At 42.0% G+C, this 144179-nt stretch overlaps 2 protein-coding genes across 3 annotated transcripts; one reads left to right on the forward strand and one right to left on the reverse strand.

The window, feature by feature from the left end:
• The first annotated feature begins 11055 nt into the window (after nt 1-11055).
• Nucleotides 11056-75746, forward strand: LOC118777935 (homeobox protein Meis1). 2 transcript variants are annotated; one of them, XM_036529210.1, is made up of 13 exons: nt 11056-11666; nt 13139-13356; nt 14606-14747; nt 15083-15133; nt 15817-15867; nt 16799-16942; nt 25189-25300; nt 40007-40152; nt 58625-58701; nt 69310-69368; nt 70370-70459; nt 70967-71063; nt 74363-74441. In XM_036529210.1, the coding sequence occupies exons 1-12, from the start codon at nt 11655-11657 to the stop codon at nt 71023-71025; spliced, it is 1161 nt and encodes a 386-aa protein (XP_036385103.1). In that variant the 5' UTR covers nt 11056-11654; the 3' UTR covers nt 71026-71063; nt 74363-74441. The 2 variants fall into 2 exon arrangements, with proteins under 2 accessions (XP_036385103.1, XP_036385094.1); XM_036529201.1 differs by lacking the exon at nt 70967-71063 and having other exon boundaries at nt 74363-75746.
• Nucleotides 75747-115385: 39639 nt separating this feature from the next.
• LOC118793909 lies at nt 115386-132433 on the reverse strand. The gene is made up of 14 exons (XM_036552033.1): nt 132144-132433; nt 131675-131758; nt 131071-131175; nt 128490-128585; nt 127886-127990; nt 125305-125400; nt 124701-124805; nt 122120-122215; nt 121516-121620; nt 120977-121078; nt 120755-120887; nt 118578-118640; nt 118101-118160; nt 115386-115600 (listed from the first exon to the last, which is right to left on the reverse strand). Exons 1-14 carry the CDS (start codon nt 132366-132368, stop codon nt 115386-115388), a joined length of 1590 nt encoding a protein of 529 aa, XP_036407926.1. The 5' UTR covers nt 132369-132433.
• Between the last annotated feature and the right edge of the window lie 11746 nt (nt 132434-144179).

The raw sequence follows: 144179 nt of genomic DNA on the forward strand, positions 1-144179 counted from the left end.
TAGTCAACACAGAACATACCAACTGATGCACCCTGAAGCCTTTAGTGCACTAGGTACACCTTTATTTGGACACAACAGTAAGGGTTCATTTATAAAGAAAGCACAGCCGGTGTTTACATGACATTTGCCTCCTCTATTTTTTAGCATGGCTCATTAGGCAAAGACTTCTGTGAGCAGGTGGATAGAAGAGAGCACAGACGAGGGGCACTTCTTCAGCCTGGTTGTGAGGTAAGCCGAATGGCTTTGGCAGTCTTGGTGCCACGCACGTGCCCCGTCCTGTTTCAGGATCTTTGGAAATGAACAGCAGGGGTCCAGTGACACCACAGCATGGCCCAGCGGTAGAGTGGCGTGCACGTCCCCGTGCTGTGACGCCGTTGCTTTTTCTGCGGCACACGCGGCTGGCGAAGAGAGAGCTGAGCAGGCTGTAAGGGTGGAAGAGCTGGCCACTTCTGAGCCCTACCGCAAAAACAATTTGTGACCGACTTGTGAGCTGATTTGTATGGCAGACTGATGCGTCCTTCCGCTTTGTACATTTTTCCGTCGCCCCACTGTGTGCCAAAAATCCTCTTTAACCCCCACCTCCTCACGCGCAAATTAACGAAATGACAGATTTCAGGTCTGATCCCCCCCACCTTGCCCCGCAGAACGATAGCCCGGGCTTCTATCTTCGGTCCGGGGCACCAAATGGAAACCAGGTGCAGTTCAAACGCAATTAAAGCGCACTAAATTGGTAGAACAACAAGAGGGTAGTTTAACTACGCCGTAAATGCAGGTAAGAGTCTTTTTAGTGCGGTCTCAGGTTGCACTGACGCTGTCAAGTAGCGCTTAGCCGGGACCCGAGTAACAGTGATCCGGCCCTGAGGGAGAGAGGTGAGGTCTGTGCTGAGAGGGGGCCCGGTGCCAGGGGTCCTGCGGGCAGACACTTCTCCAGCCCACGCGGGGTCAAAGGTCTGCCTGTTAGCCCATACTAACCACCCTGTGTCAGGGAATACCAGACCAGTTCAGAGAAGCACAGTGACTGCATATGATAAACAATAAATAACAGGATAAACATGACCACCACAACTACTACAACTACTACTCCTCATTGCTCCTACTACCACTCCCCCACTACTCGTCCTACAACTAGTATTTGATTTTCATTTGAATTTGTATTTAATTGTAGTAAGTATTTTGATTGCTTGACCTAACAAAATCCCAATATTTTGTGACTTCTATACTGGTATATGTAGTTCAGTGCAATGAGGGGCTTATATGATAAGCTCAGATTTACGCTCATGCTACAGTTAGTTCCAATGACCTGAGGTAGGTGGGAATGACACATGGGGCTGGCTTTGGGGCACAAGGAACACATCACTTATCACATTTAGCACTGGAAATAGATTGCATTAACTTCTGATCCAGTGCACGGCAACATCTCGTTTTTGCTGCAGCTAACAAAAATCTCTTTTGAGATCATAGCAAACTTGAGTACACATTGATATGCTCCAGAACACAAAATGGCTTATTTTGCACATGTGCAACTTCATTAGTAACAGGTTTATGCTGCTGGTAATGCATCCTTTGTATGCCTTTGAGAAATTCATCAGACCTTTAGGATATCGTCAATGGCTGTACATAAGGAATTCTACAGGTATTTTGTATAATTGTATTTATACAGGCTGCTCTCTCGTGGATTTAATTAATACTCCTTTCTGCAACCTTTAAGCTGTGCATTACTTTATTTCACCTAAACCCTTTAATCAAAATACCTTTGCTGTAAGATCAATTATAAGCCATTCTGCTAATTCTTCATAATTCCAGACAAATAAGTTATTGCAGACTTTAAATCTTATGCTATAGCTGGCATCAGTGAGAGCATCCAATAAAGCTATTAAAAACAATCCAAAGCTGCAGGAAATAAAAAGCCTAAAAGGAGTGATTTTCTTTTTTGCTATGTATGTAATACTTTACAATGCGAAACCCGTGTGTTTCTGGGATTCAAAATTATAAAACAGATGGCTTACGTGACTGTCATAGATTCACGGCTTTCTTGTTACTTTTTTCATGTATTCCCTCTGTGATAAAATGGCAAAGCAGAAACACCTTCAAGCTGCTAAAATTTGTACCGTGTATATACCGGTCCCATTATAATGCAACTTTGGCATTTCCCAGTCTTTGTAATTGTTTCATGACATAAAGCTCTAATTTGTACTTGTTGATGACACCTACCCTAACTCAAAAACTGAGATGAAAAGTAAGTTCTCTCTTTGTAACAATGTCACATTGTTGGAATGTGGGAGTCACATCATCAGTCCCCAACTGTCAAAGCACTTTTGAAGTCCAGCATCAATAAATTAACCATGTGACATTGCTAAGAATTATATCATCTATCCCTATAATATTTTAGATTAATGAATGATTACAGTTTGCAAAGAAAGACATAAAAACACAAACATGTAATATTTAAAAAAAACACCACCTCTTCAACCCCAATAGTTCACAATAAGTTGTTTCTGATTTTTTTTCCCATAATTACTGTATATCACTTAAATCAATGACACAGTGACATACAAGAATTTTTAAAAAGTAACACTTCCTTATATGTATTACTCACTGTTGGGGACATAGAAAATTACAATTACATTGAATACATGTCCTGCTGTTTTATTTTAATATGATCTTCCTATGAGATGCAAATTAAAATGCATAAAACTAATTTTCTTTGGTGGTTTTGCATTATTAGGAATATTTTCATATGTGGCTCCTGTTTTCTCAATACAAATGAGTGGATTATTTTCATTAAATTGCAAAATGTGAGCACAAGAAAATACTTTCTTTGTAGTGAACCTATTGTACCTACAGTTCATATAGTTTACCCAAACCAATTCATTCAAATATGTGTGATTATTTTAAATCTGTTGATTCCCATTTATTTTTACTTAGCACCACATTATCTGTATTATTTCCCTGTCCATGTGGACTTCTGAATTCTTCTTCTCTTTTGTCCTTTTATTTTTCTCCATCTGAAATTTATAAATGGTCTGCAGATACCTTAAACCAGAGCACTTTCACATGAGACTGTATTCATTACAGTCCCTCTTGCACAAGGAGGGTCACTCACAATGCACTGCAACCCCCGGGAAGCACTTACCTGCTCCTAACTCTGTTTTAGAAGATGGAAATTGACCTGGTAATAGACGCTGCCATTCAGAAGATCAATAATCTAATTTAATCATACATGGACCTGTGCCCTGTATCTGGGCTGGAGTCGTGACTATCAAAGGCGATCATGCTCACGGAGCAGTTTATCATATCCACTCTAAGATCTCGGAGGTAAGTAACTGTTGTTTTGAGGCTTGGGCCATTGTGTTCAGATGAGCTTTTCTCTGGTTGTCCATTCTGCTGGGGAAGCCATTCTTTCTGAAGCCCTTGGGGGGTGTACTTAAGAGGACTTGGGGGGGTGTGTCCTTTGGCAATGATCTGATCTCATTTTCATGTCATGACACTGATGGCTTAACAGAAGGAGGTAGCAACAAATGGGGTTTAAGTGACTGAAGTGCATTGCTTCCCTCTGCACCGACTCACACTTGAAGATTCACGTAGCTGCCACAAAGAAGTACACCATTTGTTTCCCGGGTGACTTGCCTTGGTCTTGAGGCACATGAGGCAATCAGGACATGGGTGTTACCATCAGTGCCTACCCTTGATTATGCACGAACCAACAAAAATGTCTTTATTAAAACATGTGGACGCTTTTTATGTAAATGTATAAGCAATGTTATTTAAATATTATTTAATGATTTATTTTAATGTTATGTTGAAGTCAAGCCCTGATGTTGGGTGCAGCAGATGGTTTAAAAGACAGAAAATATTATTTTCATTGTGGTAAATCTTTCCATGTTCAATACAAATTGGTTGCTGAAAAATGTTTATCTGCTGTTAAGACTTAGAGTGTTTTGAGCAAAACATGTGGCTGAGATTAAGAACATTCTGCAGGGACATGAACTTTAATGTAAGACATCCAAAAAATAAAAAAAATCATCTAACCAAAACCAGAGGTATTTAAATATTTGCATATTCAGCCAAAAGGTTCAGGGCAACGTTTCCAGAGTACACTACCTGCTGCATTAATTAACTTCTTAATGTATTGAATATGTCATTTGCAGTATGCTTTTTTGTACAGTCCATACTGTATGATGACATCACATTGGTTACTTAATGTCCAACGACATCTACAGAACAGCATGAAGTCTTAATTTTCTCACGTTTAAACCCAGATATTGTTTTAGTATTAAACAGCACTTTGGAACCCAGTGGTGAGAGTGGTGCTGTATTGGCTCCCTTTGTCTGAAAGCAGGTGTAAAGAGACTTATTGTGGAACTGGTCTCTGATTTTGCTGAATGTATCAAGGGTTGAAGTTAACGGCCACACAGAAAAACTGAGACTGACAGAAGTTCTGTATACACTTCTTTATTTGTACCAATTCTTCCCCTTGACATTCCAGCTTTCCTGTTCTGTAGCCCACTTAAAAGGCCAGATCTGGACTCAAGCAACTGAGGTAAAATAACTTGAATGCCTCCAGCGTAAAACAGTAGTGTCCATCTTGGGATTCCAACCCAAAACGCTAAGGCCCTCAGACCAGTGATCCAACAGCTGCGCCACATAAAGCCTTGTTGTCAGCAAGAGGATTGCTGAGGGTCTCAGCATCGGCCCGGGCCCTCCCCAAGTCCTTACACGAAATATGGATCTTAACACCTCAGCTCCAGGCCCCCGCTTTCCCTCTCTCACTGCCCCACTCCGGTGCTGATCAATTCACAGCCTCCCAGGGAGGTGTGAGACTCGTCGATGCACTTCATGATTGGCCCACACAGGACACGACCCCCCCCCCCCCAACCGCCCCCGCCCCACCACCTTCCTCCAATGCAGCCGGGGCAGTTGCCTTCATTTTTCACCTCTGGACTTTGCCTGTGCTCTGCAGACGGCGACTATTTCAGGAGGGAGGTGGGATCACGCTGCTCGGCGGCGTTGCTTTTCACACGGCTCTGATCCCATTAGCACACCTGAAATAATTGCTCGGATGGCAAATGGTGGCCTGGTTTCTGCTGCCTGGGATATCAACGCCGAGGCGGTGGGCCGTGCCATCTCCTAAGAGTGACAGAAAGCTGCCCTGGCAGGAAAGTCCTGCCTTCTTCCCCTGCCCCGACAAATTTCAGCACAGTGTGAAAACAGAACACCAAGAGCTCCTTGGAAAACAGGGCTACGAAATCTGTCCACACAGCATTTTGTTAGTTTTTGCTTCACTTCGGTGACCAATTATTTCATTTTCTCAGTGAAATAATCACACAGTCATATCAAAATCTTTAAAGTGATTAATATACAAAAGGTGTGACACACTTCAGTGTGCACAAATACAAAGTTTGAGCTGCACTGTTTTGTCAAATCTCAATTAACATGCAGCAGGCAGTGTACTCTGGAAACGTTGCCCTGAATTAGTATCATGAAGAGAAGACTGAAAAACGCATTGGGAAAAAGACACGGTTATTCATGGTGTGCCTTTTATTTCAAAACGAAGCTGCAGCAATTTCAGATTTGCGACCAGTGTGAATTCGGTGTTACAAGGAAAATGTTCTTTTCATTGCTCCTCTTCATTACATCACTAAAGTTTCACATTTTGTTCTCATGAAGCACCACGCTCCAGCCGACGGCCACACGTCACGGCTTTTTCACGTTCGCCAAGTCGATGAATACGCAACTACAAATGTAACTACCAATCTGTGCATAAAGAAGGATCATTATGATCTTGACTCCTGAGACTTGCCTGAACGTGCATCTGCTTCTAAGCCAATTAGTAATGTGATAATAATGAACACTATCAGCCCGAGAACCATTTAGGTTCCCCTAAAGATAGACATTGATTAAGTAAGATGTGCATACCCTAATTGGTTGGTTATGCGTAAGCACCAGCACCACCTAAAAAAGCAAAAGCAAAACAAAACAATCTAACAAAAAACTTCACGTTCCTTTTGCTGCTAGGCTACGACTTATTCCACTGATGATGTTCCTGATATTGCTAATACTGCTACTCCTGCTGCCACTACTGCCGCTGCTCCTGAGAAGACCAATAATAACATAATTATTTTTTTATTATCAGAGAAAACATAAACCCAAATAATACACACATCTGTGTAAAATAACCACAAGTAAAATCATATTTAATACCATTTGAGCACCGCCAATGAATTCTTCTAACAAAAGTATTTTTACTGTGTGTAGTCAGTTTCAAGTAATCAAGTATATGACTGCATGTGTGGAAATGAAGCCTTATGTCCTCATACCGTTCAAAGCCTTTGTAGCGAAAACTCGCCTGCATATTTGGAAGTATTATATTCTGTTACTTTGTGCTAACAACAACACTTCAGTTGTGAATGAAACACCGTTTAACCTGACGCCGTTTAACCTGACGCATTGCAAAACATCCATCGTAATAGTCTCACTCGACAATATTGAATCATTAACGTATAAGTGATTAAGAAACCTTTTAGAAAAAAAATCACCCATTAAGAACTGAACTTCAGGAAGAAAAAACGAACAAATAAAAATTCTTTAACAATTACAGGGGATAAAAAAACCTCGTAAGATACTTTTACAGACCCTGAGCAACAATCAAACTCGAAATGTGGGTTTTTACAAGCAATAAGTAATGTGTCATTATAAGGTTTTATGCGAATCGATCATTTTAAAACATTTACCGAATTATTTTCTTTTGGTATTTCAAAATTTTGCCGTGTAATTAATATTGACAGATCGCACAATATCTGCAACCACAACGTTATTATTATATATTCAAAATAGGCACAATCATTGATTAATCCAAACGTGGATATAAAAGCGTTTAATGGGGCATTTTGTTCCTTTTCATCTCGAGCAAACTGGTTTGCTGAAAGTTTGTTTTCAACTGAGCAGTGTTCCTGGCAAATGTACTTTCATAAATTTCCAGTAGACGGCGCAAATGATTAAGCATAAATATATTTCCACAGACAGAAGTTCGTTGAAACATTTGGTCATTTAAAAACTTAGTAGCACGATAACTGCTTCAATTCCAGGATCTCATATTACGAGGCTCTAGGAGGACCGAGACTAGAACGCTAGAGAAAATATAGGCTGTATTTTGTTCCGAACTATATGACACTTAAATTTACGAACAGCAATTCGCTTCTCAAAAAATACATTTTCACTGTGTGCATTGCTAGACCAAATAATGGGAATGTAATATTTGAACGCTTGTAAATATACTTGTAAATATATTCCGAACACACCTCTTGTATCATCGTTTTTATTCATAAAATTGTGACAATAAAATATGGAAAATGCGTACCCGTTTGAACCGATTGGTCAGTGTTCTAGTTTCTCAGTGTAACATATAGCCCTGATTAGTCTTGTTGCTTAAGTTTAGAAACTGTTACAGGCTTTCTCCGCTTTCTTGGTGTAAGATAATGAATGAAATACATTATTTCTAGAATTATACGTAATATGTTTCTTGGTTGACTGCAGCGTGTCATTTTCAAAAGCACTCTGTTTTAATGTGAAAATGTGCAATATGCACAGAATATACCTTACTGTAATTTCATACAATTGCTGATCAAATGACCATACGAATACCATTAAGACATGTAAATTTTCAGTTCTATGTTTTACATTCGTTCTTCTTCCACCGTTCACACACGCAACAACTACATATCCGATCAGACTGGTCGTGCTGACAATGTGATGCCGATTTCACTGCAGGCTGGGTCCTACGTATTTCAACAAGTTTAGCTAGAGATTACTGCCGAGGCTGTAAAAAGTGACCTCCGTTTGACTTTTGAACCGCACAGCCAGTTGTTTTTAATACGAGCCAACAAGAAGCGCAGGGGGAATTCACACTGAACAAGAAATGTACATTTATTTGTTTCAAACTTTGCTGTGAACAGGCAACGACGTCTGTTTTTCTTTTGAGATAATAGGCCCACATAATGGCTTTGTACGACTATTGATGACAACCAATGTGTTCAACTGCGATTCTAACATAGCCCTTCTATACCAAAGTTTTTTTTTTCTTTCTATCATGCAGTATACTTCACTGTTGCTTCGCAGTTGATATCACCTGACTTTGTATTTGTTGAGACTACGGAGAAGCTAGTAATGAAGTTCTATCATTATTGTATAGCCTAATGTTTTTTAATTTTCTCATAAAATAAGACACCACCATTTAGAAAACAGAGAACTATCCACATTAAGTATTAATAAATGTATTTATTTTGTCCTATTCCTTTCAAATTTCTTTTTGCAAAGTTTTCAATTAAACACGTAACTCATAGGCCTATCTCTTACACATATCTCTTCGCTGCCATATGACATATGCAATCCATATTGAATTTCACTCTATGTAGGTATAAACAAACCGAACTATATGACTTTTAATATTAATTGCATTAGAAATAACTATTGCGCAATTATTTTCCTCTATGATAAAGGTTCTCGCAAATGAGCACATACCCTTAAACGCATACTTCAGTTTCTGAACGTCCTTTCAAGAGCTTACCGTATACTGAATGATTACTTCATAATGCTACTTTCTTGCTATGATTGCAGTAAAGTGGTACAAGTCACAGTTTCTATCCGCTTGAATTGGTCTCGATCTGTCCAGAGGATAATTATTTTTCCATGAAAAAACAAGTCGATATATATTACATTATTATGCTGCTCCTTATTGCAGTTGAATAAATCATAATTTATTCGAGTGCAATGTAAAAAGTAACGCACAGTCATTTCAAATTATTCTTAATAATCAAATTTCACTTCAGCAATTATTGACATTAGAAAAAACTAAAGTGACTAGCAGGGAAATAATCAGAGACATAATCTTATCCTACTCACCGACGTATCTTCTAAAATGAAATAGCTTTATGTATAGCACCTAGGATAGTGCGCATTTAATCGAAGACTTCTTTCTTACTGTATTCCCCCTGAATATTTGGTCCGAAGCCTTGTGCGAGTTCTAGGACGGAGTTACCAGGCGCCATCTATCCTGCGCTTCGCCTCGCGGTTTGGGTGTTTCATAGTAATTTCACGCCTGTAAATTTAGACGAAATATCCCCGTGCACTACGACCACGGGGAACGGTGAATGTGTGAGGCTAGTATTATCTGATATGACATTCTTCCTTGCACCAAAGTGCTCTGTCCGATGACAGATGCTCCTTAGACGAACTTCATACACCTTGTCACATGGTCAGTTGGATACACAAATAACATGTTATGCACTGCGGTGTGACCCACGAATTTAGGCTAAATTGTTTTAGAGTGGGAGAATACAAAAATATTCCGATCAGCAATTAAGATATATTGCAACGGTAATGTTGAGAAACAAATATCCAGCCTTCCAAAGAAGGGTCTATTCAAACAACTATGGATAGCAAAGAAATATCACACAATGTAAAACAATGGTGTCTCCAAGAAGCAGTGATATGAACAAAACTGCCTTTGACAACCGTGAGACGTTGGTCGTTCCTACCTAAATGTAAACCTAAGTGAAAATACTGTTGGTCGTATGTTCTTTGCAAATCTAAATCCTATTAATGCGTACAACATTTTCAACAATGGGTTGTACATGGAATACAACGATAAATCGGGCCATTGTGCAGACTAAACTTGGCCTTACTAACAAAATACAACCATAATCCGGTTTAAACAATCAACGAACTAAACTGTAGCTACTTCAAATAGACTCTGCAATTCCAGGATAAACTAAAACTTATTCAAACTGCTGGTGGATATAATAGTGTGGATAGCGTCAAACAGACCACTCTTCAATAAAATAATAATAATAAAAAAAACAAATAAATAAAACAGCTATATTGTGAAGATATTCACAACATTTACACACTTCCTTTTCATATTTCCATACATCGCATCTCACATACATATTAGTTATTAGATTCAGATTTTCTTTGAACAGGCAAGGTTTGGAAATACTTTCGTCTCTCCTTGGAACTATTCTCTTTTATGCAGCGCTCTTTCTCTCACCTCGGGACTGAAGTTGATCGATCGCTTGATACTGTAATTGATCATCTTTCTAACCAATTGAAGGTTAGCCTTACTGGGGTGCGCTTTCATTGGACACCGCCTCCAAGCTCCTGAAGTCTTCTGTGAGTTGGACCAGTTCATTTCGCACTCTTAGAGGGGGGAGCTGGAGCGCGCACAGAAAATTGATCACTGTGTCGGGAAGACTCAGCTGACATTGCGCTTTCGAATCACAATCTTTCATGTTCCCCTTTACACCATATTCAGGAAACATAGCAATATTGCGATATTAAGCCGTCCTGAGCTGGAAGCAGAAAAGAAAAGCAACAACGGAGCATTTATTTAGCAATAGATCACATGGAATTAATCATGCACATACATATCTGCGTTTTCATTCTTGACAAAACCATTAACTAATTTATTACATTTCAACACGCGTTTCTTAACGCATTCCATGACTGAACGACAACCAGTTCAAACTAACGTATCGTTTTATCCTTGTTTATCAAAATTAGCCACAATGGTCTGCACAAATCACCCTAGGAAGAAAGTCTCTCCACCAAGCATTACCATATCTACATTACTAAGAGGATTCAAGTTTTATCCTTAAATTATTGATAGGTTAAAAAGATACAAGTCGACATTAACGAACCAATAGATTCAGTTACTGAACCCCTTTGCTTTGCATAGGTTTACTTAAAACATATGGCCATGTCATAATTAGCCTAAAATGCAACGCAAATTCTAGTAGTCTGTGTAAAGTCACATCCCGGGTTCGATACGAAGGTGAGTTACAAATAAAAAGGGAAAAAGAGAGAGATACAAAACAGACGTGATTGTAAAAGCACCATAGCCTTACTGCAGCCGAACACCCACTCTGCACTCCATCGTTCGCTCATGGATTTCGCTCCCCCTCCTGTGTGAACAACTTGATGTAGCCCATTGCATTGTGAAATACGCGACCTGTTATGGCCACCACTACTTCCGGGTTCCAGCATTCTGGTCCAGACCCACTTCTCTGCACCGCTCAAGACACATACATTGAACACACACGGGCGGGCAGCTCGCAGCATCGATCGTGGCTCCTTTAAGAAAAACTAAGCCAGAAACATCACCCCACCTCTTCTTGATCTCATTTAGAGGCTTTTGCATTAAAAAATCAGCTCAGGAGCTGAGAGTGATCAAAGAAACAAGAAGGCTTGATTTTTTTGTACGAGAATCTGCGTGTTAATATTTAGGGTGTCCCAACCAGAGGAAGCGCACGGCGGATCATCATTCATTCTCTACTTTGACAACCTCGCTTTTGATTGACAGTTGGAGTGGCGAAAAGCCATGGGACTAGCTGGTTTTGTCTGAGGGGCACTTCCATTACCTACTGGTTTGGAAACGAAGATTTGTTCTCTTCACGTCCAGAAGAAAGCGAAGGAGCTATTTGCTGCTGTGTTATGTTTTACCCTTTGCTGAACTGGAGCTGAAGGTCTGGGCTCATCTTTTGAAGGAAACGCACGGGATTTTGAATCTCGCTTTTGGAGTTTGCCTGTATATTTCCCTTCACCCTGGCCCCTTAGGAGATATCTGAAGTCGAAGGAAGAAGAGGGAGCGAGGCAGGCCGATGGCTCAAAGGGTGCGTATTCTGAAAAGTTTCAGCAACTCGGTTTTAGCAGATACGTGGCTGATGACAGAGCTCACATTTTCTCCACTTATTTGGCATATCATTTATTATACCGGCTTAAATTGCTAGGTTATTTGACCTGTATCCTCTATGTCTTTTAAACGTGTTTGATTATAATTGCATTGGACTTTGTCACACCTGATAAATAGCACAACTTCAGGTATTTCTTTGAACAGTTTTTGGATTTTGTATGGAAAATAGAAACAGATACCGTGGAAAACTGACACGTATAAAACCAAAAACCCAAGACTGCGAAAAGAAAAAAGAAACCTTCACAAGTCCAGTTTCTCAACACATTTTACAACTTTATTTTCGCCAACTGAACAGTTGCCTTGGGCTTAAGCATATACACTACGCAGATACGCAGTTACAGACATTTTCTGTTATTCTGAGTCAGTATAAAGTGTTAGTTTAATCGTAGTTTAGATTAAGTTTATCCTATGCACATGGCATAGAAGGTCAAACGCCTTTCTAAGCCTTGTTTAAACCCATTACTTGTGAAGGTGGATCAGAACAAGCTGCTCGGCAGGCTTTTAACACCTTTACGGTTTTGGGGTATAAATGTGCTAATTCTTTTTCTCACTTTCACTGTTGTTTCCTCGCCACGTTTAAATATCACCATGAATAATTTAGTTTATGCACTGAATAGAATTTTAACAGAAACTTCAACAGACTTGGTCACATTAATTTTTTGTAATATTGTTTTGCATTGATGTTTAAAACTACACTAGACTGTGGACGCTCACTCGTTACTTATTTGTACTGCAGATCAATATTTACAAAGGCCTATTGCCCCACTGTAATTCTGCAGCTATGAAATTTGTTGGTCATTGTAGCTGCTATGTTTATTTTTTTGTTATCCATTTGTTTGGATTAAATATATATATATTATATATATATATATTTGGCCATCAGAAAATAACAGGTAGTATCTGAGTGAAAACCCAGCAAGATAGTCTCATGTTTCAGTTATATCAAGCCTAATTATAGTCTAATTAATTTCATATTACTTGAAATGGCTACGGTTATTATAATATTTACATGATTGTTCCTATTATACATTATGCACAAAACGACAGAACTCCCAGCATATTTCCTGAGTTATGTGTTATTATCAGAACACAATTTCTACAGGGTGATTATGTAGAGGAAAAAAACCCCACACACATTGACATTATTTGTGGCATGCGTGTGACTGATGCACAAGCTCTAAAGCTGCAAAACTAGTTTCGCTTTACACTTTTTTACACATTAAGTGAACCTTTATGAGTCACACATTAGGTTTGGAAATATGAAAGATTCTTTGATCTACATAGTTTGCACGCGTCCCAGGAGTAAAGCCTTCTTTTTTTCTATACATAAATTGTATTACAACAGCTACTATTATTATTATTTGGACCATTTGCTGTGCTTGTTGTGTTTAGTACGAAGATTTACCGCATTATGGAATGGACGGCGTAGGAATCCCTACCACGATGTATGGGGACCCTCACGCGGCCAGATCCATGCAGGCTGTTCACCTGAATCACGGTCCCCAGCTGCATTCGCACCAGTACCCGCACACAGCTCACAACGCCATGCCGCCCAGCATGGGTTCCTCCGTCAACGACGCTTTAAAAAGAGATAAAGATTCAATTTATGGGTATGTTTAGTTGAACAATTTAACATTTCATCATGGAATGGGGGGTGGGTGAGGACAACAAAAACTATCGGTCACTGTAAGATTTTTTTTACAGTGCTATGACTTCGGGAGGGAGCAAATAAACTTACTCAGAAACTGGGATACAATTCTGAGGAAAACATAAAGTAATAATAATAATAATAATAACAACAACAGGGTGTTGGTCTTTGAGATTCTTACACTTTGTGGAATATATATTTCACAATAATCTATATTATAAATTCTACTTTGCATATTTTTAGTTCGCATTAAAGCTATAGTCGTAAGTTGAACAAAATGATCAATACTTGTTGTCACATATTGTTTTATATGATTCAGGGGCCTAAAACCCATTACTTGGTCTACGTGTGAATATATTAAGAGTTTTCAGATAATCTATAGAAAAAAAATAACATAAAGCGTGTGGCTTATGTCTGCAAAAAGTTTTTTTAAGATGTCTTCCTTAATACATGCATGACATGTTTTGAAATGTCATAGGGATTACATTTAAATGTCCTTAGATTTATCTTTATCTTTGTTCATTGTCTTTATTTGCTAATTAAGCAGTAGGTTGTTGCGGCCAAGCCTAAAGAGTGTTTACAATACTTTGCTATCTTTCTTCTTTTTGGTCACATGGGAAGCTGTCATATAGAAAATTACAGGAATTAAAAATGCTAGAAACTCGTGGCTGTTATTTGAAATATACGAATAGAAGAAGGTGCAAATTGCAGAAACATACTGAACACATTATGAGTAGACATAATGTAAGTTCTTGCTGTCATGGCGCTCATAACATAAACGATGAGTTCTCGGACCTGTCTGTTTGTGATTGCTGTACTAAAAATGGCATCGTTACAGTGCGCGTCTTAAAACAGATAATTTCTGATTAGACACGTGCTTGGAAGCGAGTATTTTACGGTTTTAAAGCGTTTAAACTTACTAGAGAGACACATGAGGGAGTTGTGTACATGGAGGGAGGAAAAAAAGTTGCTCAACATGGCCTCCATCGATTGAAGTAACTGTTTCATTACATTATTCTCCTCTGCTATAGCATAATAATTATATTGACAGTTCTCTGCTTGGTGTATGTATTTGGTCGCTGTCCTTTACAACTCTTTACCAGAGATTAGCGTAACATAGGATGGGGGAGTATGGAAGCGGCCTTCTCTTTGTAACTTGCACATATTTCCCTTGAACGCTCAGCGAGCTTTACGGTTATATTTTCTTGCAGGCACCCCCTCTTTCCACTTCTAGCACTGATTTTTGAGAAATGTGAATTAGCGACCTGCACGCCGAGAGAACCCGGGGTTGCGGGAGGTGACGTGTGTTCGTCAGAATCTTTCAATGAAGATATAGCAGTGTTTGCAAAACAGGTTAGAAAATGTATTCATGTGTTTTTTTCTCCAAGTAAAATTACAAAAGATTTTAATGATTCATATTACAGCGTATATTTGCAGTAATAACGTATTTCTATGTATGTGTGTTTTTAACAAAGGAAAGTGCATTTGCTTAATGTAATACATATCCTGTCCATACATGTTTTATTACAATTTATATGATGATTGTTATTGTTATGAAGGAGGCCCATAATAAACCTGGATGAAGGAAATTAATGTTTGCCTTACATTTAATAATTTTGTTCTAGATATCCTACTTTTTATCAACGCATGTTGTTCAGTTGTTCATAACTATTTCCACTTTGCTTTAGATTCGAGCAGAAAAACCTTTATTTTCATCAAACCCAGAACTGGATAATTTGGTAAGCATTTCATTAAATTCTAATTTTGCTTCCCAGTTGTGTTGTGAATTGTAACGCGAAGCCTATCAGCTTGTTTTTGATTTTGTGGGCTATTTTAAAATGGACATGATTCCTTAATCCTCACCCTGTTTGAGCGAAGTTTAGATCCCCAACGTCCGTTCAGGGAGCCAAGTTTAATTCGGACGGTCTGATTTCACGATACTCCCAGTTGTCACCGCAGACATGCGTCTATCTTGTCACCATTGGAAATCAGTCAGATGTCTTTGAGCGCTGTCTTTACAAGTTTGATATGCAAATCGGTTCAATTTGTGTTTACAACCTCGATCTTATCGGGACTACATTGTTTGTATTTCATAACCGATTAATTGCAAATACGCACTCCCACCCTGGTATGTTTTTCCTCACTTTGTAAATAAGTGACACTATCATTACAGTTTGGGTGACAATTACAGTTTCAAGTATGCGATGAATAAAATAATGTTTAAAACAACAACAATAATATAGCGAGTGAGACAACTGTCCAACGACTTTCATGTAGGCCTACATTGTCATGAATGATAACGGCATGTGTGACTGGTTTGTAGTCACAAACAATATGCCTGGCTGTGAATCGTTTAGATTGAAAAAGTATGTCTGCTTTGTGATTTATTAATTTTAAAGTTGGTGTGTGTTAAATCTTTCAGATGATACAAGCAATCCAAGTATTACGGTTTCATCTACTGGAGCTGGAGAAGGTAATTTTCCCTTACTTATTTGCCGGTGTTACAGTTCAGACCTGTGGGATAAATTTGCATAAATGTCTTTTTTTCTGGTCTATTGTAATTAGTGTCAAAACCAATCTTGGCGCCCATTTCTCTTCCAAGTTTAATTACAAACCAGGCTGCTAAAACAGGAGACCATCTCGATTTAAATTCTGCGATATCGTTTAGTGTGCGTTTTAAGAGGGCATTCGATCTAATCGTTATGGCACGGCGTCTTGCCCTGAACTTTGTGTAATAAATTCAAGCAGGGCTACATAGTTTCTATACGCATCATCATAGGTTCGGCGGACGTTGAATGAGCGAAAATATTGGGAAAGAATACGAAAACATTAAACGTTGCAAAGTTATAAAATAGCACCCTGGCAAATAAATATTCATATTTACCTAATATATGTTATTTTACAGCATCGGTTACGTTGACGGCGGATGGCTGTTATTGCGCATATGTAATACAAGCTTAATTACTGTGTTCTATGGGAATTAGGCACAGAGGCAAATGTGGCAATATCCAATTCCTGTTTAATGCCCTCGGATGATCTGAATGGCGAGGGAGGGGTGGTAATGCAATAAGTAGAGGAAATTAAACAGTTTACCTTAAATGTCATTCAAACATGTCATCTCTGTAATGGTCACAGCCCCGGGAGCATGTGAATTTAGCATGGCTGTTGAATATGTTGCTACCCGAGCGTCGTCCTGTCGCTGCCAATTTTCTCCGATATCTCTATTTTGCAAGAAAATAAAGTTATTCCAAATTCCGGATGCATCTGGCGGTCTTCGGAGGATTGCAGCAACATTTCCACTATTTTGAACTCTTTCTGTGTCAAAGGGTCTGGTTGCGCTTGTCAATATCCTGTAATGTCCTTTTGTGACTGTTGTACTTTTGTGTCCCCCTTTATATCTATAGGTGCATGAACTCTGTGACAATTTCTGTCATCGGTACATCAGCTGCTTGAAGGGAAAGATGCCCATTGACTTGGTTATAGATGACAGGGAAGGTGGATCAAAGTCAGACAGTGAAGACATCACAAGATCGGGGAACCTTGATCAGGTATGTGCATAGTTTCCATGCATTGAAAATATGTATTTACATCGTATTTTGATTGTACGTTTCTGTTAATGACTCGGTTGTAAAAGAATCTAATCACATGTAAATGTTTTTTTTTTCATTAGGTCTCTTCATTAAGGTTTTCTAAGTTGACACAATGAGAGTAGCATGTAAAAGCATCGCACACAAACGCGACCTGTTTTGTTTACGATTTTTTCTGATGTTTTCCTTTTAAACTGATTTGAATTTATGTGTATTTGTAAATAACAACGTGGAAGTTAAACTGAAATTCTAATATAGTTTTGAGTGAAAATCTCAGTGAGATGATCTGAGCCTGGCGTAGTGAGATGAACTGAGCGACTCTGGAGTCTGTTCTTGTGCGTCTCGGATTTTCTCCTGCTGTTCACGGTTCATTAGGTGTCTTGTCAGTATTTTTCCTTAGACTTGAGCGCACATTGCTTATCCAAGGGATTTTTGCTTAAGCGCACTAGTAGAAATGAATTCCTGTTCTATTAAAATCAGTTTCCTTTCTTTATACATCTGATAGGTTTAAACAATGGAATATGGTTTGATTGTAATGAGCGTCGAGTACTTTTAAACCCTTCGCAGACCACATCTGCAACACCATATATCACATTTTAGGTAGTTGGAGGACCACATTGCCTTTTGCCCCTTATAGCGAAAGTTGTTGATGTCCCTAGGCACCTTAGGCAATGTTATCCATTGATGTGGTGGTCCAAACTGTGTCTTTACGTGTACATGTATTCGTGATTATAGGTGCATGTATGTAGCCCATATTATGTTTTTTTTAATTAAGTTATTTGCGCTATAGATTTTTGGAGAGTCGCTTGCATAACAGCTAATCGTTCAAACAAAAGGGTAAAGTACACCTTCATCGGAAGTAATGAAGCGACCGGGCTAAATAATTTAAATCCACGAACTTCCATATGGCTGAATGGTCGACAGGAGACGTGCTGTAACAGTACTGCACTGCTGTTACGTTACTCGGAATGCTTTTATATAATGAAGTGAAAAGCTTGGCGTAAATGCCGTTCATTACTTAACTGGAACGACCACTCATTATCAGCTACCTTCATTTCAGTTTTAATATGCATTATGGTAATGAATGAAAATTAAATGTGAAACTTGTAATGAAATAACAGACTCGTCGGGACGCATTTGTATATTTCCTTTAGCCTTTTCAACGTTCTTCAGGGAAATTTTGTCGCGAACTTTTGCATTTTCGTTGTGTCAAATTTGAGGGCGAATAAAGAATCTTAAAAGATAGAAATAGACTTTCTGAAGACTCTGGGGTTCCAATGTATATGAAGCTATCTGAGGAAATTATGATATGCTTGGGGGCAAGGAATCAGATCATTAATTGGCTTTAAGATGAAGACGTGCCCTAATTTTCCCCAATGATACGCCTAAATATTGAGGACAATATCTTATATGTTTACAGCCGTAAATCTGCGAAGCACTGAAATACATTGGAAAGCAAATTACGTCATCGAGGAGGGAAAATCGGGATGTGTCCGATTACTTTAAATGTTTAGGGTTTAGGTTAACAAAATGACCCATAGAAACAATTCCTAAAAGTGCCATACAGCACTAGTGGTGGCATGCTTGAGATCACTTTCCACTCATACGGCTGCCTTTACATTGTTCTACAAAGGCTTATCCTACAGTATGTGTTATTCACCTGTGGGTCATCAGAAATACACGGTTTGTTCGTCATATCTCGACAGCGTTATGTCTCATGTTCATGGATATTTGGCGATGACTTTACGTGGTGCGCACATTTTCTTTTTCAGTGTGTATTTTAATGCATGCTCTCTGACATGAAGTTGAATTGAACTGAATATGCTATTTGTCTGAATTCTTAACGAGGTTAAGAAAAAGGAGGGAGGGATGACTCATTTATTCATAAAATAATTTATTAAGGCAAAAAGACAGCAGATTTTTAAAAAGCCTAAAACGGGCAAAAAAAAAAAAAAATGGGTGGTCCAGCGTTTTCACCGAAGTCGAAGAAATACGTGTTGGGCCTGTTGCAGTTTTTCATTTTCTGGGCATGTTTTAATAAAGTCTAACTCTGGGTGTAGTACCCTGGCGAAAGACATAGCTCCTCCCGAAGAAAAGAGTACAGCATAGCGTGGTGGAGGTGAAAAAGTCAGACCCTCTCTATTCGCTAGTGAATGCGGCCAAGCCAGTTTCAAATCACGTTGTGTATTTCAGGCGGCGTTGATAAATGTAGAGCCCCCTCAGGTGCTCTGTGAGCTGGAGTGACTGGTTAGCCACTTAACCCTTTCACTGCGGAGTGTTCCCCGACGTCTCTAGATTATGCCTTTGAAGGAGAGAGAGAGAGAGAGAGAGAGAGAGAGAGAGAGAGAGAGTTAAAGAGTGTAAAAATGGTAGCGTATTAGTTGTGAGTTAGCTTGTGAATGGATTGAAACAAACGCAACGTCTTTTCACCCTCACCCAGCATAAAAAAATGTATATACTAATGTACGAAGCGATGACGGTTTCCCTTTGTTTATGAAAGCTGATGCTTGTATTTTACACCCTGGCAACACTCTCCAAGCGACCGATTGATTTTAGAGCTCAGTTTTAAGACATCGGCTGTGGCAAGACATATATCTCACTGCTCCCTCAAAAATATTTTTGTGTTTTAACAGATTGTTTGTGAAGAATTATATTGATAATAACCATGCCACTACAACTTTCTTTTTTTTGTATATTTATCTGGGGCAAATGTTTTTACATTGTGGCCAAGATTTAGACAGTAATTCTAATTTGTATTGCAGAAAGTTTTTCTTAATCTTTAACACAGCTCAAAAATGTCTTGAAAACAAATGGAGAAGCCACTTTTTGTGTGCTTTAACAAGTCATGACACAATTTTTAGGCGTTTCTGAGTGGTCTGAGTTTGTGAAAGCAGTGATTCTAACATGGATTGCCCCAAAATGGCGGTGCAAATCAATGGCTCCTGTCGGCAGGTATTCTCCTCCTATTGAGCTGTCTGTTTTTCTGTGGCACACATGGTCACCACTTGAATTCTGAATGCTGAGCAAAGAGTCTGATGCATTTCCTACCAAAAATAGGATTTGCACAGTTGTCTTTGTTTGAAAGGAGAGCAGGGAGTGGTGCGCTAATTTGCTAATTAACTAAAGACTTTGCATTACATGAGGCCTTTGCAAAACAGCCTTCAGTAGCATTGCTGAAGGGTTGGGACGGCTGTCTTCTTCAAGAGCTTTGTTGACTGTACTGTGATTACCGAGGCACTCTTTAAAGTAACTAAATCCTAAATGGAGTTGTTGTTTGCTTTCTGTCCTTGCTCTGGGAAGGACTCTAAAACCATGACTGTGAAGATTTTTATTGCTGTTCCGTTACAGTTTGTTTGCGACCATATTGATATGTTGCAAATGACAAAGTGTAAATGTGAATACTAAAAATGCCACTCTAGCACACTGATGCTAAAGGTGAAGTTGCATATATTGTGATTTTATATCAAGTTTTAGAAAGTACCTTTTCATTGCTTAGTCTGTGTTGTTTTTGTCTTTATATTCCCAGTTAGGCAAAGCAATTCTTAAAACATAAATGCTAATTGACAGAATGCTTAAGTCATAAGTAAATATGAACATTAATTTGTGCCAGTCACACAAAATGATTATTTATTGATGTTGAAACTCAAGTTGTGAAAGGAAAAAAAAAAGAAATGAAGTGATTTTAACATAAATCCCTTGTGTTTTGTTGGAAGCAAACCCTTTTGATATGCAGTGACAGCAAATGTCAGCTGTTGTTCGTCAGTATCTCTTTACATTTTTCTGTGCCATTTTTGGTTGTGATGCACTGTCATGAACCGCTCACTCTAGACCTCTTCAATACTGTGGCCAAGAGAGTGTCTTTACCACATAACAGAATGGAAACTATGCAAATCCAAATGGGGCAGTTTCCCGGTTTATCCATCAATATATTTAATCTATGTGATTTTGTTTCACAAATTCTTTTGTATTATATAGGACATATTAAGAGAATCCATACTTTTTCAGTACCCCTATTTACACTTGTCACTTTATATTGATACTTAATTCAGTGTTGTGAGTCACGCAATATTCCGTTTATTACAGCATTTAGTAATAGTTATCACTTTAAGACATGCAGGGTTTTCATCTTTCCCCTTTTGATTATGAACAATGAGGGCGCTACTGTTGAAATTTCAACAAGTGATACAAGGAGTTGAACACGTGACAGCTGTTTTTTTTTCTCTGTTGATAATGGCTGGGCAGAGAAGTGGGGACTGCTTTGATCAGTGAAAATGCACATCCGATTCAGTTAGGGACTAATATAATCAGTCACAAATTCTCAACTGCTGGGCTGTAGCAGTAGTTTTACAGTGAACATACAGATATGAGCCTTACATGTTTGTATCAGATAATTGTGGAAAAAACATTTAATTGTGCGGATAATCTCCTTATAGTTCAAAGTGTTGTGTAGACAGTCTACTTGTGTAGACTGACATCTATGCTTATAATATCATTTAATTCCATGATAACACTGAATCAACATGAATTAGCAAGTAGTTGTTGTTATATATGTGTCAACCAACTCAATAAGTTTCAATACTCATTTTAAAATTAGCTTTGATGTGTAGTGCATCAGGGTCCTATCTTTGTTGTTTGTATGATAATTAACAGTGAATGAACTGGTACATGTAAAGTACATGAAGATAAGCAAGTCCAGGATTATTATAGCTAGGTATGTTTTGCATCCTGTACAATTAACTTGAATTAGCAACAAGTTGATTTAATTCTTCTTAGCTAAAGTGGTCCAGATGCATCCATTTTTTTTTTTTTCTTATCGCTGTCCATGTTAAGCTTTTATTTCTTGTGGGTTGTTTGAGTTGATCATTCTGATGAACTTGCATGGAGGGATCAATAAGACACTATGCGCAGTAATCACAGCCCCTTAATGAAGTGACTCTGATATCGAATTCTACTTTTGGGCTTCTGGACTAACTGTTCCCATCCTGTTCTGCTGTATGTCAATGCTTGTGTATATATTTGCATTGGAGAATTTTGGTCTTTCTCAGTGTATCACATATGGGTGTGTGGAATTTGAAAGTTTGAGCATTTTTCTCCAGACCTGAGGGCCATTGCCTCCGTTTAGCATGGCACTGAACTCTAAATCAAATACTAAGCATTGCAACATGCATGCATTGTCAGTTCTGTATGAAAACATGCATGTGTGACTGGATGTATGCTTATGTGTGAACATGCAAGCGTGTACACAAATACCTCAGTCCACCTGCAAAATACGCTTTTATTTAAAGGAAGAGTAACACATGGCAGCCAGTGACATTTGTTTTTTTTATTATTATTATTATAAGGGAATTGGCAACCCGACGTTTCTTGCATGAGCGCTTGTTTAATATGGGGGAAGGCTGTGAGAAAAAGGGGGCCCGGCATCTAAGACCCAACACAATGAAAATGCGATGAATTGGAATGCCTCACCGATCATAGCGGAATCAGAATATCCAGCAAGGAAAATCTTTTCACGGTGAATTAAGTGGCAGAGGAAGAAAATGGTAATGAAAAAAAAGGTAGGCGCAGATCGCAAACGCTGCTCCCTCGGCTCCGCGCCGCAGATTTAAGAACTTCAGCTATGCAGAAAGGAAGGTGGAAAATTGAATTTACTAAACAATTAAGCATTGAATTAATCTACATCCTGCACTGTAGAGAGGGAGAGGAGAGGGGAAAAAAAGCAAAGAGGGGGAGGGGAGAGAGAGACACAGAGAGAGAGAGAGAGAGAGAGAGAGAGAGAGAGAGAGAGAGAGAGAGAGAGAGAGAGGGCTGAATAAAAATCTAAGCTCAGCTCATTAGAGGGACAGTGAATACATCGAGTGTGCTGGTGTGTACGGAGGGGCAGCCTCTCCCTCCGACACTGTGCATGGCCCCTCTCCCCGCAACCCTCCGCTCGTGCAGCCCAGCGCGCTCATCGCTCCTATTTTTATCTGCGCCCATGTGAACCCCCCGATTTTCATCTGTCTGCTTGTTTATGTATTCATCTATTTCTGGATGGCTTGTCCTTCTGGAATCCTCTCGTGCATTTAGCATTGTGTCGTCGGGGTGTTTCCTATTAATTACCAGTCAGATCAGCGATCGGCAGGAGTGTCCGGGGCGTTATAAATAGACTGAGTGCACCCTGGAGATGTCACTTGCTGGATCTGAGGCCTCCGCACGCTCCCATGGGTCCCTGCTCCAACCTCCCACATGCCTCGCTGGTCTTTTGTTCAATTACAGTTAATGCAATAGTTTGCCATTTTCTCCTTCTAATTATATTTTCAAGTGGGATTTGTTGCGCACAAAAAAGCATCCTCTTGCATGTTGAGGCACTAGGGCTTTGTGCTTGGCATTCCCTGTCTCTGGGGTGCTGTACCATTCTTCTTAACAAAGCTCTGAATAAACAAGTCCCCCCCCCCTTTTTTTTTCAGGCGCTGGAGTTGTAGAAACTGGCAGTTGCTGCTTTAACCGTTTGCTCTCTGAGCATGTGTTCTAGATTACCCCTTACAGCATTCTTTTGGTATGCTGTATAATACACTATATATATTTTTTCTTTTTCTTTTTTTCAGAGCCTTTTCATCTAATACTTTTTTAAACTGACTCGCGTGGAAATTTGAATAAGATAACAGGAGGTCATCAGAGAATTCACAGTATGGAAATTATCTGTAATTCGAATAAAGACCATCGGTACACCATCAGTTCAAAATTATACAATTACTTTTCAGAATCCTGTGGGGCATGTGTTATGATGTTTTGTATCACAGTTGTATACAAATATGTGTAATACAATGTGCTGATGGATGATTTATATTATAGATAGTCATCAAACATACAACACAATATGCAAAAAAATCCTCACTGAAAATGTTAATATATTTAATTATATATCTCTTCATTCTCTCTCTCTCTCTCTCTCTCTCTCTCTCTCACACACACACACACACACGCACACACACACACACACACACACACACCCACACACACACACACACACAGACACACGCACAACATGCAATTTGTTCTGAGAGTAGTTCTCTGTGTAAGTGCCTGTGCATCTTTTCCCCTAGTCATTCTACCGTAGAGTAACTGAATTCTTTTCCATCTTGTTGGATGATGCAGATTTAAACAGATTTAAAAGTTAAATGTGTCCGAAGGTGCTATTCTCCTTATTTACAGTTTAATTTCCTCTTATGTAAATCCTTCGCTCAGTGATAAGAGGCAACATCTGTTTTGTGTTCAATGGTACAAGAAGGCCCTGCATGAGACTGAGTATGTTTAGACCATGCGGGCCTATTGTTTGGCCCACTTCTCATTATTCGTATGTCTGCTCCATTTGCCACTTACCATACGCCAAACAGCTGACACTGTAGGGCTACTATGGAGCTAAGCTTAATTGCCACTAGGATTTCTTTTTAAAACCCCTTCCTATTTGGATTTCATTATGACATTGTAGGCGTATATATACTTTCTCTCACACGCACCTAGCGTAAGTGTAAGGCTGCAGGCTGCCTCCCTGCTCTTCTCACACGTCAGTCCTGTGGGCCAGAGCTGCAATGGGGTTTCTTGGCTCTTAAATTCTGATTCAGCGTCTGGCTTAGTTTTTGTGGTTTATCGGAAGACTTTTTTTTTATACTGTTGTGGATCATGGCTTATTTCTCACTGGTAATACCATTGTGTTCTCTCTCTCTCTCTCTCTCTGTCTCTGTCTTTCTCTCTCTCTCTCTCTCTCTGTCTGTGCTTCTCTCTCTCTCTCTTTCTTTCTCTCCTTCCCACACACACTCTTGCATGCAGTGTTCCATCCTCTCTCTCTCTGTCTGTGCTCCTCTCTGTCATCACTGAGGAGGTTAAATGGCTTGCGGTGTCTTTTCCTTTGAAATAGGTAGCTGCTTTTTGTGTGGTGAATCAGGAAAAAAAGCTAGTGTGTTGCTTTGGTCTTAGGAAGATATGCTTAATGACTGTATAATGTAATAGTTTTAAATTATATATATATATATATATATATATATATATATATATATGTGTAGAGAGAGAGAGAGAGAGAGGGATGGATGGAGGAGGGGAAATTTAAGGCTCTTCTGTTGGTAGTTAGACAGTATTAGTCCTTCTCTTGTTCCTGTAGGACTGTCACTGTGTGCTTGTCATGGGCTGCGTGTCTGTGGCTGGTTTGCTGACTGCTGCTCTTGTCCCTTTAGACTTCGTGGAACAGAGATCACGACGACACAGCGTCCATACGCTCCGGGGGGACCCCTGGGCCTTCCAGTGGGGGCCACACGTCACACAGCGGGGACAACAGCAGCGAACAAGGTAAGGGCCGAAGACCAGGGACGGAGGCAGTGCTTCAGCAATCTGGATATTTTCGCAGTTTCGAAGTTTCAGTGCTCTTTAGCGACTTGGGGGGGGGAGGGAAAAGAAAAAGCAGATGTTGTGAAAAATGAGCCCAATGTCCTGGTTGAGATCTGCGTGGAGTCTGTCAGCTGTTAGTGATAAGCCGACCTTAATGAGACTGTTTCTGGTCTTGGAGCTCTAGCCTTTGGGACAGTGTATCTGAGAGGGTCTTCGGTAATGACAACAAAAATAATGGGCTTCTTTGAAGTGGCAGACTCATTGTCCAGCATACGTTACACTTTCGGTATTTTGGATCTACTTAAGACTGTTGGGATCATAACCATTGTTTGGACAGAGTTGTTATATGTGCGTGTATGTGTATATGTAAATATATATTATATATATATAAATAAATATATCTGCAGTATATATCTATATGTATCTATCGATCTATGTTATATTTATAACTATATATAAATGAATAAATAGGGGAATAAACAGGGGAAAAAGGAAAATCATTGTTTTTATGTAATGTAAGCTGTAGTCTTCTAATCCAAATTGGACCGAAATTGCAGTTGTAACGCGCGGCTCTAATTCCAGGCTTCTTGAATCCCTTCCATCGCTCTCGTATGCTCAAAGAAACGCTGCGAAAATGACACACGACTGAAATCGCTCTCCGCAATCAGCTGTTGGGCGGCGAGCAATCAGACCCCACGCGCTTATCAATTGGCACAACGTTTTCTGTCTCTGGCGAAACGGGCTCCAACAAACTGTGGGCAAAAAAGCAACCTCATTTATTATTGAAGGGGATGTCAAGGCAGCAGTTTCAGGCCCTGCCGGCCGGCGGGCAGAGCTGGATGAGAGCAGAAAGGACCACATTATGTTCTAGATGACTGAGCAACGATTTATATACCAGCGCTTTTTTTTTTTTACATGGGGAAAGAGTGCAGTAACAGCACACAGCTAAGGCCCTCGGAGAGAGTCAGATGCCTGATGACTAATGGGCCAGACGCACGGGCCCTCTCTGATTGGTCGCCTTAATGAGCACATTTTGTGCCGAGTTTGGGCTCCTGCTCGCCCTGACCTTTGCTCTTTATTGACCAAACTGACACTTCATTTTTCACATATTTCCAATTATAGCGCCGCTTTAATGCGGCCCCCACTACCCTTCTCAGACCTGTATTGTTGTCTGTTCTCTGAGCCGGCCAGGGGGATAAAAAGCAGAACGATGGACAAACGTGCCCTGCGATGTGTGTGTGCGTTTGTGTGTATCTGTGTAACAGCGCGTGAGTAGGCCAACGCAATATCTGACTGATTCAGAAATGGTTCTCAATTTTCATACTATGAAATGTACCTTCATACAAGACGAGGTCTTCTACCTAGGTCAGTATTTAAATATGTGCAATCAGACATAAAATACAGAGGGATAGGTAATGATATATGCATGCTGTATCATTATGAAATGTTCTCTCTCTCTATATATATATATAAATTGATGTAATTGTTGACTAACAGCATTGTAAAAAGTGTCAGCAAGTCAAGTACCAGTGATGGATTATAATTCACCAAAGGCTTGTCATTACTGTCATGACTTGTAATGGCACATACAAACTTCCTCATTTTCCCGTAATGTGTTTTATTGAACTCCTTCACACTTTGTTGTCTCTCTCTATTTTCTTTTTCTCCATCGCTGTCTATCTCTTTCACCTCTCTCTGTCTGTCTGTCCCCTCCGTTTCTGTCTCTTTCACTGTCTTCCTCTCCTCTCTCTCTCTCTCCCTCTCTTTCTTTTTCTCTCTCTCCCTGCTGACCTTTATCATTTCTCTTGCTCTCCCACTTACTTTCATTGTTGATACTGGAACAAGTTTTTCCTCTGCATCTCCACTAAGCCTGCCTAAGCACACCTAATAAATATCCTTGTCCCCATCTTCTCAAGCATACAGAGAGGGGTTTCTTTCCCTGACAGTGTCTCTTAAGACACTACTAGGACTATTTTCTGAGAAAATATGCTGTTTTTTATATCAGTTATCCTTTAGCCTTTGTTTCCGATCTTGACATTGACTGGTGTTTTTCCTGTGTGAAAAGAAATAGAAATGTATTAGTAAATGAATCTTGTGAAGTATATGGCCCTCACAAGTCCCTTTTATAAATACTCCGATTGTCCTATCAAGCACATTCCATGGATCTGAGTTTTTCATTAGACCATCCTCATTGCCTTTTCAATTTTGTTATTAATAGCCTCTTCCTTTTGATCTGTGAGAGCTGCATCACAAACACTAAGATTAATTTTTCTGATATCTGATTTTCAAACTGTGACTTTAATAATAGCCATGTCCACACATTACATATCAACTTTGTTTCTCCCCAATGGAAAAGAATGCTAGTTCCTCAGATAGGGCCATGGTGTACACCTATGGCTACACTAAGGTTTTGCCAAGGAAACAGAATGATCGGCCTTTAATTAGTCTAAGTCCATTGGTCTGCCTGCTTTTTTGGTTACTTCATATATGTCTGGTTTTGTTTTAGTGGAGTATTCTTGGGGTACTCTTTGCGGTTTTATGTATTGGACCAGTTTTTTTGTGTGAACAATGCACTTCAGAGGGCAAAAGAAAACAAATCATTATTATGACTATGGGTGGTCAAGCATTGCAGTGCCATTCTTCGCTGGTCACCTGGAAGGGCCAGGGCAGTGCTGAGCAAAGGGGCGTCCTGGTGGAGCTCTGGGAGCCGGAGATGAAATCAGCTTTCTGCCAGAAAAGGGCAGGTATCTAGAAAGACACACAAAAGGAAGCCTTTCCCCCCCATAAAGCTCCCTGTCTCTCTCCAGATCAGAAAAAAGCGCAGGGAAAGAACGAGGCGCTTAGATATGTATCACCAATTACTGTGACCATTTGTGAAACGTCGTCCTCCTGCCAAGCAAAACTGCTCCTCTGAGTTTTGTTATTGTCTGCATAAATTTACAGTTTGCGAAGCCCGTAACGGGTCTGAGGTCTGTGAGGGAGAGATTTAGCCCGGTTAATTCTGCGCAGTCACAAAGTCACCGACTTAAAACAAAACAACACAAACAATTCTAATCATTGCACACAGTAATCCTCCCCTCGCACCCCCCTCTCCTTGCAAGGAATGCTAATTCCGAGTGTGTTTCGTCTGCATGGAGACATTTCAATGTGCGTTTTGAACAAGGCTGTGACAAATTATGTCATTTGTATGGAATAAAACCATGCAAACCATGTTTTTCTCTGTTTTTTCTTTTAAAACATATTCCCTCCCAGACTGTAAGGTTGGTGAAGTGTATAATGTGTCCGTGGTTCATGTATTTGGTTCAGTTTGGCCACCTCTTTTGAGGTCCAGGGGCGGCACGTGGCGTTTCTCCTCGAATGTCCTGGTGGAGTGAAACCGCGGGGTGGTGAGAAACAGGCCAATCTGGGAGCTGTGAGCGTGATCGTGTTATGCCCAATTGATCAGCTTGAGTGCCATTGTCATTAGTCCCCATCGATTGATGCCAGCTTGTCACTGGCCTCTGCGAAGGTCACACGGACACAGGGAGGCCCCTTTTGGTAAGATTCTACCCGCCACCTCTGTTCTGTGATTGGCCAGTCTTCAGCCTGGCCGACCAAGGGCAGGGGCAGCACGTCAGTTGTTGACATGGAGCAGGGAGGTGGGACCGCAGTAGACAAGAGGGACCAATCCCTTACTCTCCCTGTTTGTCAGAGTCAGGCTTTAATTGGAGCGATTGCCCATCAGACTGGAAACAACCAGCCTCGTCCTGGCAGATCCGCATTTCCATGCACTTTACATCCCCTTAATTTTTTTTCTCCATTCTTCTCATTCAGCATAACAGAATGCCCGTTTCCTTTTCCCTTCCCTCCTTAACGATCTGTGGTGTGAATTGTGATGTGCTGCGAAGTGCTGGTCATATTTCTATATTTATATCCATGTCTCCTGTCGCTGAATGGGCGCTGCTTCCTGTGTGATACGGTTGAGAGGCAGCTCTCTTGAAAGGCGGCATATTTTTGTAATTTAATTTACAGCAGTTCTTGTAAGTGCTTTTCCATACATGTTAGTGTAGGTTAGACAGTGTTCAGCTTTGTGTTTATGGTCCATCAGTTGGGGCCCAGATGTCTGTGTATGTCTGTTTATCCTGTTTGTTTTGTGTGGTGGTTTGGTTACATTTGAAGCACAATTTCTCATAATAACACGCGTCTGTGTTATAATGACATTGGCTGGCCGAAAAGGGCAGCAGGTAGAGAGAGACTCCCGCTGTTCCTCACTCTTATATCAGTGAAAGAAAGTCAGGGACATTATCGCAGGGTTATCGCTGTTAAGGCATTTAGATAGGAGGTGTGTGTGTGTGTGTGTGTGTGTGTGTATGTTGGGGGGGAGAGGATTGCTCTAGCTCTAAGTGCAGGCAATCCTTGTTGTTTGGTAATGCAGTGAGCGGAACATGAATTAGAACTCTTGAAAGGTTAAAGGCCTCCATCTCCTCAGTGTTTGGAAACAGGATAGAAGCATTCATGGAACATTACAGGGGATAGAGTGGTAGATGCAGAGATGATGATGCTGGTTTGTGTGTGGGCAAGTATTATATATATATATATATATATATATATATATATATATATATATAGAATCTTAGCAAAACTAAAATTATTAGCTGGTCTCCTTTTTGCTCTGAATTGTATTTCATGTAAGGATTTAAATGAAGCACACTCATAGACGTTGTAGATACATGATCCACTGTTTCTGCGCACACTGTACAAAGAAAGAGAAAACTTATGGTGTTAAATCACATTACAAACGAAATTCTGTGTCAGTGCATCAGACCCATAGATGAATTTTCCTGGGTGATGTGAAAGCCAAACTCCCATTCGGTTCTGTTGCTAGGTCCCACTCACCTGTGTAAGCATTTCCAGGTTTATTGCCCAAGTGAATCTCAGTGGCAACAAGCATCAACAGATACCTCAAAATGCACAACCTGTTGACCTTGACTTTTATGGGCTGTTATTGGACTTGATAGGTTTATTGCTGTGCCACTGGTAAGCTTATGACTATAAACGTGTATGCATATATGAAATATATATTTAAAAAGAGGAAATGACACTGGTTCCCACTGTAGATTTTACAGTGGGAACAGGACACAGTTCAGTGGAGCACGTCAGCCTGTAACTTGTGGATTGTGGGAAAAGCAGGGGGGGAAAAGTGAAAGAATATAGGCAAACAAACCATCTTCTCATATATCAAGCCCTCTTCTGCTTTCTCAATCATTGCCTTTGCTGGCTTTTATTGGCTTGATTGAGTGTCTTGTCTCCCAGCTGATAATAGCCATAAAACAGGAATGATAAGGTGTCAGATTGTGTTTGCGCCTCTGTTTGCTTTGGCCCTCATCTTCTGCTTGGAGTGGCTTCACCTGATTCTGATGATGCGCGTCCGAGACTCAGCAACGGCTTTGCTGCTGTGTTTGCATGGAGAGCCATGTCTGTTTCTCACTTGCCGTTTAATATGACGGCATCAAGCTCCCGTTGAACCAAAACCGCAGTGCGTTTTATCCTTATCTCGGCTAGGAAAATTTTAGCAAGTGTCACAGGCAGTGGTGTACTGGCCATCGGGCGTACCGGGACAAATCCCGGTATACAACAGCTAATGGCTTGTGACATTAGTATTGTACTACAATACAGCCAACTGTAAAAAAAACATTTTTGTACTATACTGCACACACTCACACTGTTTTTGAATCATCTACAGAGTAGAAAGGCAAAGATATCAATGTTTCTTGATGTACATACTGTGATCCTTTCGCTACAGTAAACTGCACACCGCATGCAGTTTTCCTCTGTGTGGCAAAGCCGAATTATTGGCGCTGGCTACATTTCGACTTCTCTGGCAATGACAGTCCCATTTTGTGGCAAAATGGGATCAAAGACTTGTTTTGACGTCACAATATTATGGCTTTTCATCAGCACAAACTCTGAGAGTTCATCAAAGATATGGGTGTTTTTGTACCGTTCTTTTTAATTGAAAGTATGCAATTAATAGATGCTGTTTGCTTTTTACTATGCTGTTTTCACTTACACAAAAAACTTTTATCAAAGCTGAGATACAGTCCAAGACGCACTCTTGCTTTATTTTATTGCTGCCATTGTATCAGCTGCAAGACCTTGCTGGAGCTGGCAGCATTGCTTTCTGTTGCTGATGACAGAGGGGTACAAGCTTAAATATACATATGTTTTACCAGCCTTATCAGAAATTAAAGTGTACAGTTGAAATCTGCTAGTGTGACTCAAGCGTATAATGCATTCTCACTGGACGATGAATGTTTTAAGGCAACGGACCAAACCCTCCCCCTCGATAAAAAAATATTTTGTCACACGATATTCTCTCCTCCGATGCACTTTCAGAAGTGTCCCAATTTGCCGTGTAACTTCTGCTACCTCCTCAAACGTGCCCCGCTTTCTATTCCAAGCCGCAAAGATTTTGCACAAATTTGACAGAAATCAGGGCAACTCATCACTGACGTGTCACAACGGATTACATCTGCGATAAAGACCTGAATGAGCATTACTCAACATCCCCAAAGCGGGACAGGGGGCCCGGGAGGAGAGCATCAGATACATGTTATCCAACTTTTCAGGAAAAACCTGATAGCACCCGGAGAGATACGCAATCAGCAAGCTGGTAACTGATAGTGGGGGGGGGGCGGCAGGGGTGGGGGCGGGGGGCAGGCAGGCCGGGGAGGGCTAGAGGGAGGGATAGAAGGAGGGAGGGAGTGCACATCGCTGGGAACTTGGAGTGACAGTAAACAAACATGGCTTTAACACTTTGCTCATTACTCTGGCACTCTTGTTTGGCTCTGTATCACCCTCTCGGCTCCAGTTTATTTAAGCTTTTGATAAAGAGATTAACAAAGTCGCCACACACCCTAGTCCCTGCAGTCTTTTTTTCTTTTCAGCTGCTGTTGCCGAAGTGGTTGTTTCATGTCTGTAAATGGAGACAGGAGGCAGGCCTGAAATGGTTGCTATTCCATATAATTATGTATTTATTGTAATACTGTCTTCAAAATAAAGATGTCTCTCACTTAACAATCTTCCAACCACCCTACACAAGACCAAGTATGCAATTACAATTGGTTTTACATCATTATATTTGTATTTTATTTCCTTTGCTTTGTGTTGATTAATATCTGGTGAAATAGAATGAGTGCTGTATCAGTTGTCCCAAGTATAGTGTTAAGCAAAGGTCTCTGTATCGTCTTGACATAAATAATTTTAGAGCTTGGGCTACTTTATTTCTGGCCATGATCAATACCTGAAATGGCCTTGAAGTCAGCGATTTGCTTGGAGCCTGTGACTTTGGGGCCAGCTGGGTTTTTATCAGAAGTATCACTGCGGTCTGAGTCCATCCTAAAGCCACAGACAGTATCGTGCTAATTTTAGCCTGCAAAGAGGATGAGGATAAATAGCCTGCTGTGAGTTCACCATATGCTGTCCTGACGATACTACTCCAAAGTCAGGAATATTGTCCTGTGGATTATTATAGTTTCAGTGTGTGCAGATTCGTGGGCCCAAGGCAGGGAGATGCGAACAGTTAGCTGATGTGCAGTCAGGGCAGTGCAGAGAGCGCAAGATAAATCGCTCCACTCCGAAAGATTCTTCCCCTTTTTTCTCTGTTCAACTGAGTCTTTATTGACTTTCTCAGGAGAGAATCTTAAGTACAGGGATGTAGTTAATCTCATTCATTTTTGTCCATTTCTTAACATGGAGATATGTAAAGCTGAATAAGAATGAAGCCCGCTCTCGTGAATGGAAATAATTCAATTTAGATACGTTAGAACCTCTTTTGCAAAGGATATTATGCATGGGGCCTAACAAAGGGCCGGAGAAATGATCAACGCTGCTTCAAGATGACATTCCATAAAGCCTATTTCATGCAAGCAAATGCCTCTAATGCTCCACATTTGGGGAATTTTGCGTCTTTTGGTTTGACCTTTTTATGTGTCACCAGGACCACTTTAGAGGGGAGTGGTTATTTGTTGGGACCATGCTGAGAGAGAGGCCCTGATGGGCAGTTGTCTCTACAGATAGGGGTTCAGGACCACTGTAGGGCTGGCTGGACACTTCACTGGCCAAAAGCTTGACCCTCAGCTGACCCTGGCCAAACAGCCCTACCCCCAAGACAGCCAAGAGAGCAGGCTTTTGACATGGATACCTGTCGAGGGGATTTGGGAGGAAGAGATAAAAGGCAGCTGGAAGTTTTTTTTTGGGCTTAGAAACCAAGTTAACAAACTAAAAGGTTGTGTGGGAGGGGCTGGGGTTTGCGGGGGTTACCCTTTGTGTGTGTGTGTGTGTGTGGGGTGTGTGAAGAAACAAACACAGCAGTAACCCGACTGACTTCCATGGACTACAACACATTCCCAAGCAAGAAAAAAAGAATAGAAAGGAAAAGAAAGGGAAAAAGAAGGAATTGCCAGTACCCTACAACTGTGAACTGCTGATAGCCTGACAAATAAAGTCTCTGGCTATTTGAGATGGCCTGAGCTTCTGGGAGGAGACGTTGAAGACCCACCCTGCTCTTGTGTTGCCCGGCCTTGGACACACAGGGGGAACTGTGTCTCTGTTTCTATCACTTCCGCCTCTTCTTTATCAGGCCTGGCCACTGAAGCTGATGGAACTTGAAGCCCCCCCCCCCCTCCCACCCCCCCTGCCTCCACCACCCTGCTTCCTGCGGCCCGTATTAGCGCCCTAACAGGCCGCGCATCCGCCCCTGTCCGTCTTATTGCTGTCCGTCAGGAGGCCGCGGGCAACTGGGCACTCTGATAATGCCTTTAATCATACACAATGATAGGAAACCAGAGAAAGAAGAGGAAAAAGTGACTCACTCCCCCGTTCCCTCCGTTCGCCGGAGCGCTCGATGCGGACGTGACCCGAGGCGCTCTGAACTGAACTGAACCCCCCCCCCCCCCCCACCTTGTGCGGCGAAGCCTGCGGGTCTCCCGATCCCCGACCGTCATCCTGGAGCATCTCGCCACTTCCAAGGCAGGGCCCTAAACAAACAGCACTGCGTAGTATTCCTCCGGTGTCAGCCTCGATTAAACAAAAGCTGGAGAAACGACAAGAGTATTATTAGCAGCTTAAACGCTCTTGTTTAATCAACTGTACTTCAGCCCAACTGTACTGACATGCTGCTATGGGGGGGGGGGGGGAGACAATCCTTGCATATTAAGTGTACTTATCTTTTGCCTGTGTCATTTAGATAACTACCATGTGGAAAATTATCAGCCAGAAGCTAATAATAAGAGCTGGTTCAGTAAACCACAGGCTCTCAGAATAGAGTCTGCACAATGCCGCTGATGTTCATTGCCAAAACGCAACAACGATACTACAAGATTGACAAGAAAGATGCTTCTCTATACCTGTATAGCGACATAGCTGCAGCAAAACAGTGTAACTGTATTAAGTGCTGCTTTGCCATGGTGAAAGAAGAACATATTAAATAAAATAGATTTTGTAAATTGGATTTGATGGGTACAGTGTCTTGCCGCCTGCTGTTTTTCAGGGATACTGCTATACTTGGATGCTTGGAAGAGAGAATATCTTACACATAAGCGTATGGGAGAAATTGCATTCATAGGCAATGTGTGGCTACACTGTTCTGAAGTCGGAGAGATATAATTTGCCCCTCTCCATCCACCACATCTGGTGGTGCCCTGGCTGTCTCTCTCTCCTGTCCATGTACCGGTAGGATAGCATTTCAGATTAGCAACCTCCCTCACCCCCCAACAACAGATTCTCTCATTTGTAAAATTTTTTTTTCGACGAGACTTTCTCACGCCTTGACAGACGCTTCCTCATACTTTTGGCTTTTCCATCCGCTCCAGACCATCAGCTCAGGCCCGTGTCTGTCTTTCGTCCAGGCCTCTGACTTGCCAGGGACTTCCTCGGAATTTGAGGCAGCATGACAGAAATATTTTTCAAGGAAGATGTCGAGTCACTCTGGGCCTGTTTTGTGGGTTCGTTTGTGGAACCCCACCCTTGAAGCTATGAGCGCTCTGGCCAGACTGGGTGCTCCGGTAAAACCAGCTGACCCTGAAGGCGTCCATGATTGTAGTATGTCTTCAGACTAGTGACAAGAGAAGAAGAAGAAAAAAATCAATAGCTAGAGAGTAAAAGTGCTCAGCGCTAAAGGGTAAATTCAGGGTCCACTGTTTTACTTGATCATTACTCTCCACATCACACCGCTGACTTATAAGGAGAACCCACAGAAAGCAAAGAGCGACAATATTTTGTGCTGCCTTCAGGCTTTGAGGCCCTTTGCAGAATGCGGGGGTGATGGAGGTGACCCTTACGCAAACACGCAGGAAACAGCCACAGAATTTTAAATGCCACACTGTCATCTTCCACGCTGTAAGTCACTTCTGTGAATCAGAGACTGCATTTTGAAATATGGTTTCAAATATATATTTTTACACGTGTAATCAGTTCTTATGTTTATATATAATATATAATATATATTATTCATGGTATTTTCATGTGTGATTATTTATTCCAGGCTAATTAAATAAGGTTTGTAATAAGTAAATGCATTTTTTACTATTTAAAGGACTTTTAGCTGAAACAAGTTCATAACAATGGCCTATTCAGTAACTTTACGTATGAGTCATGATTGTGTTTCTTTCCTCATACTTAGGGCCCACAAACAATGCATTTACTTATTATGAACCCTGATTAATTGGAATTAATGCTCAGGCGTGAAAATACCACAATAAACAAAGCACCACATGTTCAAAGGAACCAGGAACTTAGCATAGACATAAATGTCAGTACAGTGTACGCAGATTTCTTTGAGGAAACGAAATGGCAGGAAAATTGTCTAGACTTGCCATGTTGTTGTGTTGACAGTGCTTGTCATCAGCTCTTGAATGAGTTAAAAATATTTAGGGGGGTGTTCCTTTTTTAACAAAAATGTTTGCGCATGAAGTATTGTTCTGCAGGAACAGTAACAGTAGCATGGAGGGGCATTGGGAAAATGCTGTGGAAGGCACCTAAAACAAAATGCAAGCGCTTGCTGTTGAGAATTCTCCTGTCGGAATTCCTGCATACTCTGAATATCTGGAAGAGGGAGGCACTTCTGACCTGTGTAAATGGAACCCCCCACTGCCTTGGCCATTCTAGCCCTGTGAATGCCTTCAATACAATAAATGCTGCTTTCTTCTTCCTCTTCTTCTTTTTTTGTCCTCGCTCCCCTCCCCTCCTTGTGACTGCCCTATGAAAGGAACAAGGTGACGGGGGCCCTGAACGCCCGGGGGGGGGGGGGGGGGGCTGGGTACGCCGCGACGGCAGACATGTGAGTGTGGGGGTGCGTTCTGAATCGGGGGGGGGGGGAGGCGGATCGCGTGGGACTAGCCGCAGGTCACCTGGTCCGCTCCGCTGGGAGATTCCTGGGGTCTCACAAGAAATTGTCCGTGGATGAAGTGTGGCGGTCCAAAAAAAAAAGCTTGTCTCTGCTCCTTGGCCCCCACCACCACGCCACCAGACCATGGCCTATAAAATTTTGTGAAAACACTTCTCAAAATTATTTGAAAGGGTGAGCAGCTGTGCTCCGAGCTTTGACAGCTTGACTTATAACTCGTGGCTTGAAGATTGAAGCTGGGAGTCCTGGCTCCTCTTTATCTGGACTTGTCAGGGGTCCCTTTGTGAGAGAGATGGACAAATACAGTCATGGAGTTAAATAAACACATCAGAAAGAGAGAAAAAAATGCATTATGCAAGTGAGAGAAGATGAATGGAAACCCTTTTTTATGCATCCGCAGTTGTCTGACAAGGAATATGTCCGCTCCACTGATCTGAAAAGGCTTCTTTGCTAATTTGTGATAGAGCAGAAAAATAGCTGGCACCTTTCAGCTCTCTGTGAAAAAACAAAGGAACAGGTAGTGCCAATTAAAGTGCCATTTTGGAGCGATCAGATCATAACGGATTACTCTGAATTCCTCTGATAATGTCATGAGATGCCTTGAGAGAGAGGGAGAGAGGAAGAGAGAGAGCTGGAGGAAGAGAGAGGGAGAGAGGAAGAGAGAGAGAGAGAGAGGAAAAGAGAGAGCTGGAGGAAGAGAGAGAGAGAGAGAGAGAGAGAGGAACAAGGATAAAAGGAGGACGAGGGGAGCTGGACAGCCAGGGACACAGCAGGGCGGATGGAGGACAGAGGGAGAAATGGAGAAAAGGAAGGGGAATAAAAGCGAGGGCGAATAAGAGGCGGCCATTCAGGAGAGCAGAGTGTGCCTCTCGCCCGCCCTCGCTGACAAAAGGGGCTGCGGAGAGTTAACCTGATTTGTGCAGAGGGGCGTCGCGGCAGCGTGCAGGGGGTAATAAAAAATTCCTGTGTGCACTCTCTCTCCCCGGCTAGCCGCGGGGCATCTCCCACAGCCTCTGGCCTCCCCAAGTCACTGGCCTGCTCTCTAATTGCCACACAGACTCTGCCACACATGGGCAGACGATATGACATTTCCACTTCCTGTCACTAGCGAGCGGTACAGCGTCCCCCTGCACTAGTTGCTATGAAGCTGTCACAAGCCATTAGCTGTTGGCCAAAGTTACCCCCTGGCATTTCCTCGTGGCATCGGCAAAACGAGCATAAATCAGCCGCCGCGGCCTGCTGCTGGACTAATGAGGCTGTAAGCTTGTTTATGGACTAGCATCATTTTTATGATTATTTCCACCTTTTCAGCCTGCCTCCATAATTTGCCTTTATTTGGCAACGGGAGCCGGCCCCAGAAGCGTGGCCGCCGCTGACGTTTTGCGGACGCCGGGGTACGGCCGGCCCTTGCCCCCACCCTGACACTTTCCAACTTAGCACATTGGTGTTGGAAAGAAAAAAAGAAAACTAAATTAGTCCCTTTCCTCACAGAGGTGATTGATATCGAATTACGGCTAAAATGGAAATGCCAATAAAATTGACAGAGCCGGCCTTTTTTTTCCATACTTCAGGTTCAAAACCTGCAGAGGTCAAGTGAAACATTGGGAGAAGGAGGTTAAGTTGTTGATAGAGCAGGAGAGAGGAAGGAAAAAAAGCTTTAACATACAGACAGTTCGCCTGCCTTAGATATCAGATGATATCTCCTATCCAGTGTTTGCCTCTGTTCCTCCTGGCCGCCTGGGACGAGCCCCGGGTTTATTATCTTAGGCTTTGTCGAACATGAACTGGACTTTACATGGGATTGAGAGCATTTGCTTCCAATGAAAATCTTGTCTTAGATTACACACCAGCGGTGCTCTTTCCTTCCCAGAAGGGAGTAGGGTAAACATATTTGAGGAAAAACAGTAGGAAGAACAAACTGTGCAGTAAGCCGGCGCTGTTTTTGGCTTAAGCTAATGATGTAATAGAAACTCATATGGGGAGGAAGGTGATGGGAGGGGGGGGGGGGGGCGGCAGAGGGAGGGTGGGTGGGGGTGTAGGTCAGTTCCACAGCCAGCGAGAGGAGAAACTGGCCGTTGCTTAAAAGCTTTCTCCATTGTATCTACATAAATCTCCACTTAAAAATCTCTGTTTTCGAGGGCTGCCTCTGTCATGCAGCAGGAAAGGGTCGGCTGAGTGTTTTATATGTGATGTAGAAGGCCTCTCCTCTCCTAATGGCGTATATAATTCAGGTGCCCTGAAGGCATGCTTTCAGGAATTCTTTGGCCGGAGGTAATGGGGAGCAGAGGCTGCTTTAAGGCCTTGATTATTCAATTGATGCACAAAGCTGGAAAAAGTAGTCTCCGCCGGATTACTGCAGATATTCCGATTAATTATCAATGAGTCTGGCCCGGAGAGGAGCGTGGTGTCACCGAGGATGAATGGCTAAAACGTTGTCGTCGAGGGCGCGGCGGCTTTAGAAATGCTTCAATGGTAATCAATAAGTACATTTCTAGCTCTGCGCCTGTCTTCCTCACTGTTGAAAATGGCACAAAAAAGTGGGTTATGCCATTGAAATTTCCAGCGCACTTGAGGTGTTCTCTTTGCTCATGTTTCTTTAATGATTTATTATTCTGTCTGGTGAATAGCTTCATTTCTGTAATAATAACAATAATAAAAAGCCGTTTCAGTGCTGAGCAGAGGGAAAGAATTTTTTTCTCTCAGCTTTATGGACTGCTTATAATAATTGGGGTTATAAATAACGACTAGGTGCTCTGTATTCATTAAATGCAGAATAGACCGAGAGTGGTGTCTCCAGTTCAAAAACACACCGAGCTTTCTCCCCTCTCCGCGTACTTTCCCTCAGAAGCCCTTAATGAAGCCTTATCGAGCACCGACAGGTTGCTGTAAGCATTGTTATTAAAATGCTCGATTTCCGAGCTGCGGCGTGCGCTTCAACTTTTAATTTGCCTCCTTTTTTCAATTCTCTAATTCCTACACCTGAGGTGAAACGCATCCAGACAGTCTTCAGTGAGTCTGTCTGTGGGACAATTACGTCTATTAGAGATTTAACCTCACGCACCCCTTTGTTCTGTCTCAGCTGTGCGTATGTGAGGCGATCACAGGCAGTGATCTCACATTTAAGAGGGGGGTTATTTATTGGAAGGTTCCAGGCTGATGCGTCTGTTCGGAGAGCTGTTCTGAAGCAAGATTCCCCTACTTTGTTGTGCAAAGCAATTCTTTTGAGGTGGAGCCGAAGCGCTTGCCGGCCGTCAACCGTTTCCCCCCGTCTGGTGTTTTGACAGGTGACGGCTTGGACAACAGCGTGGCCTCACCCAGCACGGGCGACGACGACGACCCGGACAAGGAGAAGAAGCGCAACAAAAAGCGAGGAATCTTTCCCAAAGTGGCGACGAACATCATGAGGGCGTGGCTGTTCCAGCACTTGACTGTAAGTTAACCCGTGTCCTTTTGCTCCTGTTACCCGTCCGTCCTGTTACCGTCTCCCCGTCCGCACTCCCCGTGCCGCGGTCCATGCCATGTGGATCACCAAACGCAGCCCTCGAAAGCATTACGAGGGCCTAATCTAATGGGCCATCTTACCAAACTGTGGTTTCTCAGTGACTGGGAACGCAGGATAACTTTGAAGCCAATCAAATCTGCCCCGGGGAAAAGATGTTAGAGATTAACTTTATCAGGGTGGGAAAAAAATGCAGAATTGTTTCCCCAATCTAACGTTATTCGTCAAACTTCACGATCTGCTAAAAGGCCTGGTTGCCAGCCGCAGTCTTCTGTCTAAAAGCTAGCGATTGTGTGCAGATAAGAGCGATACTGTGCACTTCGGAAGCGAACGAACGCGGGGAGGCCCTGCCGCTGAGCTCTTATCGCGTTATCGCTGCCAATCCAGCAACCACATCAAAGGCGCGGGCCGGCGGCCTACTTCTGCGACACAGCACCACCGCTGTCTAGGAACGGCGGAGGTGGCCGTCGGTGAGGAGCCGCGTAGGGCCCACCTGCGAGTGTCAGGGGTCGGGGGGAGGCCCGTTTGATGTGGTCCACGCCATCCTCTCTGCTGTGGCCTGTCCCAAGTTCCGCTGGCTCCGACGGCGAGAAGGGGGCCCGTAAATGTAACCCCCGTCCTCATTTGTCAGCAGGAATGACTGCAAAAATTACATACCAGCCACAATGCACTGTTATTGTGGGTGCTGGACTGGGGAAAAAAAGCTGTTGCTGGTCATGCCGGTTTATGTAGCTGCCAGAATACGTCTCAGTGAGGTGCCTGCTATTGGCAAGCGGTTACCATAACAGATTTTTATCATGCAGATATTGTATACTTTTTAAATGAAAAGATTGTTGATAGTAAATGATTCTAAATAGGAAATAAGAATGCTAATGGGAGACTGTATACTGATGTTTCAACCTCACATGTCCACATGTACAACTTCAACCATGACGTGTCCCCTGTATATTTTGTCAGATGTGTGCAGAATCCATTGGGTACTGATCTGCTAGACACATCAGGTCACATCCAACAGAGACGCAGATCCTTGAATCAGGAGTTTATGGTCCCCGATTGCTTGTATACAAGTTATATTCGGAACCTCTGAGTGCGCGGCTCGGATTTAATTTCTGCGGAATCTCTGTCTGCCGAGCAGATAAAGGCCTTTCTCTCTCCCCCAGTGTCACTGGAAGAGCACAAAGGTGCATTCAGTCAGAGGCTGTCTGATCTGCTGCTCTCACATATCAAGGCTGCCTTTCTTTGTCGCGAGCGCAGGGAGGAAATGCACTTCCCGTCAGACTTTGGTCGAAAGAGAACCTATTTTTTTGCTTTCGTTTTTTTAATTTAAATCCTCCCCCGCATGAACACGGATTGAAATGTGCGCAAGAGGAACCCCTAGCCTACCTCAAGCCTGTTTTACAAACTCTGAGCCCCTCCTCCTGCCCTGCCCCTCTGCCCCCCCCCCCCCCCACCCCCCCCCCCCCCCCCACTACCCCCGCCCCAGAAGGCCTCAGTAGAGAGGTGTCTGAAATGGAGCCATCTATTTATTTATTTATTTGGCAGATCTGCATATGCTGCCTGCCGAGGGGGCTGCGTCTGATGTATGCAGGGCTGTGCGCTGCTGCCTGTCTCCTCCCCCTGCCCGGACGTGATAAGTGATTCATGAAGATGGGCATTAATTATACAGCACTACATTCGCAGTTGTTGATTAGCATCTACTGTAGACTGTAGAGAAAGAAGAAAAAAAAAAGAAAAGAAACGCAAAAGGACCCCTGATTCTCCTCCGCGTGGCGGAGCGTTAGGGTTGGGAGAACGGCTCAGGTGAAAATGCCCATGGCTGGACCATGCTAACGCAGGGGCTGGCTAGTACCCGTAGGGTTTGTGTGGGGGTTAGTGGGGCTTTTCTCCACTTACTGTATACAGCTCTGGGTAAATCGGTCAGCTTTCGACGAGGGGTGGGGGGGGGGGGTTAAGGGGGGTGGGGTGGCCTGGCAGCGGCAGCCGCGGGGCCAGGAGGAGGCCAGCGGAGGCCCGGCGGCGGGGACCAGGCGCGTGAGCGAGTGAAAGCGGGAGAGCAGGAACCTCAAGCTGAGGGCCTGCCAAAGGGGCAACAGCGTAGAGGAAGGCCAGCATCTCGGATGCATGCCAACGGGAGCTGCACACAGACACCAGATATGGTCAGCATAATTCCACCTGCTCTTTGAAGGGATCGCAAGCTCTCTCGGAGCCCTGAAAAGCCTGCATTTCATACAGCAGTTGTGTTTGTATTTTCCAAACGTGTCTGGCATAATGTTGGAAAGGAATCTGGGCAATCCTGTCGAGAGAGTTTTGATCATGCAGTGTATGGTTTTGATTTGGTCTGTAAAAGCCCAGATTTTGCAGGGAGAGACAAACAACCTTGTCTGTTAATACCTTGTGAGTCATTATGCGGGGAGACCCTGGGCTCACATGAGGAGGTATCCGCCCCCAAACCTCACACTTCCTGTTGGAAGCATTAACAGTCTGCTTGGTGTTAGGTCTCGTACAGGAAGAGGGGACAGAGTGGAAGTACAGTGTGAAGACACACCAGAGCTGGGCTTCACAGCGCAGAAAGTCATTCTTAGTTTACTGTGGGTCATTGGACCGCTTTGGGCCAGATGTGTGCTGGGGGTGTGTAACGTCCCTCCATAAAGTCCAGAAGCTGTTTTATTGAGTCATTAGTAGGCTGGGAAAGAATTTAAGCTTTGCGATACGGCCGCAATCAGGTACGAAGCAATCCCTAGTTTTAGCTAGTCAGATAATAGGCTTGTTTACATGCAAGTATTCCTGCCTCACTGTGTTTGTTGTTGATGATTTAATTGGGTGGTAGAGCCAAATTGTTTGTGGAACAACAACAAAAAAAAAAAGAAAAAAAAAAAGGCGAAACAGAAATGCTTGCCACTTAGGGGGGTTTTAGAGCGCTGTAAAGCGCCAGTGTGAACACGACGCAATAAACCCGCGGCGGCAAAGGCAAAAAGCCGCAGCCCTCCCATTGTTGTTATTTGTCTTCCCCTTGCCACTTAGTTGGTTTTGTTTATCTTAACCAAAATAGTGCGATCGCGCCAGGCCTTCCTGCTGTTTTTCCCTTCCTCTTCTATGTAATTGGAGCCTGTGTTTTTTTTTTCTCCTCTGTGATTTCCACCCCGTCTCGCAAATGGTATTTTCTTGTTTAATTGAACGAGAAAGGAGTTAGTAAATGAAAGCCATGGGCCAAACTCCATTGAGCACCGTGTTTTGCACTGACCCCCCCCCCCCCAACCTGATGAAAAGGCAATTTGTGAAATTACGTGATGGAGTAATTAGATGAAGCCTGGGCCTCAGATTGTTGCCATGCAGACATTGTGAAGCCGGGCTTGGAACGGCGGATTACGGCCCTGGCAAGCCAGCTCGCGGCTTCCCTGCGCTGTTTGTACACAGAGCGTTCGGCGTCGGAGCGAGAAGGAGCTGCAGTCACAGCTCATAAAAGCAAACCACAGCAGATTGTGCCACTTTTTTTAACAGTGTGTTCACGTAAAAATTGAACTGGAAGGCGTAATCCCTGTTAATGCAATTAGAGTCTAATTTACCACCCTTTGCACACAGATGTAACAATGCTGGGACAGCTATTTCTCCCTGGAAGCACATTTAACAAACCTCCATGCATTAGCGTTTTGAGCAGAAACAGGTGTGAAAAGAGCTGTAATTCATCTCCGCGCTCAGAGAACTTAGCCATGCGGTGGAACCAGACGGCCATTGAGGATTCAGAAATCATCTGGGCCGAAAGAGCGGCGAAACGGCCCCTCTGCCCTCCTTTGGGTTCTGATGGATTCTTGATGATTTCAGTGGAAAGGCCAAGGAATCAATCGGGGTTTGAACGGGTGTGGTAATGCCTCGTTGGTTACAGGGGGAATTACAGATGTTCAGCATGTGACCTTGCAGAAAAGTAATACTTGGAGAGCTTTGTGGAGTTTTTGAAGGTGGTAGGGGGTGGGGTGGTGTGGTGGTTGGGGTTGGGGGGGGGTGTTCTTTTTAATTTTCTGTAGAAATAACACTTTCTGTGAGTCCGGGAATGTGTTCTTTTTTATGTTGGGTATTTTGCACTGACAACGTCCCTTGATACAATGAACTGTTAACAGTCCTTTTATGTGTGGGGCTTTTTTGGAGCCCTCTAATGAGAAAATATCAATAATTTAAAACAAATGATAAAGAAAATGGTCAAGTATACCATCTGTGTTCAAGCCAGTTTATTACGTGATATACAGTGATAACAGTCACATACATTTGCAATGTGAAAAAGACATGATATATTTCCCCTGGCTTGTTGTGAGTGTATTGCATGTGTTTCCTGGGTGATGGGTGACGACACTGTCCTGAGAGCTGTCACAGTGGTGCTGTGTATTGTGGCGCTGAGCGTTGACACAGCCTTGCCAATTAAACCCCGTCCAGTTCCATTGCTATGGTGACAGCGCGCCAAGACGAACATTATCAATAAGGACAGCATACTTGATAGCCGGCACCGCCGGCGGCATCCGCGTTGCACTGTATAAGATTTGATTGCCTTCGGTATTAGAAATTGACCTAAATCCCTAATGACAAGGACGCAAAATCTGCAGGGCTTGAGATGAGCTCGTCCCTCCCAGCATAATATTCGCCTCCATCAGGGATTGTTAGCAGTTGTTAGGTTCAGGCAGAGCTCCGTGGCGACTGTTTGGGCGTCTGCACTGCTGAATCCTCCTCGGAGTGACAGCTGGCTTCCATAGACCCCGCATCTTCACCCACTGTACAGAGGGATCTGCCCCGGCCCCATTGCACTCAGGAAAATAGACGCCTTCTCAGACACAGTGGAGGCACGGTGGCAGTTAGAATGAGTTCTCATGGAACGACCTAACCCAGGAGAAGAAGAAAAAAAAAAAAGAAGCTGCCCAGGCCATTAGGGTCAAAGGTCAGCCGGGCCTCAGATGCCATTACTCATTGGTTGTTTATTGCTGGAGCCCTTGGATGTCAGCACACTGGTCACCCTTGGCAACCCGGGAGCGCCACATTGCCATGCTCCTGGCAGGGAGTGTACTTCTCATGGCTCAGGCCCGCATTTATTGCTCAGCTTCACCCCCCCGGATCCCGAGCACAAGAAAAAACACAAATCAAAACCCCGCTGGCCCCCCTCCTGAAAAACGCCCCGTTCCCTGCACACTGCATTGTCTTTACATCCATTCATGTATGACAAGAGCGAAAAAAAAAACAAGTCCATTCATATTAATATTTGTAAATTCAATTTAGCAGCCCGTGGCCTCTGATTATTTCTTAATGTCGTCTACAGGGCAGTCAGAATCGCGGGCGCCACAAAATTTAAAAGATGAAGAGGCGTTCACCGAGAGGTTACCCTGCCCTTGCCTTAACTGCGTTTCGCACCCTCGTTTTGGGTTGTGCGAGCGCCTTTGTTCTTTCGCTTTTGGGGGGGGGGGGGGGGGGGGGGCGGCTCGGTTGCGGCGGCGCTCGCCGGGTTTGATCCTCTGTTTCGCACCTTTGTTGCTCCCTCTCTCCCCGTCACACAGAGGGAACATTTGGAAGCAATGAGTGGAAGCTTATGATAAAGGTCGGTGGCAGAAAAGAGGCAGCTGAGTCAATTTAAGCACGCTGGATTCCCAGTGAGCAGAGATGCGTCCCCCCGAACCCCCCCTAGTCACCCCCCCCCCCTCGAGTCCCACACCTTGTAGTGAAAACATCATCAATTACCCGTTTGACAGGCCCCGGGGACCTGGAGCAGACGGCTCTTTGGGGCTCGTCTTTGTGGACCGAAAAAGGGGGTTGGGGGGGGGAGAAAAAAAAGAGAATGCAGCTGCATTCATCATTGGCAACCCTTACACACTGACAGGGTAAATGGCAAGTGTTTCGCTATCAGAGAATGAATTCAAGAAAAGGAGAGGATTGGCGATCACCAGATTGCGGCAGGAGACGGGGGGACGGACGCCCCTGTCACTCCCCGACGCATGGACCTGCCCGTTTGAAAGGCCATCTGGGGCATGATTGATAGTGCAGGATGCGCCTAACCTCCGCCCTCCACCCCCCTCCAGCACCGGGACGGGAGTTTCCTGCAGAATCCCGTCGCTGCTCCCGTATTGGAAAGGAACTGAATCCACCCCTCTCTGTTCCCCTCCCTGGGTCCTGCTGTCTCGATCTCTGTCTGTTGGGTCCCCAAAGGGATTTTAAACCTAAATTCGCACCACCTTTGAACTGCCCAACATCTACCGAGGCAGCACAGAGCAGGACATTCCCCCCAACCTCAATTTGACAGTTGTGTGTCCCTGTGCAGAGGGAAGATGAATGGGTGGCCTGTTCGGTTAGAATGTGAGAACTTTACAAAAAAAGACAGAAAGCCCGCTCTCCTGCCCTGCAGCAAATGTGGATCGTGGGCAGTAGGTCTGTGCCCATCCCACGGGATCCCAGAGTGTCCAGCAATGTGGTAGATGCTGCTGAACGGCTTGGTTGTTGGCACTTTCTATATAACACCGCTGTGTCGTTTTCATTAGCAGCTCCGCGCGAGGAGTTAGCAGGAGTTAGCGATAGCCTTTATGCGATAGTTCAGCTAAATGTTATTGGCCTTACAGAGCCTGAGAGACACTTCCAGGCCCGGCTGGGTGTGAAACTGCAGCAGGCCTGTTTTATTGTTTGGATGGATTCTGCCTGTAAATCCTAAATCTAAACTCCCCCTGCCCCCAACCAACCCCCACCTGCTACCTGCCACCCGACTAAGCGCTTTTCAGTGTTGTTGTGTGATAATGACCTCTCTTCACCGTGTGATATTTGTCCCCTTTTCGATGTGGCAATGCTGTGTTGAAATGCAGCCACCAGAGCCATCGCTGGTTGCTTGAAAGATGAAAAGACAAATAAGTTGCCCTCGCTGGATGGCTCTATTTGCTGCAGTGTCTTTGCATTATTTGACACCCCCTGGTGCTAACATCACACCTTTGTTGTGCACAATCCCCCCCCCAAAAGAGAACACAGGGACCAAAAAATACAGGAGGAAAAAGAGAGAAGGAGGAAAGCCATGTTGTTTAGGGGATGGAAAGGTGAGGGAGTACAGTGTCTGGCAGCACTGTGTCAGACATGGGTGGGCTCGGAAGGGTCAAGGACGGTCCTGTCAGCCCAGACCCCTGGCCTTAACACGCTGGAGCCGTGGGGATGCTGCGTACATCAATCATCGGCCGCCATTTTGGCTCGAACATGGTTTCACGTTAGAAGGTATCTCTCCTGCTCTGCCACTGCCCTCTGTTTCCCGTCCCCTTAAGAGGAGCAACTAGCCTGCTCAACCTAAACCTCGAACCCCCTACCTGTTCCTCTGATGCGCACTCTGGTTTCGGTTGCCTCTGCACCTGTACATAGTCACAGACATATTAAATCCTATATGCAGCCAAATGGAGTTGGCATCGGCTAATATCCAGTCAGGAGGAGGGGCTTCATGCTCCTTTCATATGTATAGCCTTGTAGCCCTGCATTGTTCCAGTTCTGCTAATCATTGTTTTTCAACCAATTTTCTCTTGTATCCTTTTTGTGTGGGATTTTTTGCTGCAATTATTAGGGTAGGTGTCTTGCTACTGATAGGCATACTTGGTGAAACCTTTTAATTAGTCAAAAACTTATTATATTATGTATTAGTCTTATATTCATGTATGCACTCATGTGTAATGATGTCGGATGATTTAAACTGATCTCTAAAATTGTGTCTGCTAAATGACATATAGCTATGTTATGACAATTATAATAATAATAAGAAGAAGAACAAGAACAATAACAACAATAATAATAACCAGTGTCATCACCATCGGTGTCATCATTGTAATAATGTTGATTTAAAGCGGTTTGGTTAGCACTACAGTTAACTTCAGTTTACTGGGTTTCAGGATCCTTGCCACAGCTGCCTGCAGTCAGCGGTTCGATATGTTTTATTTCCAGTGGCTGCAGTCCATCTTCCACTGCTCAAGCGGTCTGCCCCAGATATACTCCGCTGTCTCTCAGTTTGCAAGCCCGATAATATGGCCACTGCTGGCTAATGGTCATTTTGCATGTTTGCAGACCCAGTTCATTGGTTAAGTCGGACTTGTGTAATCTTGATCAGGCACATAGTGTCAGGCCTTATTTGCCTTTGTTTTCGGAAACAAATGCGTTGGGCGAAGTGGCATAATGAGAGCTACCGCTCTGTGAGTTTTTTCTGCAAATCAGCTAGCTTTTTTTTTCCTAGTGGAGTTTGGCCTGAAAATAAGCAATGGGCTGACCAAATTGCAGTCCACAGAAATGTCATGAGCTTGGGTCTTGCACTGGCTACCCAGAGGTACTTTCCTTTCCTGTATCGGTCCTACCCAGCCCAGACAGTGCGGTCCGGACTGTGGCCTGTTTTTGTTTGTTTTTGGAGTCCGAGGGTGGAGATATTGGGAGAAATTTTAGTCGGTCGGTCATTAACACAGCTGCCATCGATGAGAAATAAATTAAATGATTTTATGCCGTCATCTGTAAGTGCGTAAAGTGTTTAATGGACCCAGCATTGCTGGCACGTTGAATCCCATAACCTTTTAAAATGCCTTTATCTTTGCCGCCATTGATTTTTCCTTGGCAAGAACTGCAGAGATCAGCGCTAGGAACTATTAAACCCCTGCGTCCATTGTGTTCGGCTAAACTGCATCTAAACTCAGCTAGTATTCAATAATTAAACATGATTTTCAAATTCCTTGCTGATAATGGGCCAGGGCTCTCAGCTGGTGTAGCCCTCTTGATGTTCTTTTGTCAGTAGGGATAAAGGTATATATCATCCCACTAGATTCTCATAACATTTTTGTGATGTCGTGGTTACATTAACACGTTGCTACAGTGTCACAGCAACATCGATACACATTTTATATATTAGCAGGGGATGCAGTTTTTGATGACATGCCCTACAAATGCAGAATACAGGGTGCTGAGGCTGAAGGATGGTTATTTGTCTGTTATCATTTGGTTGAGAGGCTAATGATCTCGGACGTGGTGCGATCCGCCGGAGCCTGGTGCCCAGTCAAGATGGCCGTGAGCCGGCGCTTCCCCTCCGTCAGCCCGCTGCATTTCCCCCGGACGCTGCCGTGCACTCAGACGTCTGCTGAATGTTTTAGCAGCGGCAGTGGGGGAAAAGCCGACAGGGTGGAGGTGGTGCTCACTTGTTTGTTACGACAGATTAAGTCATCGATCTGAAAAAGCGAAGCCCCGATGGGGGAGGCAGTCCGTGCTGTTGTGTGTGTGTGCGTGTGTATGTGAGAGAGAGAGAGAGAGAGAGAGAGTGAGAGAGAGAGAGAGAGAGAGAGAGAGAGAGAGAGAGAGAGAGAGAAAGAGAGAGAAAGAGATGGAAAGGGAGAGAGCAAGAGAGCAAGATAGAAAAAAAGAATGGAAGAGGGGAATGGAAACGGAGAGAAAGAGAGAGTGATATGGGTAGGGAGAGGGAGAGGGAGGAGAAAGGAGGGGGGGGACACAGAGAGACAGGGTGTGGGACAGGGAGCAAGAGAATTTGAGAGAGAGATAGAAAGAGGGAGGGAGAGGGATGTACAAAGTGTGAGAGAAGGAGAGACACGCACAGGGTGAGAGAGTGGGAAAGGGAGTGTGATTCAGGGAGAGAGAGGGAACAGAGACAGAGAGAGCTGGATTGAGTGGGCGTGAGAGAGAGAGAGAGATTCTTCCCTCTGTTGCTCAGCCCACTTTTGGTCCTCCCTCTTTCATCCCTATACCAGTACAGAGCAGGCATAAGGGAGCAATTGTAAAATACCTTTACCTACTTTTGACTCCTCTCCATCCTTGACCCGGTTCATTTTCCCTGCGGGCCCTTCAAATGAGCGTTAATTAAAATGGTGAGGGCAAAAGGGTAATTATGATAATAACATAATAATATCGGGCGGGTTATTAGAATTTTCTGTGGTCTTGAAATTGCTTCCTTTGAGTATCACATTACAGTGGCATTAAGCAAAGTATAATTTCCTTGAAAGTAAAGTAAATGGCCTAGATACCGTGGCTAAGGTGCAATATCGTAACCCAACCCGATTCCCTTAACATTTAATGCATGGCGAGTTTTTTTTTTTTTTCCACTTCATGGATGTTCCTTTGCGGCAACCGTGCAGCTGTGAGTCCAGGTCAGGAGCAGCGGCATAACAGAGCGTGTGCTCAGGCATGACCTAACAGAGCCGTGAAGAATGTGTGTTGTTTTCTCTCATGACAATGAGCGAGGTAACAATTTGATTTGCAACGACTGACCAGGGGCGCAGTCGGCGCGCATCTGTGCAGCGTGTCACTCTTGTGTTTAGACGGTGGCGGCGCGGTCGAAATGCTTAGGGTTGCTACGCCTACCTGCCTGGCTGTTCTCGGATCCCGGTCCCTGCAGACATTACGGTCCCCTGCAGACCGCTGGCAGCCCACCTCCAGCTGCGGCCGGCGCAGCACGCTGAATTGCTTTTGAATGGTCTCTACTCAAACAGGCAGTAATTACAAGCTTAAAGAGGTTTAGTGGTCCAGTAAACTACATAATCACCCCTGAATTAGACCAGGCTCATCAGTTGCAGTCCAGCAAGCCCCAGTCGCTGTTTGCATGCGGCCCTTGTTACACTGCAAACCGGAGCAGCAGGTGTGGGGAGGTTAGCTTCCTCCCTCACATGCTGCTGCCCTGCCTAGCGCAGCGTTCTCCAGAAAGGCAAGGCTATGCTCCTGCGGACCGGCCTCCCATCTCAAAACCATCTAATGCAAACCTCTACGCCAGAGGGAAAATGCCCTCATCCGGCCTGACATCCAGCCTCACCATGTACCTCATGTCATACAGTCCAGTCACAGCAACACAGTTGTACAGCAAACTGTTCTGAGATCAGCTGAATATCAATATCCTGTACAAGTTCATGGGACACAGGTATGTCCTCAGTGCTGCTTCTCGCTGGAAAAGATGCAGCGTCCATTCAGCCAGGAGAGGGAAATGCCCGCCAATTTGGACCCTCCCAAATGAGTGCAGCGTGCGGCTTTTTTTTTTTTTTTTGCTTAGGTTACGTGCAAATTACACATTCAGAGGCAGTGTGCAGTCACCCACCTCCTGAGTGCGGCTCAATGGCCAGCGCTGGAGGCAGACATATGGGAAGACAAAGACATGTTTGTGCTGCGACGGATGACGCTTTCCTGTCGCTGATGTCGAACACCATGCCATGTTCATTTTCCACCTAGCGGTTTTGTTGTTCTGAATCCCACTTTACCTCCATCGGAGTTTCCATCGTAGTATGTGTCAGTCCCCGCTCCTCTCCCAATTTGGTGCCAAAGTGTTTTGCCTGGACATTGCGAGTCCTTAAGGCTCATTACAATACTAAATGATCTTCTCTGGTTCATCTGTGCTAAAAGAGGAGGATTTCCTTCTTGTCAGCTGTGCTACACACCCCATACTTGAGCTGTAATTATAGGCTTATGCTTCCAACTGATTCCAAACCAACTGCGCATACCCAGTACCCATAGGCAGAGCTGTAGACTGTCTCTAAACCAACAAAGATGGTTTTGAATGAGAAAGACTAATTAGTGTATTGGATACGAGATGAATATATCTCCTTTTCATCTCAAGGATAAAGGGAGTGAAAAAAAGACTTTCTGAGGGTGCATCTTTACAGCTTTCCTTGGTGTAGAACAGGGCTTTCTAAAAACAGAAAAAAATGAATAATTTATATGGTGCCTTTGTGTTGATTTAGCATCTTGTGAAGTTCACAAGAACCTCCTATGAAGCAGGTGCTTCAGGAGTCTGGTTCTGAAATGAGAGAGGGAGTAGTAGCTTTGAAGAGGGTGTTTAAAACTGGACTTGCAGGTTTTGCATATGTAGGTTTTTTTGTTTTGTTGAATTTCTTTGGAAGGCTGAAATAGCAGTTACAACACCTCGGCTTCTTTTCTTTTGTCAGATCTCAACAATTATGCCCCCTACACAGCAAGGCATTTTAAATGGCTAATACCTCAGCAATTTCCCCATAAAGGGTGCTAATTAAATCAATTTTGAGACTGTTACCTTGTTTGCGTTGCCAACCCCCCCCCCCCCCCCACCTTTTTCAACCCCCTGTAAGGTGGAATGGCATGTTCTTATCCAAATATCTCACACAATCACCCCCCTTCCCTGCCTAACGGCAGAATAGCTCTGGGCAAGTGCGAGCACATCGGCAGAGAGGGAGGCCAGGGGCGTTCTGCCTGTCCTTACCGGTGAACACAGCGTTAACTCAGGCTGAGGGGGAGTGGGAAGGACAGTAAACTTCAACTCTAATCCTGTTTATTTAAGAGCCATACCAAAAAAGATTGATTTTACTTGGTGGGGGTGGGAGGTTGGGGGGTGGGGGGGGTGGTGGGGTGGGGGCGGGGGCTCGTAATACTCACATGCCAGCCAAAAAGCTCCTGGGTGAAGCCAGAGGCATTCCTCAGGGGCTTGCTGGGTTTCTGCATGGATTAAGAGGAGGGAACGCGAAGGTGAACCGGCAGCGTGGGACCGGGCTGAATCGCTCGTGAGCGTCCTCGCCTGTCCAAAGCACCGCTCTCTGCGGAGGCCTTGTACAGAAAGGCTGCAAATGCTCGTGTCTTCTCATACGGTTCTTAACACGGGTTCTCTTGCCATACAACTTCTCATGTGGTTCTTAATTCACACACACACACACACCGTTTACCCGCTCGGCCCTGATTGGCTGTATTGGATGTGAAATTAACGCTCAGAGTTGTTTAGTGGAGCGTATGAGACGGCGGTTCAGAGATGCCCTCTAACTCGGTCACAGCGTCCATTATCGGATGTATGCGTATGTGTGCGATTGTATTTAATTATATTCTTGTGGAAAATCAAGCACCGAGCCTCTAATCTGTGCATCCCCTCTTTACTAATTTCCTCTATGAACTAAAGCAAGCAGTGTTTTTTTTTTTTTTGTGCACGCTTATTTTATTAAGTTAATCTAGTGTGGAAGGACACTTTAATCAGAATCACTCTGGGTACGCAGAAATGCTCCCTTAAATAGAAAATTATAATAACACTAAAGCCCGCAGTGATAATAAAGAGGGTGGGGGCAGGGGGGTATGGGAAATTGTAATTAACTAGTTAAATGGGACACAAAGATTTTAGGCATTCTTTTTAGGGAGGATCTGTTCACTCGGCGGCCACGGCTACCTCCGTGACCGCTCACACGAGCATGCTGGAACGCGGCTGCGGAGGGGCCAAGATAAAAAAAAAGAGAACAGTATAAAAGGAACTTTCAGCGTAGTTGTCCTAGCTCGGTCAAGCAGAGCAACCGGGTTTTGGCTTGATAAGAGAAGCGGCTGGAGCTTCTCCAGGGCTCCCTCTGCCCCACAGCCACGCCCCTAACCCAACACCACCCCTCCCCCTCCTTCACCGATTGCCTTTTCAACATGCGCCGGCCATTAAATGTGTCACCAGCAAGTGTCATGCTTCCACAGTGAAGCGCAAGGGCAGGGCTTGGATGGTGGGGGAGGGACGGAAAGCCCCTGGGCTCGAACCTCCGTAGCATGATCTCGTTTTAAGGTCACGCTTGCACATAAATGTATGCGAGTGTCTACAGATGCCTACAGTAACATCAAAAAGAACTGGAGGGAATTTGGACTCACCCGTGGTCGCGTGCAGGGCCTGCTTTAAACCAAGGTATCTGACCAAAAGTTAGGCCCCTGCTAGAGAAAGGATTTCCCACACCTCCCCTAACACTGTAGCTGGAGATGAAAACAGGCTGTGGAAACATGGTGTGTGTCTCTCAGTCGCATTGACCGCAGGGCAGGCTTCCCAGCCAGCGTTACGTGTGCAGGGCCCCGCTGGGAAAGGGAGAGGGGCCTGTGTACACTGGCCTTATCTCTGTGATAGGCTCTGGACTCGCCTTTCCACTCCACCATGTTTTGAGGGGCCAAGGAGAAGGCAGGGAATGTTACCAATGCTCTGATATACACAGACACAAATATCCACACACACGCACACACACACGCACACTCACACACACACACATTCTGACATATCATTAAGATGTGTAGGGTTAGGGGTGGATAGATATTTTCCAATTGTTTTTCAGTTGTTCCTGTTTTTTGCAGAATATCATCAGATCCTGCGGAAAGGATTCTCATCCAGTGTAACTGTAAAGATGACTTCAAATCTTCATTCTCAGACGAGAATTGTTGGGTTGTTTGTGATTAGACCTGTCTGTAAGAGAAAATGTCTGAATCACACCGTTTACGCATATAATAATAATTCTCATTTTTTTCCATAAACTTTCCGTTTCATTGTTTCAGAACCAAAGAAGATGCATTTGAGTGCACAAGTCCTGTTTGCAAGAACGCTTTGATTGATTCAGTTGGGCCGGTTGAGCCCTGCGTTATTCTTCTGCTGGTTGTTTATGAAGTGTGTAATAGGTGTCGTACTTTGAGAACGAACGCCCGCTGTGGCACGTCACTGTTAAAACTCCCGAAACCCAGTTAATCAGGCGGGGATTCCCTGCCATTTCACGTCCAATCACATGAATTTGGGAGTGGAAATCTAATAGAGGAGCGCTCAGCGAGGGTGCCCTGTTTGGAGACGAGCTCTCCCACGCAGCGGGGAGCATGTGTAATCGCTGTTAAATGAGACCTGTTATTGGATTGCGTACCTGCCGGAGCAGAGCGGCGTGAGAGAGAGCTCGCCGTCCGCTGAGACTTGTTACTCTGCCCCGGGGAGAGTCTTCCCTTCCTGCTCCCAGGTGTAGTTACCTAGGCGTTGCTGTGGAAACGGGGGCTAGGCATTGCGCAGCGACGGCGCGCTGGGGTCTTGACAGAGTGTGTGTGTCTGTGAAGGGAAGATCAAGTCAAAGCCTCGTTCCCTGCTAATTACAGGCGAGGACACCGTGCTGTTGATGCGCCTCCCCCACCTATTGGGGGCTGAGGAGGCTGCCTCTCGGCACATGGTTTGTAACTGGTTAAATGCTGAGGAGTGGGCGGGTCAATGTTAAGGTCCAGCCTCAACTCACGGCCAAGGTCTCTGTGATCCAGAGTTGATATCTTCTTTACTTTTCAATGATCATTCAGTGATGGCGTTCCACACGTATGGGATGGGCTTTTGATGCAAATGGAGCCCTGTTTAAATTGTCTTTCCAGTTCCTCTCATCCCACCTCCAACCCTTGCCCTGACAAAGCTGCAAAGTTGGTGTGCAAAGTGTTCTCCCACATATTCTTAGGCACTGTGTACAGATAGCTACAACATAAAGAGTTACCAGTGACTGCACCTGACAGAGATAAGGAACTGATGGTGGCATCCACAGTAAATAGGACCATGGCATGTGTTTGACAAGTGACAGCATGTTTGTTCCGTGTTTAAGTAGCGAGCAGGTGGGCGCCGTGGACGAACAGGTTGGAGCGCAAACATGGCACGAAAAAAGCCGTGGGAGATGTGCCTATCCCAGCCTTCCCCTGCAGTGCATGCTTGCAGGGAGCCATTTGGGCAGTTATCGCAGTGACATTCTTTGATAACCCAATGTCACGCTGTACTTCTCACTTACAATATCTGATGTATCATGTAACAATGTGAAACGTCCTGAATGCAATACCGCGCTGTGACACTTTCAGATTCAAGCACATCAAAACATTTTGAAATTGAAACGGCTGGTTTGCTCATTGTATTGTAGATATATTCGCTGACAATGATGCCGCTGTGTAAAATATAACAACAACAAAAAATGCCGGTGCAGATATACATCAGACCTTTTCAGTTTTGGTTTGCTAAGATGACAGCTTATGACAGTGCAGTTATGATTCATACAATATAATGGAATTCTCCCCCAGGTGACTTCATTACCTAGATGCACAACCTCTCACAAATTCACGTCTTACAGAACGTCTGCAGTCAGCTAAACAAAAAACATATTCTAAATGCTCATGGCTGCTATTGAGTGCTAGCTGTCATACCTAAAGGTGTACTTGAATTCTGTCAAGACTTGTTGCCGGTACTAACTAGTGTTAACAGAATCTAAGTCTGGTAGTCACGAGGGCCCCAGGGTGGGAAATGACACAGCAGAAAACACAATACAATACGTGCAAAGATCAATCACAGAATTGTCAAATGATAACACAGAGTATGGAGATTCACTGTGCCAGGCAGAGAGGTCCTGTTGAGAGGGCAGAGTGAGGTCTCTGTGGACCATCTCTGGGACGAAGAGGGAAGAGACCCAGTGGGATGGCGGCCATGTTGCCCTCTGCGCTGGCATCTGATAGCGTGCCCAGGGCAGCGAGCCGGGAGCCTGCGCTTGGCGGCCGCAGAACAGGCGATGTTTGTACAGTTGCTGCGCCGCCGGCGCGATGCTCCATCCTCCAGTCATGAGGCTCTCCCTTTTTCATTGTTCCTGCCGCATTTATATATTTATTTATCCGCGTATTTTTAGACGGGCGGAAAAGGCCCGGCTCCCTTGCACAAGAGTCTCGCTTGACTCGGATGCTCGGCGAATTGGAGGGAAAAAAGGGAGCCGCATATTTGCTCTCCAAGACATAAAAAGAGGAGACGAAAAGCCTAATTGCATGAAGTCATGGCGTTCATGTGATTGGAACAATTATATTTGTTTCTGAGACGGTCTGAAGCGCTCCGAGCCAAGTGACGGGAGCACTGGGGGATCAGATGACTCTAAATAAACCATGCCCCAGGAATGTTGTTTTCCCACATTTCTGAGCATTCATTTTTTCCCCTACACAGACTTCATTATTGCGGTTTGACAAAATGACCCAGGCACACCCTGGGCCGAAAGGCTTCGGATGCTGGAGGTGTCTGGGCAGAGGCAGGAATCCTCAGCTCTGAGTGGCTGGGGGCGACAATGCACTGATTAACTTCTGCGTGAAATTAGATAGCTTGTTCCAGTTACCTACAATCAGATCACATGAAAACAACTGATAGAAAAGCAACGTTGTGTTTCTAGAGTTCCTTGAAAAATTACACTTCGGTGGGGAGACATTAAAGATTTTTCCAAAGGCAATGGGTATAACATCAGATGTGTAAATGCTCTTTCATTTGTGAGCCTGGGTTCTCATTTTACACCAGAAAGAAAACTACTGAAAATTAGCCAAATAATTATTATCTATCTTTAATCAGCAATACCAATATATTTGATAGTGTTTTCCTTTAAAAAGCAGAAATTTAAAAGGTAAGAATTTGTATTGCTCCTGACAATTTTCTTCTGGTGATGTAAAAGGTAACACTGTACTGAAATGTGAAAGGTTTTTAGTTGTACAGTAGGAAACCAGCACAAGTTCACCTAATTTCAAAAAGCTGAATTGCTAGCATGTACTGCTAGACATATGAGACAGCCTGAAGCTGCGAAACCAAAGCTTCAGAGTGGTATCCTTTTTATTTCTCCCCGGAAACAATATTCTGGCCTGGTGCGTTTGGATTACACTTGCCCAGTCGTGGGGTTGGTGATGCCTCACCTCTCCGACCTGCCAGTTTAATCTCCCTGCCGGCTGCCTTAATAGTTTTACGTGCGACGGATCACATGCTGCCTTGGCCGGCACAGCAAGGGGCTGACCGCTGACCCGTCCTGCCGGGGACGGGATCGGCGCTCGGAGCGCGCTCATTGTATCGATGTAGTGCCACGCAAAGCGGGCCAGACAAACAAACGGAGCGGACGGCCGCGGTCCTGAGGGTGACGCCGCAGCGTGTTCTGGGGCGGCGCGGCGGGTTCACCGCGTGATTCTCGTCTCCGCCGCTGTTCACTCGCAAGGGGCTTGCCTTTGGGACGCGGAGCCTCTGTGGCTCCGACAGACTTCTGTGGTGTCTCCAAGGATCGCCGCACAGTCGCTGCGTTTTCATATTCAGAACGGTGCGACTGGAAAGCTATCGCTAAGCAAACTGTCTTCTCTTCTGGCGTTCAGTTTTGCAAGCCAAGTGGTATTGTATGGTCAGCTTTAAAAGTGATGAAGATGTCAAATTTACCACAGCCGGTAAAAAGTCAGCGTTAAGAGTTTTGCATAGCCGGAGTGGGGCTGGTAGTAAAAATGAAACGGTGGGTGCTTTTGATAAAATAATTTTATGTTAAATCTGACTCCTGTATGAATTGTTGTTTAGCACAACTCCCAACATCAGGAATTCCTTGTGCTGCGGCAGAATGAGCCTGTCTAGAATAAATTTGAGTAAGCGTGCACAGCATAGCACCCTAATTAATGTAGCTGTTTCTACACTTCACTTAACTTTATAATTGGCTTGCCTTTTCGCTGCCATTAATTACGCCATTTCATATTCCATTAATGAATCTAAGAAAGAGACACACCTCGCTTTTTGCACTAATTAACGGCTGCTCAGAGACTCTTCCATTGCGAAGTGTGAGCCTTGTTTTATCACCTCCTCTCTTGCAGAAAATCAGGGCATTTATTAAGAAAATTGTTATTTAATTGATGTATTTATGTTTTCTTCTCTGCATTTTTTCTGCAGCATCCTTATCCCTCAGAAGAACAGAAGAAACAGTTGGCACAAGATACAGGGCTTACCATACTACAAGTGAACAACTGGTAAGCTCTTCGGCTCTTGTGTTTACATGCAATCAATACTTTAGCCTCTGGCAACCTGCGTCTAATGATTTGAATTAATAGCTCCCCCCGCCCCCTGCACCAAAATCCCTCTCCCACTTACGGCTTGCTCTCCCCCGAAATCAATTAATCCAAAAGGGATATTGCCTGTAGAATTTTTCCAGCGATGGAGGACACAAGTTTTATTTATACAACTATGAATTCCCACCTAATTATGCCCAGTCCCTTCCATCTCCCCTCAAATGACTTCCCCAATACCCCCACTCCCCCCACACCCCCCTACACACACTCAAAAGAAATGAGAAAGTAGTAATAAAGGAAATACATCACAGCTTGACTAGACTTCTGGCTTTAAATGTGTTTCTAATGAGTGAGCTTTATGTATGTTGCATGGTATGCATGGAAAAAAGGTGTACAACTTTTCCCCCAGCACTTGTAATATCAGAGATCGGTCGTAGCTGTGTTTATTGGCCAAGTCTGATTAATTAGGCAAATGCTGCAGATAGGTGCAAGGACTCCTCTCCCTCCCTCCTCCCACTCGCCTCCTCTTTTCTCATTCAATAAATGTCAGAGATTGATAATGCCAAAGCTCACGTTACGTGTCCCTATCTATCTTTGCTAAATACGTTGGGCTTTAATGTAGGCATCGCTTATGTTAGGAAACTGTTGCATAGTTTTGGGAACCCAGGGTTAAAAGGGAGGGAAATGTTGAAGCCCATTACAGAAATTTTCATTTTTGTCAGCTTAGGTATTGTTCATTTTGGTACCCACACCAATAACGTGCTGCTCACAGCATGTTTACCTTCAGAGATTTAATTTATGGGAGGAGCCCTGTTGGCAGAGCAGCAACCCATGGAGGATCTTTCTTTTCCTTCAGCCGCATTAGGCCCGGCATGAAAGTCACATTATCACTCCTCTTTTCCCCCTCTGACTTATTTATTTATTTATTTTCCTTTTTTTTTTTTCCCCGGCTATTTCTAACGGAATGATGGCAGTGCATCAGAGGATGGAGCTGTGTCAGGAGAAGCAGTGTGTGATATCTCAGAGGATGAGCTGGGTGTTGTTAATCTAAGGGGTATTAGCAGTTAAACCTTACATGCTGGGATTGCTCAACCCCCTCTGAACCTGTGTAGATGTTTGACAATATGAGGGAGAGAGAGGCAATGAAATGGAGTGTGTGTGTGTGTAATATAGAGTGGGACAAGAGCATGTATATGGCAGGGGATAGGGAAGGGGTCTGCCATTTCATAAGCTAGCTATCACATGTGGTCAGAGGCCCACAATTGGATGTCACCATGGTAACCCATAGCAAGGATACCTCCTGACCCACAGATTTTAAGAGACAGTTCCCTGAGATAGAGAGTTTCTTCATACGTTAGGCACAACTTTGTTTCAGATCAAGAACAGTGTGGGAAAAAAATGTGTATAAACCAACAGAGTGAGGATTATCAAGTCTGCTATATTTCAGTATTGCAGGCCATTAATTTATGACAGCATTGTTTCTCAGATACCTCAGAAGCTGTTTTTAGTGTGTTATGTGTGTGTGTATGTGCGTGTGTGTGTGTGCGTGTGTATGTGTGTGTGTGTGTGTTTGTGTGTGTGTAAAGAACAACGAACAAATCAATTGAATTGAATTACAGCAAAACTTGCTCCACCCCCTTTTTAAAAATTCAAGTCTCACAAAAACTTGTTAACGCACATGTACATGTTTTATTTTTAATGAGGAGTCTCTCTAAATCACTGCTGTGGAGATTAAATAAAAATGCTAAAGGGTAGACTGGGTACAGATCACTCATAAATTATTGGCAGGAGCACAGCATGAGGGAATGCATGAAATGTGTATTTATATATTAAATGCGCGCACACTCTCACCCACGCACTAGCACAGACTCACAAACACATTCCACGCAGCTGGGCGATGGGGAGGAGACATGGGGATTCTGGGTATTTTTTTTTCTCCCTGGAAGCCAGGGTTGTGCGGGAGAGAGAGAGAGACTCCAGGCTGTTGTGGCTGACTGACTGACTCAACTGACAAAGTGGCCAACTGGAGAGAGCAAGAGTAAGAGGGAGAAAAGAGAGGGGAAAAGGAGAGCAGGAGAAAGAGAGAGGGAGAGCAAAAAAGGAGAGAGTAAATAAAGAGAACAAAAACAAAGCCGCCGCTGGATTGCATAATTCTTTGTATCTTATCAGTTGTTATTAAAAGGAGTTAGTTGCTTAGCTCCTCCAGAAAAGTATATAAACATGGGGGTTCAAGGAGCGTACTGGCAGTTTTTGCTGGTATGTGTCATTATTTAATGTGGCTATGGTAGATTAACTCTGTACACCTCCACACTGGAAGCCTGCAGTGCTGATTGAAAGCTCATATAAGTATTTCTGATTGTTAAGCAGAGCGTTATTGTAGAGATAATGTGTGTAAGTGGAGGCGTACCGCTTTCTTTAAGTTTCAGTTAATATACATATTTTTAACCCCCCCCCCATTCCTCTTGGGCAGAATGCCATGAATATATTACAATTTCTGCACTGCAGCCAGTTGGCTGGAAAATTCAGAAGCGTTCTTATTTTTGCATATTATGTGCACATTACAGAGGCCAATGTTCAGGGGAAAAAAAATCATCTTTTAGTGGCTGAATCAAAAGCAGATATGCAAAAGCTTGACACAGGAAGGGGCTTGGTGGTCTGTCAATAAGAGACATTCTGAGAACACTCCATAAACAGCAGAGATCTAAAATCAATGTGGGGTGGGGGGGAGGGGGTCATCAGATTTCGCGTGGTGTCCGTTCCTCCCTTCCTGACGGAATTTAATAATGCCCCTTAAAGACAGTGTTTAAGCGTCGGCGATGGATTGTTTTGTCAATAAGGCAGCTTTTATGAAAGTCTTAAAAGCAGGAAGAGCAGCACGTGGACGCGTGGTAGGGCTACTTTAGACAAACAGGGTTCCTTCGAGCTGCGGATCCGGTTTCTCCGTTCTGTCGGCCGAGGCGGCGCTGAAAAACAAAGGGAGCTGGACGAGCGGCATGCTTCAGCTCGGAACTTCAGCGCCAGAACCCGTTTGGGAAGAACCGAGGTGTGCCACACCATGCACAAAATGCACATTCTCGCATGAACTTCGGTTTGGAATGTCATGACTTGGAGTCGCACATTGCAGGTCGGGCCCTGGCGAGCTCAATGCGTTGGTGCGGTTTTAAAGCAGAACCATCCACACGTCACAAATCGCCACCAGGAGCTTCACGGCAGTCAGAGTTCGTTTTCTGAACACATAGGTGTGCGATTTGAAAAAAAAAAAAAAACAGGTCGCCAGGTTGAAGCAAAGGGCTCGGTGGGTGTGCAGATCCGGGGTGTCACGGCACCTCTTCGCGTCCTGCAGTTGTGTGGAGGAGACGCTAGCAGGTCAGCTTCAGTGGATGCCCTGCAGCTGCAGTTCCACACGGCCTTTCTGTCAAGGTGGCTTAGCGTGAATCTCCGTGGCCTTTAATGGTGTTTCACACAAAACACACTCCAACCCTGGGGTGATAGGGATGCAAACAAAAGAACTATTTTGACAGCGCTGCAAAAAAAAAAAAAAAGGCGGTCACATTTCTTTTCCCCTGATTTTCTTGAACATTATCTGAGAGGAAGGGAGTACAGTGTGCACTGAACTAAAAGAGACAGATGCATCATTTTATCTTGATAATTTGGTTATGTATGTATGTATGTATTTATTTATTTATTTATTGGACTTTTAAGCATGAATTGTGTGGGTTTTATATTTATGTTTTTTGAAGTGGTTGCAAACATTCTTGCTTTTCTGGAATTTGACTGCCTGCACGGACCTGAATCTCCCTTGACATTATGTCAACAACGGTGCTGTCTAGAGTTTTGTGTGTGTATATGTGTGTGTGTATGTGTGTGGGTTACAGTGAAAGAATATTGATAAATCACAATGGATTGTGGTTCTAGTAAATCTAAATGACAGCCTGTAAATTTCATATGAAGGTTCTGCATCAAAAGAAATATGGCAGGCCGCCTGTTGAGGAACAGATTAAGGTTTTATCTGCAATCAGGCTGTGGCAGTTGGTTGGTGATATATGCTCGAAGGAGTGGTGTATGTAGACCACATATTTTGTCATTAAGTTAATATGCACATTGTTTTTATGCACATGGTCAGTTCCTGGTGGGAGAAGTCTTTCTTTGAGTCCGTCCAGCCATGACATCAAACTGACTGGGCAGAATAATGAAAAGGTGATTTTTCTCTTTGGTCTCTTAGAGCACAGGGCACCAGCGCCAGCCTCAGGAAATGCCAGAGACTTCTTATGCCAGAGACACTGATGTAAAACCACCCAGAAGAGAGTTCCTCAGACAAAAAAAGATTCAAAAGGGAAACACATTAAACTGTAAGGAAACTGACAGTCAAAAACCAAACAGCAGAAAAAAGAGAAAACAGTTTGTTAAAGTAGCATTTGCTAGGTAAGAGTGACCTCTCTGTTTGCCCTACAATTGGTAGTGGACTCAGCCACACATAGCCCCTCCCCCTATGAAGAACAGCCATGCTGGGCTGCCTGGCCAGCTCCCGCAACAAACGCTCCACGGGGTCTGGTGGAGGTTGGGCGGGGGGGGGGGGGGGTGCGGGCGAGGAGTGGGGGCTGCTCCAATGAAAACCCCCTCTGACTCTGGCTTGGGACTTTGAGAAGTTTCCAATATTATGTTTGTGAAGTGGGCAGGGGCGCAGTGGCGGTGCCCTCTCTGTCAGTTCTGTCAGTGATGTATTGCAGCCCAGGCTCTGTATGCAGGGCTGAGGGCTGGAGTGGCCGCTGCCAAACATGACTTCATATCAGCAGCTCACTGCAGGAAAGTTCAGGCCATCTCTCTCTCTCGCTCTCTCTGGGCTGTTAGCTTTCAACCAGCAAGGGAGGCAAAGCCAGCTGGAATAAACAAAATATAGATGTTAATGTATGTGAATTTATTTGATTTCTGTCTGTCTATCTGTCGTCTGTTTGTCTTTTTATACGGACTGAAGGATCATAGAAATGACATGCAGTTATATTTATTTATTGAAGTATGTATGTGTGTATGTGTGTGTTTATACTATACATACACTTATGTGTGGGATGTTTATGATCAACGTACGTATTTGAAACACAGGCCAGAAGAGGCTAGATTGTTGCCGGGATAAGCTTTCCTGTATTAGACGTTTCTGTTTCTGTAAATAGGATCATTTGTTGTTGCAGTTTAGCTCAGTTTTGTTCATAAGTCATGCATTTCCTCTCAGTCAAGGCCGCTGTGGAGGAGTCGGGAGGCGCCACCGCGGAGCGGGGCAGGATGCCGTGCGCGGGGGCCGCGGGTCCCTCGACGCCGCGCTCCTATCAGTGCCGCTAGCTGCCACCCGCCCCCCCCCCCCCCCCAAGCAACTTTAGGGTAACTTCACAGCTCCGTTAATGGAAGAGGCCTCGCCCCCGTTTCGGTGAGGGGAGCTACGGGGGGCGCGGTGAAGTAATGGTAGCCCACTGTTCGACAACAGCGCTTAATGCTGCCCCCGGGAGAGGGGGGCGACCCTGCGTCCGTCTTGCCGAAAAGCCCCCCCTTTTTATGTTCCTCCATTTTGTTTAGGCGCCCCTATCTGCGGGGGGGCGGTTGCAGGTATTCCCTGTAGCGTTGGTGCTGGAGTTAGCAGCAGCCAGGCCTTCTCACGGCTCACATAGTGGTGCTGATTTTATATTCTGTCTGGATCTGATAAATATGACAACTGATGCAAGCAAGACAGTCCTACTAGACAGCCCTGCAGAGAAGAAACATATTTTAAATTGCACTTAAGGCATTTTCTTTGAATAATTATCCTTCGCTTCACCCTGTCATTATTTGCCCTTTTTTTTTTTAAAGTTTCCCTGGAGCATTTTGATACATATTAGAGTATGTCAGTTGCTACTTCGACAGCCTTTGCAAGGCCTTTAAACGCGATTGTGGTGGGTCCAGCAGAACGTTTTCGTTTGGCTAAATATGTTTCAGAGGAAAACTCAATGCGCGTTTCAAATGGCAAAACACTGTAAATATAGAGTTGCCAGGCGGACAGTGAGAGAGTGGAAAAAGGTGTAGAAACCGCAGCACCTGTGAAGGGTGGAGGAGGAGAGGGAGAGTGCTGTATTAAGCAGTCTGTTGGCCGCTGAGATTGAAGCAGTCAACCAGAGAGCGCATCGCTCCCCCCCCCCCTCCTTGCCTGTGCATTTCCTGTCTTTCACCATGACCTCATCTTCACATCAGGGTAAAAGCCGCGCTGACGGGAAGAGCAGGACTGGTGAGCGAGGCAGAGCTGCTCTGAGCAGGAACGGCGCGGTTCAGGTCCAGCCCCGTCCATTGCCACTCCATCTCTAATCATGTTAGTTACCAGCAAACTCGCATTTGTTTGCCTGTGTTATTTTTCCACAGAGTGGATTTGTATCAGAAGTGTTCGAATTTCAGAATGAACTCACACGCAGCTGGGGAAGCGGCCGTCGGCGTAGGTCGATTGAAATGGTGTTTCACTGTAGGAAAAGAGAATGGCGAAAAAAAAAAAACAATGTCAGCTCATTGACTGTGTTGTGGGGGAGGTCTGGTTCGGTAGAAACCTGGAAAGGCTTCGAGAGACCACAAATGAAAAATAAAAATCCAATGACGTGAGAAAGTTTTCTTTCTGAGAGACTAATGCATTCCAGCAAATGACAGAGAAATGGTAGGAGTTTCGTCATTTTGCACAGTGAGAAAATGTCTGACGTGGGTTGGCCTGCAACAGACTCATACAGATGCATCGGGTGCTGTTAAAATGCATGTTACACCTTTGCTGAGTTTGCCACACCCTTCTGCCCTAGATGGGTGCTTATAAAAAGTTACACAGTGCATAGCCCTGTTTTGCAGCATATATTTTTGTAATTGTGATTAGCACAGTCGTGCAAGCCGTTCTGACCTGCTCTGAGGCACAGGGCTGTGTGCTGATTAGAGCGGGTGAGAGGGGATGGGGAGGGGGTGAGGGGGAGGGCTGTGTAAATGGAATTTTCACAGCAAACAGCTGGACTAGTTTATTCAAACACATCCCGGGCCGAGGGACTGACCTGCGAATGACACCGTGGGAGGAGGAGCGAAGATGACATTTTATGACTTTGAGACCGGAGAAGAAGATGCACTTGTGTATTAATTCTTCCCCCAAGGCATGTCAACACGTGATTGAATTGTGGAATACCTAATTACTTAAGTAAATGGATCCGTGGCCGAAGCATGGACAGCAATAAAGCACCCCCCCCCCCACCTGAAAGGGGTTTCAGGCAACGGGGGTTTGTGCGCGTTGCGTGCTCACGAGCATGTGTGTTTGGGGGGGGAAGCAGTTGCGCAAACAATTGATGCCTAGTCTGACGCTGATCAGTTATCGATGCGGGGCAAATGGCACAGCTGTGCGGACTGTTCTGCACTCGCAGTTCAGATCTGAGTTACCGCTGCTTTCAATGAGCAGTCAGTCAGAAGAGACAAAATAATGAGCAGATCGAGGGGAAAGGACGAGGGCAGCAGTGTGGTGTGGTGATGGGGAGCAGGGTCTGGAACCCAAAGGTTGCTTGTTCTGTTTCCAGTCAGGCCACTGCTGTTGTACGCTTTTTCACGGCACTTCACCCAAATTGTTGCATAAGTGCAGCTCTGTAGATGGACACCATGTAAAAATTGTATGTAAGTTGCTATGCGAGTTGCTCTGGGCACGAGCATGTTCTAAGTAACTGTAAATGTAATAAGTGAAAAACAGACGTACCTGCATAGTTGTTTTAAGGGTGAGAGAGATGACACATGGGAGGAAACTGCATCGTCTACAGCAACAGTTGCCTGCGCAAGCCTTCTTGGAAAGGTGCAAAACTAGCACTGTGTGTTCTTGGATGTGTGTATGAAGTGTGTGAAATGTGCATGTTTCATGATGAATTGCAAGTGTGCTGTGTGTGGAGGCGTACATATTTGGCAAACGCTATGTGAAGCATCCGTGTTGAGGAGATGGTGGGGGGGTGAGGGACTCATATGCATTTAGATGGACACGCCGAAAGTAACCTTTTGTATCCCCAATCTAGATCGTTCCAGCGATTTTTATTAAACGATTCCCTAATTTGCCATCCGACAAAGGCAGCTGATGGAAAACCAGATTTCTTGGTTTTAATTGCCCATTTCACGTGCTGTTTGTGGTACAACTGTGTGTGTGTAATGAGAATGGGCATTTGTGGCCCCCTTGGCAGACACGCTGCTGTAGTCATTTCCATACTTTAAAAGGAAGCGCTTTCGTAACTTGTACATGTGGTGGTCGCCAGCTAAATTGCTCTTCATAGCTCGCTGATGAAAGTTGGGAAAGGTGTAAATCGTTGCATCGTTTGTGCCAGCTCTGACTTATTTGCTGGTCCTAACCGAGTTATTTTTGAGCCCCGTGTTTTTTTGCTGTTCTTGCTTAGAAGGGCTGTACAAGTACTATATATGTTTTTTTTTTCCACTATTGGTGTTTCTTTCTCAAAAATATCCCTCCATTGTTAAAGGCTTGGGGAATAGCCGGGCTCATTGTGATGTGATGGGAAGTAGAAAGCGGGCAGGCCATAAACGTGGTCCTATAGTGTGGGGAGGTCGCAGAGAGGTGAACTTTTACTCCTAATGGAGGATGCAGCTTTAGCTCACCGCATGGGCCTCTGTTCCCTTTGACCGCCTTCTTAACCGATGGTAGCGGGGTGTATGTGAGCGCCTGGCTCACTGAAAAGAGCATGACCATTCTTTCTTTCTCTTCACACTGACGCCTCCCCTGCCTACCCCCCACCCCCCCCCCCCCCCAACCACCCACCACCCCCCCTTGTTCTCTGTAGCATTGTGTTGCACTTGCCCTTTGTTAAGGAGTTGCCGCATCTGGCCTTAGATATGCTGGCAACTGTTAGAGGAGCTTCGCAATTCCGTTTTGTTGGGGGTGAGGCAGGTTTTCATGATTAAAATTAAAAAAGGAAGAAAAGGTCCAAAATGGGAGAGGTCAAGAGCGAGACAACACTGACCCTCCCGTGACCTCAGCCTTAGATCGAGTCAAGAAACAGAAAAAAAAAAAAAAAAAAAAAAAGCAATAAAAAGATTTCCTTGCCCAAGACTCCCCCCTGCAGTATGAGCAAGCGGTGATAAAACTCCAGACGTTCCCTCATTTGCCATGTCAGGACGTATATTTCCTGTTTTTTTTTTCTCTGCTTTTTTAAGCGTACGGATATTGATGTAGAAACTTCGAAAGAATGACTGGAGGATTCCAGGCAATGGAAGTGCTCTGCCGTACAGAAGACAAAGGAAAAGATACTATTCTAATTAGGAAAGCCAGCAGACGCCTGCATGAGCATCTCTTTGTTGTCCGTTCCATTTTTCTTCCTTTTCCTCTCCTTCCTCTGTGCCACCCCTCCAACTGCAGCCTGACCCCCCCCCCCCCCCCCCCACCACCCCCAACACACACACACAGACTTGCTTTTTTCAGCCTGAAAAGAGTACTGCGGCTATTGTTTCCTTAAAAGTCTACTAATTCCCCCTTCAAAAGATGAAATGGAAATATCCAACCGTGGTAAAAGCAGGGGGACATAAATCAAGTGGGAACCACTGAGCTTGCACTCCCAGAGGTCAGTAGGGGTCGCGGGGTCGTTTCAGAAGGTTTTAGGCTGAGCAAGACCAGAGTGGCCTTCTGGTGGGAGTGCGGGGGTCAAGGGTCAGAAGCTATGCGCGCCGACAACGAGGATTTCACGAGCGCATATATATGCAGACATGCATGCACGCATGCATGCCAGCCCCACTCTGTCCCACAGCCGCATTTCTTTTCCCCTCTGTGCTTTGTTAGACAAACAAGTAAACACCCCGGCTCGCTCTGGAACTCGCTTTGGCGCAGCCTGATGCTCACACGCCCAGTTTCCCGCAAATCCGTCCTCCTCTCGGTGTGCGTTGCATTTCATTAAAGTCAAAATGAAAAAAAAAAAAAAACAGAAAAACACAGAAACCAGCTCCTTGGCGAGGTGCTCCGCCTTCCATAGAAAACGATGGGCGTTCCAAATGCGTAGGGCGACTCGGCTTTTTCCAGATTCTCCGCGGACTCTCGTGTTGTCGTTTCTCCGCAGCGGCGAATATCAGCGCCGTGCAAGTTTACACAGGCCCTCTCCTCTGTGAGTTCAGCATACATGTTTCAGGTGTTTGTTATGGTTATGATTTCAGTTGTGACAGTCCCGGCCTAGTCTTGTAGAAAAAAAAAAGAAGCCAAGCTTTAAAAGAAAGCTGAGGCCTGCGTTGTTGTTTTGGGCAAGCGCTGGAGAGGCGCCTGGACAGTGTAAGGAAGCTGGTGCTGACAGCAGGTTTCTGCTGCTCGACGGGGAGCACATACAGCTGAAATGTGAACTTTTTCTCAGCGCTTTCTTTTTTTTAAGCAGTTTGCGTTCGTTCGTTATTATTTTTCAAATAAGAATAACGCGGTAGCTTCAATGTTGGGTTCGCTGTCGGGTTCACTGTTGATGCATCATTCTTTTTTTTTTTTTTATTTGTCTCTTCTGAGTTCGTTTTCTGAGGTAAAATAATACAGCAGTTTCTCTGACCTTACTGATGGTACATTCCTCTCCCTTTTTTCTCTTCCAGGTTCATCAACGCAAGACGGAGAATAGTACAGCCCATGATAGACCAGTCCAATCGAGCAGGCAAGTCCACTGTAGTTACTGTATTCAAGGCCCGCAAGCGTAAGCCCTCCTCAAGCCATGCACCGGGAGGTCCTCTGGCTGGTAAATGGACTGTCAAATATGGATGCTGGGAGTGAATGACCACTAAAAAATAAATCTTCAGATTAACCGAAACACTAACGACTTTGACTTGGAGTTCTAGAGATCAGTACGGTTTAATCATAGACTTATTTACTTATTTATTTTTTTAAAAAAGCAAGAGCAGTTGAAACTGTAACTCTGTGGAATATTTCTGCTGTTCCGCTGATGTTTCCTTTGTTTTGTCTAAAACCAAATTGAACCAAAACAAGCCAAACCCCGAAACGAAAACCGAAACAAAAGAAGAACGATGCTAACTGTAGCTGTGCAAATATTGCGCTTTCCAGCTTCCCCCTGCTCTCTGCTGCAGTGAACGGCTCCTGGTGCATGGCTTGTCCTGGACTGTTGTAAACTTTATTACCTGCGATTCGGACCAGGGGTCAGGGTTGCATTAGGGACTCGGTTAAGTTCAAAGGCATTCACGGAGGTTAAAACCGTCGTGGCTTGAATAAGCCAAAACAGCTTATATCTGGAGGAGGTTGTTGTTGCTTATTTTTTATGGGATAGAAAAGAGAAAATGAGAAAGCAGTCCCTGGTCTGTGAGTGATGGTGAGGGATTGTGCTTCCTCCTCTTAGTTTTGTGGGTTTCTTTTAACCCTTTTGTTTGCAGTATTCTCCATAAAGAAGACTTTAAAATAATATTTGGCATAACCACAGGCTATTTTTTCATCTGAACTTTGAGTGCCCATGTTATATTACTTAGGCTTCCTGCTTCTGGTTAACTGATAACTTCATAAGTCAAGAGTTAGAAGGAGAAGGGAAGATAAATTTCATTGGGAAAGAAGCATCAGACCTTGAGAACAAAACTGATGGGCTTGCTCCAACAACTGATACTTAATTAAAAGACTAATTAGCTACTGTTCCGTGCCCACGCCTCTTTCCAGTAAGTCAAGGAGGGCCGTACACTCCAGATGGTCAGCCGATGGGAGGGTTTGTCATGGACGGCCAGCAACACATGGGAATCAGACCACCTGGTAAGACCGTGTCTTATCTTTCCCTTCCACAACTTCCCCCCTTAACCCCTCCCCCAACACCATCACCGACCGCACCACGACTACCTCCCAGCCGTAGCTGGCCAGGGAATCTCGGTCCCCCCGCACAGGTGCGGTTCCCCACATCTCATCCCTCTCTCAGCTCCCATTTCTCTCATGGTGCTGCTCAAAATCTCCCACCTCCTGTGGCTTTCTCCTGCTTTCTGTATGTCTTTACTGTTCTCGGTACCTCTGATGTTCCCGGTCAATGCTGACGTAGTCTCTCCACCCCAAATCTGCGACTCCCTTGCCAAGAGGCTAGAGGTTATTACTCAACACTAACTGTGTTTTTCCCTCATCTGGTTCTGGGTCTTTTTTATGTTTTCTCTTTGTTTTGAAACGCCTTCTTCCTCTGCCATCCCTCTTTCAAATGCGGGTCTGTGTTCTCTCTCTGTATCTTTCTCTGTTTCCCGGCCTCTGCTCATTCTGGCATTCTCTCTCTCCCTCTAGGGCCTATGAGTGGAATGGGCATGAATATGGGCATGGAGGGGCAGTGGCACTACATGTAACCTTCTTCTAGTTAACCAATCGCAAAGCAAAGGGGGAAGTAAGTACAAACTAGGGCGGCACATTCATTTATTTCCCGTGTCAATCTTATCAGAGGGGTGCATATTTCATGTCTCTTGTGATGGTGTTTTTGGTATTGTCACGCTGCTTTCTGGGCTTGGGTTTTTTTTTTTTGTCATTGTTTTGACTGTTTTTCCTGCCTGTGGCTTCCCACTTTTCACTCTGCCATTTTGTGTAAATGTATACGTAGATGTATTCTGTTATGATCCCCTGCCTCTCTCCCAGATGATGAAACCCTTTTTCCCTGGCAATCCTCCAGCGCTTTGAAGTCACAGAGGCGTTTCACTGTGCGTGTGGCTGCCTCTGTGTTTCACTCCTGCACATTTACTGACCACATGACTAAACAAGACAGTCATATCTTGAGTGGGGGCGGGGGGCGTTGGGCAGAGCGAGAGAGAGAGAGAGAGAGAGCAAGGAGGGAGTGCAGTTGGAGGAAAAGGGGAATGGGGGGGCTGGAGGTTGGGGTGTTGGGACGAGGGGGATCGGTGGGATGTTACCATAGCAACAGACTGATTGGCAAAATGTAAGCAGTCTGCAGCAATGCAAGGAGAGGAAAGAGCGTGTCCCCAAAGTGTCATAAATCTGTCTTACTGCAGGTGACGCATGAGTCACATTAAAACAGTAACCTGCAAAGCTGGCGACACAAAAGCCAATAGGCAGTTTGTGCGCAGCATAAACAGCTGCCTACATTTTACACTCATCCGACGTTAGACAACACATGCGAAACCGGCACTATCGATCTTGAGTTTACTCCCCCGTCTTTGTCTGTCTATCATAATCGGATTACATATGGCAAATGAAATGAAAAACACACGCACACACACACACATACACACACAAGCATACATGCACACACACAACACGGAGGTGTGCACAGTAGGGTTTGTAGCTTAGCCCGGGCTAATTGACTCTATCCAAATTAAATATGCCATCACCGGCAGTGTGACGAATGGATTTGACTTATTCAGTATATAAAAATAGAGATCATTAATGCTGTCTTCAGCAGAACGCTTGTCGAGGCTCCACAAGCACATCCCGGATCTCTCTGCCGTCCCCGTCCAAATTCTACAATAAGCAGTTCTCAGGCACCTTTTCCCTTTTTTCCTTCCTCCGTATTTCGAACCATATTACCATTTCTAAAGCCATCGATGTGTTTGGTATAAATATGCGCATGTGTGTATGTAAACACCGAGAACGATCTCCCTCCTGTCGAAATGCCTTCGTTCCAGTAGCAGCTTTGTTTCTTGAAACAGTCTCAATTTGCTTGCCGAATTCTTTAATTGGGCCGTGTGAAGAATCTGAGATGAGATAGGTGGTGGGGGGTGGGGGGTGGGCAACAAGGAAAGAGCGGGAGACGGTAGAAGAAATACAGCGCTTTGGTCGAGAATGCCCGATCTTTATGGCTTCATCACTGAAATTTCCAAGCTTGGCCAATTTAAATATTGTTCCTGTACTTTCTAGGTCAATTAAATGTAAGTGATGTGCAATATTCTTCATGACCAATTAAATTAATAGGTTATTACAAAAAAAACGTTCTCATCTTATTTGATTAAGGGGCTGGGAGGGTACTTTATATTTTATAACCAATTTTCATTAGTTGGGGAATTTTCCTTAAGGCAAGATTAAGCAGCTATTTGCAGGGGGGCCCCGAGACCTGAAATGAAGGTGTTCCTAGCACTCACACTGCAACATTACTTAAAACCGAAGCCAATTAAGCCTACTTAGAAGGAGCGTTATGCTTTCTACCCTTGACGATTATGGAGCTTATATGTCTCAGAAACAATACACCTGTCAGTTCCGATAAACCACAGCAACCCATGCAGAAGACTGAGGCCCTTTGATAGCAGGGGAAATTACTGTTTTATGGCCATTTGGCCCCATTCTTTTCTTTCTTCTCCTTCCACAAAATTAGCCAAGGGTGGACGAAATTGCAATTTTATTTCCCAGACAATGGTGATCACAGTGAAAGAATTAATTATGAGCATATAGAATTCTTTCCCCCCCGTTTCCCAAATGCTCTCGGTATGCTTTAGTGAACTCCCACAGTAACCCTGCGCCGCCTTCCACCACTGGAGACCTTTGTTTGAGAAATCATTCCTCCAATTATTAAGCAGAAGTTTGTTAACCTTTTGCAGGGTCAAGATATCCCTTTGTGGGGCCTGAACTTTTAAGTACCACAAAAAAGGGAGGGCTTTGGGGTATTTGGCCCCTATATTCTTGGCACAGATATCTCCTGTTGATTGAGTCCCCTGGTATCCCTGGAACAGGATGGGTCAGGAACTCTGCTTATTGATTCTAGCAAAAAGCCTCTTGGGTCTGTTAAGGAACACAAATTGACACGGGAGAAACGCCTTTGATTTGAGTTTATTTATCGCCGTTCTGCTTGAATTCCCACAGCTCTCTCACAAAAGCTCTGTATCCAATGAGTGATCTGGAAACACTGTGATTTATTAATTTTTTTCCTGAAGAAAAACATTCATGGAAGTGATTGTGTGTTTTGTTGATGTATTTTAACAAGAAATGACACATTCGTTTAACTCTGCCAGGTGAACACATAATGTTAATGTAACCGTGTACCCCTGTGAGGCGGACATGTTACAGGGAAAGTTTGAAGTGAGGGTTGATTATTCTGAAGGTCCCATTGAGCCTTGTTGTTGTGCCCAGGTCAGACGTCCTTCTAATCCATTATGTTCATTGTACACTTGGGGGAAGAAGTGTGAGCTCTCAGGTGACGGCTTTTGGATATGCTCTTTAATTTAACACAATGGCCTTGTTTCCAAGCGGTTCTCAAGAGCCTCTCGTCCTGAGTATCATGTTAAAAGACAAAAACAACAGGAATGTATTGATATAAATACCCAGTTTTTCATTTGTACTTTCTGCCTATTTGTTACCAACATGAATGCCTATCCGGTCCCAGACTCACTCATTATGTTTGGAAAAAAAATGATTATGGACCGGTTTGTCTCTTTAGGACAGTGTCATAGATTCTATGTCCATGGATTTGCTTTTGTTAGTGAAAAATATTTATGTAAAAACCTTAAGTGCAAGGTTGGTTCAACAAGTGTGAAAAACACTATGAAAAAGCACCGCTGTAGTGCTGATGGTTTGGTGTTGTGTAATAGAGCGCTGTTATTGCAGCGGTGTTAACGTTTTATCTGCAATGTGCCATAACTAGCGATGATGCCTTGCACGCTGCCCTAATGTGGTGCCATACTTCGGGGTTGTTGTTTGCGGAACGCCTCGCTGATCGCTGGCCTCTCTCTTTCGTCTTCTCCACAGGACTGCTAGGCATGCCAGGGGATTATGTGTCTCACTGTGGCCCGATGGGCATGGGGCAGTCGAGCTTCACCCCCCCCCAGATGCCCCCCCACTCTGCCCAGCTGCGACACGGGCCTCCCATGCGTTCCTACATTCCTGGACACCCCCATCACCCAGCGATGTTAATGCATGGAGGACCCCCTCACCCTGCTATGCCCATGTCCGCATCCAGCCCCCCAATGTTCAACCCAGGAGACCCCACCATGGGGGGACAGGTCATGGACATCCATGCTCTGTAGCTTAATGGATTTTCTCAGACGTACGAATCAAATCACCAACGACAAAACAAAACAAAAAAAAAAAAAAACGACATTTTTGGTTTCCTCTTTTGGCGACAGTGGCGTCTTTCATGTTTTGACCTCGCACGGAAGCTGAAGATCTCCAGTCTGGCCATCAGATATTGACCAAGGGGAAACCAATGTCTGTATTTCCAGGGACCCTTTTTTCACAGGAAGTGCTCTGGAAAATGAAAAGAACAGATAACAAGAAATTGAAATTATAAATATATCAACTCCTGGGAAGGGGGGGGGGTGGGAGGACGATATGCTGTATACTGTTGTAAAAATACCTTGGACTCTCACGAGAACTGAGAAATTATTATTGTAAATGCTCTTGTATGGTTCTGCATATTATGTTGTTTCTTATAGATTTTTTTAAAGAAGGATGTGAACTTTTTTTCTCTTTCTTTCCACACTATGTGTGTGTCATTTCCATAGGTTTTGATCTCCCTGAAATCTCCTCACAACTGAAAAGTAAATAACTGAATGAATCGATCGTTTGATCAATTGGTCAGTCGGTAAGCCTAGCTTTCCCTCCACGGGACAACAGAGAGGGCTTCTTTGTGGTTTATGAGAGCACCGAAATAACTCTGTCAGGCGGAAAACCCCGGGCCTGACCCAAGATTCTGAGTCCCACGTTCCCTTGTTCCTCTGGCCCGAGGCTTGCATTTGCATGTCTAATTAATTTACTTACCACGTTTGAACTGACCTGATCCTATGTGATGGAGGCGGTTGGGAAAGGCAGTAGACACACTGATTTGATCAGCTGTCAGAGAGTGTCACAATAAGGAAAGCAGGAGGAGAGGTAGCAACCAAAAGGTGTACGAACGTCCGGTTGTCAGGTCAGCACGTTCACCTCGCCCCCATCCGCTGCAGCAACAAAGTGCCCACAGGGCGGGGGAGCAGGGAGGAGGCTGAGGTTACTCCCAAAAGCAACCAAGTGAACACAACTTTTTTTTGATCTAAGCAGGACATCAGTTAACATACATTTCTTTTCCATGGTTTCATCTTGGAGAGTTTATGTATACGTTGTAAATAAATAAAAAAAAAATTGTGGGAAAGAAACGGACAGGAAAAAGAATGGTCTGTAGTGTTGCTTTTTTAACGTCCAATATCAGTCTGGTTTGAGTTTCTTTGCTTGGAAAAGTCTCTATATGGGATCAACTCGAGACTTTGTTGTGGTTGAATAAATACTTGTGGATTTTTTTCTTTCCAGTGTGCAAATTATGAATTAATTTCAATTTTCATTTCTAACATTACAGTCTGTGTATAGATGTGGCAGCATTGGCATGTTTTGGTATAATGAAATCCAGATCCAGTTGTATCATACATACAGTATTTACAAAAATACATAGTGATATACACTTTTATAGCTCACAAAGGGAATGCATGCAGTTATTCACTTTATTTTATATTTGGATGTGGTTATGAAATAGTAAAGGATTGAATATTATTTGTTTTACAAGTACTAAACTTTCCAAATTGTGCCGTATCAGTACATCAGACAGTGTTCTGAAAGTAGTGCTATACTTCGGGGGAAGACCAAAAAAAAAAAAAAAAAAAAGCAGTGTTATCCCTGCTGGGCCTCCCTAACTAGCAGGAATAGAGGGCGAGAGGGAAGGATTGTAGTTCAAACGTCCTGACCGACTGCACACGCCCCTGCACCACTACAGTGAGAGATTTAACAAAGTTGCTCTACAACACAACTTGCCTTTGATTAAAATGTGCACATCTCCTACAAACTCAATATGTCTAGCATTAGCATTGCACCACTTTTAATAGAATTCAAATTATCATATGCAGTCTACACAGGGCAGTAGAGCAAAGCTGAGTCCTTTTAAAGGTCCTGTTTTCAAAGAAATTGTATAACGCACACATTCCCACAAATCATGTGCGAACGGCAGTGACTTCATTTCAGTGCACTTTTGCCCAACAGTCAAACATCCGCAGCTCCATCTCACATTCTGAGGCATCTTCAGAACTACTTTTTGTTCTCTCTCTGCTCTGGTCTAATGTGCAACAAATGTGTGGTAGGCTTATATGATGCTGGAATGTTCTTCAGGGGAGGACGGGAGGCATAACAGTGGGAGGGGGTGCAGTCCGGATACAAATAGGGAATTATCCCTCGTTTAGCATTAAAATTCATTTAAATAAAATTGCCACAAACACTTAAATGGGAAGATTAGTTCCCCCTCACGCCTTATTGCACTCAGTCAATGGCCCCTGTTAAGAAGGGTTTAAATTCTGTATTCTCAATCCGCCCGCAGTTCCCTAGATACACCAAATTTCACAGCCCAAGGCATAAAAAATCCACAGGCAACAAAAGGATAGTTTTCTTTAAATTGATTCATTTTCATTTGATGAAAAAAAAAAAATCCTCAAACTCTGAATCCTATCTTTCATTTAAGCGGCATATTTTTTTAAAGGGACAATTGCTGGGTAAACAAAAACAACATCTAAATCAGCGTGCCTTTCACACCTTTCACGTTCCTGAAGCCCGTCGTTTTCTGCAACGATTTGGATTTCCTTTTACTGTCCGGTCCTAACTGAATGCTTTTACACATAAGAACTAGGATCTTTAAAGTCTAGGCGACGTTTTAATTACGCCGTTCCTCTTCTCGGTTCAGGGCTGGGAGCCTTGGATTCCAGAGCCTCGTGCTGCGCGGAGCTCTGGAGACAGGCGCAGAAAAATCGCATGTTTGACTGCCATCTTTAGGGGATGTGGGAAACTGCCCGTAACGGGCCATTTTATTTGTTATGTGTTTCAAAACAACATTAAGGAATATCCGCCTTCTGTATATACACTTTAAATAACAACTCTGATAAAATGAAAAGGTTACTGTGATTTACAGTGGATTGCGAGGCAATTTTTACCATGTAAATACGAGTCAGGGTAAAAACACAGTAAGTTCCAAATGGAGTATACAGTTATTTCATAGTACAACTTTTACTGATATCTTAAATACGATTTACCACTACAGTATAGTGTGAACTATATAATATAATATAATATAATATAATATAATATAACATAGGCCATTGTGAATTTGGTGAGTGAAACAAAACATCCACACTAAATATGAAGTGGAAGATGTAGCTGACAGCTTGTTTGTGCGAATGTGGTTACAGTTCTCTTCAGCTCTCAAGAGAGCCACTCTTCATTGGTGCAAACAATTTGCACACACCCCAACCACTTTTTATTAATGGAACTGCTGTTATCTACGCCAGCTAATGACTTCATATCCGCCAGCAAATGTCCTTTTTTTCGCTGACTTACACTATATAGACTAACGTCTCTGAATAGCTGAATAACTAATCAAAGAATTAAACAATAAAATTGGGAAACTGAATTCTTTGATTTTAACACCATTGTGCTACAAATGTAGTAGCAAAGTTAAACATATTGCAAAAGATACAGCCTCACTATTCTGAACAATAAACTCTCGCGGGTGCCCAGAGTCTTTTAATATATACCTTGAATGTGTGATATTTTCTTGGCAACAATGGAGAGCGATATTTATGGAAACAGTGTTTTCAAAAAGATGTTGGCGTTGTAATTTTACTGCTTCGTCGAGATTTCGAAATATAAAAGGAAAAAAAACGAACCAATCGGCTGGGAAGTATGCCATGAAAAATGTGTGAAAACATAAAAAAAAACTGCTGTATTGTTTTCTGTATATAGCACGACAAGACACCTATGGAATCCAGCATTTCCGAATGTTCCAAAATGCTCCAACTCATTATATTATGCAAATGAAACTTATATAATGCACCACAATGCATTGGTAGTTTTTGAAATAATATACTTCATTTTACGTTATTTCTCGTAATATCCCCAAGGTGTGAAAGAAAGTATGCTGTGTTTGCAACGCTAACGAATGAGAATTATAATTATATTCTTAGGTAATTAAACAACAGCACAAGTAAAGGGCAAGCACACACCTATCCGCGATGTAAGGTGTGTTTATTTAATTAGATATGACGTACTTTAATGCGGAAAGTAATATATTTATGGCTTTATGTAAAAACCATGACCTGTCAAAGTAATGAATAGAAGACTTTGTACTGTAAGTATAGTGGCACTCTGAACATGACTTATTTCCTCCCACAACAACATGACCGGGCTGGACTTCTGCATGTTTGCTGTCATTTCCCCCTCTAATATATACATTTTGTGGTTAGGACTGCACAATAACACAAAGAGCAGTCTGCCATGCTTTTTTTTTCTTTCTAAATCATAAAATGCATGCTCGTCTACGGTAAACCCAAGTTCTCATGCAGTGGTAATGCTATTGTAAAGCACTCAAATTCTCAGTCTGTTTTTGTCATCATGCACATTAATTTTGTACATTCACACAGTATCATGGTATCGTAGTTTTTGTGTGTGCGTGTGTGTGTGGAGGGGGATGGATGTGTGTGTGTGAAGGAAATACAGTCTCTCAGAGGGCTGATGAATTTCATGAATAAATCTGCACTTGGTTTTTGCAGTAGCTCTCTCCCAGGTAACCATGGTGGAAAGTACTGTTCCATTCTTACATTCTTCATCGAAAGCAAATGTGTTACTAGATCCTTTAGAATGAGGACCCATGCCATTCGTGTGTTAAAATGCACGCGTTGACAATTATTTATACACATGTGTATATATATATATATTTTGAGGCCAGGTGTCTGGTACAAATACCACCAAATGTCCTATTCACATCTTATTTCTACAATCTGTGAAACACCTGTGCACCCGAGTACTAGATCCGACTAGAGTTGTTCAATAACAAGCAGTCTGATTAATGCACATTTTCCTGTAGTTCTCCCCTGGACCATCAGGCCTGGAACTGTGAAAATCAGGGATCAGCCGGTGTGTGCAGGGTTAACCCTGTCCTGAGATTATAGATTAGTTGGGATGAAGGATGTATACATATATATACATCACACTCACTATAATTTTTTAAAATGTATCCAGTTAGAGGATAGATAAATCTTACCATTATGTTTTAATACCTTTTTGTACTATATACCAGAGAGAACCAGAAAGGTTTTGCAAAAATGAGGAAGTGGAATAATTGAAACTGAATAATTCAATCATACTGCTTTTTTGGAAGGGCTGGTTAAGAGAAGAACTGAATCTCATTTCCCCTGGCAAGTGCCACCCCTTCATTAAAGGGCATAATAATGTGGTGTATTAATATGAGGGAGTGAGCAACAGCTGAGCATTGGGTGTAGCTAAACTATACCTGTATTCTACAAAAGCAAAGAAAAATGTATTTTACACATAAAGGAGTGCATGTAACTAGGCAACCACCGCATAATAAAGATATTGTTTGCTGTGCCTATTGCTGTAATCTGTTAGGTGGCCAGCCTTTAACCAGTGTCACTTTCAGTACAGACTGCACAGCACAACATATGAGTAACATAATACAAGGATTTTATTTAAACACACCATAATACTGTCATGAGCACAACAGCATAACCTTTGTGGTTAATTGGTTATTACTGGTTTTATAGATAAAATAAATTTCTTGTCTGTCTGACAAGCATACTACTACTACTACTACTACTACTACTACTACTACTACTACTAATAATAATAATAATAATAACAATAATAATAATAATAATAATAATAATAATAATAATAATAATAATAATAATAAAGTCAAAGATATAGTGGTTAAGGAATGTAACTTAAGCTACTATTGCAAGACTGCAGATTCAAATTGTGAGCGAGCAACTGCTGTTAAACCCTTGAGAAAGGTTCTTAACCTAATTTACTTATGTAAATATGCATATGTATAAATTAACAATATGTAAAATGCTATGCATGCTGCTCTGCACAAGGGTGTTTTCTAAGCATGTAAACAACAATACAAAAAGACAATGAACAACGGTCAATACAGTGATATTGAGCAAATATTTCAATGGAAACAGTAAACAATTTATTCCTAATCATTCCCATTAAAGGATTTCCCTGTTAAATAGATGCAAATTTTTAAAGTGTGATCACCCCCTATTCTGAAATCAATCAGTGGTCTCTCCAAGATGTTACTTCAGTTGGAAATCTGAGTTATGACTCGACATGTGATGTGACATTAGTCAGCCACTGAGTTAAACTGGTAGTAAAACAGAGGGAGAGAGGGAAAAATTCTGGAGTAAGAGAGGAGGTGGAAAGAAGGGGCACCACTGTTGCTTTATGGCCATTTTGGATGTCATATGTTTCCTTGGTGACCATGCTCAGCCTAAAAAGCCCCTGGGCCTGAGGATTGTTAGAGAAAACTATGCTATTTTCTGCAGCATCATTTATCACTGTCACCACATAATGATTCTTCTAGCAGCTCCTTATTGATGTTTGCAATTGCATTATCTCATGGGAGTGTGTGTGTGTGTGTGTGTGTGTTGGGGGGGGGGGGGGTGTTGATCAATGAAACTGAACCATGGATTCTGTAGCCAGTAGATGCCAAAGAGCTGTTTGTCCGTACAGCAAGCTCATCATCTTCATTAAAACCTTCAAAGAAGATTTGATCTGGTCCCAACTCTGAGAAAACAGGTCACGGCTCGATTTGAGCAACATCTGGTGAAAAGAGTGAACAAAACAGAGGGGGAAATAAGAAAAACAAGGATTAATCCGCATGCATCAGCTTAGCTAAATAATTTTTGTTAACGATGAAAAATGCTCATCTGAGCTAAATGAGACTGTGGCATCTGGTTGTTTGGATAGGCATTTGGAAACCTATCATAATCTAGGATTTGTGAATAATTTACTCAGTGAAAGACTCAAGTTGAAAAGCCAGTCCACAAACTTCCCTGTCAACATAATGAACTTGATTATAGAAAAAAAAAGAGGGAGGGTGAAGTTCTATTCCTTTTCCCATTTTCCGATAAAGCTGATAATGATCTTACATCACTGCCGTTCACAATCAACTGTGAATTTTTTTACAAGGTAGGAATAGGCATGGCATTTTAACTGCCTGAAATCTTTCCACAAGTGGTGTCACAACTTGGCCAAATGTAACAGCGAAACGACCAAGCTTTAGACAGTCTGTTTAAGATAGTGATAACTCAAGACAGTTGAGCGGATAGATGTGATCCAGGAAAATTAAGCCATAATATCACATTTCACATTTTTATAGGGCTTGAGCTGGTAAATCTTCCACTTCAAACACAGGGAAACAAATATTACTTCACTACTGGAAAGACAGAACACAGTTGTTAAATGGATAATATGAGCCTACACAGACAAATAGGCCTATTGTTTTACAAGTAAAAAACTTGAGGAGTGCCCTTTCTAAATTAACTATTTAAAAATTCCTTTTGCCATGCAGTTTGATAAAAATAAAACTACTACAACCGCTGCTACCACCACAAAAATAATAACTGGCACATGGATAGGGTAATGCTACTGCTTTGATTTAACAGTTCTAAGTGGTAATATACATCATGGCAGTATACATACAATTAAATTCATTAACAACGCATGATGGAAATCATTGTGGACATATTGTAAGTGGTCACCAATACTGTGAGTTATCGCATTCGGGATAGTCCTGCACAAAAGCACATTTCTGTCTATCATGTGATTAATTAATTCATGCGTATTATACCCAGAAGAAGAGCATTGTAAAAAGAAACGTTCAGACGTGTATGTTTGTGTGATCGTAAAATTATGACTGATCCAGTTGATAACATTACGATTGGAATGAAATTCTAATTCACAAGCTGGACTGAATATATATTCTGTCTGCCGTATGAAACTAGTATATCAACGAACTCTCGAAAACGTAGAACTGAGGCTGTGCATATGAAAAATACAGTTTTAGAATTTTACTGAAACAGGGTACATTAAATTAGAATACAATTTTACTTTGGTTGTAGGTTTTGAAAGTATTTGCTAAATACCTATGCAGTTAATTTGGTTGCGTTTTGTTTCAGTATTGTTAAATGTTTTTAAACGCTAAAGACAAAAATAGCCGAGGATGACGCAACACTCCATTGGGCAAGTACCTTCAAACGACAGAACTAGACGAAACAAAATATGTTTTGCTTTTTCTTCACCGATGTGAAGAAAATGTATCACCGATGAGTTTTGCCAATATTACCGTAAAGGTAAACATTTTCGTTAATTAACTTACACCCAGCCATTTTATTGTACTGTTTAAATGGCAGTCACTACCAGCATGATCGCTTGGAGGACCAAGAAGAAACGCTCAGCCTTTTACAACAACGTTTGTCCCACGCACACTCAGATCCTCGGCGGTACTCCTGTCAGCAGTTATTGATATCGATATTAAGGTAAAACGGGTAGACAGCGTGGCTTATTGGAGAGGCGGCGGTGGTGACGCACCACATTTTAATCCTTTAAAGGATACAGTAGCAGGTATGTTAAGGGGGTGCACGGACAGTGATTATAAGAGTGAATCCACCACCGCGCTGGCAATCCCAGATTTATCATTCACGTTCATGCAAGTGCAGTGGCTGTGGATTCTGGATTGCTGTATTGCCAGGAAGATGTTAAAAAAAAAAACATTTTCATGATGCCTAAATATTCAATTGTGCATCTAAATATGTATCGTATCTATGCATCAATTATTTTTTTTAGTTATTATCGTAATTATTTTATCATTATATTTGTATTGTTGCTTTTATTATACACGTTTTTAACAATTATTACACAAGATGTATTCGTTAAAAACATAGGGCATTTTTTTCACCTCGCCAGTCTCTTTCAAATAATTGTGTGTACAGTTAGGAAACACACACACACACACACACACACACACACATCCTTCAATGACTTGGATATATTATGAGTAAACGTATCTGAATTCATGAAGAAACGACAATTTGGAGCACATTAATGTACACGCCATTTTTAAAGGACAACTTACACCACAAAGACTAAGCAGGTTACATTATTTATTTTTGCCTTCTCATAACGACATGTAGTCGGACCAGTGAAATTACGTTGAAGGGCTGCTATCTGTAAGACTCTTACCGCCGTCTCGGAAGCGTAGTGTTGATGTGCGGCACAGTGAGAAGTTAGGGTACTTTTTACTATTGAATTTCATTGTAACCGCATTTTCCCTTTTCATAAAGTCAGTGTACCATTTCGGTCAACACCTGCATTGCTTAGAATTTCCGTGTGACCACCCCCCTCCCATCTCTCTTTCTCTCTCCTTGCTGACAACCCCACCCTCCTCGTTTTTCTCCTCTATCTCCTGTTCCCGCTGTGGAATCTACAGTTGCACAGCGCGGGAAAGCAGATGAATTGGGGGGTCACCTTGACAGTGTCTTTCCAAGGTCAAAGCAGGTTAGGCTGTGTCGGGTGTCAGCGAAGGGTACGTCCGCTCGGCTCCTCTCCTCACCTGATGAGATCCGATCCAATAATAGCTACTGTGTTAGCCTTTAATGAGACGCCCTGGAGATCTCATCGACCCCCACCTGCTCTTCGTGATAATACCCACAGTTCTGTAGAATGCCAAAACGCAGTCAGCATCCTCTTCCCGTCTTCTTTCTCTTGTTATGAAGTATTATGTTTCAGTCGAACAATAACCACTTATGTTCTCCCTGTGCTTTGATCCTAGCGTGCCCTGGAACAGCACCTGACGGTGAACTATGATAATATTGAAATGAGTCAGAGAGTGAAAACAATACCGCAGTACAGTGCGCCCATACATAGGCTGCACGACTGTCCGCCCAGCCAGAGTGGTAGATGAGACGCTAGACTGAGCAGGGACTGCTGCCGTCTCAAGTTAGGCGCAACCATTTACAAAAGTTACTACGAAGAGAAAATCTGACTCTGTTGGTGCGTACAGTTGCCGATGCATAGTTTTAACTCTTCATATGTGCATAGCTGCTGGCATGGAATCATAGTAAAACCAAACGATAGACTGTATTTGGCGTTTGGCTACATCATGGTATATAAACGTATTGCTAAATTTTCTGTACTTTTATAAAACACATTCATTTTCTTTTTGAGGTATACATGTTTAACTTCCCCTGTTAAGCAGAAGTAAATGTGTTGGCCAGTGAATAAGCTTGTTACTTCAATAAGAAAATATGCTCATATAGCAATGCTTGCCATATAGCTATTATCAGTATTATATTTCTAAATTATTTTATTGACTGACATGCTTAGTGAACGAATACCATAATGCTTAAAGTTATTTCAACAAAAAAGAAATCTTAAAGAAGCGTACATTTAACATTACGTTCTTTATCAGAGGATAAATAATCTCATTTATCAAAAGCCCATTACAAAAAACTAAGCAGACAGCAACTGAAAAAGATGTGACATTGCGTGTTCTTCACCATGTCCCGCGCCGCTGAGGTGTTCTGCATCATATGCTATTCAGAATACTCTCCCCTCCCTATTTATGTTCCCCAAACCACTATATATAGTGACTGAATACTAAATGGATACATTTATAAAAGTTTAAATTAAAGATTTTATCAGTGTAAGAGGCCTATTAATGTAAGACAAGTTAAATGATTTAAAAGTACCAAGGACCCTTGGGTTTTCTTATACTAAAAACGTTCTACTAAAACATGTTTCCTGTAGGGATTTAAATATAAAGTTCAATCGCAATAAAGAAACAGCAATTAAAAAGGTTTTGGAAGTAGCCATATAAATGCACATGCATTTTAAAATTTACCTGTGACGCACGTAGCCTGGTCCTCGCACAGTCTTTATCGACTACTATTCAACTTAGCATCAGCTATTAACTTTACGCCTTGAAAGTTGTGTTAACAGTGTAACAGACCTCACAACCTGAATTGACTGAATCAGAACCACTGTGAGGTAAAAACATCAAGCAGATTGTTTTCTCACCTGGTTAAAATTGCAGTAATTAAATAAATATGGTTAGAAGGGCTCAAGAACTACGGTTGTTACAACCGTATGCTGGCTACTTCTCAGAACTTTGAGAGAAAAGCATCGATCGACATGCACGCCTGACACTTTCTGTGGAACATCAATTTATTAAGACTAGTAATAACAATCCAGGCCTTTTGAAAATTGACCACACTTTTATTTTAAAGCAGTGTATACTTTTCAAATAATTACCTTTACAAGTTTGGAACGAAGGTGCAATGTTAATGTTTTATCAAAAGGCAAATAAACATATATTTTGGGGGTAAAGTTTTCATTAAAATGAAGTAAATGGGCTTTCCCCAAATGTCTTAATTGAAGCACTAATATTGATAATAGTCTATAATGTATATAATAGTCACCTATAAAGAAAATATATTAAGTCTAAAAACCAGTTCAATTATAGCCTATATGTTTTCTGGGAGACCTTACATAATGTTCACCGTAGGTGACCAAGTTAGCGTAAGAGCGATTATTGAAACTTGTAAAAATTATCTACAAAATATAATTATGTATTAAATACGAAAGATTAAGGCTACAATTTACCCTTTGTTGGATGACCGCAAAGCGATTTTACAACAGCATAAAAGTTTAATTGTATTTGCATCATACCTTCAAGCAATCACATTTTCAGTAGCCTCTTGAAATGGACATTTAGGGAGAAAAAGCTTGATACAGTAACAGGATAAAAATATATCACATTTCTGGAATGTTGTCTTTTTATTATAAAATCTGAGTATTGCCAGTTGTGGTGAATCTGAGCTGAGAACTGAGAATGAATGCCAGTCATTTCCATGGCGCATCCCTCGCAAAAAATAACGAGATTAATTTGAAAATGTGGATTTGGAAAGGTCAATGCGAAGCTTCCCATCATCATTCTGGTTTAATCAAAATTCACAGGCGAATCACACATTTTTCTAATGCCTCGGGCCCAATGAGAGAAGACAGATTTAGCAAATATCAAAGCGGGCACGATCTCAAGTTGCATACTTGTCAGGACTCCAAAGAAACGGTTCGGATTCTTTTGAGTTTTAACCAAGATTCCTCTGTACCTAAAACGTCTTGGGGACCGTATGTGACTTGTGTACTTTTCGTATAATAATGCCAGAAAACTTTGATAAAATAATGTTGAATGTTATAAGACCCACAGCAATAAGCGATGCAGATGAAATATGTCCATAAGAAGAGTACCCTCATTAGTTCAAACACATGCAGCGCATATTCATGAGATTTATCATTCAACTGTGCGGCACTGTCTGGTTTAAAAAAAAATGTCGGCACGAAGCGGTCTCACCTTGTCAAATTTCGAAGCTCTATTTTCACCTTCACACTCAAACTCTGAGCTTATTACGCATACAGCGAGATCTCCGTGTCATTGTTTCTCATTAACTGCTGTTTCTGCCCCAATAGGACAGTTTCAACGGGCGGCTTGTAGAAAGCACACAAACGTAATTATCGGCATGCACACTAAAGCTACAGATGCATTTACTTGCATTAAGTAAACAAAATCTTATCCCTAATTTCTTACCTCCAGGTGACAGCCATGTGACGTCACTATTCTACTCCTCCTCAATATCATCATAACATTTTAATTAAACAAAATTAATAACAACCCTTTTATCTACAGAGCAGCAATAGATGTTGTCTGAATCCATGAAAACTTTATAAGTAAGAGAACTACTCTCTGTATGTGAATTGTGAGACCACCCTGTGGAATAATTAAATTAAATGGAAGGGCATATTACTTATTATGTAATCAAAACCTTACAGTAAGACACTTGTTACATTTAGTGAAAGATTCTGAGCACTTTGTTAACTGATATCAGAAGTAGCTTCTTTTCTCAAATAGGCAGCAGAGCAGAGAAGCCTTCAGACAAAGACATGCATACTTCCCAAGACCTGCCCACCCACCCCCCAATCACACACTACCATTCTATACTGGTTGTACCAATCTCTGTACCTGGAGACAACAACAACAACAACAAAACATTTTACCTAATGCTTGGATACATAAAACCTTCCAGCCTCTCTTTTCTCCCCCAGGAAGGTAAAAAAAAGGCAAAATTCAAGAATGTGAGTCATACACCTGAGCTGTTGCTTATATCTGAAGAGGCAAAAAGCAGTTAGAAAAATTAGCTACTTCAAATACAACAATAAAGTGAAATCAAAAATAGTAAAAACACCCCATAAGCCTCCTCACTAAGCCACCTCCAAATGCCCCACTCCCCTGATTAAATTCCTGCCAGCAATTCAATCTCATTCCATGTCACAGACAGACCTGGGTTTATAGGGTTAGAGCTGTCTGTTCAGAGCAAGCACTTTCTGAACACTTAGACGTGGCTTGGCATAGCAAGACAGGAGTGTGCACTTGACTTGGTGACCCATGTCCGACCACAAACTGCCCAATAGCGGGTGATAGCCAAGGCAAAGTGAGGGTCAATCTCACATTGAAACGCACATTCGGATGAACCCCACAGTTCCACAAACTAATTCAACAACAGCAATAGCACCGAAAGATGTGTGACAGATGACAAAAAGGAGCGGTGAAATCTTAATTCTCTGTAGGACTTGCACAGCACAGCAGTACATTTTCTGCCTCAGAATTTATGGTCCACAGACAGTTTATAAGAAGCAATGTACTCTATCAGAGTAGCTGGCTGATTGAGCACAAGGGAACACTCTGTCCAGGAAGTCCAGTTTCAGAATAATACTTACCCTGATAAAGATGTTTTCCCTCTGAAATAAAACAGTTGGAAGTCCAGCACCCACTTAGCATTTTAACTTAACTTATGAAGCGGCGTCACTTAGCTCTGGTGTTTTTCATCTGTGGACAACTGCCGGAGTTCAGGGGAAAATTTCAGCATAAATATTTCTTGTGAACGTGCCACATGTTCAACGTGCTCCTCTGCCAGGGCTCTAGATTGATGTGTACAGCTTGCAGATAAGTAGCACAGTGTTACCTTTGTACAAACACCTCAAAATGATTCACACTTTTGGGGCAGCTAACTGCTGACCACAGCCAATCATCATCACAAGAAAACTAGTACATGCTTGCATGATGCTGATGTCCATTTTCTTGAGGTGTTTTTTTTTTAACACGGATTTGAGTTGCAATTGATTGGGCCCTGGTACTTATGGGAGAACACAACAAATACAGCACAAATAATGAAAGTTCTGTACAGCATCACTGAAACAGCTGACTATACATAACAAAACTATTAGCGATTACAATAATGGAAGCATCCCCACTATGACAATGGACATATTTATAGGCAGTTCATACATCGGGCAAGGAGTGTACTCTTCGGGATTGTGGGATATCACACAGCCGCTGTCAAAATAGAATGGATTTATGCAGAAATGACTGGTATCATAGAACAGGACAGGAGCAAGGATGTCACTTCCCTGGAGGCAGTGTCCTGCCTTTCTTCCAGAAATTTCTGTGGAATAATCCGGTAGAAAATGAAACATGCTCCTGCATGTCAGAGTGGACATGGGAGCTTTAAAGCCCTTGGCTATGCAGCAGGGAAACATATCTGCCAAAAGGCAAAGTTCAACAGTGTGGGAGAGCCCCCGTACATTTCTGAAATATCAAAAATACGCGCCACCTTCTATATTACGTGCGGTAATTGTTTATGTAAAGATAAATCCAGCCCTACTATGATGTAAAAGAAACAAATCGGCAGGATGAGGCAAGCACACCCCAGATGTGGCTGGCCATTTAACATGAAGGGCTTTTAGCAGAGCTGGGAACAGCTGAAGCAAGGCTATCGCTAGTCTCTTTGATGGATTAAGTTCAAGAATGTTAGTGGTATCCACTAAAACACTTTTTAATTTATTAGCAATTGTGTAAGCAGGGTCACTGGTGCTAAATGGAGATGTCAATGACCGAAACACAATTTCAGGGTAAATAATAATCTCGAAAATGGCTGAGTAACCTGAGTGGCACCTCTGAGAGCCAGTGTACAAAACTGTCAGCTGGAAATGAGTGGGGGTGGTTGTGTTGAGTAAAGCGATCTTTACAAATGTGGGCACGCACTGGACATACTAAACCCTCAGCTGCAGACTGATCTTTTATTTCTCTCTGAAGCTAGTCCCTGACCACACCAGGTTCACTGTGACTACGCTTTAGTCTGCTTTCGTTATGCATGTCATTGATTATTCTAAAGACGGCAAAAGCCTCAATGATTATTTATTCTAATGAATTACTGTATGAAAGCCGCGGTGATGAATGGGAAAACCTGGGGATTCTATATTAAACAGGGAAAGTAATTTATGGGCCATAGTGAATTAATCAGAGCATCAAAGCCATTATATAATGAGAAGATCATGTGCAGAATCCTGAATTTATTATTATTTTCTCATTTTATTATCATGATTTCCTCTCCCTCTTTGTTTCAGCTATAGTTTGTTAAAGATAAACCGGCCATGAATGAAGTGCCTTTTATTTATTCATCTATTCCTATTCCTGATATTTATTTTCTGTTTCTTTGATGAGGCTCAATACATTTTGGATGGCTCCTCCCCCCTTTCCATCCTCTAGCTCACTGTTTACATGAACAAGCTGTCCATCACCGTTCCTCTAAAAGCAGAGTGTAAATATTCCTCCACTCTGTTGTAATACGGATGTCTTCAATAAATCACATAGTTAGTGATCTGAACTCCATCAGGGTTTCATGCAGCTGTTTTTGACAGGGTGACCAAGTCAGATGCTGCCACTGAGACACTAGCTGACTGAATATTCTAAGGAAAATAGCCCTGGATTGGATTTTTTTGAAGAGTTACTATGTGGGTTCCATCATCAAGTTATCTCTTCTAACCTAAGTCTCTTTTCAATAAACCACAATGCATTTTTATAACTAACTCTGGGTAACAGATTTAAACATGTGTTACTTTCCTTTACTTACAAAGTGCCATGATTTTGGAAATCACTTAAATTAACAAATAACAAATGTTAGACAAAATAAATAAATACAAGCAAACCCCTATTAAATTATAATAAAGAGTAAAGTCCATTGATGTTTGAACAGAGGCAAAACATAAATTTAATTGAACTTCCATGTGAAGAAAATTGTATAATGTTTTCCGTATCGGATACTAATCACTGACCTTGAGAACTGATAATCATCACAGCTAGATTGTGAGTGTAAAATGACACTGTGGCAGTAAATCTGTTTATGTGGCACAACAATAGCAAAAATATGGTGCCATAATTCTACCATAACTTTTTGGATGTTGCAGTCGTGCGACACGTCTGCGGTGAAAAAGTGGAGTATATCCTTCTCTGTGCAATGAATGGCAGACCTTGATTTTTCATTTACAGAGGCAGTTAAGTTTACAGATGAATTGTGGCTGGGTGTTAAACCACATTCAAGCTGCAGTCAACCTTTATGTCTACCAATCAGCTACTCCGTATTTATATTATGGGCTATTTTTTTCAACATTGTTCTATGTGCCATGTCTTGGCAGCAAACAATAACTTTCAATAGCAGGTAAGGTACATTTAGGGGAGTCGAGATATGATATTCAAAATCCCCCCAAAATGCTGAATATTTAATAAATCTAATAAACGCCTGATGGTACTGGAGGAATATAAGAAATAAGACATAGAAATAAGAGTCAAAAACAAAAACTACTGTTTTTTTGTCATGAATATGGCACACTGGTGTGTTGCGTGATCAGATTCTTGCTTGTAGTGATAAGTAAAGGCTGACCATCGAGGATAGTTTTCCATGAAAGGAAATAAAACAGACGAGATATCAGAAATAAAACAAACGGCTGATGGGGGAGAAATTGTAACTTGTTTTTGGTAACATGTTTTGAAGCCTTCAATAACTGTTTGTTCTCTATGCTTCTCAGCCCTGCTATAGAGTTAACCAGGCTGAGGGTCCCAGTCATCCCCAACCTCCATACGTCCTCTACGACCTGTTAAAGAGCAATAGTCAACAAATGCTACGAATCAGTGATTAATGGCCGTTTATTTATAGCCATAAGGTTGCAAAGGCCACCGCGCTGGTCCCTAGACTTTCAAGGTCCCGCAGTGGAGCAACAGCGTGCAGATAACTCGTTGCCAATCCTTTGCAGCCAGTAGAGAAGGGACAGAGTAGAATGTGGAGGAACGGGAGTCAGAGCCGTCCACGATGAGAACAAAGAACTTGGATTTGTGTCACTGATAATGCCCTTCTTGGAAGATGGACTTCAAAGCCCTTAAAACCAAACATGCCTTTAGACTGAGCTCTGATGGGCCAAAAAGAGGAAGCGGGCACTCAGTGCTCAGCATGCGACTGTTGTTTTCAAATTAAGACAGGAGATTAAAAGTTTTCTTTTTCTTGCTGAACCCGGGCAACTTGAGATGCTTTGTACGGAGCGCAAAGAGTTGGGGTCTGTTTTGTCCTCAAACCACATGCGAGCAGAAAGCAAACAGACACTTAATCCTGACGGACAGCGGAACTTGACATCAATTTGTCCCTGGGGGAAAGACCACAAGCTCTTGGTGACTTGTTCAAGTCTTGTACCCCCCCCCCCCCCCCCGCTTGCTCCATCTTTTCTTGTTCTAAATCCAGTGCCACAGTAATAAATCCATGCCCAGAGAGTTCAGGCCATATGCTCTAACTCACAGGCCACTTTGGGACTGACTTGCAGACTGCTGTACAGAGAAGTATAATAAAATCAACTGGAAAACTCAACATACTATTGTAAACCAGCACAACAGCCTAAGGAAAGTCAGGAAAATGCCACTGAGGTTGAACATTATTTTTCAATCTGCATGAAGTTATGTAATTTTTCTTTAAATAGTTTAATATAGCATCTAAGAAGTAACAGAAAAGGATTTCAACTTGAATGTTAAAAATGTAAAAATCCATATACTTACATTACTGAAATATAGTAAGACAAGTCCTGTGAGTGAATAAAATACAACTAAGAACCCATTTGTAGATTTTGACAATGCACAGATATTTCACTCTTTCTTTCTGTCTTACACGCACACACATGACCACACAGACACGCTCGCACACACACAAACAAATAAGCATATATCAAATGGGCACATGCAGCAGTGTAGCCATAAAGCAGCTTTTAAGTCAACAGCATTTGCGCACCAGCATGTCTGAACTCCCTGCGGTAGTATGAGGCGGGCGGGGGGGTTAGGCCTGGAGCCTCAGTGTCCTGTGGGAGGACAGAGTAGGTTGAGGCGCAGAGAGAGGGAAAGGGTGGGGGAGGTCCCAGTGCTCCTGCTCCTGCCACAGCTGTCCCAGAGAGAGAGGCCTGGCAGGGGAGCAACCGGGGGAGTAGCCCACCAAACCCCCCCCCCCCTTTAAACTTGCTCAGGCCCTCCTTTTTTTTTTTTTTTTTTTTTTTTTTGTTTCCGAGGTAAAAAGCAGGGAAGGCAGGGGTGAGCTAGAGGACACGGTGCCTTGTAAAACATATGCACTTAATATTAGAGCAGTAAAACTTGTTAAATTAAAAGCTATTTCAGAAAATAGAAAGGGAAATATTTATGCATCTGTCAAAGACAGAGCTCGGTTTTATCCCCGTGCAGCAGCTCTGCCAGTGGGCAGGTAAGAACTATCAACAAGTGCGAAGCTGCTCTATATAAATTTATTGACATTCATACGGGCAGCTCTGATCTTTGTACAATTAAACTTTAATTCGCCGACCAAGGTTCAAAGACTTTGCGTGATTAAAAAGAAAACAAATGCGCTTAGTGAAATAAATGAAAACTGGATCAACGTGCTGGGTTTGTAATTAGTACGAAAATATTGAAGCATGTCAGTATAAGAGGCTAGTGTAAGCAACTGCAACAACAGCACCAAAAAGGGGTTCTGTGATTGAAAAGCTGCAAAAAGCAATTATAATTGTGAAAATGTACAGGCCACTCAGTTTAACAGGGGTCTAAGCCATAAATCTTGCTGCTAGCTCTGTGTACTTTGTCATGACCTCTCAGTACCCTATACCAGGTTTGCTTTTTCTACCTTTAGAATTGCCCATATAGCCTCCAGCATGTCACTGCTCTCAAGCACGCTTTCTCAAAAAGGATTCTCCTGTTTATCAGAAGAATCACAGAGCAGTTAAGACATAAGTCTTTAATTCTAGACAAAAATATTTCTGCATGTGACGAAGAGAGACAGCTATCTTTTTCTGGAGATAACAGAGGTGATTTAGTGTTGCTATTAATGGAGCGGGTCATTTTTGAAATACGAAGACACTCAAAAAAATTGTGCTTTGAAAGGATTTCCTCCACCTTCTGTCATTCTTTTTCTTGACAAGCATTATTGCTAGCCCGGAGAAGCTCAGTGCGGGTTATTATTTATGAATATTCGTGTAGCACACGTCAGTTTTTTCCCGTCTGCATGTGAATTATCAAAACATATCTCATGCATTGCTTGCAGTGAATTTTTCAGATTTAGCCCTTTAATGTAACCAGCATGTACATGCAGGGAGCTACATGTTGTTCCCAGAATTTATGGTCTATTTGATCTTGAACCAAGAGACAGTGTGGTATGGCGCGTTCGCATAAAGGACACGTGTGTGTGTAGCAACATCCAAGCACGACCATGTAAGATCACAACGAAAATATGACAAACCCAGACACACACAGACACACACATGGCCGTGTATGTCCGTGTGCGCAGAAACGCACAAAACCCGTCAAACAATTTACAGCCCTCGCATTCCTTCAGGGTCAAGTAATTTATCAAATCTTCCACTCTCTGGTTTCAATTACACAGCTATTGTGAAATGGGACCATTTGAGCAGGTACATTTGCCTCGGAAAGGAAAAGCAAAAAAAAAAAAAAAAAAAACTACTTCACCTTTGAGTGCTTCTTGTTGCAGTTGTGTGGGCAAACAGCAAGAGCGGGTCTGTGAGAATAATCCAAAATGGACCCACGTATCAGAACGGGGGATTTTTCTATCAGAGTGCGGACTCTTGGGACCCGCGACTGTGGTAGAGGGGGTAATAAATCCCCTTTTTATTACTGAAAAATTCCAGCTTCTCCCCAGGCCTGACAGCTCTCCACGTTCTCAGAGCCGTTTGGACAGTTCCTACATTCGGCCCATCTGGTTCTGGTTAAATCCCAACCTGCTCTCATCTCATCCAGGAGAAGAGAGGGAGAAGGGAGAGACAGGTCACAGTGAAAGGGTGAGGGAGATGGCAAGGTGGGGGGAGGGGCACATAGGTGAACAACATAACAAGAGAAAAAAAAAGGGGGGGGAATGAGCAACAACAACAAGCAGCAGCAACACCACAAATAGGTGCTGAATATGATGGTAATGGCATTGATAGTGAAGATAATGGTGATGATGATGATGATGATGAGGATGGCGACCGCGATAATGACGCTTCCAAAGATCGGAACGCAGTTCCTAAAAGCACGCAATGTATGGTTCATCTCAGTCTACACTGTCCAGTAGCATCGACAATGAGTGCCTTGGTGCCAAGTCGTGCTAGAGCAAGGAGCAAACAGAGGTGCAGAGCTGGTGTCACATTCGGTTTGTAAACGAACTCCGCGGAGAAGAAGTGACTCGGTGAAGAGAGAGTGAGCTCATTCTTCAAGGGTCTGTTCAGTATTCACTCCGCTGGCACCTGTTCCAAGACTGGGTCTGCCAGAACTCATTCTGTTTTTTTTTTTATTTTGCCCTTTTTATTTTTTCTTCCTCAGCACAACAAAGACAGTGATCTTGTTTCAACTATATTGAAGAGCTGAATAAAAGGATGCATTTGGCTCAACTCTCCCAGCAAGGTGAAATAACATTAGATCAACCAGTGGTAAGACAGGGCCTTGATTACCTACCATGTGTTAATACAGCTGAGTTGTATGTCAGGGGTTTTGAGTCCCATAGTACGTCATACTTGCACTTCATATAATCATATTTGTCTCCAAGGGTTACTAGAGGGAAAAAAACACACTCTTGTCTGCGCATGCGCGCACACACACGCACACACACATACAAACATGCAGGGACAAGCACGTGTATCAATTCAGATGGAGCAAAAATAAACACAGAAGGGATTTTCAGTGATGGCCTTTGTGGGATTTAAGCCACACGCGTTGCCAGATGACCACGCCGGTCACCTGTAAGACGAAAAATAGCTGGAGTCATCGCTCCCCGCAGAGTGAAAGGCAACACCGAGCCTGTGTGCACCAGTGGGCTGCCGGACTACACCCCCCAACATGTCAATATTAATCAGCCCATTAACAGCATATTCCACCGAGCCGAGTGACCTTCCACACTCACCCAGAGCTGCTCTTTATCAAATTAAAATGAACCCATTTATAGAAATGATAATTTGGTAATTATTCAATCTTCATAATTCACAACTGCCACATTCCTAAGGAGAAACTCTGATTGAAGGGGTTTGTTCCGGTTAAAGAGGGACACTCATGCAATTATCTTATGAAAGCTAAGTGTCTGTGTCAGTAACAATGTACACCTGCATGGATAATTAAGCGTTCAATTAGAGGACTGTTGATTCCTAAATTGCTGGGCCCGCTGCAGGGGAGCAGGGAAAGGGTAGGCTGGGCACCAGCTAATGGGGCAGAGGAACAGAGGACCACGAAGGCTGCTCTGAAGGGCTCTCAGGACCCCCAGCGTATGCCGTTAAAGGAAGGAAACCTAACCACTCACGCCACCCTGGTCTTTGTGTGGCACACTGTAAAAGAGGCATAATTAAATAAGGAACACATGTCCTCGGACAGCCATCCCAGCCGCCCGCTCAGGAGGTCGTAAAATGCATCTTCTCTGTGAAATAGCATGATAAATTGGGCTGGATCCTGTCGGAACTCCAGCATTCAGACAGACTATTGCCATTATTCAAATGCAGCGAAGCCATATCTACGTCCTGAGCAGTGAGTATGAGTCATTTGGGAAGCCCTCACGTGTGGAGTGGGCAGATCGGATGCTTTTCAGTTCCAATGCGTTATTGCATTGATTTATTTGTCTTAAGCCAGTGATGTCATTAAATGCTACTTACAAGCAGGTATTGTATCATTCATATAATTAAATATTTTTTCATCCACCAATGTAATATAACGTAATATAACATAACATACTATAAGGCCTTGCTGTAGTGTAAGAATATATATCTATCCATCTAGGTATGTATGTATATATAAACATATAATCTATGCATATTCAGTTTTTTTTTCCATTTTCTCTGTCATATGACCAAACTGTTTCTGAATATGTTCATTTACTGATGAACCTACAGAAGTCTCAGTCACATGAGTAGAGCTACATCATTAGGACTGAGCTCTGGAATATAAATCCTTGTTTTCATTAATGCCTGGTAACCTATTCAAATCGGTCTCTCCTCCTTAATGCCTACCCATCTGTGTATGTCCACGTAATGTTCAAATCTTTAATCAACTTTGCTATAGACGCCACATCTGGAAGCCATGATTAATGGCACATTTTTTATAACCCAATTTCTGCATTCTTCATAAACTCACACACACCGTTAATGGCATCATTTGAATAAAAAATGAAAGCAATAATGAGATGAGCTTAATGTAAGAAACTAGGTTTTGTCTGGTGTGATCCTCAGTGGCTGCCTAGTCAGGATCATTTGCTATTTTGCTTGCAATACAAAGTGGATAAAGCACAGCCTAAGAGGGGATAAAGAAGAATAAGGACCCTTTTGACATTTAGGCAGACTGATTTGCTGTTAACTACACTTACTTACTTTCATCTTAGTTGTTCATTTTTTGCTGGTATTATCCAACAAAGAGTGTGCATACATATTAAAACAGGAATTAAATATATATAGAGATAAACAGGACAGAGATGGAGGGGTGAGAACTATTGTCAAATTCAAAGACAGCACATTATTGTAGTTGAATGAAAATGATAAGGCATCAAACTCTCAGTAATTAATGCTGTGCCCTCTTGGTACCAATTTATCATGACCACCATTTTATACGGGGTTCGGCACTCAAGGGCTTCGACGAATGCCTCTGCACATTTGTTGTAGAGCACGCGCCATTTTTTGGCTTCTGCATGACGGACACTCTGTGACTGGTAGTCTGGGAGACATGATAGAAGCGTCACCATGCAGAAGTGGTCCTGACAGGATGCAGGACCGCTCACATAATCCGTTAAGATTTTGCAGACAGACTGTCCGCCGTTTCCTAACTCACAGAGAAAGGCAGCAACGCATGCTGACATTGATGGCTATTTTGAAATATTTTAGAAGCGGTTCAGCAGCCAGTTTAGATTTACTATGATTATTGGCTTTCTTTTGTACGCAGACAGGTTTACTGAAATGTATTTATTGCTGTATTAAATATATATTTTATAGAAAGAGTAGACCATTTAGATTATGTTTACTTCTTCTCAAAAGCTGTTGCCTATTTACTTACAATTTCTTCATTGGGAAACAGTAACAAATTGTGTGTGTGTTTTTTTTGGTTTGGAAATTTTAAAAATGGCAATGAGTCAATACATATGCATTGAAAATCAAACTTACACGCATGGACATGCACTGATACATGAACAAAGCTGGAGCATTGGGTGTAATATTAAAGGACAGTGCAATTTATGACAAAGGATAGCGACGGGCTCGGTGGGGTGACAGTGTTTAAAATGAATTAATTTATTTTGATAATTCTCTCTGTGTGTCCCGCGTTTCGCTGTCGTTGTCAAAATGAATGACAACAATTTGGTGGGGGGGGGCTTCAGGAGCCGCAGCCAGCATTGACAGGCGAATTATCAGGGGCCCAGAGCTCCTTATTATCAGCGGAGAAGCCATCAGGGGGATGCTCACTGGATCCCTCTCCCCTGTCACTATTTGTCAGCGGGATAAGGGCCACTGCAAGGGCCAGCTGACAGGTAATTTTAACAATAACAATTACTCTGATTACTGGTGTCATAAACAATTCGCCCAAGGCAGAGCGATAACAAAGCTTTATAATTTCCAGCCATATAAATAAATGCCAGCAGGTAACAAGCGATTTACTAAAGGAGCAGGCCCAAGCCAATGGTTTCTGGGAATGTTACAGAAAGTAGGTCCAGGAAAATCCAATGTACATACATATTATGTCTGTGCTATATGATAATCATTATGTATTTAATACATGCAAATGACACTATAGGGAAGTCAAAATTAGAAAAGCATACAGTTTTGATGGATGCATAATTTAGGATTTTAAGGTTTTTTTTTTTTTTTACAAAATGAGCACATTTACAGTTATTGCTTTGAATGATCAAATTCACTGTAAATACTTAAAGTGCAGCTGAATACAACCATAAATAATATATAATACATTTTTCTCAGTTATTTTTACGGGGAAACGCTACTGACTATGCTACTTTCAGATTATTACACATTTCTATTATAATTCCTCTTTTAAAAAACAGATTAGCACAAACATAATCAGCGAAGATGTATTTTCATTAAATGGTGAGGACATTTAATCCAATTACTTTTTGTTTTAATGAATTTACCCTTTTGATCCTTATAAGTTTGAGGGTATTTATAGCTGCTCTTTAAATTTGCGCCAGCACTGAAATTCTCAACACGCCTGCACACCGGGTGCCGGCTTATGTTACGGCTATTAGATAATAGTCCTGTAAGTCACGTCCCACTGCAACCAACACTGGAGTAACCAGTACCTCGCCAGGCAGGAAAAAAACAGACTGCACCGTCAGCCCAAGAGCAGTGAAAGAATGTGAAAATCACTAATTAGGAGAGCTGTGGAGCAATTAACGCGTGTCAAAGTCGACCTCATCAAGTGCCACTCTAATTTTCTCGCTGAAAAATAATGGACTTTTTTTAAAATTTTATTTTGGTGCCCCCGAAGACAACGGTGATTTGGGATCTGCCCGTGTCGGAGTATCGCGCCTTTAAGCAGTGCGGTGATTACCGACAAACGCGGGCGTGACTGCCTTCCCACTCTCACTTGTCACACGCTCCGATCAGACGGTGCTGCTAACAATGCAATATAGCCGGAGCCCCGTACATCAACAAAGAAGCGCATCTAAGGGGTGGACACACGCGAACACGATACCTCCAAACAGAAACAGTCTCTTTCTGTGTTCATGCTTTCCCGTACATTTGTTTACCAAGACTTTGTTGTGTATGTATATTTACACAATGATCTGACTTCTTATTTGCTTGGTTACATAAATATCTGCTAAAATCCGAAGCATTATTTTTTGCAGAGTAGCCTACATAAAATGGTTAGAGAACACGAAAATAAATCGCAGGTCATCGATACTTGTAAATCGTAATTTAAAAATAAACAGCATATTATGGGAAAATGTACAGTATGTTACTCGGCTTGAGTAACAGATTATTATCCTTTCCATTGAGCCACCGTATTCCAAACACATTTTCTCTCAAATATTACAAAAAAATCGGAAAATGGATGGCCATCATGCACCATACATTAAATGAAAACGGAATATAAAGGGGAATAGGATACTGACAATTACGCAGCATGAGAAAAGGTTTATCAACCTAGAAAAAAAATTAAACAAGGAGTTACACCAGTTTATCTAACATAGCAAACTAGAATATTGAAAGGTTTAATTCAATTAAAGTATGCGTCTGATTATGTAAGGAAAAAAAAAGCTTTGATCTTTGATTTTTTTTTCCATTTGTGCAGGTTAATTTAACAGATAATTATTTTAAAGGTTGAAGTGTCAGATTTGACAAACTGTAATTAGGGCTGAAACATGTCAATTAAAGGACAATTATATTATAAGTTAAACGTTAGTATTAATTATCATATGTTCGTTTGTCATATAATAAAAGCATCTTATCTCAAATGAATAAAAATACATTTTTTCTAATGTTCAGGCGCAAATTGCAAGATCCTCAAGCTCCAATAAATGAATAATTAAAATTTAAATTCTAAACAAATCACACGCATATCATGTATCTATTTATCTGTGATTACAGATAGAAAGAAGGAAGCATAGCGAATGACGAGATGGCGTCCCTACTGGTACAGAAAGGCAGAATGGTGTGATTGCACCCAAAGTGTTCTATTATTCCACACCCTAACAACGAAGAGATCCCGTGTGAGAGGTACAACGGCACTAAAAAGCAGGACTACGTTCACACATAGGAATCGTTTAGGTCAGGAGCAGCATTAGCTGGTAGTCAGTCCCACACTCTGCAGTAATGGCATTGTTACCCATTACTATGTTCAAATCAAAATGAGTCATATGGAGGAAGCTGAGGGAAATATTCATAAATACTTTTAAATTAAAAAGATAAAGACAAAATAAATGAGTGGTGTTCCATTTAGTTCATAAAAATATTAACTAGAGGGAAATATTCACCAAGTACTATCATTTCAAGTATTAAAAAATAAAAAAAAGAAATGAAGCACAACAATTTGTAAACATTCAAATTCCTTTAGGATAGAGTAAGGGAAGTTGCAATGCCATATAAGTATCCATACATTTATTTTTTCTATATTCATTTTTTAAATGTCATTTTCATTATTTTCATTTTAGCTTTTAAAATCCATAACTGCACTGAACACACAATCAGCAGAAAATGTGACTGAAACCACTAATAATGTTTTATTTAAACTGTCTTTTTTCTTAAAATTTTAAAAAATTCTTTACAGATGAAATGGGCACATTTTTGAAAAATGGGACAGACAAATCGAAAAGGCATTTTTAAAAAAGGTTGATTCCAATGCAACAAAAGGAAACACATGACATTTACTGAGTCAAAATGAAAGCACACACACACATTCCCAAAAATGCTACTGTCCTCGATGGAATTCACAGAGCACACCATCTTATTTTTTCCAGGGGGAAAAAGAAAAGAATGGCATATCAGTACTTGCTTCAACGATTCCCACAGATTTGTTGACCATGGCATTTTCAACATTTAAAGGGGTGTAAACTGACAATAGCAGATCACCACACTAACCAAAATCAAAGATAAAAAGATGCTTTTGTTACCATTTTTATTATCAAAGCTGCTAATCTTCCAGCCATGGGCACGGCACGCAAACGGCTGGAATTCGCTCTCTGTCCTCTGAATTTGCTCCTGTCCCATCCATTTAGTTGTGCATCTCATTTGCATGCATTTGTCCCCAGCTGAGGACGCCTTCAGCTCATTAAGGCTTCCTCTTACAATCTCCCAGGGTCCCGCTGCTAAGGGCCGGTACCTGTGGTGACCGAGAACACTGCTGGAAAGGGAATAAAGAGAAAGGGAAAAAGGCAACGATTTCTTCATAAGAAAACAAAAGAAAAACTAAACACATAAAGGAGTCCCCTGCGTGAGTGGCTCTGTTTCCTTCTACCTCAGAACGGGGCACCATTTTGTGTTAAGCGGTCTCCTGTCATGACAGATACCTCCTGGGGTCAGAGGGCAAAGTTGAGCTGCAGGTCAGCAGTAAAACAACAGGCAAACCAAACTCCGAACTGGATACTTATCTGTCAGGGGAAGTCAGTGACAGTCGGCAGAGTGAAGCGGGGCTGTGAACCTTTTCGACTTTCAGTGGGTTACAGTACGTGACAGAGGACAGAGAGTTGGAGAGAGCGGAGAGAAAGAGAGAGAGAGAGCAGACGGAGCAAGATAGGAGCAATACGAGACTGAGAAAACAGTCCATATTCATACCACTATCACAACACACCAGAGGGAAAAAAAAGATCGATTATGAACTTGAAGCTGAACATTAAACAATAAACAGTCCATTAAGTCTCTAGGCAAAGATAAATGCTAATTTTGGTTGAAGTGCTGGAATTGTTTCAGCTTATTTAAGGCATGTCGACCCGTGGCCAAAACCTGGTTGAGTGTGGAGATGAATAAAAATTTTATGGCTCATAAAACCAAGTAATTCCTCTCAGCAAACTCTCAGCAGCTCTGTTTCTGGCTAGCCAGAGTGCCTGTTTTTTTTTTTGTGTGTGTGTGTGCACGTGTGCGTTTGAGCTGAAAGCTACACTCTTATTTTTCTGAGACTGTAGTAAAGAGAAGAGCAGCTAAGGGAGAATGGAATGAGGCTTCACAATATTAATGCTGAAAGGAACTGCAAATGCTGTGCAACACCAAAGTATACTGACACACACAGTACATTTGCACATCTTAGGTTGCTGCACATACTATAGCCGCAAACATTTTCAGCCTCTTCATAATTAATATTGCTATTTAAAAACACACCCTAATATTCTTCATTTTAAAAGAAGCAGCAGTTTGTTAAATATGTTCCACCCAGGATATGCACAAATTGTCCATTTCAAATGACTCCATTACAATTTGAACCCAGGGTGCTGATTCACTCAGTATTCACGCTGGCCTGGAGGCAAAATAAACAAACACTGTTTTATTTAATGTTTTCCCTCCGCCCCTGGACTACTTCGGATAGCTCCATGGGGTTTGCGCGGCTCATGAATTTGGTTTCGGTTGGGTAGCCACCCCTACAGCAGACCCGAGTGGCTGCAGCACTGAAACGCGATTTCAGACATCAGACGGACCTGTAAACAACAGTAACCGCAGTAGATTGATATTTTTAATCGGAGGTTGGAAGGAGTGGAGGAGAGCAAGGGATGGTTTAAGGGGTCAAAGCTAGATGTATCACACCTCTCTGGTACATGTGCTGGCTTTGTTAGCGCTTGCTGGTCTGTGGGATTATCCACACTAGAAAGGGTCAGTGTTGTTAAGAGGTCTAGGACAATTGTCTGCAGTCTCTCCTGGTCAGGGGTCATTATCATCTGGCCACAGCTCTTTAATTTATGACTCCTCAAATATACAAGAGTCTACAATTGGTTCAACACCTCAGCTCATAAATAGCATATGGATTGTTTTCCATGGATGAGCAATTCTGTTCAATAATTGGAAAAAGCAAAGAAAAAAGTTGGCCAGAGAATTTGCATTGCTCTTATATTTACCAACACAAAAGGTTTAAGTTCAAGGACAATTTTGCTTATGCTGCGATTATAACCTTTATTAGCATTATTTGCTTACTATATCTTCACATAAAAGAGGCAGAAAAAATATTAAACCACTGTTCTGTGCATGTTCACAGAATGGTGTGAATCTTGTGATACGGAAAGTGTTTGAAATCTGTGTGCATATGTGTGCCTGTCTGTGTATGTGTGCAAATATGCGTATGTGTGCATGTGTGTTTTTGTTGGTGTGCACCCATATATGTGTGTGTGTGTGTGTGTGTGTGTGTGATTTAGCCTCCCTCTCTCCCCCCCACTTCCCTGTCTCTGTTTGTGGAGGGCGTAGCTGTGTGGAGGGGAAGCTCCGGTCCCCTCCTCCCCTTTGCTCCGGCTTCGGGTGCAGCTCTCAGGTCATGAGACTGTAAATGCGCATGGCGCGGCCCTGCTCCATAAATCTCCAGACCCAGGGGCCTGCAGCCCCAGCCCCTGCTGCCATTACGGCACTGTGGAGATGAACAAACACCACCCCTTTCTCCCCCCTCCACTGTCACATCCTTAATGACACACCCCTAATCTGACAGAAACAGACCTCACTTTATCTTGTGGTTCTGTCGTAAAAATTAAACACTGCAACGTGTATGAGAAATATGTAAGCTGTGTGTAGTTTTTTAAAAGGGAGTGACACCACTTTTGGATTTTCTAAGCCTGGGCTTTCTGATAATTCTTCACTTTAAATAGTGTCATGTGTCAGATCATACACGTCTGTTTGTCCAGCATAATGAGTTATAAGCATTACACTATTAAGACAATTTCAAAATGCACTGTTCCTCCTCAAACATGATAATAATGAATACAAAAAAAAATCTCTGATGAGGGAAATTAAGTGCAAATTAACTATAATAATCACATCATGAGAGAAGGGTAGGTCCACCATTTTATGTTGAGCAGTTTTGCAGTTTGTTTTATAGATGTTTTTTGGGGTACACATTTAACACAAGATTATGACTTTTCCTCCCATACTCGATTACAGTTTCTATAGATACTCAATATTATAAAAAAGCAGATGTTGTAGAATTGTTTTGATTAAAAGCATAGACTTGATCATAGACAAAACTACTGTTTTTACTGTCAGGCCAGTAAATTCATCAAGAGAATCTGTTTGGATTATTACTCCTAAGGCATGCATTCTTATCTAAAACAGCCGTTTCTCTGTGAGGTTCCCTTCTAAATATGGAAAATAAATTTTAATACAGAACTACAACTGCTTTTTCCCAAAATGACCTTGAAATCAATATCCTTATCCACCAAGGTTCCTAACGTGCAATGTTTTTAGATGAAATAATCAATACAATTTCCATCTAAAAAGAAGCAACAGTAGCTTCCAGTAGTAAATAAAATCTTCAATCTTTCAGGATTGTTTCCATTTCAGATTCTGCTTTCAGGCTTGCCATGAAGCCCAAATCTGCATCAAAGGCTGTGTATTGTGCATTTATCTTGCTTTACCAGGTAGGTGGTGAATAAAACGAACGCTTTCCTCCCATAAATAGAATGTATCGGGTTTCAGATGAAAACAAGAGGCCCATGACATCATTTTCAATTAACTGCCTCCAGCCTCTGTGTATGTTAACCCAGGGTAAGATCAAAGGAGCATGCCTCCTCCCCTCCAACCCACAAATTAAAGTTGGGATCTCAACATTATCATTTACAAACATGGAGGGGGTGGCTGTGAGCAGGGGGGGGGGGGCATTATGAACTTCTCCTTTGTGATTTACATGATGATGAATGGAAGATGTGGTGACGGCTGGTTTGGTGGCTGCAGCTGTGGCCTGTGTGTCATTGCAGTGAAGTGGTCCCTCACCCTCAGGGCCTGGTCACTCTTCTCTCAGGTAAAAACTGCCTGGCCACAGGTTCCCACCTTCGTGAAATTCTCTCAAAGCCAAGTGTCCAACGTCCCTCCACTGCCGAATCATATATAACTGCTAAATTCCCATACACTTTATTCCCAAGTCCTCACTTTGCATTGCTGCATGGAACCAGTGTTATTTATTTGTGTTTTGAGATCAGAAAGCTCTCTTGGAGCACAGTTAAGCCCCAGCTTTTAATTGCCCTCATTCAAGAGCACCAACTGAAAACAACTAAGGCCACCATATTCAGTATATCTGTGATGCTCCTTTTCTCCAACTTCAAAACACACAACACTGTTACCTTTTTATTGTCACAAAAAATTTGTAGCTGTTTTCAGTGTACACAGACAACTCAGTGGAGTGTATGCATAAAACCATGCAGTATCCAGCCACCAAAGTCCTTATTTTCAATAAATTGAAAACGAATAATATATAAATATATTTCTTCAAGTCTTACTGTGAACTGTGGGCAGGAAGAGCTCAAGGTTTCATCCAATATTAAGTATGTATATGACATATAAATTGTATATGACTTATAAAATTCTGGTTGTTTCATGGGTGTCTGTTCTTGGCAGCCACTGTGCAGATCCACTGGTCTTTCTCTCATTTGGATGCATCGTTGTAGCTCAATGGATGTGCACAGGACTGATGCCCTTTAATAAACGGCATGTCAGCTAACAATGGTAGCTCGCACACTGTTCAGCAATGTTCATTGTTTCAACTGCCTTTACCGTGGTAATGCCAGCCATTACCCGGGAGGCTGCGGAGCAATGCACTGATCATTGTTTACTTTCTTTGCAATCGCTGTCACATGTCAATCATTGTGTTATTTGAAATGTCCAGTTAACTGGAGAATCTACAGTCAGCAACAAGTCACATGTGTATATACCTCATAATAAATCTGTAATTGCTCTTCTTCTCATCTGGCAATTCCCAGGTGCAGTTGACCTACAGTTAAGGTAAATTAGGGGAACTGCAGCTTTTCCCTCTCCCAGTCATATGGCAAACTGAGGCCCGCCAGCTCTTACACATAAAACAAGAAAACATAACATGATACATATATATATATATATATATATATATATATATATATAGTTTCAGAATTTCATTTTAAATGGGAATTGTTGGGGGAGGGGGGGGCATGAAATGATATAGGCAGAATAGTAATATAAGCAGTGTTATGTTAAGGTGGGGAGAAGACTCGAAGATGTAATTTATGTCACCCAACAGGCCTCACACCTGCAGCTTAAGTCAAACTCCCGCCATGGCCCCATGGTGTCTGCTTTATGAGGTATAAAAGAGCCACAAGAAGCTGTGCAATTAAAATCTTAATTAACTGCACACCAAAGTGCCACCTGAGTTCTCAGGCGCTGTCAGTACCTTTAAGGTTCTTTCAAGTTCATTCTCTCTCTTTCTTTCATTCTCTCTCTCTCTCACACCCACACACACACATACACACACCCGCACTCACTCACTCTCACTCCGACTCTACACTGGTCTGTAGCCTTCCTAAAAGAGAAAATTAATTTATCACTTTTTGGCTATGTGATGACAGAACATCTTTCCTAATTTAGTTATGATATGAAACCAGACTGGGTTTTTACTATTATCAGCATTTATCATGGTGAGTTATTGGCAATGACAAAGATGTGGTTTGGAAAGAAATAACAGATTTATGTTACATACACATAATACATTTTCTACAGTATTCAAACCCCTCTTTCCATTGTCACAGAGCATTTTAAATTTAATTGATGAAATATTTTCTTTAGGAAACGTCACGCTTCAAAGCACATTCCAGAAGAGTTTGAGAAATCTGTCTATGGGCCAATTTCACTTCAGCTGATTGCCCTTACTATAATTAAATCCATTTATGGAGACCTTAACCATTGTCTTAACATGTATGTTTTGATCAAAAGAAATAAAACAACAAAAAAAGTTATCAGTAATTACAAAAAGGAAAGCTGCCTTCAATTTGTTATTGATTCTTAATGACCCTCTTCTTTTTGCTTAGAATGACCCAGTGCGTAGGTTAGTTCAATAGATGAAATGCTCTGAAAACATGCATCAATAGTGACTACGGACTCTGAAAATATACATATCACTGACAATCTGTCTTTATACAAGTTAATGCTTTGCATACTTTTCCAGTGCAATGCATCACACATTGAATGGGTTTGTTAGTCTTATGTCTACAAGGGCTTATTTGGTTTAAGTGAAATCATAGCGTTGGAATTCCCCCCTCACGCAACCCAAATATCGCTTTGGAGTTGACGTGAGCTCTGATCGGCTAGACAGCAGGTATTCACTCGAAGCGATGCGCCACCGTCTGCTCGGGAAACACAGAGAACAAAACAATGGCTGGTGGATCACCTTTCCCGCTGTATACATTCCATGCAAGATCACAACAGCCCGATGTAACAAACACTGTGGAACAGCGGTTGGTGAACAAAGTGTGTGCCCAGTAGGTTATAGGTACAAACCCTGGGTGGCACACTGCGGTTGCATCATTCACTAAGCACTTTATCCCAAACTGATTTAGTACATGAATGGCGCGATACGCTGAATGTAAATTTCCATCGATCATGTACTCGTGGTGGAAAGAATAACACGGAGTTTACTGTCTCTTTTGCCAATGCGCAAAAAAGGGAGGGGCAGAATTTGCCCTAAGCGCAGCGAAATATCAGCGGCGTGTTCCATTTTTGGAGCGGCAGTGTGAGGTGGCCCTGGTGTGACCCCGGGCTTCCGGTTCCGGGGTCACAACGAAGTAGTCGTCCCCCGGAACGTCCGTGCCCTGTAACTTCTTCTCCAGCGCACACTGCCTGCAAACAAGTGCTGAAACCGACTTCACCTTTTAGACCCAGGTGCTGCTGCCACCTGACTGCCGGACAACAACCCAGCCATCGCACCTCCCGTTGCGTAAGTGAACCTGATATGGCGTGAGAAAATCAGAAACCCCAGGGTAAGAGCGCTTTGAAGTAATTGTACAGCTTGACCCCAGCATGTACTGAACTACACCTCTGGTTTCGCAGTGACTTAGAGAATGTCACACCGGAACACATGAAATATACACAGATTCAGATACCATGTCTGTGCACGTATACATACACCTTATATATCCTTATATATCATTATATATCCATATCCCATTTTCTCCCCTTTGCTCCCATGTAGGGTGTGAGACAATAATAAACAGCTGCATAATAGTCTATATGGATTTCTTCATCATGATATTCAAAAACTGCTCTATGCCCTGCAGGAAAATATCAAATGATATCATCTTTTCCACACTCATGTGTTAGTTCCTGATCAGATTGTTGTCCATTTTGAAAAAAAAAAAAAAACTACATTTTTAATTTACAGCCTGCAAAGCTTTAAATTCCAACAGGGGCATCATCAGGTGTGCTTTTAAACACAACAGTCATGCGGTAAAAAGGCAGTAAAATTTCCTCGTGGTCTGGCTGCTAGCAATGTCTCAGTAAATGAAAAATGAACACCACTGACCTTTCCACAGTGAAATCACTTTCCAAAGCAATATGCAGCATTTGATGTCTGCATAATGAATTTTTGCACACTGCTTTATATTTTATGGAAAAATGAAAACGGTCAATTGGAAAAATTTGAAAGTGAAAGAAAATTAATGCAAAGAGCTTTTTGTGTTTTTTTTTTGCAGTTGACTCATCATTGCTTCTCATGGAAAGTTTGAGTCACCCTACGACATGGGGGTTCATGACAGATGTAACAGTATGGTAGAATTAACAGTCAGACCCAGTGATGCTTTCACCAATTAATTTCCATAATATGAGATTTGGAATTTACAGTAATGAAGTAAAACTCGAATGCGTCAATCCTGAAGAGAAGAAAGAAATGTCAAGTTATTGATTTACAGACTAGAAACACATTATACTAATTGTGCACTGATCGTTGATATTGAAAAAATGTCAAGAGTAGATAACAGCATATATACAAAAACAACAAATAAATAATAAATTAATATGTATATAATATGTATCCGATTGTTTCGAAAATGTCCTAATTAGAAAAAAATGCAATTGAATGACTAAAATGGTGGAATACGTCAACTGAGTTTAACTCAAATTTTTCATTACCGTTTCATTCTGTACCTCATTTGACACTGTTTTAACTACATTCTTTCAAAGCTAGTGGCTTCTTGTAACAGTTAACTTTGTACAAGAGTATGTTTTCCTGAGTTAATCTTCAAACAAGCAACACGCTGCGGCTTTTCTTAAATGAAAGAAAGAAATCGTAAACTACATGTGTGCTTCGACTAATCAGGAAGGCAGTCTGTCATGTGTGGCTGGCCTTTGTGCAGTGTTCTCATGGGTTTACCGTGTTTCCCAACTGCACAGGCCGCAGAGAGGAAGGAGTCAGCAACGGTCACAGCAAAACCACACCAATCCTCTGCTGCTTTCTAAGAAATCCAGTAAGTCAGGTAATGCACCAGAACCCAGGGAGGTTTGCTTTTAGAAAATTCACCTAATACAGCCAAAGGTGAAACACTGTGGGGATGAAAAATCCGCGGTGCTGTAAGCACATGTCTCTCTGTGCAAGATAAAAATCAAAGGAATGCACATATGCACTGACGTTTGTTTCTTCTTGTTTATTCTTTCTTTGTCAAGCCATACAAAAAAAGCGCACATTAACTCTGCAAGTAGTTTCTCTTCACTCGAAACCCACAGCGACATGGCCGGACCTATCCACACATCCAGAATTAACATGTACACGGAGTGACCCCTTTCTGCCTTTCACTGGGACTGGGGAACATGAGACAGGGTCCTGCCCCGTTCTGCAGGCCTGGGGGGCTGAGCTGTTCTCAAGGCTGAGTTTGGACTGCAGCGCTAATGACAGAGCAGGGGCTCTGCCGAAGTTTCAAAACGCCAACTCGCCCATATATCACACACTAAATCATCTCAGCTGCCAAGAAACAGCTGTTCTCAAAGCACCCACTAAATACAAAGAATACAACGGTAAAGCAGGTTATTATTATTTTTATTATTATTATTATTATTATTATTATTACTATTCATAATAGTTATAATAGTAATCCGTTTTTATTATTATTAAATTCTAAATTGATTAATTGTCCATAATTAAAAAAAAAAAATCATTCACTTGCTAGCAATGCTGAGCTAGTTATCTGGAGTAAAATAGGTGTATGGGAGGGAAAATCGTCTCGAAGCATTTCAAAGAACCAGATAAAAACCTTTTTCAATTACTCCCTGTCCCGCACATGGAGGATGCCTGTTTTACGACTGCCCAGAGCCCGTCGGGCTACGCTTTACAACAGCCGGGGCAGAGCTATGAATATTGTGCGAGCTACAGTTCATAAAGCCAAATGAAAACAGAGAGCACTACATTAATGCATCTTGCCTCAACTTCAAAAACAGAGCGGCCAGGGTTTCATGACCGAACGCTGAAAATGGAAGTGCACCGGTACCCAGTGCCCTGAGACGAGGGGAGAGAAAGAAACGTTAACATCCCTCTATTTATTTTCGCTCCCACCCCTCTTTTCTCCCCCTCAGTGGCTTTCCCGGGTCTGTTTTTCTTCAGTCGCCTTCATAGGCCTTCATTCATTAGGCGGCCGACAGATTAATGTAATTCATAGGTGACAGGTCAACCGGAGGTTATGGGATATTAACATATGGATAATGGGCATATAGCCACTGATTACAGGGACAGGGCTCACAAAGAACTTGGTTTTAAATCATTACTTCTGAATGTGACAGCTAAAATAAAATAAACTACAATAAAATAACTACAATAAAATAAAATTGGCAAAATGTATGTTTGATTAAAAAAATGTTGTTTCTTAGGGGCTATAAAATCTATACAGAATCTATACAGCTTTTTACCAAATTTTGTCATTTATATGTGTATATATTCATAATATATGTATTACCAAGACCAAGACTGGACTGACAAGGTGAGAGCTGTACTAGTCCCTACAATGCAATCGCCCAAGCTTCCAGTGCACATGTAATTGTATCCATTTCTTTGGATTCACAAGATCACGTCAGGACTGTTTCCTGTTTACTTCAGTCTGCCTGTCTGCTTTGGCTGGCCGTGCTGTTGGTTATTCATATTTCTTCACAGTCTTAGACACAGAACGTGCCTCCACTCTACGCTCCATGGACTTCCAGACGCGTGTCTCTCGGATCGTCTCCGGATCACTGACCATGGGCGTGGGCAAAGTCATTTGTTTGATTTGAGCTTGCCTAAGACAAAGAAAGTGTACTGGAGTGTATCGCACCCCCTGTGCTCATTTACAGTCTTAAGATGTGCCGGAGAAGTCATTACAAGTGACCTCTGACCCCCGGGCACCCTCAGGTGAAACGGCAGGGCCTGGTCTTGCTCAGCTGTGTGAGAGAAAGAGATAGGAAGGGAGGGATCAGACGACGCTCTCCGGAAACTCTCCAAAAAGTCTCAGGAAATCAGCACCCTCAGGGCGGTCCTGCAGCTATGCAGATTCAAGGGCGAATAAATTTTAATCATACTGGGGCTCCACAATTAGCATGCAGCTACCCCGTTAGCTTGGGATACAGTCCAGAAATGACAGTTCATCACTACCATAGCCCCCCCACAGACCTCCTTGAACCCCCCCCCACCTCCCCCCGCCCAACAATCATTCTCCAGATTTCCAAGACAGGGAACAAGGAGCGGTCTGCATGTATTATTCCAGGGCAAGAGCAGTTGGCAGACTGGTAATTAGCGAGGGGACTGCTCTGTCTCGTTCCTGTGCCACATGCCAGTCACTCTGGATCAGACTCGGGCCCAGCGACCCAGTCTCTGCCGATTACCATCCGCTCTTCTCAGTGTCTGCTTGATTTTGCTCAGCGTAACGTCCGATGCGTGTGGGCACTGTTAATTAAGGTTAGGTCTCTGTATTTGAGTCTGGGAGGTTTCATAGGCTGTTCTTGATGGACTTGATGGACGTCATTTGGCTTGACGCTGAAATCAACAAGATTTGTTTCACATCCTATCATCTGCATATTTACTGCATTCACTAAATATCAGTTTCAGAATCAGTGTGGCTGTAGACTACATAAAAAAGAATGCTACAATTAGTTTTATGTTGATTGAATAATAATAATTCAAAAAAATTCCAAAGATGATCAAGTGATTGTTGAAATATGTTTAAATGTGTGACAAGCCACAAGCCACTGAAGCCCATACCTTATGTTTTGTGCAATATTTTGAATTAGTACTGGTTGTGTTAAAACTTACGAATGGTACCCTAAATACTTTCTGCTGCAATAAATTCAAACTCGGTGAGTGCTTTGTATATGAATATGAGGAACACATAAAATGTTACAGTGTCATCAAATTTCACTACTCGAAAAACATTGTTCTGTATGTGTTTTGTTTGTTCTTGTGAATTCATTCAGGCTTTACTAAAAGTACTATCATTGTCAACACCATATCATGATTACAACAGGGCAGTTAAAAGCATATTTAAGCATGGCAGCTAATAGCATATTTAAAGATATATTCACACTGAAATATTTATATTAAATGTTTTTTAAAAGAGTAGATTCAACTGTTTTAACCAGATTAACAAGACGAACCATCCAATGTTTCCATTTTTTTTTCTCTGCAGGTAAATCTTACACAGAGCAGCCTTGTTTGCCTCGGGCAGCTCTGGGACTTAACACCCCTCATACATATTATGCTATTTACTGTCATGAAATTACACAGCTCAGTAAATTCTGCTGGACAGACAAGTAACATAAAGCAGGGACAGCATTGTGTTCATTGCAATTTACACTCAGATGCTTTAATGTCCAGAATGTGCGTACAGAGAGAAGTGTATTTCAAACCGGAGGAACACAGTCCCGTTCAAGAGCAAAACAAAACAAGACAAACCGAAAAGCTAGTTTCTTCTCTGCTCGGCTTTGATATTGCTGCCGCAGACCCGGGCTAATATTCAGATGTAAATATTAAACAAGGCGAAACAGAGGCGTATGCAAAGAGCCTTTGTTCCAGGGTACTGGGAAGGCAGTCACCCTGAAACAATGGGTCGAATTAGCATGCATCAGCCCTGGGGTGCGAGTCGAACACGCGGTGACAAATGCCCCTCTCCCGCTGGGGGGTCATGCCGGAGGATCTTTCTTAGGGGCTGGCAGCGCGTCAGGGATCAGACACCGGCCATGCAAAACAGGCCCTTTCAGCTCCGAGGAGGGCTCCTCAGAACAGAGGCTCCATTAACATGAAAAGATGCCGTTTGGCGGAAAAAAAAAGAAAGGAGGGGAAAAAAGAGGACATGATTAATTTCGGAAATACCTGGCATGTGAAAGAGGCCGAAGCCTCGGGAGGCCTGACTGATGGTGGCGGCTGATAATTACCCACAAACCCCCAGAGTTGGGGTGACGGAGTGGGCCGCCCTGACAGGGTTATCATCCTCTAATCCTGTCGGCCTGGAGAGATGTGATGGCTATTATTTTGCCGATAACGGATGACTCTCCAGCCAGTGGTGCTCACTCCATCATGTCAAAAGAATCTGGCTTTTTTTTCTCCAAACATATTAGAAAGAATCAATTGTCCTTCAATTGCTCATTGTTTTAAAGTCTTGGTATCAATGGATATTTAAAGATATTTAATCAATTAGATATTTAATCAATTAGTTGGTATAGGCACTAACAAGACCAGTTGTCTTGAAAACTTTGATTACTATAATTTCAAGTGACAAACACAGCAGTATAAAATGTGTTAGGAAATGTATCACTCTGTCAATAATAAATACAACTATATAATCTCTAATTAAACTTTGTAAAAAATGGAATTCACAATGGAACTTTTTAATGGAACTCCCACACATACTACCATCTGCTCTGCAATGATTTTTCCTAAAGCCACATAAAAATATTTGATCACCATGTAATTTTAAAAATCATTTTGTGCATATTAAAACTTTGATGTCTTTGAGCAGTTGACACTGTCTGATGGGTTTTCAAGTGAAGTAATGCCTTAGCATTGCCAACTGGCATAAACGGTTATCGTTCTTCTCCCAATAAACAGTTAAAAGGCATCGTTTTTTCTCTCTCTCTTCTGAGTTCCTACACGTGCACACACACACACACACACACGCACACACACACACACACACACACACATACTTGTCTAAGTGTATACTGGGGACCACCCGTTGGAAGCTGCCTTGTGGGGACACACCTTTCCTGAAGGTTTAGGAACAAAACAACCTTGTAGAGATGCTACATCTAAGATTATAAAAACAGTAGTCACTTCAAATTTGTAAAAAAATGTAAAATAAGCAATGTGACATTTTACAGCCTTGTGGGGTCCTTTTCTGGTACAGGTGTAATGTGAGGACTAATATTCACACACATATTTTTCAGGTTTTGATTATATTGTAGGTACAGGTACAACGTAAGGACTCGTAAACACACACACATATTTTTCAGGTTTTGATTATATTGTAGGTACAGGAACAACGTAAGGACTCGTAAACACACACACATATTTTTCAGGTTTTGATTATATTGTACGTACAGGTACAACGTAAGGACTCGTAAACACACACACACATTTTTCAGGTTTGTTTATATTGTAAGGACATGCTTACTACGTGGGGACAAATTTAGAACAACAAATTGGTATAAATTAAATTTAGTTTAATTGAATTTTTAAACACTGTATGGATGCACACCATTGTACAAATTCATCAGCAGCCCAAGTCGTCAACACATGCTGTATTTACCAAAATAAGGTAGGTGTAGACTTTCAGCAAGCTCGTTCAAAGGTTCTGCATGACATTTTGACAATGAGTAGTTCCACAAATTTAAAAGAACACTTAAAGAAATACTGTAATAACAGCTGAAAAAAAAATTGCAGTGATCCGGTTCTTTATGAAAAACTGAGAACCAGTCTGTCTCTGTACATTGATCCACAGTTGATCAAATAAAGAGTGAATGAGTTATTCTTTTTTTAATCAAAATGAGGTAGTTGTCTGAATGAGCATGCCAAGCCTACACAAAGGTTCTGCATGACATTTTGAAAATTAGTAATTCAACAAATTTAACAGAACAACATTTAAAGAAATACTGTAATAACAGTTTAAAGTTTCCTCTTTAGAGCAGCGATCCGGTTCTTTACAAAAAACTTAACCGAGAACCAGTCTCTGTCTCTCAGAGCATGGGGCTCCGCACAGATGCACGCCTCACAGTCCCACTTTCCTGGCACTTTTTGAGTTCTAATGAACTTTCCCAGGTGTTTTTCAACTGCTTTAACCTCAGTGTCTTCCCATTTTTTCTTTTTCACCGCCTTTCGTCCTAAATGTATATAAATATTTGAGGGAAAACAAACAAAAAAGACTATTACTTTTTACAGTTAAGCTGGATTTGCAAAGAAAGGTTCATATGCTTGACAATATATAAAAGACAGACTATGCATCACTATAATGCTCCCATGAAGTTTTTTTTTTTTTTTTTTTAAACTTTCACCACCAAGATTAACGTTTTGATCCCAAAGGATATTATAAAGAAAAACATCTCTGCTAAGCAGGTAAGCGGTCATCAGCAGGATGAGGCCAACAAAATAAAAGGTCATGCGATTCACACAATAATGGTGTAGAACTAATCAGTGGGGACACAGAAGACGAATTAATATCAGGTAACGTAAGTGAATCACAGTATGTACAGACAGACAGATTGAACTTCACTTAACCCTTAGAACCAGATTGACTAAAACTACTCAGGGGAGGGGGGGCTTATGCACACACTAGCAAGAAGGTTATTCATAATGTTATGCAAAGATATACCCCTTTTTTGTAATGTGAATGTATAATGTCCAACAGCTGCACTGTAGAAAGTCTAACTGTGGTCATTAAAGTTCCCAATGGCATTTATTGAAAGTATTAACCCAGGTTTCCTGGCCCAAACTGGCACTCTACATTTAGCCACCTGACCATACACAAACATTTGATTGGCCACACAATCCCTTCCTTCCCTGCCCACTTTGATGTCCCAGGCAAATGAGAATTTGGTCCTCGGCTGACTTATCTGGTTATATTAGGCCATTGCAGAAAGAATGGCAAACCATATGGCAACAGCCAAAACATACAGATCAGATCGCATCAGTAGAACTTTCCACAACTCCAGCAAACGCTGATTAAATATGTCAAACTCAAAAATATTAACCCACAGACACCAAACAAGAGACGGCCGGCGCACTGATGCAACACCGCTTGTTGTTGGTGTTTGTATGGGCAGTGTGTGAGGAGCTCAATAAGCACTGCATATTCTAGTATGCCTGGAAGCACGTACTACCAAGTAGATGTAGCATACATCATAGTAGAGATGAGTAGTATACAATTATGCAGAATGGAACAGTTACCTTGCAGGAAGAACACTGGTTAACTAACAAATTCCGGTATCTGTGTTTTGTATGCAACCACTAGCGAAATCTGATGATACCTAAACTAAGACATATTTTTGAATGTATGTTTTAGAAAACATTTTTTCTTCAACAAACTAGAACAATTTCACCTCCTAGAAAATCCAAGGGCATATCAAATTTCTCATGACAGGACCAGGACCATGACCAATGATAATTTTCATTTAGACAAATTAGTTCTGAATAAGAATAGTATATGGCTATGGAAAGATGATAGGGTTAAAAGGGTTAAGTGCCACACATTTAACCACCCTGTAACTGGCAAATCTTACAAAATCAGATGTGTCATCTCCTGCTCTACACCAAACAATCTACATGATCAAATGTGTTTGTGGACAGGCTTACTTTGGAAAAATCATCACCTTTAAAAATAAGCATCTTTATGGGAGCATTATAGCCACCATATACAGTGGGGAAAATAATTATTTGATCCCCTGCCGATTTTGTAAGTTTGCTCACTTAAAGAAATGAACGTTCTCTAATTTGTACGGTAGGTTCATATTAATGGAGAGAGACAGAATATCAACCAAAAAGCCAGAAAAAAAACACATTACATAAAAGTTACAAATTGATTTACATGTCATTGAGTGAAATAAGTATTTGATACCCAAGCAAAACATAACTTAGTACTTGGTGGAGAAACCCTTGTTGGCAAGCACAGCGATAAGACGTTTCTTGTAGTTGGTCACCAGGTTTGGTGATATACTCATCATACTCAGCATTTCTCTTCCTCTAAACACGGCGAGTCGAGTTGATGCCAAAGAGCTCGATTTTGGTCTCATCTGACCACAGCACTTTCTCCCAAGCCTTCTCTGAATCATTTAGATGTTCACTGGCAAACTTCAGACGGGCCTGTACATGTGCCTTCTTGAGCAGGGGGACCTTGCGGGCACTGCAGGATTTCAATCAATTTCAATTTGGTCTTACCCATGGTGGTGGAGAGATTGCAATGGAAGAAATTGATTCTATGGACAGGTGTGTTTTATACACATAAAGAGTTGAGATTAGGAGTAGTTTCTTAAAGTGACAGGACTAATCTGTGCGCCATATGGGCACATAACCAATCTGTGGGAGCCAGAATTCTGGCTGGGTGGTAGGGGATCAAATACTTATTTCACTCGATCAAATGCTAATCAATTTATAACCTTTATATAATGTGTTTTTTCTGGGTTCTTTGTTTATATTATACCTCTGTCCATTAAAATAAACCTACCACAAAAATTAGAGACCGTTCATTTCTTTATAAGTGGGCAAACTTACAAAATCAGCAGGGGATCAAATAATTATTTTCTCCACTGTACACTATATCTTTCATGGTTGATTTTTGTCTGTCTGGCACCTGTGCACAGTAGTTGGAAAAGTGCTTTATCTTTTTACCTTCAGAACTGGAGGACACACTGGTTACAGCTGAGTCTTGCTGTGGTCGGGGTCCACATTCTGCTTTTAACAAAATAAAAACTAACGCTCGTAAACCACAAAAATTAGACATTTAAAGTGAAATATAAAGGAAAAATAAAGCTTTTGTATGCTTGAAAAAATTTAAGATATACCCAGTGGTGAAACAAAAGATGAATTCATGTCAAATAGAACTTCACTTAAGTGCCACATATTTAACCACCATGTAATTGGCAAATCTTACAAAAGTCCGACATATGTCCTACTCTATACCAAACACAATTTATGTGATCAAATGTGTGTGTACAGGTTTACAACGGATAATCATCACCTTTGAAAATAAGCATCTTTATGGGAGCATTATAGCCACCATACACACTATTCTACACCTTTTATGGATGATTTTTGTCTGTCTGGCACCTGCGCACAGAAGTTGAATACATGTGGGGTTTTTTTTACCTTCAGGAAGGGAGGACACATTGATTACGGCTGAGTCTTGCTGTGGTGGGGGTCTGCATTCTGCTTTTAACAAGATAAAAACATTAACATTTTGAAATCACAAAAACAAGACATTTAAAGTGAAATTTTAATTTTGAAGTGTTCAGTCTTTGAATGTAGTTATAGTGTGGGAAACGTTCACCTTCCTCTTCCGCTCGCTCTTCACCTGACTCACCCTCACTTCCTGAACCATAATCATGAACGTGAAGTTTTTCTTTAAAACATAATTAAAATTTGTTAATATTTTAAGTCATCAATCTGCCTCATTACTTTTATTACTGTAATGAAATTTAAATTACCATGAGGATCAATGTCAATATCCTCCAGGTTCTTTCCTTTGAATTCTCCAAGCCTTCCTGTCTCTAGAGCCATCAATATTTTACTTATTTTAGCTAGCTGAAGTGTACCTTCTGGAAGTCGATAGTATTCTCTGTGTACTCTTATATCATGCCCTAAAAAGTCAGCTAACTGATCCAGTTCGGTGTCATTTAAATTAAGAACCTTTGAAAGCGTTGCAACATGTTTGCGAAGCTTTGTCGATGACAATGCTTTGGGATTTTTTGCTCCACATTCCTTTGCAAACACCCGGAGACAGTCAGATCCTCTATAGTGTGACAGTGCATTTGGCCTTGCAAACATGTAGACGTTTTCTGGAGGGACTTCACAAGCTTCCCTTTTTTGTTTGAGAAGCTCCATTCCTTTCTGCATTGCTGGAGTTAAAAGGATTGGGACCTTCCTCCCTCTCTTTCCTCTTATTTCAATTCGAGTGAAGTAATGGCACAGTTGTTTTTCAAGCTCTGAAAGTGCCAAAGCAATATCTTCATGCAGACCCTCCGTCACTTTTGAAACAAATGAAGACAGGAGCATCTTTGAAACTTCACCCTCTCGTCTTCGATTAAAAAGAATGATCTGCGTGAGGAGAACCTTTGCAAGAGCTGTCCAGTTCTTAGAAGACGCCTCTGTTGATAGGCTGAGATAGTGTTGTTCTTGTTTTTTGTCTAAATATAAATGGATCTTTTTCACATCTTCGGTGAAGGGAAGAACCTGAGGGACATTCCATTTTTCCTCTCGCAGAGTTTTGAGTGCATTTGCTGATACAAGTTCACTCCACCTTGATTGGTACATCTCTTTGAAGTTGCGTGTTTTTTCTGCCTTCCCACTGTCACCATCAATCATTGCCTGAAATGCCACTAGGCTGGCAATCTTCTGTAAACTATGGCCAAGCTTCATTGCAAGGGATGGAGTCTGGAATGTGCATTTATCCTCATCATAACCACTAACCATCTTAACAGCAGTTACAATGTGCATGAAGTTTGATGGGTCAATAAAATCTTCCATTTTGCACAATGGAGTATGTTTCCTGGCTTGGAGCAGCAATCTTCCAACTTCTCTCAGTTTCTGACGGATATACTCATGTTTGCTAGTATCTGAGCCCACCTTATTGTAAAAATGCTCTCCCAACTTCATAATGTAAGTGTCAGTTTTAATTGCCTGTAGGACCTCATCTTGAGTCATGACACTCAACAGCTTCCACAGTCCAGAGCCAACACCATGAGGCACAGGACCTGAAAAAGCACACATGGACTGTACTCTGTTCCTTCCTGGAGTGGGTGTGGAATTTTTGTGTGGTTTTAGTCTACATCGTTTAATGTGACGCCACAAAAACTTTCTTGAGAAGTAGCCTTGACAACTGCTGCAATGCATGAAGTCTGTGGAATCTGATTTGTTGCGGGGTTTCCTGTACGGAACAAGTTCTCCACTTCCACTGTGCAAAACATTAACATTATGTAAAAAATTTCCTCGGTTTCTGAGACGTTCTAGCTGAATCTTCCTCTCTCTTGACCCTTTTGGAAACAGTAGAGCTTTTGCAACTTCAGGTTGATTGCTATGGACTTGTTCCAGATGCCTGGCTATTTTTAATAAAGACTTACTGCAGAACACACAATACTGTTTCTTATACACTCGATTACCATTTGGTGTTTTAGAAACTGTTGGGACAGAAAGCAATTTGCATTCGTCAGGTACTTCAGATTTTTGGGATTCTTTAGCACTGCTGCTCTCACTGACAAGATCAGGGAAACGGGACTTTTCCATGACTTTGTTAAATCTGTTTTTCTTAAGTGCTTTTTTTTCCTTACGTGATCTCTCATGGGTGCAGGTACTGTCATCTGAACTACTCTCATCTGCAGAGTCGGGTACATATTCATCCTCACTGTTTTCAATGCTACTGATGGAGCGGTCATCACGGACAGCAAGTATGGTCTCATCATGCTATACAAACACAAACAACAAGTATTTAATAACTAATCTGAAATAGAATCAGCAATTATATTATATGAAATTATGAAAATGTAACTTACAATGACACTTTCAGTTCCAAGTAATTTTGGAACGGTAGAACGCACTCTTTCTTCCTTTTCAAAGCTAAGTGAATCAGAGACTGAAATCCTGTTTTCTTGCACCTACAAAAAGTTCCAATCAGTCAGTAAAGAGCAATCCAAGGTAAAATGTCATTCAGTTCACCAAACTGTAGACCATAAATGTAATGAAAAACACTGGTTTCATCATCGTAGCATAGATTTTAACTATACTACAACAAGCTGGGGATGGGGCATTCGATTGTGTCCAAACGAATTTTGAAAATTTTGTGTGCGACTGGGTGCAACAGACAGCACCGATATAAAAGGGGCTAGATTACAAGAGTAAGATACCTGGAGGTGTCTGTAATACTCCACAATACGGCATGGGGACAAACTGATCAAAAAAAAGTGACTCCACCTAAGTGGGGGACACGCTTCCATTTTCAAACTGCAGTTCTTTCCCAGCTCTGCCACAATACCATGTGGGGACTTGTGACACACTGTGCAGCAAAAGTGATCGTACAAAACTGACTCCTCACCTGAGTGGTGTGTGCAGATGCCTGCTGTGAAAGGTGTTCAGTACTGTGTGCAATAGACATTTCATCTGTCCGCTCCCAAGACGGAGTGTAGGCTTCCTCCAACACCTTGAAACAGAACACAAGTTACCTTCTGCGCTCAATGGATGCCCTTGGTTTTGACAAGCATGCCAAGAGGAATATGGTTTTCTACAGGACAATTTTGGCATTTTACATCTACAGGGTCATGTTTGAAGTATTGAGAAAACTGCAAAGTCCAACTTCAGCTGGCTTGAAAGAGCCAAGCTATCTCCAGTAACTGCCTGTCTCTAATAAGCACCTGGTGCATTTGGTTGTTGAAGTAAATAAGCACTTAGGCGATTACTGGAAGTTTTACGGTAGATTAAATGAAAGACAAATTGAGTGGTAGATTGGGAGCAATAGTTTGATCAACAAACAAAAGAATGGTCTGTCTTCAGATCTGTCAGAGGGATAGACAACTGGTAGACGGTGTAGCAGACAAAGACAACAACGATGACAAAAAGCAGCAAGTTGCCTTTTAAACCAATTAAATTAACCAGAACACCATTAACACATGGAGTCCATATAAAAATTAAGAGCAGCTTACCATCACAGACACAGCGTCCAAAAGCAGCGCAGGAGTAGAGGCTCTGCTTGGTCTTCCCTCTGAGCTTTCACTGCTGACTCCACTGCTTTTCTGCACCTAAAACAAGGTAAACAGCAGTCATTGTACAACCTAAAATTAAAATGCTTACCATCTATGGAGAAGTTTGTAAGTTTACAATGAACAGTACATGGAAGATACCCTGATTCTTTTTAAAAGCAATGGGAAATTTAAAACGTATGCGCTTTCACTACTATACCAACTTTGGCTGGCTTGAAAGAGTCAAGCTATCGATTGTATTAGAACATAACATATGATGACGAGAACAGGCCATTCGGCCCAACTAGGCTCGCCATTTCTTAATTAAAGAGTATCCAAAACTGCATCAAGTCTAGACTTGAACACAGCAAGGGTCTCTGCCTCAACTACATGACCTGGCAACCTATTCCATGTATTGATAAACTTTGTGTAAAATAATATTTCCTTATATCAGTGCAGAACTTACTCTCAACTAGTTTCCATTTATGTCCTCTTGTTTTACAGAGTGAACTCACCCTATCTATTATAGTTAACCTTATTGATTCCTTTTATAAATTTAAATACCTCAATTAAATCACCCCTAAGCCTCCTCTCGCTTAGTCTAAATAGGTTCAGTAACTTGGAGTCTTTCCTCGTAGCTTTTATATTTCATGCCAGGAACTAATTTAGTTGCCCTTCTTTGAACCTTTTCTAGAGCTTCGATATCTTTATAGTGCGGTGCCCAGAACTGCACACAGTATTCCAGGTGCGGTCTGACTAAGGCATTGTATAATTTCAATATAACCTCTTTAGATTTATACTCAATACTTTTGGCTATATATCCCAGCATCCTGTTGGCCTTTTTTACTGCTACAGCACGCTGCCTAGATCCTGTTAAGCTTGGGTCAACCATTACTCCCACGTCCTTTTCAAATTGAGCACATTCTAGTTTTTTTCCACCCATGAAGTAGTCTTGTCTAAGGTTCTCATTTCCCACATGCAAGACTTTACATTTATCTAAATTGAATGTCACCTGCCAGGTATCTGCCCACTTTTGGATGCTGTTTAGGTCTTCCTGTATTACCTTAGTTGATTCTGTACTGTTGGCTAGACCCCCTAGTTTTGTGTCATCTGCAAATTTTACTATTTTACTACTAAACTCTGCTATTTCTTATATACATAAATGATCTTGATGCAAAGGCCCCAACACCGATCCCTGCGGGACTCCACTTCGTACAGGACCCTGCTCTGATACAATTCCTCCCACAGTTACAGTCTGCTTTCTATTAGACAACCAACTTCGAACCCACTCAGTGATAGCTCCTGTAATTCCTGCAGATTTCATTTTCAATATGAGTCTCTCGTGCGGAACTTTGTCAAATGCCTTTTCAAAGTCCAAATAGATAGTATCATAAGCTTGGTTTGAGTCCAGACATGCTGTAGCTTCCTCAAAGAAGTCCAGGAGGTTTGTTAAGCACGACCTCCCTCTGCGAAAACCATGTTGGCTATCATTTAGAATACCATTTCGTTCCAGGAATAATTCCAAATTATCCCTAATGATGGATTCCAGTATTTTCATGCGATACCAGTTAAGATGACAGGCCTATAATTCCCTGGTTCAGTCCGGTCTCCCTTCTTGTAGATTGGAAACATGGCAGTGTAGTACCTGTCATCTGGTATTTCTCCAGTTTTAAGGGATTGCTTAAAAATAACTGTCAGAGGCTTGTAAACCACCTCTGCTAGTTCTCTGAGAACTCTTGGATATATTCAATCAGGGCCTGCTGCCTTATTTGTTTTAAGTTTTTGAAGTTTATCTAGTACTTCTGCATCATTTAAATCAATTTCCTCTATAAGTCTCTGAGAACTGACTGCACCTGAAGGCATATGCAAAAACACTTCACTAGTGAAGCTCTCCACAAAGTAACTGTTTAGTGTATCAGCAATAGCTTTGTTATCGTAAACCATAACCCCATCCTTATTTTTTATACCTCTTATTTCATCCTTAACTATCCTTTTTTGACCATAATATTGAAAAAAATGTTTAGAGTTGCTCTTTGCATCTAGTGCAATCTGTCTTTCAAAACACCTTTTAGCTTCCCTTATTTTTTTTAACTTGAGCTCACATATTACTGTATTCAATCTTATTACTATCTGAGCTCTCCAACTTGTATTTTCTAAATAATTTCCTTTTTTGTTTCAAACCGTTCCGTAGCGACATTCATCCACTGTGGTTGCTTCTTTTTCAGCTTTCCTTTTCTCACTTGCGGAATGAATTTACGCTGTACATCCAGAATAATCTTGAAAGAGTCAAGCTATCGATTGTATTAACCCTACCAGCAACAATACACACAGGAAGAGCGTGTGATTAAACATTTCATGTCAGAAACATTGTGGGGACAGAGTGGGGGGAGGGGAACCCTTTAACTCTTCTGGACACTGGTCAAGACATTGTGGGGACACGCTTCCATTCTCAAACTGCAGTTCTTTCCCAGCTCTGCCACAATACCATGTGGGGACTTGTGACACACTGTGCAGCAAAAGTGATCGTACAAAACTGACTCCTCACCTGAGTGGTGTGTGCAGATGCCTGCTGTGAAAGGTGTTCAGTACTGTGTGCAATAGACATTTCATCTGTCCGCTCCCAAGACGGAGTGTAGGCTTCCTCCAACACCTTGAAACAGAACACAAGTTACCTTCTGCGCTCAATGGATGCCCTTGGTTTTGACAAGCATGCCAAGAGGAATATGGTTTTCTACAGGACAATTTTGGCATTTTACATCTACAGGGTCATGTTTGAAGTATTGAGAAAACTGCAAAGTCCAACTTCAGCTGGCTTGAAAGAGCCAAGCTATCTCCAGTAACTGCCTGTCTCTAATAAGCACCTGGTGCATTTGGTTGTTGAAGTAAATAAGCACTTAGGCGATTACTGGAAGTTTTACGGTAGATTAAATGAAAGACAAATTGAGTGGTAGATTGGGAGCAATAGTTTGATCAACAAACAAAAGAATGGTCTGTCTTCAGATCTGTCAGAGGGATAGACAACTGGTAGACGGTGTAGCAGACAAAGACAACAACGATGACAAAAAGCAGCAAGTTGCCTTTTAAACCAATTAAATTAACCAGAACACCATTAACACATGGAGTCCAAGTAAAAATTAAGAGCAGCTTACCATCACAGACTCAGCGTCCAAAAGCAGCGCAGGAGTAGAGGCTCTGCTTGGTCTTCCCTCTGAGCTTTCACTGCTGACTCCACTGCTTTTCTGCACCTAAAACAAGGTAAACAGCAGTCATTGTACAACCTAAAATTAAAATGCTTACCATCTATGGAGAAGTTTGTAAGTTTACAATGAACAGTACATGGAAGATACCCTGATTCTTTTTAAAAGCAATGGGAAATTTAAAACGTATGCGCTTTCACTACTATACCAACTTTGGCTGGCTTGAAAGAGTCAAGCTATCGATTGTATTAGAACATAACATATGATGACGAGAACAGGCCATTCGGCCCAACTAGGCTCGCCATTTCTTAATTAAAGAGTATCCAAAACTGCATCAAGTCTAGACTTGAACACAGCAAGGGTCTCTGCCTCAACTACATGACCTGGCAACCTATTCCATGTATTGATAAACTTTGTGTAAAATAATATTTCCTTATATCAGTGCAGAACTTACTCTCAACTAGTTTCCATTTATGTCCTCTTGTTTTACAGAGTGAACTCACCCTATCTATTATAGTTAACCTTATTGATTCCTTTTATAAATTTAAATACCTCAATTAAATCACCCCTAAGCCTCCTCTCGCTTAGTCTAAATAGGTTCAGTAACTTGGAGTCTTTCCTCGTAGCTTTTATATTTCATGCCAGGAACTAATTTAGTTGCCCTTCTTTGAACCTTTTCTAGAGCTTCGATATCTTTATAGTGCGGTGCCCAGAACTGCACACAGTATTCCAGGTGCGGTCTGACTAAGGCATTGTATAATTTCAATATAACCTCTTTAGATTTATACTCAATACTTTTGGCTATATATCCCAGCATCCTGTTGGCCTTTTTTACTGCTACAGCACGCTGCCTAGATCCTGTTAAGCTTGGGTCAACCATTACTCCCACGTCCTTTTCAAATTGAGCACATTCTAGTTTTTTTCCACCCATGAAGTAGTCTTGTCTAAGGTTCTCATTTCCCACATGCAAGACTTTACATTTATCTAAATTGAATGTCACCTGCCAGGTATCTGCCCACTTTTGGATGCTGTTTAGGTCTTCCTGTATTACCTTAGTTGATTCTGTACTGTTGGCTAGACCCCCTAGTTTTGTGTCATCTGCAAATTTTACTATTTTACTACTAAACTCTGCTATTTCTTATATACATAAATGATCTTGATGCAAAGGCCCCAACACCGATCCCTGCGGGACTCCACTTCGTACAGGACCCTGCTCTGATACAATTCCTCCCACAGTTACAGTCTGCTTTCTATTAGACAACCAACTTCGAACCCACTCAGTGATAGCTCCTGTAATTCCTGCAGATTTCATTTTCAATATGAGTCTCTCGTGCGGAACTTTGTCAAATGCCTTTTCAAAGTCCAAATAGATAGTATCATAAGCTTGGTTTGAGTCCAGACATGCTGTAGCTTCCTCAAAGAAGTCCAGGAGGTTTGTTAAGCACGACCTCCCTCTGCGAAAACCATGTTGGCTATCATTTAGAATACCATTTCGTTCCAGGAATAATTCCAAATTATCCCTAATGATGGATTCCAGTATTTTCATGCGATACCAGTTAAGATGACAGGCCTATAATTCCCTGGTTCAGTCCGGTCTCCCTTCTTGTAGATTGGAAACATGGCAGTGTAGTACCTGTCATCTGGTATTTCTCCAGTTTTAAGGGATTGCTTAAAAATAACTGTCAGAGGCTTGTAAACCACCTCTGCTAGTTCTCTGAGAACTCTTGGATATATTCAATCAGGGCCTGCTGCCTTATTTGTTTTAAGTTTTTGAAGTTTATCTAGTACTTCTGCATCATTTAAATCAATTTCCTCTATAAGTCTCTGAGAACTGACTGCACCTGAAGGCATATGCAAAAACACTTCACTAGTGAAGCTCTCCACAAAGTAACTGTTTAGTGTATCAGCAATAGCTTTGTTATCGTAAACCATAACCCCATCCTTATTTTTTATACCTCTTATTTCATCCTTAACTATCCTTTTTTGACCATAATATTGAAAAAAATGTTTAGAGTTGCTCTTTGCATCTAGTGCAATCTGTCTTTCAAAACACCTTTTAGCTTCCCTTATTTTTTTTAACTTGAGCTCACATATTACTGTATTCAATCTTATTACTATCTGAGCTCTCCAACTTGTATTTTCTAAATAATTTCCTTTTTTGTTTCAAACCGTTCCGTAGCGACATTCATCCACTGTGGTTGCTTCTTTTTCAGCTTTCCTTTTCTCACTTGCGGAATGAATTTACGCTGTACATCCAGAATAATCTTGAAAGAGTCAAGCTATCGATTGTATTAACCCTACCAGCAACAATACACACAGGAAGAGCGTGTGATTAAACATTTCATGTCAGAAACATTGTGGGGACAGAGTGGGGGGAGGGGAACCCTTTAACTCTTCTGGACACTGGTCAAGACATTGTGGGGACACGCTTCCATTCTCAAACTGCAGTTCTTTCCCAGCTCTGCCACAATACCATGTGGGGACTTGTGACACACTGTGCAGCAAAAGTGATCGTACAAAACTGACTCCTCACCTGAGTGGTGTGTGCAGATGCCTGCTGTGAAAGGTGTTCAGTACTGTGTGCAATAGACATTTCATCTGTCCGCTCCCAAGACGGAGTGTAGGCTTCCTCCAACACCTTGAAACAGAACACAAGTTACCTTCTGCGCTCAATGGATGCCCTTGGTTTTGACAAGCATGCCAAGAGGAATATGGTTTTCTACAGGACAATTTTGGCATTTTACATCTACAGGGTCATGTTTGAAGTATTGAGAAAACTGCAAAGTCCAACTTCAGCTGGCTTGAAAGAGCCAAGCTATCTCCAGTAACTGCCTGTCTCTAATAAGCACCTGGTGCATTTGGTTGTTGAAGTAAATAAGCACTTAGGCGATTACTGGAAGTTTTACGGTAGATTAAATGAAAGACAAATTGAGTGGTAGATTGGGAGCAATAGTTTGATCAACAAACAAAAGAATGGTCTGTCTTCAGATCTGTCAGAGGGATAGACAACTGGTAGACGGTGTAGCAGACAAAGACAACAACGATGACAAAAAGCAGCAAGTTGCCTTTTAAACCAATTAAATTAACCAGAACACCATTAACACATGGAGTCCAAGTAAAAATTAAGAGCAGCTTACCATCACAGACTCAGCGTCCAAAAGCAGCGCAGGAGTAGAGGCTCTGCTTGGTCTTCCCTCTGAGCTTTCACTGCTGACTCCACTGCTTTTCTGCACCTAAAACAAGGTAAACAGCAGTCATTGTACAACCTAAAATTAAAATGCTTACCATCTATGGAGAAGTTTGTAAGTTTACAATGAACAGTACATGGAAGATACCCTGATTCTTTTTAAAAGCAATGGGAAATTTAAAACGTATGCGCTTTCACTACTATACCAACTTTGGCTGGCTTGAAAGAGTCAAGCTATCGATTGTATTAGAACATAACATATGATGACGAGAACAGGCCATTCGGCCCAACTAGGCTCGCCATTTCTTAATTAAAGAGTATCCAAAACTGCATCAAGTCTAGACTTGAACACAGCAAGGGTCTCTGCCTCAACTACATGACCTGGCAACCTATTCCATGTATTGATAAACTTTGTGTAAAATAATATTTCCTTATATCAGTGCAGAACTTACTCTCAACTAGTTTCCATTTATGTCCTCTTGTTTTACAGAGTGAACTCACCCTATCTATTATAGTTAACCTTATTGATTCCTTTTATAAATTTAAATACCTCAATTAAATCACCCCTAAGCCTCCTCTCGCTTAGTCTAAATAGGTTCAGTAACTTGGAGTCTTTCCTCGTAGCTTTTATATTTCATGCCAGGAACTAATTTAGTTGCCCTTCTTTGAACCTTTTCTAGAGCTTCGATATCTTTATAGTGCGGTGCCCAGAACTGCACACAGTATTCCAGGTGCGGTCTGACTAAGGCATTGTATAATTTCAATATAACCTCTTTAGATTTATACTCAATACTTTTGGCTATATATCCCAGCATCCTGTTGGCCTTTTTTACTGCTACAGCACGCTGCCTAGATCCTGTTAAGCTTGGGTCAACCATTACTCCCACGTCCTTTTCAAATTGAGCACATTCTAGTTTTTTTCCACCCATGAAGTAGTCTTGTCTAAGGTTCTCATTTCCCACATGCAAGACTTTACATTTATCTAAATTGAATGTCACCTGCCAGGTATCTGCCCACTTTTGGATGCTGTTTAGGTCTTCCTGTATTACCTTAGTTGATTCTGTACTGTTGGCTAGACCCCCTAGTTTTGTGTCATCTGCAAATTTTACTATTTTACTACTAAACTCTGCTATTTCTTATATACATAAATGATCTTGATGCAAAGGCCCCAACACCGATCCCTGCGGGACTCCACTTCGTACAGGACCCTGCTCTGATACAATTCCTCCCACAGTTACAGTCTGCTTTCTATTAGACAACCAACTTCGAACCCACTCAGTGATAGCTCCTGTAATTCCTGCAGATTTCATTTTCAATATGAGTCTCTCGTGCGGAACTTTGTCAAATGCCTTTTCAAAGTCCAAATAGATAGTATCATAAGCTTGGTTTGAGTCCAGACATGCTGTAGCTTCCTCAAAGAAGTCCAGGAGGTTTGTTAAGCACGACCTCCCTCTGCGAAAACCATGTTGGCTATCATTTAGAATACCATTTCGTTCCAGGAATAATTCCAAATTATCCCTAATGATGGATTCCAGTATTTTCATGCGATACCAGTTAAGATGACAGGCCTATAATTCCCTGGTTCAGTCCGGTCTCCCTTCTTGTAGATTGGAAACATGGCAGTGTAGTACCTGTCATCTGGTATTTCTCCAGTTTTAAGGGATTGCTTAAAAATAACTGTCAGAGGCTTGTAAACCACCTCTGCTAGTTCTCTGAGAACTCTTGGATATATTCAATCAGGGCCTGCTGCCTTATTTGTTTTAAGTTTTTGAAGTTTATCTAGTACTTCTGCATCATTTAAATCAATTTCCTCTATAAGTCTCTGAGAACTGACTGCACCTGAAGGCATATGCAAAAACACTTCACTAGTGAAGCTCTCCACAAAGTAACTGTTTAGTGTATCAGCAATAGCTTTGTTATCGTAAACCATAACCCCATCCTTATTTTTTATACCTCTTATTTCATCCTTAACTATCCTTTTTTGACCATAATATTGAAAAAAATGTTTAGAGTTGCTCTTTGCATCTAGTGCAATCTGTCTTTCAAAACACCTTTTAGCTTCCCTTATTTTTTTTAACTTGAGCTCACATATTACTGTATTCAATCTTATTACTATCTGAGCTCTCCAACTTGTATTTTCTAAATAATTTCCTTTTTTGTTTCAAACCGTTCCGTAGCGACATTCATCCACTGTGGTTGCTTCTTTTTCAGCTTTCCTTTTCTCACTTGCGGAATGAATTTACGCTGTACATCCAGAATAATCTTGAAAGAGTCAAGCTATCGATTGTATTAACCCTACCAGCAACAATACACACAGGAAGAGCGTGTGATTAAACATTTCATGTCAGAAACATTGTGGGGACAGAGTGGGGGGAGGGGAACCCTTTAACTCTTCTGGACACTGGTCAAGACATTGTGGGGACACGCTTCCATTCTCAAACTGCAGTTCTTTCCCAGCTCTGCCACAATACCATGTGGGGACTTGTGACACACTGTGCAGCAAAAGTGATCGTACAAAACTGACTCCTCACCTGAGTGGTGTGTGCAGATGCCTGCTGTGAAAGGTGTTCAGTACTGTGTGCAATAGACATTTCATCTGTCCGCTCCCAAGACGGAGTGTAGGCTTCCTCCAACACCTTGAAACAGAACACAAGTTACCTTCTGCGCTCAATGGATGCCCTTGGTTTTGACAAGCATGCCAAGAGGAATATGGTTTTCTACAGGACAATTTTGGCATTTTACATCTACAGGGTCATGTTTGAAGTATTGAGAAAACTGCAAAGTCCAACTTCAGCTGGCTTGAAAGAGCCAAGCTATCTCCAGTAACTGCCTGTCTCTAATAAGCACCTGGTGCATTTGGTTGTTGAAGTAAATAAGCACTTAGGCGATTACTGGAAGTTTTACGGTAGATTAAATGAAAGACAAATTGAGTGGTAGATTGGGAGCAATAGTTTGATCAACAAACAAAAGAATGGTCTGTCTTCAGATCTGTCAGAGGGATAGACAACTGGTAGACGGTGTAGCAGACAAAGACAACAACGATGACAAAAAGCAGCAAGTTGCCTTTTAAACCAATTAAATTAACCAGAACACCATTAACACATGGAGTCCAAGTAAAAATTAAGAGCAGCTTACCATCACAGACTCAGCGTCCAACAGCAGCGCAGGAGTAGAACCTCCGCCTGCTCTTCCCTCTGAGCTTTTGCTGCTCTTATGCACCTAAAAGAAGAGTATCTTGTGAGGATTTAAAAATTTCACATCAGATACCATGAGGACTTGACTCCGTGCTTGACACTGCAGGGATATTTATGATAGATCTTTTCTTCACAGGGTCTCCCAAATACTGGTCCAGGTCAAATTACTTAATTTTAAAAAATCTTTGAATAGCCTGTACTTGTAGAACTGCAAAAGTTTGGATTTGGATCACTCCTAATTTTCTAGTACTTAGTACCCATTTCCTACTGAGCCCCTTCATGAATACAGATCATAATGTAACATCCACTCTGACACCATCATTCACATTGCTCAAATATTTGTCACAAATTTTGATCTTCTCACAGTCATTGCTAGAGGGGTTATTTCTATGGTGAAATATCATTCTAACCTCATTCCTCCAAGGCCAGTCACCATTTCCATAATTATATGTGACCTCTTCTCCAGGTGGTATGTCTCTGACCGCAAAGAGGCATAAATGGGGCTTTCCTTCCACCATCACTCGTTTCATTTTGCAGTTTGGGTTGATATGATCATCATTAACAAGTCTTCCCATTGAGTCATCCTCTCTCGCTGCATCAATGCTGTATTTTTGCAAACAGATGAAAAAATGCATTAACAAGAGTGAACTGAAGTAAAGAGGGCAATAAATTGTTAATTGCTTTAAAGTAATTACTAATACTAAATCATTAATTCAGTGTTTGAGACTTTAGGATGCTATATGTTATATACATAAAATATACGCAACTCACCAACACGCTAGACCAAATCATTAAATTAATGCATTCGCCTTACCTTTTAAATTAGCCCTTTAACTCTGGTTCACGGCACTGACGTAAATTACTTGTAACAAACACAAAGCATAGGTGGAATATTTTCGGGGAAAACCTCCTCGCCTTTCATAATGTTACACGTCTCCACTGTGCTTGTTGAGGTAGTGCTTATACTTTGCATACGATTCTAGCTGTAAATCTAGGTATCCTTGCCGTATTTCAGCATAACCCCAAATTAACGAGATTATCATGTCTTTCAATTACCACCATCCCATCTGTGATCTAGAATAAATAGATTATACCTTCGCTTTTGTTATTTTAATAAGCACCGTTTCTGTAATTTAATACTAGCCATCTGATAAACGATCAGAAATCATCCGTAGCTTGCTAAAACGAACCTCGCATTAACTATCTTAGATTCGTTTTCACTTAAAACATTCTTTAATAAACTTCCTCGATTAACGTTAGCTAGCGAGTACCTTTAATAACTTGCAAAAATAAAACGTACAGCTACAGTTGTTAATCATTTGCTATTAGCTGTGCAACGTTACCGTTTTGCAGTAACGTTAGAAAACTGGACTTGGTCTGATCGATTAGTAAGATTAGGCGCTGTAGTAGTCTATTTATCCAACTTAAGTTAATAATGCCTAAGCAACTAAATTAGATAAACGTGAGATAACATTAGATAGCTATTTTGTTAGCGTTAACTAAATAGGCTAACACGGCAATCTTGCTTATCAGGTCAAGTTCAGTTGGCTACAGCAAAACTGCACACAGCTAGTTATGAACTGTAAGATTAACAAATACTGTATACACCTGTATACAGCTGCTACCTAGGTAACGAGTTCATTTCAAGATGTCTACAGTAAAGACGAAGCTAAGATAGCAACTTACCTTGAGAAGTCTTTCAGCAAGTTACGAACAATTGCTCGTTTATCCGCTGGCAAACATTACAGAAACAGTGCCTACTAAATAGTCGATTATACAGCCGAGAGCTGTATAAAAGCTTAAAAAAAATAGCTCAAGTTCGAATTGTTAGACACTTGCATACTTAACGTTAGCTACCAATATAGCGATCGATCGGTATTAGATGTTAACATGGTGCTAGCTATGCAATTAACATTAGGTGTACTGCCATTTTCTTTAGCTAGCTAACCAGCTAGTTTAGGTTGCTTATAGCTAGCTAACGTTAGCTCGGCAGGACAGCACGCTACCTAACATACATGAGAACGAACTTCGAACATAAGAAAACTTGTTTACTGACCTCCATTGCTTTCCGTGCCAGATTAGACCAAACATGAAGACTTGGAGAGCATCGTGGTAAATCCTTTGTCGTCTCTGACTTTCTTCATTGTTGATCAGATCTCCTCTGTACTCAACCACGAATTCTCCCTTTTCAAAGGGGGACACAGCAAATACTCCCCTGCCTTTTTAGGAACATCTATGCGTTAGCATAACATTAAAAAAACATCGATCGTTTTTAATAATTACCGAACTGAAAGTTGGCTGTTATTTTAACTCACCTTTAAAAGAATCAATATATCTTATTTCAAGTCCTCTTTTGTCCTTGGAGGCGACAATATGAATGACAGCGTCGTCGGAGGGATTTAATCTTCTCCTTCTCATTTTAATTTAGTCTTTAAGAAACTTCCCTGAGTTAGCTTCAGTAGCCTGCACGTCCATCTGCACATTGTTTGCCCTTTAATTAGGCTTTAACAGGATTTGCGCCGAAAGGAGCCTTTTAATTTGTGCACCAATGGGGTTCAGGGTCATGTCTGGTTCATCTGCCATATTGTTGATTGGCGGACCAATGGGAGTTTACGTACGTGCTGCACGTGACCAAGTGTGTATCCATCAAGGTAATTACGTTAATTGACCACAGAGGGAGTGTACACACATTGAGGCATTTCGCCCACACACACTTACACATCTTTTTCCACTCAATGGTCATCCTGGGGACTTCCTAATTTTTGTGGTGGGGTGTGTCTACATCATCTCCTGAACACGTTGCAATAGGTCTGTTTTGTGGGGACTCGATTTTAGGTCCCCACAATGACTCAAGTCCCCACTTTATTGGTGTGCAGTCATGTTGATGTCCCCACAATGTAATGTAAACGAACACACACACACACACACACACACACACATACACACATGCACACACACACACACACACACTCAACCCATTATAACCTGCATAAACAAGAATGACAAGTTGAGATTAATGAAAGTCCCACAGTGACAGAACAATTTAATTGTCAGGAATCATGGCAGTTGAACTTTGCCAGTATATTTATATAAGGCTGCCAGTGCCTTAAAACTTCCCTAATTGGTTGTGACCAAGAAGTAATTACAAAAGAAATCCATATTTTCTGTGTGTCAATAATGACAAATGCTGCTTTGTGGTGTGCTGAGACCAGATGAACCGTATTTGTAGATGAGGTTGTTGTCAAGGGAACCCAAGGAAGGGATGGGTGGGATCAAGTAAGAGAAGGGATTGTGCTTTGCATATGGTGGCCAAGTGGGTGGCAAGTTCATGCCGACAGAGTGTGCAAGTAATTTGCATTTTCATCTTAAAGGAGGGGGGAAAAAACACAGTTGTCCGGTCCTGGCACTCTCACAAAGATAAACGACTGAAAATATTAAGGGGACATTTTATAGACCTCAACTGGACATAATCTCGGACTGAGGCGTCTGTGCAAATGGATGCTGTGTGTGCTTGTTTTCTCAGTGTATCCAGGGATAATGAATGCAACACTTAGCTACGAAATCAATCAAACCAACACATACTCAAACTGTTGGCTCACAGAGAAGCACTCAAGCATTTTTCCGAAAACCATCGGAGACGGCTTTTTGATTTTCGGAAAATTACGTGCAATTTTTCTGCCACTGCAGTTTTGAGACACTCCACAGTACAGAAGAAGAGAAATGGTTTCTTGATTGGGTTTCGATGCATGCTCTTAAAGGTTGTAAATCAAACTAAACCTCAATGGTTTGTGGGTGTGGACAGAACAGTTTAAAGGAGCAAAAAGGTGTGAAAAAACAGTTTTATATCAATTTTAAATGGAAGTGTTCACAATGTCTGGTCAGGGAGTGGTTTGCTCTTAAATGTGAGTAACAAATTTAGGATACCTTTATGAAAAATTGAGAATGTAGGAATTTTAGTGTGCAGAACTTCTTGCCTAATGGTAATAGATGAAACTTAAACTTAGTGTAAGTTCCACAATTTTAATAATATTGAACACATTTTTGAGCTAAATTAAACCTGAGGTTTTATATATATCCCTTTATATATCTGTCCCAAGTTGAGTAATGGTAAACTGATATCATCTCACCTTGTCTGTTTTTGTTCAACAGTTAATAGATGATTAGTTCATCATATATATTTGATTTATGTATAATTGATTTTGGATATTTGCGCTGGAATGATTTGTGGACTTATCTGGCACACACTAATGGAATACTGTTTATGTCAATGGTAGCTAGGAGAAAACAGCTTCACTGCCCCCTAGTGTATTGGAGTGTTTCTGTGAGTGAATTTCAATGAATTTTCTTCCTTCTGGTGTGTAGGTATGAAAGCTGTTGGAGTGTTACAACTGGTAAACAGACCATCCTTCTTGAGTCAAATGCCTATGAAATCTGGCCATCTAAACTTCTTCTCATGTTTTGTCTTATCAAAATGACCAACCCCCCCCCCCCCCCCCAATAATAAAGCACTTTGCTTGAACCCAGCACGCTAGGGACACCTGGACCCACTGAGGTAAGATTTAATAGAGCACTGACAAATAAATGTGTCATTTAACTGTGGAGTAATCTGTCTGTCAAATGCCAATGACTTTTCATCGGAGGGCAAAGAGAAGAGGGCTGGTGGGGAAGGTGAATTGGGGACAGTATCTCTCTGTGGTGCTGACCCCATCTATCTCATTGGTGACAGGGGAAGTGCGAAAGCCATTGACACACTGTCACACTGTGTATACCAGCCACATCCAAACATGGATATGTGTGATGAAGGCCTGGTCTTTGTTTTTAGATCTCAGAGCCAACGTGTTTCATCGCAGTCTGTGAATGTGATGGGCATACAGCACAGACACCTCTGCCCTCAAAAAAATTCGCTCTGCATGTGGGAAATCCTCCCCTTGCAGGCGGCTCAGACAAAGTGCGACCTTTTCATTCATAACGTAATCATTTAGCGGTGTTTATCTGCTCTTACAACGAGCCGATGAAAACGTTTCAGTTCCCACAGTGCAAATGTCGCCCCCATAGCTGGATGACATAATAGTTTTGACTGCAGGGTCACAAAGTAGAGGGTTAGCCAGTGGTTGCTGAGACTTTGACATCTGAAAGTCTGAGTTCTGTCAAGGCGCAATGTGTCACACAGGACAGGGGTGCACAGCGCTGCCAGGAAGCTCGCGGATGACATCACGGGACTGCGGCGTGGACGTTCTTCTTCACACGTATTTTCGGGGGCGGGAGCCAGGCCTCTGCGCGGGCCGAGCCTCTCTGCCGTCGCCCTGGGCCACGCCGTGGCCTGCCGCTGTACTCGAGTCACCGTAACCGAGCTGCCGAGCCCTATTAGGTCACACCGCAAAGCAAACCCCCCGCGCTGGGAATCGACCATGTTTGTCTAATCGCAGTGGACGTGGGCGCAGACAGCGAACTCTCGGAGTGACCTACGCCACAACACCGCCTCCTATTCAATTCTTTTTTAGCCAATGTAGTGAAATGAAGCGTACAGGGGAAGTCAAAATACCACTAATGCACACGGAGGCTGAGGGGTATGAGGGAGTCGGGCACTATGACGAGAAAACATTTGGTAATGTATACATAATTACCGGCCTTGGGGGTTAAATGTTTCACAGGATTGAAAGTAGGCGAAGTGTCACAAGTTGGTAATTAATAGGTTTGTGGTGTTTTCTTTTGCTGCTTTTCCTGTTCTGTCAAAGGCAGTACATTCCAGTCAGCTCTCTTTTTACTTGATAAGTCTCAACCGGTCCTGTCTGACAGCTCCCTCATACTTTAAAGACTTGAAAAATGACTTATTTTAGGCAACGCTCTGAATCATCAGTCGCATTTGCACAGTGGGAAGGAACGCGCTGGACATATCGCAAATAAATATGCACTAAAAGTTATATAACGTATGGAATGAGCCACCACCATGTGAATCAAAAGAGTAAAACAAATATCAATTATTCCTTATTTGAACTCCCATTAAAAGCATTTATTTTTGGAGGCATAAAATACATCTGCATGTCTGCTAAAAAGACCTTTGCTTTTGCCTCCACCAGGTCTGGTCCTTGACCTATCCCTTTAATAGTTTCCTTTAGAACAATATTCAGAGACAGTTTATTTATTTCTTAAAAGCCTCCCAAATCTCTTCTGACAGACTTTGGGGAAAAAATGCTCTCTGAGATTAACAAAGAAAATACTAAATGCACAGATAAGATTTGTGCACTCTGAGAAAAGAAAAAAAACACTTGTCTTTTAAGTAAAATTTACGTGCTTCTTTCTTAAGTCTGGAGTAAAAAAGAAACAGTGTCCCCTTTGTCTGTTGTTGGGTTCAATTAAACTTCTTAATCTTGAGCTTGCCGTATTTCATTTGGTAAGCCATCACCACCCCTGTTTTCCTCTTGATTCATATGATATATCCCACGCCGGCTGGACACCAGAAATACCAGTTGCACATGGTAAGGTAAACACGAATGCTGTGCCAGTAATGATGGCCATATTTGGAGATTTCTGGAGGAGCAGTCCATAGAGGAATGCTTCATATGCGCCGTTGCATTATGATTCTCAAGCAAGCTGCCTGCTTCCATTGAGCAGCTGCAGTGTTTGGTAAACGGTAAGGGCGTCATCTGGTGTAATGCACTGAACCATCAAAACAAGTGCCCCGTGTCAGGTACCATGCCAGAGACTGTGGCCCATTCAAACAACCCAGCCATTGACAAATCAAATTTATACATTGAAAAAAAAAATCCAACAAGTAAACCATTGAAAAAAGCTTGCTTAAGAATTGCTGTAAAAACCTTTGACTTATTGAAACTGTAAAGGGGGTGGTACCTGGAACATTTTGCAAGTTAAAAAATGATTTGGTGTGTTTGGAATCAGGCCTAGACTTTATCTGATTGTGACATCTTTAACTCTAACTCAACATCTTTAACGCCAGTTTTTTGTTTCAAACAAATTTTCTTCTTCTGACTTTAACTTCAGCTAAATAAATAATGTTTTGAATGAGACAGATAAGGTAACGCTCGCTAAAATTTGTCAGGCCAAGTTGCACGGTGCACTGTAGTTGGATTTAATTAGTAGCAGTCATTCAGCACTGCTGCTGGCAACATCATTTGGGAGATTAGGGTGAAAGTGAAGACAAGAGAGAAGGTTGCATAGAATAAATTCTTGTATGTCATCTGCACAATATTTCTCTCTCTCCAGATGTTTCCAGTGCATTTGCATCTCAAGTAGTTTTAATGTTATCATCTTCTTTCCCAAAAAAAACTCTACACACCACATTACCAATTCATGTATTCAAGCAGAAAGTGCACAAAACCCATTTTAAAATGCGTTGCTAAAACACACGTTGGAGGTGTTCCACACACTTTTTTGTGGGCTGTTTTCACACGACAGGACTTGGTGAAAAGCTAATGATTTCTGCCATGCTGGGTGGTGAGGCTGTAGCCCGTCGCCTGCTGTGGTGTGAAGCTCTCCGTAAAATGGAAGAGGGATGTGACCCTCTGTGCCAATAACACCCACGCACACCCAGATGCACACACACTAAAATGCACATATACTCACACACTCAGATACACACACACACACACACACACACACACACACATATTCCAGGCCTCTGTCAGTAAAGCCTCTGGTCATGTTGTCCTGACTGCCCAGCGATGTGTGGACCGCTCTCACGATAAGGGGGTGAAGTATCCCAGTCGATAGGGTATCGGTGGGGAGACCAAAAAAAAAAAAAAAGAAGAGGAAGAAGAAGAGAGAATGAATGAAAGAAATGATTATGTTGGGCAGAGGTAAATAATGCATAAGGACATTTACGAGTTGAGACAGGCCAATTTGTATGTGTGCCAAATGTAGATGGGCAGCAGGCCCCCCCACTGCTCCGGGAGAGCCCTGGCCTGTCAGCACAAAAGACTGCACTTGAGTGATGGTCTCCATTTACATAATACTGACATTATGCACACAGAAACACATGCATGTACATGCACGCATGCACGTACACATACACACACACGGGCAAAAGGAAGTGTCTTAGTGCCTGTATCCTCTGACAAAAAAAAGTTATTCTCAAACACAAATTTTATTTGGAACATATTTTTCTTAGAGAAAGGCAGAAATGATGAAAATCCATGTAAATGAGGCCAACAGGCTAGCAAGCGCAGTAATTAAATTTTTGTTTTTGTTGGTGAGCACTTTCAGCCTAAGGTATTCTTACTGTATTCTGCAATCTTAAAGTTTGTTCCAACTTGAACTTCGTATCTGATGGATTACAATAACTCTGAGATGGGCCTGCAAGTGAAAGGCACATGAACATTAAGAAGATTTTTATCCTGCTTTAAACAATCCACAAAAAGCAGAAATGTGAAGGAGTTCAACAGGCAATCGTTTTATCACCAGGCCTGGTGCTGCGGAGCTGAAGCACAGTTTGATTTTTTTGACTGAATATTCTTTCTGCACAACCTTCTCGAACAAGAACTGACATTATACATTTGTTAATGCAAAATGCAGCATCATCACAGGGAACTTGATATTAGTGTACATGTACTCATATTAAATGCAAACTCAGTTTTCTGGGGGAAACAGTTTGTTTTTGTGTTTTTTCGCAAATGTTTGCCAGTTTTTTTTTTTTTTTTTTAGCTTCATCTGATCAAGTTTCATTCTGGCTCCCAGATGACATTTCTGAACTACGTCTACCTGATTACTGCAACAGGCCACTGTATAGAAATTACTCTCAGTTTTCAGCTGCAGTCATACTGCTGCTAATGTCTTTATTCAAGTATACCATTTCTGGGTTATTTCCATTTGTCACAGTACTGCACAAATTACTGTAATAATTCTTGACAGTAAAAATAACATGGACGTCGGTTTAAAGACAAAATTTCTCTTTTCTAAAAAAAAAAAACAATTATCAATTAAGGTTATATTGTATGTATAAGCTTTCCTTTAGTGATTACAGTAAATGTGCTTGATTATCGTGTACATTTTTTCACAATGTATGTGGCAATCCAAAGGTAAGCATAAAACACAATAATGAAAAATGATGAGGAGCTTGGAATTTTATCTGTAATTTTGGATTTGAATACACTCATTTAATCAGTTAGAAGTCAATATAGATAGAAAATGTCACAGGTAATCTTTCCTTTGCCTAATTAATAATCTTGTCTGATGAGGACATTTTTACTGCCGTGGCACAAAAAAAAAAAAATGACCGTAGGATTTTTTGGGAGAGCATTTGGTTTGAACCATGTCAGAACACTGTGCTCGACAGTTTGATGGTTTCAAATGAAAACAGTTAATTAGAGATGAATAAATTATGCCCCGCTATCAGTGGCAGAGTTCCATGGATCGGGTGACTGACAGAGGATCCATACACAGAGAATGCACAGATTAAGGTTACCCCAAAAGAGTCGGTTTACCCTCTGCAGAGACCATGACCTGGGGGAAGTAAGTCACCCTCATTAATAGGACGATTAATATCACGTATTATAGAATTAAAAATATCTCAAAATCAGCTCCCTTTTCTTTGCATTCAGAGCACAGCTGTATCTCCACAGCTGCGGTGACATGTCACAATCCTGCTGTTTACTGTTGGCTGTGCTCTCAATTAATCACAGACACAATGACAGCCCTGCACCATTTCTTGCAGTTGCTTTTTCTGTCGCCAGTCCTTTTTCCATTACTACAGCAAACCGCTGTGGACCCAACCCTACAAGAAACACATGCACATCGCAGACATTCCGTGTTTTACATGCAAATTTTAGACAATTTCCACAAATACGACGTTTCTGGATTCTGTGATTCAATATTGATTAAAAAGACACGTACAATAGATAGGGAGCGGGTAATTGTATTTATATAACTTGTATGATTGCATTATAATACAATTCTCGTGTTGTAATAATTTCGTAAGTTAATACAACAACACTCGATTCACATTTCAGGTCAGATATTTCAATTAGACCATATTGGTACTTGATAATTTGTTAACAAATTCAACTGTTTAAAACCTTTCCGTTTTATTTAAATGGGGTACTCCCCTTGCCATGTAGAGCAGTAGGAATGGGACTCAAATTGATTTTTTTTTTGTAAAGTTAATTTGTCTCATCCTTCTTCTTTGAAATCAGGCAGCAAATGAAGTAAAACACAGGAGAATGGAGAGAAAAATGTGGTAGGAATGGGATCACATTGCTGAATTGTAAGATAAAGAGAAAAAAGACAGATTAAAAAAACCTTATACAATTATAATATCCACAAAAAAAAATTTGTATGATGGGTCATATCTAAATATATGATATGATGTTTAGTGTAAATATATATGATCAATGTAGATTTCACAGCCATGTAGTTGTGTGTGTGTGAGTGAGTGAAACACACACACACATACGCACACACACACACACACACACATGTTAAATTACTGTCACGCAATCATTCAGTCAAGAGCCTTTTACTGGCTTGACCCTAACCGAACACCTAGGATGTTAAATTCTCATGGAACAACCCAAGGTGACTTTTATAGAAATAAACTCTCTTCTGATTGCAATGGAGGAACAGGAGCCCTGTTTTAGTATTGGGATTTTGAAAGAGTATGAAACAGCAATTGACCTCAAAGTGCTTCATGATATGCATGAAGGTAAGCTAGAATTTGGCATTCAGCATAATCCATTTTTTTCTGACATTTTATAAACACAGAGTGCAACATACGAAGTGGAAGAGTTGGAAAAGCGGATTTCAAACGGATCTCATTGTTTCCTGCCAAGTTGGCGGTCAGGACAGCAGGGTTGTGCTACGGGATCTGACCCCCCCCGCCGCCCCCAATCTCTGAATACACGCCTGTGTTCTGTGCGGCCTCTATCGCACCGTCATCTCAGTACTCGGGTTATAAGGGAATAAAGGAGGGGAGAAGACAGAGAGAGCGAAGAACTGTAGGGTTTGCAGCAGCCAGACCATCCTGCGATTGTTGACTGACTTCGCAGTGCGCGGTCACCGTGAAATTCGACCCTCGCTCGAGGCTTTGAAGCTCGTTTGGGTCCAGGGGTTCCCACTCTAGTAGCTCACGTACTTCTCCTCCATTGACTGTCTCTCAGTCCCCTGGTGACTGGCTGAGTCACAGTGGCACAGGACCAAGTCACTGTCACGAGTCTCAACCGCAGTCATCCAAGGCCTAAAAGTCAAACATTTCCAGTCTGGGAGTTACAGCGCTGACAGGCCATTGTGGTAGGAGCATTTGCTTTTTGTAATTTATTAGGTTTAGATTAAATCTGGAGAAACACAATATTTTAATTGAATGCTTCAAAGCTGAAACCCTCTGAGTAATACATTTCCTTTTGCACCCTGCATCCCGCTATCGTGTTTCTGGTCTAATTACATTTACATAAATGATGTCCTCTGAAATTCTTAATCAGATTATATAGGCAGAGGAAAAGGGCAAGAAAATGAAAAATTCAGGCTTTAAAAATGGGAGAAGAGGGAAATGAAACATGAAAAAGAAGAAACAGAAAAACCTGCTGGTGAATAATGTCTTTCAATAGGATATGATCTACCCAAATGCCTGAAATTTAAATAAATTAAAATAAAGATGAATTTTTTGGACATCTGCAAATTGTATTAATTAATTAGCTGGCAGCTTGTTACACATTCACTGACAGTTTATTTCAATAAAAGTCTGAATTTATTTTTCAAATGTATTTGTATACTCAGAATCAAATTAAGATTACCATATTGATACAGCTGAGACTGAATTGTCAGTAGATCTCATTTCAAGAAGATTTTAAGGTTCATAAATTTCTGTTACATGTAAAATGGTGTATATGTTTGCACTTTGCAGCTTCCTGACATACAGGTATCATTTTAATCCGTCTATCACAGGGGTGACATCAGACTTGGGGGTCCTCCATTCTTGCTTAAAATGCAAAGATACAAGAAATCCAGTAACCCCTCTTAGAGAACAGCTATGACAGAATCCAATACTGCTCACCTGTCAAGTGCTGTACTTGAGCATTGATGGGTTTTAATGATACAGTACTTTGTTTGCGATCAGTCAAGGACAGTGATAAGGTGATTGAAAGTGTTACAATTACGAATGCTCTCCTCATTGTTCCAATTCGTTAACACAACTCATGTTTAAGTAACTCTTATCTCTTCAGTAATATAAGCATTTGCAAATTCTAACCTGATTCCAGTCCTACCCTCTTATGTCCATTAGCATTTGCATACATTATATATACTCCTAATAAGGCTGATACCAGTAATTCACCCAAGCTGATATTCACCGCATCAACCTCTTTGTCTGTCAAAAGCATAACTAATGACGCCGGCTCAAGCGATTCAGTGTAAACTACTTAAACACGTTTGCGATCCTTTGCAATACCACTTCAACATCTCTTCTGCAGCGCTTAAAAGATTTAAAGTGGCCATCGCATTAG

The sequence above is a fragment of the Megalops cyprinoides genome, chromosome 1 (assembly GCF_013368585.1).
Source record: "Megalops cyprinoides isolate fMegCyp1 chromosome 1, fMegCyp1.pri, whole genome shotgun sequence".
Taxonomy (NCBI): domain Eukaryota; kingdom Metazoa; phylum Chordata; class Actinopteri; order Elopiformes; family Megalopidae; genus Megalops; species Megalops cyprinoides.

Coding starts and splice junctions, on each gene's coding strand:
- LOC118777935 (XM_036529201.1), top strand. Junction 25,301..40,006: donor GGACAACAGCAGCGAACAAG/GTAAGGGCCGAA, acceptor GTGTTTTGACAG/GTGACGGCTTGGACAACAGC. Junction 40,153..58,624: donor GGCTGTTCCAGCACTTGACT/GTAAGTTAACCC, acceptor TTTTTTCTGCAG/CATCCTTATCCCTCAGAAGA.
- LOC118793909 (XM_036552033.1), bottom strand. CDS start 132,368: ATGCATTTTTTCATCTGTTTGCAAAAATACAGCATTGATGCAGCGAGA. Junction 127,991..128,489: donor TGGACGCTGAGTCTGTGATG/GTAAGCTGCTCT, acceptor TTCTGTTTCAAG/GTGTTGGAGGAAGCCTACAC. Junction 121,621..122,119: donor TGGACGCTGTGTCTGTGATG/GTAAGCTGCTCT, acceptor TTCTGTTTCAAG/GTGTTGGAGGAAGCCTACAC.